We start from the raw sequence: 144,179 nt of genomic DNA, 5'->3' as shown, positions 1-144,179 counted from the left end.
GACCACAAGTAGTCAAGGAAGTTGTCAGGAGAAACAAAGAGGCTGCTCTGATGTTCTTCTGCTTAGGAAAGATTTGAGAAAGGTTTCTTATTGTTTTCCTAAGCAGAAGAACATCAGAGCAGCCTCTTTCTTTCTCCTGACAACTTCCTTGACTACTTGGTGGTCAGACTGGTCAGAAATTGACCAGCAGGTGGCGCTGTTGTAACAAAACATGTACATATGTCCCTTAATATCTTGGAATGAAAACAAAATAAATAATGAATGTACATTACAAAAGCGGTTAGAATAGCCCCCTCGTCAATTTTACACGCACTTATTTTAAAGGTTTACTTATCCTTTAACCTTGCTAATCCCCCCCCCCGCAATTTCACAATTTGAATTAAATGTTGTCTTCATTTTCACTAATTTATTAAAGTTTGGTAGCTTGTCTTCTTACAATTTCTTGCCTTTCTTCTCTTCCTTGCCTTACCATTAACAGTCGAGACATAGTGCTTCACACTGTTAGTATGCAAACGGCCATCCTGAGCAGTTGCGCTGTCAGGGAAAAGAACAGATGGTGGAACGTGTGTGAGTTTCCAAACTGTAATAAAAGCAACAAATAGTGATTCATTACAAGCTGAAGGGTCATCCAGATAAGGAGTAGCACTGAATACCACATTAAAATTTGTGTTGTCCCTGATGTTTGGTTTGTTGCTATAATAAAGTTGTGGCTGAGGAGGATACGTATGGCCTCATTTCCAAGTACCGGATACATTGTGTATAGTTATTTGAGGGATTAGGTAAAGTATGCAGAGTGGTATGCAGAGTGGACTGAGAATTTCCAGGTACATACAAGTGTTTATACAAGTTGTAATTGTTTCTCTGTTATCATTTGAGTATCTTCTTGACACACAGGTATACTGATGTAAATTGTTATAAAACATATAATATATATATATATATATCAACCAAATAAAACACACAGCAGGAACTGGTAGCAGCTCCAAGCCAGGACAATGCACCTTTACTTTGTTTCTCAAACTTATTTTAAGATGTTACTGACACAGTTTGAAGTTGCAGCCTTCCCCAAACATGTCTTCTCTAGGCAACTGAACATAACTTATCATGTTTATTAAACCTCTGAATGTTTTATTTACTCATAAGGAGAAGTAGAAAGGAAGCCTTGGGTCAGTGGGAGCATCCTCAGCCAAACAGAATAGTAAATTCAACTCTCCATAGCAGTGACAACTTTTTACAAACGTTGAAAAAATACCACAAGTCTATGCCAGTATATATATATTCCCTTGTAGTAGTACAGTTGTTGAGTTAGTGGCTACTTGGAAGGTGCTTGTAGATGAGATGATTCTTCTATTTCTGAAGTACATATTAATAATCTGGCAGTTAATCATTTTTAAGAGCTAGTGGGGCTGATACTCTTTCTGAAGTACACGTTTCTACATATTGGTTAGTTTGTGGCTACTCTTTTTCAGGACATGTCAATAAGCTTGTGGCTACTTATTTTGATAAACATGTGGATGCACGGTTGGCTACTCTTTCTGAAGTCTAGGTTTATGTACTGTAAGCTTGTGGCTACTTTTTCTGAAGTTCATGTTTATGAGCTGGTAGCTACTCTATTGGAAGTACATGTTGAAGAGCTGGTGCTACTCTTTGTAACATACATGTTGATAAGTTGGTTGCTACTCTTTCTGATGTACATGGTGATGAGCTGGTTCTTAAATTTCTGGAAGAACATATTGAAGAGGTAGTAGCTACTCTTTCTAACATACATGTTGATAAGCTGATGGCTACTCTTTCTAACATATATGTTAATGAGATATGCCTTCTCTTTGGAAGTACATGTTAAAGAGCTGGTAGCTACTCTTTTAACATACATGTTGATAAGTTGGAGGCTACTCTTTCTAATTACATGATGGTGAGCTGGTTCCTACTCTTTGGAAGTACATGGTGAAGAGCTGGTAGCTACTCTTTGATAAATGGTGGCTACTCTTTCTAACTCACTCTTTCTAACTCATCAACATGTGTATGTTAGAGTAGCTACCAGCTCTTCAACATGTACTACCAAACAATAGGCACACATGGTGATGAGCCGGTGCCCACCTTTCCAGAAGAACATGTTGAAGAGCTGGTAGCTACTCTTTATAATATACTGTACATGTTGATAAGTTGCTGGCTACTCTTTCTAACGTACATGGCGATGAGCTGATGGTCACTCTTTGGAAGTACTTTCATGAGCTTGTAGCTAGTCTTTCTAATGTAAATGTTGGTGAGATCGTTGCTACTGATGCACATGTTGATGAATGGTGGCTATTCATTCTAATGTCCCTGTTAATGAGAAGGCGCATTTACCTTATGGTCTTAAAAATAATTAAAACAATCTTAGAATAACAGGATTCTTAGTTCCATAACTTTATGATATATTGAATCAACTGTGTACTTTAAAATATATGCAAAAATAAATGTTGGAATGTCATATCAGCAAAACCATGTGACATCAGCTACAGTAATATACAAACACAGTACTCTCACTTCATCAATAAACAAATTGGGTTGAATCAGCAGAGAGTGTTGCTGTTACTGCATAAATCTCCTGTGGGAGAGATGGGAACATGTGCATAGAATGAATCCTGTCATTCTAAGATTGTTTTAATTATTTTTAATTAATATAAAAAATAGCTACTCTTTCATAAATGTTGATAAGCTGGTAGGTACTCTTTCTAACATATATATCAATGAGATATGCCTTCTCTTTGGAAGTACATGTTGAAGAGCTGGTAGCTACTCTTTTAACATACATGTTGATAAGTTGGAGGCTACTCTTTCTAATTACATGATGATGAGCTGGTTCCTACTCTTTGGAAGTACATGGTGAAGAGCTGGTAGCTACTCTTTCTAACATATATGTTGATAAGTTGGTGGCTACTCTTTCTAACTCACTCTTTCTAACTCATCAACATGCGTATGTTAGAGTAGCTACCCGCTCTTCAACATGTACTACCAAACAGTAGGAACACATGGTGATGAGCTGGTGCCTACCCTTTCGGAAGTACATGTTGAAGAGCTGGTAGCTACTCTTTATAATATACTGTACATGTTGATAAGTTGCTGGCTACTCTTTCTAACCTACATGGTTATGAGCTGATGGTCACTCTTTGGAAGTACTTTCATGAGCTTGTAGCTAGTCTTTCTAATGTAAATGTTGGTGAGATCGTTGCTACTGATGCACATGTTGATGAGAAGGCGCATTTATCTTATGGTCTTAAAAATACTGATTTAAAACAATCTTAGAATGACAGGATTCTTAGTTCCATAACTTTATGATATATTGAATCAACTGTGTACTTTAAAATATATGCAAAAATAAATGTTGGAATGTCATATCAGCAAAACCATGTGAGTACATACAGTAATATACAAACACAGTACTCTCACTTCATCCCTAAACAAATTGGGTTGAATCAGCAGAGAGTGTTGCTGTTACTGCATATTCTCCTGTGGGAGATATGGGAACATGTGCATAGGATGTTAGTAAGGCCGGCATCCAGTTTCATGGTTTCATAAACCATACAGGAACCTTGGCAGTCAAGGCAGGAAACCACAGAACTACAATAAGATAGAAAGTTCCCACTCATCATTTTCTTTCTTGTAAATCTACTAGAAATTCCCTTATTTTTTCACATACATATTGTTTCACTCATTCAGTGGTGTTTATACCAGTATATTTAACATTAATCTTCATCAACAGGTATACATGACCTTAAAGAATATATTAGCAAATTCTGTAGTTATGGGGCAATGCTTATGGGAAAACTAAGTTTGAAAAAACAAGATTTAGGTTGACCTATAGAAAAATATATTGGTTCAGCTCCATTCATATTAAACTGAGCAACACCAACTGGCAAATTCAGGTTTCAACACTAAGTGCAAAGTTATGCACTCAGATAAAAATAGCAGGAATACTGATTATACACTAAATGGGATTGTGTTAGGGTCTAATTAATTGTCTGTGGACAACAGGCTGTGCACCTTTAAGCAGAGCTACTCAGCAGCTACTAAAGCTGTCAATATACACTAAAACATTGACTCAAGGGACGAGAACGTTATTTTGCCTCTATATGGATCCCTGGTACCATACCATAAATATGTGCCCAGTCCTTAAGAAGGATATTTACAAGCTGGAAAGAGAAAAAAGGCATTCAACTAAAGTGGTACAAGGACTGCAACACTTAGGGGATTATTTATCAAAGGTCAAGTTTTTTTCACCACGAATGAACTTGAAACTCGAAAGGTATCTTACTTAAGAAAAAACTTGAAGGTGAAAAACCTGTGTAGCGGATCAGACAAATCCTTCCCCTGTCTTTCATCATCCAGCCTAGTTACAGGCTGGAGAGCCATCCGATTGGCTGGGTGCCCCAGTGCATCCTTGGGAGAGGGGGAGTGCCTGACGTTGGAGCCAAATGTATAGGGTTTCCTACAGAGCTTATAAAGGGATCCCTACTGGAGCAGCCAGAGAAATTCAGATTTGTGGAGAGTGACAATGCTTCTTGAAAGGATTTTCCAGGAAGAAGAAGAAGGAAAGGGCTGTGTTTTGCTCTGCTTTGAGAAAGTATTTGAGCATCAGGGAGAGAGAGTTTCTATCTCCTGCCTGTGGATACTTTGGCCACTGTGTGTTTCCCCAGGGTGAGGACAGGTCTTGCTCATGTACCTGCCAGGTGGGAGAGGCTACTACTTTTAAAGGGAATGGTACCTTGGGGCAGGTAGTGCTACCTGGGGACATAAGAGCTCTTGGGGAAGATATATTAAACTGACCTGATTTATTCTACATATATACACCTGGGGTGTGTTTTATTTTTCCTAGTGGAAATCCCCTGAGGTGTGCTCCTTAGTGTTCCCTAGGTGGAGGCACTGCACTGTAAATCCCAGTTCCCAGTACATTTCATACATAAAAGGGACTCAGGGCCCTTGATTGCCAAGCGTTAATTGCTATTTAAGGAGACAATAAACAAATTAGGATTATACCTGATTCTGCGAGTCCCGCAACCCGAAAACTCTAATTGATTGATGGAGGATGCAGGCTGAGGACAGCTGGCTGCTGATACAAAGTGACAGTAGTTAGCCAGCTCAGCAAAGTAGTCAGACAAATCAGCAGGAGAGCAGGAGGTTAGGCTTAGGGAACTGTTCAAACCATTAAAAATCACGAAAAGTCTGCATATTTTGTAATTTATGTACAGTATATTGCAAAATTGATTGAAAGTATGTTTACTTTTCAAAAAGTTCAAAAATTTCTATGATCACATGGTCTAACAAAGGTATCAGTTAGGGGTAGTGAGGGGGCTGTTTATACAGAGGGCTTCTTGCTGGCTGTGTGCCCAGATATTCTAGCTTCCCCTACCTTAATCTGTGGTAAGCAAATATATTCAATAAGTGTACTGTTAGAGTTGGTATGTACTCTGCAGGATTACAGTAATACTGATGTCTCTGCTTTGTACATTATGTATAAGGATTCCTAGGGTCCCATCACTTTTAGGTCCCACCAATATTAGAAGTCACATTCATATGGCAGATTTAGATCTATCATGTGCTCTTCTGTTATATCTTCCAGTAAACATCTGAACAGTAATTTAATAACTGACTTGCTACAGGTTGGACAATATTGGTAAAGGGTTTATTTGCCAATGGTACAGGCAAATGTAGTAGTGCTAAGTTATGCAAAACTGCCCACTTGCACCCATACCACTATATGGAAGGGAAGGCTAACATTTGCACATTGCACATGTACAGAGCATTGCTCTCAAAGGTGCAAAGCTTCCCATTGCCTTTTAGCCCCCAGTACACTCAAACTTGTACTAAGTTCTGAATAATATGCACCAATCTCTTCCATCTCTTTCCCCTTCTGCTTGTTGTGCAGCCAAATCCATTCTTTGAGCACAAAGAGTTTACAAAGACCATTTTGTGTAGGGTCAAGTTGGTCATGTTGGCTGTGGAGTGCACAATGCCAGCCATATAGAATGCACCTATAGCTGAACACCTGATATTTATCCTATACTCCAAGCTGTCTTCCCGCATTGTGACCTCACTTCAACTCCAGAAAGCACTGCCCAGGCACTCGGATGAGTAGGTCACTTGTTGCTGCATGTAGTTGATGTTGTAGCAAAAGCAATTATGGGTCAGTCTGTCACTTTGAATACCAGGATTAGAAGCAACGAAGCAGACTTGCCCTAGGTACCCACTTTGGCCTCTGGTTAAAGTGGGCTGCAATAAGGCAACTAAAGTGACTGAATGAAAATAAAGAAGGGCACGGAATATTTACTCCTGGAACAGACAGGAATAAAATATAATACATTTGCTATGAAGTCTGTACCTGAATGCACAGCCGGAGCTTAGCTGTAGCATTTATTAATTATTTCTTACAAATAGAAATGCTAACATTCAAAACAACTCATGCTGGGAATTTGGGTAAAAATGCCAGTTTTTTTTTTCACAAGCGCAAATCTTTATTAATATATGAAAAGTCAAGTTTGAGGAGAAAATATTTTCTCTTCTGTTTTTTGCAATTGGCAATTTCCCGTGAGTTTTCTTACTATTTACTAATGCATTATTGAAAATTTCCTCAAGGATTTTTTCAACACAACATGTTCAGCAGAAAGTTTTCCAACATTCTGAGGGACTAAATATTTACAGTATATATTTATATATGCTTATAATGGCCATCTATTAAAAAGCCTCACTTGAAACAAAGGAGTTTCCCATGAGAAAAAAGAGTGTAGCCAATAATAGTGAATTGGAAACATGGGGAAAAGGTTGATTTTGTTAATTGGCCTGCTCACAGCTACCAATCACATGCTTGCTTTCATTATGTCATTAGACCAATGCTGTTGACTGATATGGCCCTGGCTTTGCTATTTAATGACCTTATTTTTCATAAAGGGCCATAGGTTGTTGGTTTGCCAATTATACTATTACAATAGGGCTGTATTTATACAGCTAATTTGTGTATGTCTCATGAGATTTTCTGTGCTTTCAATTTGTTGGCATACCAGCCAACATTAATAAGAATTTTTGACCATATCCATGATCTGCCCAAGTCATGCCTATATCAGTGTTTATCATAAATTGGTAAGCCACCACTCCAATAGTGGTCCTAATTATTTACTTACAGTCGTATTTTTCAAAGGCTCGCACCTCGATGCATGGTAGCATTTCTTGGGATGTGTCTCCTGAAATAGACATTGGTTTCAGTCCGAGGGCTTAGTCCTCCCCTCCCATTAGCTTTGAAAGAAGAGAGATTGCCAAGACCACAGCATTGGTTCCACTGGCTTAATTCTCCCCTGCTTGTGGCTTTTATGAGAGAGAGACTGCCCAGTCCAACACCCATTTTTAAAGGCATTAGACCAACAAATTTAGGGACTGGTTGTGGGTGATACAACCACATGGAAGCTTGGCCTACAGCAGTGATCCCCAACCAGTGGCTCATGAGCAACATGTTGCTCCCCAACCCCTTGAATGTTGCTCCCATTGACCTCAAAGCAGGCGCTTATTTTTCAATTCCAGGTTTGAGGCTAGTTTTGGTTGTATAAAAACCAGGTGTACTGCCAAACAGAGTCTCCATTGTACACAGGGGCTACTTCAGGAACTTTTTCATGCTTGTGTTGCTCCCCAAATCATTTTACAATTGAACGTGGCTCACGGGTAAAAAAGGTTGGGGACCCCTGACCTACAACATAATTACTAAACTTTCATCACAATAAATACAAAATAAATACAAAAAGTGGGGTTGTGAATGCACTTGCATAAATACTAAATTACTTATGAAACAGGGAACCAGGGAATGTACATTGCTTGTAGCTAATTTGTCCAGATGATTGCACTTTCATTGTATGTATATATTTTTATTTACCCCTGGAGTCCTCCCACAACCCCCCTTTTTGTATTTATGACTTTATCAGTGTTGACCAGATCTATCTTGCACAAAAGCACCATCCATTATGGAAGCTTCATACCAGCTGGCCTCATGTGATGGGTGATGGTATTGGGGCCTCAATTTGAACATACATAGGAACCTGGATTTGTCCCTAACAGAGTCCTGGCCCATAAAAAGCTCAGAAGTTGAGCTGGTAGAATTTGTTCAGAAGAATATAATGAGGGGCATGTGTGGTTCAATTACAATATAATATGTGTTTTAATTTTTATTTTGCAGTAAAATGTCCAATATCCATAGCTAAATTCTTTAAGCTAGCTTGAACCCTCATCAAGAGGGAACTTTGTTGTTGGTCAAGAATTTGTTGACCAGTAAGTCTGACATCTATATTTCAGAAGCAAATTATATTAAGATACTGCATATAACTCTAAATCATCAATAACCAGTTTAATTTTGAAAAATTACATATTCTAATCCAATGTTTCTATAAAATATAAGTAAATAGGTATAGACATCTGAAGCAATAATCAAAGCATCTTCTGAGAAGGTTGATAGAAAATGGATGAACTGTGTTTTCATCTCTGTACTAATCTCTGCACTAATATGGAAATACGTTTCTGGTTCATTATTAATGAATAGGGATGTAGCGAACGTCGGAAAAAAAGTTCGCGAACATATTCGCGAACTTGCGCAAAAACGCGAGCGGTTCGCGAACGGTTCGCGAACCCCATAGACTTCAATGGGAAGGCGAACTTTAACATCTAGAAAAGACATTTCTGGCCAGAAAAATGATTTTAAAGTTGTTTAAAGGGTGCAACGACCTGGACAGTGGCATGCCAGAGGGGGATCAAGGGCAAAAATGTATCTGAAAAATCTGCCTGTGTGTGCTTGGAAGAGATAGTGTAGGGGGAGAGCTGTTAGTGATTTCAGGGACAGATGATAGTAAGTTTGCTGGCTAGTAATCTGCTTGATACTGCTCTGTATTGGAGGGACAGAAGTCTGCAGGGATTTGAGGGACATTTTAGCTTAGGTAGCTTTGCTGGCTAGTAATCTACTGTTCTCTTTAAACAACTGCCATACGTTGACCTTGTAGGCATTGTTTGCCCAGTTTTTTTGGACGCAGCCACTGAAGCACAGTTGCCAGAAAAAATATGCCATATAAATGCTGAAAATAGTCATTTTTCGCCATACGTTGACCTTGTAGACATTGTTTGCCCAGTTTTTTTGGACGCAGCCACTGAAGCACAGTTGCCAGAAAAATTATGCCATATAAATGCTGAAAATATAAATTTTTTTGGTTGCAGCCACTGAAGCACAGAGGCCAGAAAAATTATGCCATATAAATGCAGAAAATATGCATTTTTTTGGTCGCAGCCACTGAAGCACAGTTGACAGAAAAATTATGCCATATAAATGCTGAAAATATAAACTTTTTTGGTTGCAGCCACTGAAGCACAGAGGCCAGAAAAATTATGCCATATAAATGCAGAAAACATGCATTTTTTTGGTCGCAGCCACTGAAGCACAGTTGACAGAAAAATTATGCCATATAAATGCTGAAAATATAAATTTTTTTGGTTGCAGCCACTGAAGCACAGAGGCCAGAAAAATTATGCCATATAAATGCAGAAAATATGCATTTTTTTGGTCGCAGCCACTGAAGCACAGTTGCCAGAAAAAATATGCCATATAAATGCTGAAAATAGTCATTTTTTGCCATATACGTTGAGTCAACGTATGGCAAAAAATGACTATTTTCAGCATTTATATGGCATATTTTTTCTGGCCTCTGTGCTTCAGTGGCTGCGGCCAAAAAAACTGGGCAAACAATGCCTACAAGGTCAACGTCGTTGACCTTGTAGGCATTGTTTGCCCAGTTTTTTTGGCCGCAGCCACTGAAGCACAGAGGCCAGAAAAAATATGCCATATAAATGCTGAAAATAGTCATTTTTTTGGTCGCAGCCACTGAAGCACAGTTGCCAGAAAAATTATGCCATATAAATGCTGAAAATATAAATTTTTTTGGTTGCAGCCACTGAAGCACAGAGGCCAGAAAAATTATGCCATATAAATGCAGAAAATATGCATTTTTTTGGTTGCAGCCACTGAAGCACAGAGGCCAGAAAAATTATGCCATATAAATGCAGAAAATATGCATTTTTTTGGATGCAGCCACTGAAGCACAGTTGCCAGAAAAAATATGCCATATAAATGCTGAAAATAGTCATTTTTTGCCATACGTTGACCTTGTAGACATTGTTTGCCCAGTTTTTTTGGTTGCAGCCACTGAAGCACAGAGGCCAGAAAAAATTAAACCAGTAGGGTTTGCACCCTAGTTTGTAACGGTGGCGGAGGGAGGAGGAGGACGCTAAAGGACAGCTGTGTGTGGAGTCATGAGGCTTGAAGAGAAGGACAGCTGCATAGAAGTCAGAACAAGTCTTCCGGCGTGCAGTAACCCTCCGAGATCCACCCCTCATTCATTTTAATAAAGGTCAGGTAATCGACACTTTTGTGACCTAGGCGAGTTCTCTTCTCAGTTACAATCCCTCCTGCTGCACTGAAGGTCCTTTCTGAGAGCACACTTGAGGCTGGGCAAGACAAGAGGTTCATGGCAAATTGTGACAGCTCTGGCCACAGATCAAGCCTGCGCACCCAGTAGTCCAGGGGTTCATCGCTCCTCAGAGTGTCGATATCTGCAGTTAATGCCAGGTAGTCCGCTACCTGCCGGTCGAGGCGTTCTTTGAGGGTGGATCCAGAAGGGTTGTGGCGCTGCCTTGGACAGAAAAACATTTGCATGTCTGACGTTACAGACTGGCCAAAGGGCTTTGTCCTTGCAGGTGTGCTCGTGGCAGGATTACTGGCACCTCTGCCCCTGGAATGTTGATGAGTTCCTGAAGTGACATCACCCTTAAAAGCATTGTACAACATGTTTTGCAGGCTGGTTTGTAAATGCCGCATCTTTTCGGACTTGTGGTATGTTGGTAACATTTCTGACACTTTATGCTTGTACCGAGGGTCTAGTAGCGTTGCGACCCAGTACAGGTCCTTCTCCTTAAGCCTCTTGATACGGGGGTCCTTCAACAGGCATGACAGCATGAAAGACCCCATTCTCACAAGGTTGGATGCAGAGCTATCCATCTCCGCTTCCTCATTATCAAGGACTGCATCATCCACGGTCTCCTCCCCCCAGCCACGTACAAGACCAGGGGTCCCCAAAAGGTCACCACTAGCCCCCTGGGAAGCCTGCTCCTGTTGGTCCTCCTCCTCCTCCTCCACAAAGCCACCTTCCTCCTCTGACTCCACTTCTGGCACCTCTCCCTGCGTTGCAGCAGGTGCCTGGGTTCGTTCTGGTGATTCCGACCAGAAATCGTGCGCTTCCAGCTCCTCGTCACGCTGGTCTACAGCCTCATCTGTCACTCGTCGCACGGCACGCTCCAGGAAGAAAGCGAAGGGTATTAGGTCGCTGATGGTGCCTTCGGTGCGACTGACCATATTTGTCACCTCTTCAAAAGGTCGCATGAGCCTGCAGGCATCGCGCATAAGCACCCAGTAACGGGGGAAAAAAATCCCCAGCTGTGCAGATCCAGTCCTACCACCCAGTTCAAAAAGGTACTCGTTGACGGCCCTTTGTTGTTGCAGCAGACGTTCCAACATAAGGAGCGTTGAATTCCAGCGAGTCTGGCTGTCAGAAATCAAACGCCTGACTGGCATGTTGTAGCGCTGCTGAATGTCAGCAAGGCGTGCCATGGCTGTGTAGGAACGTCTGAAATGGGCCGACACCTTTCTGGACTGGGTGAGAACGTCCTGGAATCCTGGGTACTTGGAGACAAAACGTTGGACTATTAAATTTAACACATGTGCCATGCAGGGCACATGTGTTAAATTGCCTAGTCTCAACGCTGCCAACAGATTGCTTCCATTGTCACACACCACTTTTCCGATCTGCAGTTGGTGTGGGGTCAGCCACCGATCGGCCTGTGACTGCAGAGATGACAGGAGTACAGATCCGGTATGGTTTTTGCTTTCCAGGCACGTCATCCCCAAGACAGCGTGACAACGGCGTACCTGGCACGTCGAATAGCCTAGGGGGAGCTGGGGGTGCACAGGTGTGGAGGAGGAGAAGGAGGACCCAGCAGCAGAGTAAGAAGAAGAAGAAGACGAGGTAGAGAGCGATGGAGGAGTAGAGGTGGTGGCAGAACCGCGTGCAATCCGTGGCGGTGACACCAACTCCACTGTTGTTGTTGAGCTACCCATTCCCTGCTTCCCAGCCATTACCAAGTTCACCCAGTGGGCAGTGTAGGTGACATACCTGCCCTGACCATGCTTGGAGGACCATGCGTCAGTAGTCATATGGACCTTTGGCCCAACACTAAGTGACAGAGATGCGGTAACTTGGCTCTGCACATGTTGGTACAGGTGTGGTATTCCCTTTTTAGAAAAAAAATTGCGGCTGGGTACCTTCCACTGCGGTGTCCCAATTGCTACAAATTTGCGGAAGGCCTCAGAGTCCACCAGCTGGTATGGTAAAAGCTGGCGGGCTAAGAGTGCAGACAAGCCAGCTGTCAGACGCCGGGCAAGGGGGTGACAGTCAGACATTGGCTTCTTACGCTCAAACATGGCCTTCACAGAAACTTGGCTGGTGGCAGATGACTGGGAATGGGAACAGGTGGTCAAGGTGGAAGGCGGAGTGGAGGGTGGTTCAGACGGGTCAAGGAGAGCAGAGGTAGAGCAGTAAGATGCTGGACCAGAAGGAGTGTGGCTTTTAGTTTGCCTGTTGCCTTTGAGGTGTTGCTCCCAAAGTGCTTTGTGCTTGCCGCTCATGTGCCTTCGCATAGAAGTTGTACCTATGTGGCTGTTGGGCTTACCAAGGCTCAGTTTCTGACTGCACTCATTGCAAATTACAATGCTTTTGTCAGAGGCACACACATTAAAAAAATCCCACACTGCTGACTTTTTGGAAGTGTGCGATCTGGCGGTAACAGTAGAAGTTGGCGGAGTTGGCGGTATTGGCGGCAATGGCGGGTGCGTTGGCCGGCTGAACACAGGTGCCGATACATGTTGTTGCCCTGCTGATCCCTGCGGGCTGTCCTCCCTGCTTCTTCTAAGTCTTATTCTCCTACTGCCTCTCTGACTCTCCGTCTCTCCATCTGAACTACCCTCCTCTTGCTCTCTTCTACTAGGCACCCACAAAACATCAATCTCCTCATCATCATTCTCCTCAGATGCATCAATTTCTTCTGACACATCACAGAAGGAAGCAGCAGCGGGGACCTCCTCCTCATCACTCATTATGTCCATCTCTATCGTGTTCTCTGCCAGAATTAAATCTGGTGTAAGGTCCTCATCTCCTTCATCTTCTTCTGGCAATAATGGTTGCGCATTACTCAGTTCAAGAAACTCATTGGAAAATAACTCCTCTGACCCCAGTGAAGAAGGGGCACCGGTGGTGGAGGAAGTGTTACGTGGGGTGGCCATAGCAGTGGAGGATGAGGAGGATGTTGTGGTAAAGTTAGAAACGGTAGAGGATGGGGTGTGCTGTGTAAGCCAGTCAACTACCTCTTCAGCATTTTGGGAGTTCAGGGTCATTGGCTTTTTAAAACTGGGCAATTTGCTAGGGCCACAGGATTGCATAGCAGCACGGCCCCTAGCACGGCCTCTGCGTGGCGGCCTGCCTTTGCCTGGCATTATTTTTAAAAAAACAACAACAACAACAAAAACTCAGTTGGTTTTTCTGGAAACGATAATACACACAGCTAGATGGCGGGTTGAAGAAAACACTGTGCAAATAATGCCTACAAAGTCAACGTATACACTACTACAGCGGTGGATACGGATTACGTAAAATATATGAATGCTGCTTGAAAAAAAGTAACTCAAGTGGTTTTTCTAGAGACGATAATATTATCAATATTTAGACAAAATGTGAACAAGGTCACACAGCTCGATGGCGGGTTGAAGAAAACAGTGTGCAAATAATGCCTACAAGGTCAACGTATACACTACTACAGCGGTGGATACGGATTACGTAAAATATATGAATGCTGCTTGAAAAAAAGTAACTCAAGTGGTTTTTCTAGAGACGATAATATTATCAATATTTAGACAAAATGTGAACAAGGTCACACAGCTCGATGGCGGGTTGAAGAAAACAGTGTGCAAATAATGCCTACAAGGTCAACGTATACACTACTACAGCGGTGGATACGGATTACGTAAAATATATGAATGCTGCTTGAAAAAAAGTAACTCAAGTGGTTTTTCTAGAGACGATAATATTATCAATATTTAGACAAAATGTGAACAAGCTCACACAGCTCGATGGCGGGTTGAAGAAAACACTGTGCAAATAATGCCTACAAGGCCAACGTATACACTACTACAGCGGTGGATACGGATTACGTAAAATATATGAATGCTGCTTGAAAAAAGTGACTCCGGTGTTTTTTCTGGAGACGGTAATATTATGGATATTTAGACAGAATGGGAACAAGGTCACACAGCTCGATGGCGGGTTGAAGAAAACAGTGTGCAAATAATGCCTACAAGGCCAACGTATACACTACTACAGCGGTGGATACGGATTACGTAAAATATATGAATGCTGCTTGAAAAAAGTGACTCCGGTGTTTTTTCTGGAGACGGTAATATTATGGATATTTAGACAGAATGGGAACAAGGTCACACAGCTCGATGGCGGGTTGAAGAAAACAGTGTGCAAATAATGCCTACAAGGTCAACGTATACACTACTACAGCGGTGGATACGGATTACGTAAAATATATGAATGCTGCTTGAAAAAAAGTAACTCAAGTGTTTTTCTAGGAGACGATAATATTATCATATTTAGACAAAATGTGAACAAGGTCACACAGCTCGATGGCGGGTTGAAGAAAACAGTGTGCAAATAATGCCTACAAGGTCAACGTATACACTACTACAGCGGTGGATACGGATTACGTAAAATATATGAATGCTGCTTGAAAAAAAGTAACTCAAGTGGTTTTTTCTAGAGACGATAATATTATCAATATTTAGACAAAATGTGAACAAGCTCACACAGCTCGATGGCGGGTTGAAGAAAACACTGTGCAAATAATGCCTACAAGGCCAACGTATACACTACTACAGCGGTGGATACGGATTACGTAAAATATATGAATGCTGCTTGAAAAAAGTGACTCCGGTGTTTTTTCTGGAGACGGTAATATTATGGATATTTAGAAAGAATGGGAACAAGGTCACACAGCTCGATGGCGGGTTGAAGAAAACAGTGTGCAAATAATGCCTACAAGGCCAACGTATACACTACTACAGCGGTGGATACGGATTACGTAAAATATATGAATGCTGCTTGAAAAAAGTGACTCCGGTGTTTTTTCTGGAGACGGTAATATTATGGATATTTAGACAGAATGGGAACAAGGTCACACAGCTCGATGGCGGGTTGAAGAAAACAGTGTGCAAATAATGCCTACAAGGCCAACGTATACACTACTACAGCGGTGGATACGGATTACGTAAAATATATGAATGCTGCTTGAAAAAAGTGACTCCGGTGTTTTTTCTGGAGACGGTAATATTATGGATATTTAGACAGAATGGGAACAAGGTCACACAGCTCGATGGCGGGTTGAAGAAAACAGTGTGCAAATAATGCCTACAAGGCCAACGTATACACTACTACAGCGGTGGATACGGATTACGTAAAATATATTATGGCTGCTTGAAAAAAGTGACTCCGGTGTTTTTTCTGGAGACGGTAATATTATGGATATTTAGACAGAATGTGAACAAGGTCACACAGCTCGATGGCGGGTTGAAGAAAACAGTGTGCAAATAATGCCTACAGGGCAAATAATGCCTAAAAGGTCAACTTATACACTACTACAGCGGTAGTAAAATAAAAAAAAGTAAAATAAAAAAAAAATGAATATTAAAAAAAAAAAATTAAAGTTGGTGCTGCTGAACTACTAGGAGCAGCAGATTAGCACACCAGTCCCACTCCCCAACACTGCTAGACTAATAGCACTGGGCTCTTATAGTAGTAGTAGTAGTAGTAGTAGTAAAACAACAAAAAAATAAATAAAAGCAGTCCTTACAAGGACTACTGTTATTGCAGCAGTCAGCAGATGAGATCAGAAGCAGGACAGCTGCCCACTGCAGCTACATACAGAGCACTGCAGTAGAAGGTAGATTACTAGCCAGCAAAGCTACCTAAGCTTAAATGTCCCTCAAACCCCTGCAGACTTCTGTCCCTCCAATAACAGAGCAGTATCAAAACGATTACTAGCCAGCAAACTTTCAACTGTCCCTGAAATCACTAACAGGCAGCAGCTCTCTCCCTACACTATCTCTTCAGCACACACAGGCAGAGTGAAAAAACGCTGCAGGGCTTCGGTTTTTATAGGGAAGGGGAGTGGTCCAGGGGAGAGCTTCCTGATTGGCTGCCATGTACCTGCTGGTCTGGGGTGAGAGGGCAAAAAAAAGCGCCAACAATGGCGAACCCAAAATGGCGAACGTCGCGCGACGTTCGCGAACTTCCGGCGAGCGCGAACACCCGATGTTCGCGCGAACAAGTTCGCCGGCGAACAGTTCGCGACATCTCTATTAATGAACATCCATGTAAAATCCAGCTCTTAGAGCATTTCTAAAACATAAAGACACACCTTTTTTGAGGTTTTATATCTGTTCATGTAAAAACTGACAAATGTCTTTCCAAGGACCCAGACAGGATTCTTCACTTCAGATAAAACTAAAATTTCTCCCTGGGGCGATGCTTGTGACATTTGTCAGCTGAGAGATTTCAGGTTCCCTAAGGAAGATATCATCACCGTGTTCTGAGTCACCCCTTGCAGATACAATAAGTGCCTTGGGACAAATGGTTTCATGATATAGCTATAAATAGCATTTCTTCTTGTTATACCTGTGGATAACCATTATGGCTACCTAATCTTTATTGATTTTGATGGTTAGGACCTGGGAAATGCATGTGCAGACAATGCTATCCTAAAAATAATTTGGGTTCTGTTGCCCATTTTACTTAAATTGCATCCAGGAATTGGGGGTAGCAAGTGGCTACAGAGATCAGATATCTTGACTAGACTAAGATATTTCTAATATATATTAAGTTTGCAATATTTCAGACTGGAATGTTCCTCATAAAGCTTTGGATTTGTTTCTGTTGCATTGATTCCCACTGTAGTCAATTTTATCAGGATCCAGTTAACCTGCCTGTATGGTTTAGGAGTGTGGAAGGAAACCAGAATGCCTGGAGGAAATCCACACAGGTTCAAGGAGATCATGGAAACTACTTGCAGACAGTGACTTGGCTGGAATCAAACCTAGGACCCTGCAATTCAGTAATTTCTCCTTAGACTCGTCAAATTACAATGCTTTATGAGTCCATGACTAGCCTCAAATGTATAGACCATTCTGCAGAACAAACAGTCACCGTGCCTGTTTTTAACCCTGGCAAGAAGCTAACAAGTCAACAGTACTCAACATGGCAATCATATTAACCAGCGTCTACAGATGTAGACAGTATCTCAATCGATATAGTTATACAAACTTCACGCATCTGCATTATCATACTCTTCTAGTCTCCTCCTTGGATAGTTCAGTAGAACAAGACTTTTTCAAGACACACCTGTCTTGAAAAAGTCTTGTTCTACCGAACTATACAAGGAGGAGGCCAGTAGAGTGATTCTTAAATAAGTGGATAGTCAAGTTTTTCCAAGCTCATATAATGCCTTGGAGAGTTAATAGTTATAGACTAAAGTAGGGCTAGGGTTTCAGCCACAGCATGCAATGCCCTCCAAGATAGGCTCCAAGGGATTAAACTAGACCAGTTATCCAAGCCAGTGGTTTATGAGCAACATGTTGTTTACCAACCCATTTACTCCCAGTGGCGTCAAAGCAGGTGCTTATTTTTGAATCTCTGTCTTGAAAGAAAGCTTTAGTTGCATAAAAACTAGGTGTACTGCCAAACAGAGCCTCCTGTAGGCTGCCAGTCCACATAGGGTCTACCAAATAGCCAATAACAGCACTTATTTGGCATAAACATTCTTATGTTGCTCTCCAAATTCATTTACATTTGAATGTGGCTCATGGGTAAAAAAGTGAACCTCTGATCTAGACATTTAGCCAATTTTGCCCACCATACCCCACCATATACAGTAATTCCATGCACTTTCATATCATTCCCATGATATTACCCTTTTTCAGTTGGGTCCTGAGCAAAAGCTAACGTGGCTGTGCTTAAATTCCAGTGGTTAAACTTCAACTTATACAATATTTCATGAACATTTATGAAATTATAAGACAATCTTCTTCATGGTGTTATGGAGGCTTTAGAAACTTATACATTTTATATCAATTTTCACTTCTAGTAAAGAGAAGATATAGGAATTACATTTATTTTTCACAGTGTATTTAGGAAGTGGTGGCTAGGGAATTTCTCTCTACACTGGCACATGCAAAGCTGAAATGGCTGACGCATTATCTCCTACAGAAAGAGGCTTCATTACATGGGAACTAACGGTACCGCACTACGCTTCATTGCAACACAATGATTACAGGTGTGTTTTCATTCTAACAATAAATTCTCACCATTGTGTTTGTTTAACAAAAGGTAAATGAACATTTGAATATTAACTCATTTCATTGATAAAGCTTTCAGTAGACCTGACTAAAGCATGTGCCGTGCAATGTAATCGGCTCGTGGATGGAAGGTTTCTCTTTTAAATGGCTTAAAAACACAAATCGTTCCAACCACTGGGGAGTTTTTCTTTTTTATCACTAAAGCACATAACCAATTCCGTTGCGAAACGGTTACATTGTGTAGCGCTCCTGCCATTTTCATTTCCTGCCCCTTAACACAAGATCTGAAGGGCTAGATAAAGGGGAGTTTAACCTACTTTAATTAAATAAGTCCTGTATGTGAGGATATATGACTCACAGGTTATGACTCTATCTCTAAGGATTTGTCCCTCATCTTTGCTTCTGCATGGGGTGGAATTATCCACATTGAAGGTGAGGATGATTAATATGTATAACTGATAGATTAAAAAGGTGACAATCTGTAAATATTAAGGATGCACCGAATCCAGGATTCAGCCTTTTTCAGCAGGATTCAGATTCGGCCGAATCCTTCTGCCCTGCTGAACCGAATCGGAATCTTAATTTGCAAATGCAAATTAGGGACAAGGAGGGAAATCATGTGACTTTTTGTCACAAAACAAAGAAGTAAAAAATGTTTTCCCCTTTCCATCCCTTATTTGCATGTGCAAATTACGATTTGGAATTCGGTTCGGTATTCAGTCTATTCTTTCGCGAAGGATTCGGGGGTCCGGCCAAATCCAAAATAGTGGATCTGGTGCATCCCTAGTAAATATTGTCTTGTCTAGTCTAATTTACACTTTTTACCCCTTTATAGCCCAAATCAACATATTCTTTGCTTTATAGAATGATCAAACACTAATCAGTTTCGGACTGGGATGCCAGGGCCCATCAGAAAACCTTAGGCTGCAGGCCTAAAACCTCCTCTCCTCGCTCAACTCTTTATTCTCCTAGTCTCTTTTCTCTACGTACTATAATCTATACTTCCATTATTAAGCCTCTTTGTTTCCATAAAGAAATAGGGAATGACCATGAAATAGGCCAAATAGTTAGAAGCAAGAGGCCCACTGACACCTGGGCCCACCGGGAGTTTCCCTGGTATCCCGGTGGGCCAGTTATAATTTCTTCAGTAAGACAGAATGCAAGACCTATTATTTATCTTTTTATGTGTTGTACAACTATTTATGTACGTTTTCTTGTGATAAGTATAATTAATAGGGGTTGTTTGGTCCCAAAAGACACCATTGGGTTTAAACAAACAAAAGATTGTGTTAAAAGGCAAAATAGGAACTGATTGCCTCATATGCAAAGACTAATCCCAAAATTATTTCAACATGAAAAAGATAGGGTCTCCATTAAAAAATGGAAATATTTTGGAGATGTTTTTGTGATTTATCAGTTATTTTCTTCACTGTACAGAGGAGTCATACTTTCAGGACCCACTCTCTAAAGACATACATGCTTTATCTTAAACAGTGGTTGACATAGTATATGGTTCTTGGAAGTTGGTGTGAACAATGGTCCGGAGGTCCCTTATGTACATAGAGAGCTTAGTTCTATTTTAAAATGGCTTTTAATTTATTTTTCAAATTTCCTTTCATGTGGTATAGATAGGAATGATATGATGATATGCCAGTATTGAAAAAAAACTGTGAATTCATTTAAATGTTTAGCTTTTAGTTTAGCATATTCCTCATTTTGAAAAAAAAAACCCCAAACATTCTAAATATACGTTCGACGTAGCAATCATCTTAGAAATTTTTTGGAGGGTAAAGAACTATTGATCCACTTTTTCTTGTCAGCTGTATAATTAATAAAGATCATTTGGCCCCAAAAGACCAGTTTTAAGAAATTGTTTTTAATTTGGATTAAAACAAACAAATTATCCTGTTATCCAACTCCAGATGTCATTGTTGTCATCTGTGTGAAAAGATTACCCCAGTTACTACTCATATATTCTCTCGTTCTTTATCATTCGATTTCTTGGCTAACATATGGTAACATTAATTTACATGCATTCCTTGTGTTCCTTAAATAGAGCAAATCTTCAGCACAGCTGGATGCCCAAATAATAATCCCCTCTTGGTACCATAAAGTAAAACATGATACAGCAATACAATAAAAGCACGTACACATTCCACAAGGCCAATATATTGAGTTATTTGATATGTTTTTTATAGTGCTTCTTTCTCTCAGGGGTCTCAAAATCAGGGATGGGGGGGACATGTCTGTAGGTCAATCAGGGTGTAATCTGGGTATGAATACTTGTTGGTTGTTTTAGATGTTCTAGGAACTATAGCAGGCTGACTAACATTCATGTTTTCATATATCTTTAAAGGGATCCTGTCATCGGAAAACATTTTTTTAAAACACACCAGTTAATAGTGCTACTCCAGCAAACTTCTGCACTGAAATCCATTTCTCAAAAGAGCAAACAGATTTTTTTATATTCAATTTTGAAATCTGACATGGGGCTAGACATATTGTCACTTTCCCAGCTGCCCCCGGTCATGTGACTTGTGCCTGCACTTTAGGAGAGAAATGCTTTCTGGCAGGCTGCTGTTTTTCCTCTCAATGTAACTGAAGGAGTCTCAGTGGGACATGGGTTTTTACTATTGAGTGTTAGATCTACCAGGGAGCTGTTATCTTGTATTAGGGAGCTGCTATTTGGTTACCTTCCCATTGTTCTTTTGTTTGGCTGCTTGGGGGGGGGGAGGGAGGGGGGCAATATCACTCCAACTTGCAGTACAGCAGTAAAGAGTGATTGGAATTTATCAGAGCACAAGTCACATGACTTGGGGCAGCTGGGAAATTGACAATATGTCTAGCCCCATGTCAGATTTCAAAATTGAATATAAAAAAATATGTTTGCTCTTTTGAGAAATGGATTTCAGTGCAGAATTCTGCTGGAGCAGCACTATTAACTGATTCATTTTTCCCATGACAGTATCCCTTTAACCTTTTTGGACTACAATGGACAGCCTGTACCCAATACCCCTTAAAGCAGCTCTTCTCCAGTTCATATAATCCCAACTTGGCCAGTCTCCAATAAAGATCCCATATTCTCTTTATAGTTAATGTTACAATATACCAATCAGTTGCCGAATTCCAAAGAAGATATACAGGTGTAAACTAGGAATCCTTACCTGCCTTCCTATAATAATACTTCCTAGCTAACCAATGGCTCAGACAAACATGATAAGAAATGCCTTAGAATGTATGCATAAATAGTCCCTCTATAAAAGCATCTGTTGCTTTGATGCCGGCAACAGATAATGATATTTAATAAGGGTTGGCATTAAATTCTGTTGAGATGCCAGTTTCATCTGAGCCAAAAGAATAAAGTAAGGAGCCAACATGTTGAGCTTGATTCCAGTTTGTTCAGGTTAAGGAACCTTATCTGCTATAGAAAAACAAATGTCATCCTTATGTTCATTACAATCTTCTGTCGCATTAAACAATGCAGGATCGCAAAATAATTTTTCATCATAGTCTGCTGGCTGCAAGCAATTTCATGCTGTGTAAGTTTCGTAACTAGATATTAAAAATAAGCGGAAAAAAGACTACTGCGCTCGCACAAAAATCCCCCCATAAAGAGAAACTGTATTGAAATTACAGTTTAGATCTCAACCGATGATTGATTGTGTGAGTTGCAAATGTCTCGTTGTGAACATTTCTCTTCTGTATGTTATTGTAAAGGAGAGTTCTGTCCTAAAAATAAACTCCTTATTATAGCCTCTATTTAAAGATGTCACATTACATTTGTGATGCATTAATCTCTCCCTGATGAATACCCGCTGTCAATGCTTGAAACAGTTTCCATTTGTGTAGATTTAGTAAGGGCGCAGCTCTCGACCAAGCACCACTAGAAACAAGTATCTCCTTGAAGGCTTTGAGAAGCTCAGTAGAACACCTTGAAATAGGAATCTGCGTATTATCTTAAGGATACAGAGGCACTACATTCTAAGAAATCCATTTTGTGCAGCTATCTGCTGGCTTGTAGTGTCATGTGTTCCCTCTTCAACGACAACACACTTTGCAAAAGAGGAGGATGGTGAAGATTCTTGCAAAGGCATCAGAAGATCAGTGATAGTAGGGTTTAAAGTGGACCTGTCACCCAAACATATAAAGTTGTATAATACATGTCCTTTTCAAATTAAACATGAAACCCAAATATTTTTTATTTATTTATGCATTTATAGCTGTTATAAACTCATTTAATAATCTCAGCTGTCAATCAAATGTTGCCTGCCCCTCCTTGCTCACGAGCCAATGGTTGGGGATCACTTCTCTAAGGAAAAATCTGGAATTTTCTTAAATTGAATCTGGCCTTTAACTATTTTTAAAACAATAGGGGCCACATATTTCATCCATGATGCAGAGGTTCCCCTCCATAATTCCAATGTAATTGTGTCACCTCTAGAATGGAAGCTCAAAAAACAATTTTAATCACTGTGTGCAAGTCTGGCGCATTTGTACCGTGCCAGAATTGTTATCTGTTCTTTAGAAGAGTCAGAATGACCATTTTTGGAAGTGCAGGAGCTTGTTTGGACTCAAGCACTTTATTGAATTCCATCAATATGTCCATCCTATTGCATCTATTTTGAAGCACCCTTAAGTCACAAAATACTTATAACAAAAGCAGACCAAGTTGGTAGCTTACTGGCCCGTGGCATGAGGCCAGCCAAAGGGCCCCATCGATATCTGGCAGAAATTCGACTAGATATCAATTAGGCAGGTCTGACTTTCTCAGTGGGGCAAGGACCACATCAGTGCATTGATGTCCTCTTCCCAATAGCTGCAATGGTGACTTTGCACAATGACTGGATCCTTAGGTGTACGGCCAACTTAATGGAGAACCAAACCCTTTTTTATTAAAATCCCCTACCCTCCTACATAGACTCCCCTCCCTGCTCCCCCCCAGCCTAGGTGTTACCCTGGGTAAATGCCCCTAACTCTTACTTACCCCTCGTTGCAGATTAAGGGCATCGGAGTTCATGGGCGCTATCTTCTTCTCTTCAGTAATCTTCGGCAGGGAGGGGGGTCCATGTAGGGTAGGGGGGTAGGGAATTTTAATAAAAAGGGTTTGGTTCTCCTTTAAGGTGTATAGCCAACACAACCAGCATTTATGGGTAATATATACATTAACCAACATATAGTATAGTGTAGTATAGTATGGTATAGAAGAGAAGACTTAGTCCCAAGTCAAAATCCAGACATATGGTACACAAGAGAGGAGTCGTTGAATTAACCGCATACATACCAAATCTGGTAATTATTAACGCCCCCCTCAATTCAGTTTCCTCAAGCCCCTGCTCACTTTCTGCCTTATGCTCCTGGCTACTTGCCACTGCAGTACAGTGATTCCATCAGCATGGCAAGAAAGACAAGAGCAATAGATCAATAATCAAGATGAATTTCTGTTTCTACCATCACCATCTACCATCCCTTTTTTGTATATCCCAATTTATAAACATAGATTTGGGCAGCCACCATTCACAGCAGTATTATTGGTTACAATACTGTCATTTCACTTTAGCCTTTTTTGTTTCTCTCTCATGTCAAATAATGATTTTACAGTGTACTGGCAATATCTGAGAGCAATGAAGTGCCGGGGAGAGGGGGGAGCAAGTATTCAGTAAAAATGATGAGAGCAGATCTGGAGACATTCCAGTGAATTAAAAACCTGCCCTTGACCTTTCGATAAAGTGATGTGGGGACTGCTGCTTAAATCTCTGCTCATGTCCCAGGCTTCCTTAGGCAGACATAACGTTATGCACTTGCTTGATAGATGCACGATTCCTGTGATCCAGAGACATTTTAGTGGGTGCAAGCAGATGGTGACTGCCCTGGCCCTCAGTGGGACCCAACAATCAGCAGTTTTGTGCAGAAGACATTTACAGTATCTCTTATACTGATACAGGACACAGCAATTGGCATGAGTTTAGTTAGGCAAGGTGGTGCCAAAGGAAGGGACTCTAACTGTGGGATAGTGTGCATGGTAAAGCTGATATACATGTACCCATGGAGATTTCACAGTCCTGATACCCATGTATTCGGGTGTTGATCAGGCCAGTTTGACTCTACATGTTTATTACTGTATGGTGCATGATCAGAGTCGGAGGCGCAACAGAGCTACATTTGCCATGCTGTAAGATATTTATTTGGCCTTGGAGACATTAAGTCAGATACCATCGTTGACCCATCTCTAGACACCTTAAGGTGAGATCCTGTGAAGGGAACAAATGGATAGCTGAAGGCTGCTTTATAAACAATCATGGGATTTTGCCTTGATCCACCACCAATACTGAGGACAACCTTGCCTTGCCCTGCACTAGGTCAAATACCATTGTTGGCCCATCTATAGACAGCTTGAGGTGAGATCATATCAAGGGAAAAAATGGATAGCTGAAGATTGCTTGATAACCATGATGGTACTATCCCCGGATCCCCCACCATCACTGTGGACAATCTTGCCTTTCCCTGCATTAACTTAGATACCATAGTTGGCTCATCCATAGACACCTTGAGGTGAAATCATGTCAAGGGAACAAACTGAAAGCTGAAGACTGCTTTATAAACAATGATGGCATTTTCCCCTGATTCCCACTACCACCGAGGACAACCGTGTCTTGACCTGTTAGTATATGAAGATTACAGTGGGTATCATCAGCTTCAGATCTCAAAGAACTTTGAAATTCAGCAATCTCTTTAATGGTTCAGCTGCTAGGAGATGCGGTTCAGTGAAAGCTGTAGTGGTAATACAGGTCCCTTAGCAGATAACTCTCCTGAATCCCCCATTTGGATTTATCTATAAATATTAACCATGGCAAATGGCTTTGTAAGATCTCCGTGGATTCGCATGCTGACGGCGCTTCCTGTATGATCATAATTTTATTTCTCCTTCCATTTTATGCACAGGCAAATTATTCTAGAACTGTAGCACAGCCAATATACTGTAGTTCTCCATGCGCATCTCTGATAAGTCTGAATGTACAAGTACAGGAAAGGTAATTGTAAGTGCTTGACCATCTCATGAGATTGATGGCCCATCTTCCCATGAATCACTGCTTTTATGGTCTTCTTTTGCCTTCAGGTCTGACTCACGCTGAGAGTAAAATATACAAGGTTCATAAGTAATATAAGAATATTTTATTTATTCTCTGTAAGCAGCTGCTTTATTCAGATAGTTACAATAATGCATTTTCTTACAGGTACCACGGCTGCCATTAGTGAAGAGGAGAGCCAGGAAGCTCAGTATCCCTTCTGAAATTGGGTAAATATATCTGGACTCCACCATGAGTCTTCTTGTATGGCCTCTCACACTAAGCGGCAGAAAATGGTGCAGTTTCTGGGCCCCTGCTAAACAGTAGCTTACTGATTACCATGGCTTAGGATATGGAAACATAACCCATATCACCCACAATGCAGCATTTCCCCCCATAATTCTAGTGTCATTACAGTCTCCAGGTGGAGCTGTGCCTGGTAAATATATGCTTAAGAACTTTAAGAACTGTTCAAGACACAGTTGGGATGAGGTTCCTCACCCAAGGAGCTTAAAGGACAAGGAAAGTCTTAAAAAGAATAAGACTAGAAATGCTGTATTTTGTATACTAAACATAAGCATGAACTTACTGCACCAGAAAGCCTAATCAAACAATTGATTTATGCTTTCAAATTTGGCCACAGGGGGCTGTCATCTTGTAACTTTGTTATACATCTTTGCAGACCCTGACCCTGCACATGCTCAGTGTGGTCTGGGCTGCTTAGGGATCATCATAAACAAAGCTGCTTGAGTTCTGCATGGCTGGGAAGTAAGGTGGGGGCTCCCCCTGCTGTTCATAAGTATGATTGTTTCCCTGCTCAGCAGTTAGGGACCATCTGACAATTCCTATCTAGTGATGGGCGAATTTGCGCCGTTTCGCTTCACCAAAAAATTTGCGAATTTCGCGAAACGGCGCCCGTTTTTTCGAAAAAATAAGTTTTGACGCCGGCGAATTTTTTCCGCGAATTTTCGTGGGCGTTACGCAAATTTATTCACTGACGGCGAATCACGCAAATTCGCCGCGAATACGCGCCTGGCGAATAAATTCGACCATCACTATTCCTATCCACAACAGTAAATGAAGGGAGAATTTCACTGCATACAGTCAGGTTTCTTATAAAAACGGTACCCATTTTTTAATTAAAGTATATTGGAGATAGGTTTTTTTTTCATTAAAGAAAGTAAAAATGGGATTTTTTTTTTTGCCTTTCCTTGTCCTTTAAAATCTATCGAATCTATCAAAGTGAATCGAATAGCAATTCCATTGAAAATATTTTTAAATGCAATAATTGGAGTGACAGTGACGTATGTGCCCTATTCTTTCACAACTGCATTGTGGGAATGGTCAAAATCCGCTGTGAGAACCATGGAACTACCGCCTGGTCGCTGTTTGGAATTTGGAACATGAGGTGGGAAGGACCTAGCACAATGGAAGTTCAAGAAGGGCTTGTTGAAGCAAGTACAGATATGGAATCCGTTATCCAGAAACCCGTTATCCAGAAAGCTACAAATTACAGAAAATCTGTCTCCCATAGACATTTTATCCAAACCAAAATCAAAACCAAATTTTAAAAACTATTTGCTTTTTCTCTGCAAAACTAAAACAGTAGCTTGTACCAACTAAAATATAATTAATCCTTATTGGAAGCAAAACCAGCCTATTGTGTTTATTTCATGTTTACATGATTTTCTAGTAGACTTAAGGTATGAAGATCCAAATTACAGAAAGATCCATTACAAATGACCCAATTTAATGGCCCTGCAACATCACTTGCAGTCAGAAATACCTCTGGAATCTATTTTCACTGGGTTCCTTTAAAGGAGAACTACAGCGTAACTAAATAAGTAGAAATGTTGTACATATTTTTTTGTACCAGCCCAAGGCAACCACAGCCCTTTAGCAGTAAAGATCTGTGTCTCCAAAGATGCCCCAGTAGCTCCCCATCTCCTTTTCTGCTGATTCACTGCACATGCTCTGTGCTGCTGTCACTTACTGAGCTTAGGGACCCACTCACAATATACAGTACATATAGAATAGAAATGTCACAATATAAGGCTGATTAGTAATTAATACAGATAATTACTACATGGCAGCACAGAAACCAGTGCAATTAGCATCAGAATTTAATAATCAGCAAACCTGTAGCATCAGCTTATATTACATGGGAAGCTCATTTTCTGCTGGATAATTAGTGATGACCCCTAAGCTTAGCTTCTAACAGCTGCTCAGAGCCCCCCACCCTTTCATTTTTAAGGCAATTTCCTGGATCATTAGATGCACTCAACATTCAGGCATTATAATCACCTAACCCCAGTCTGCCCCTGAGGGTCCAGGTGATCTAATTGTGGCCAAATCACCCTTAATAGCCCTTCTTCTGCCATTTCCCTTAGGGCTCTTACACATGAGCGTTTTTACCTGCGCTCCCCTGCGTTCCGTTTTTCGGCGTTCAGCCGCAGGGGAGTGCAGGAATAGACTCATTTAATTATTTCAAATGGGGCTGTACTCACACAGGCGCATGTAGGCGCCGAACGCAGGAAAAATGCAGCATGTTGCGTCTCAACCTGCGTTCGGCGCCTACACGCGCCTGAGTGAGTACAGCCCCATTTGAAATAATTAAATGCGTCTATTCCTGCACTCCCCTGCGGCTGAACGCCGAAAAATGGAACGCAGGGGAGCGTAGGTAAAAACGCTCATGTGTAAGAGCCCTTAGGGAGCTATTTACTAAAATCCGAAATTATCTCATATTTTATTAAACAAAAAGATGACCAAACTTCCATGCCAGTTTTATTAATTAAAAAACTTGATTTAATCGGATAGCGGAAAAACTCGATAAAATCGAGTAAAAACTCAGATCACTCAAATTTTTGTGCTTTTTCCCAAATTGCTCAATTTTTTCCTGGCTTTTTTCCCGAATTTCTCAAAGTTTTTGCCTGAAAACCCCCCAAAATCAGATTTTTGGGCTAAATCAAGCAACAAAAACGTCAAATTGAGATAGGTGCCTCTACCATTGTCTTATACAGGATGGTGGATTTAAGGATTCAGGCTTTTTGCAGCATCGGGGAATAATACATCTAGAAAATTCAAGGGTTTTTTTTCTTTACAAATTCGAGAGAAAAAAACTAAAAAGTTTTGAGATTTTAACATTCGGATTTTAATAAATAACCCCCTTAGAGCCAGCCCCATAGATTCTATAATCCATGTCACTACAAAAGTTATTTTCCTATATCCCTATATAAAAATCTATAATCTATTTTTTATCAGCGCCGTGTATTGATTTTGTCGTATACAAAGCCGTCAAAATGAATTTGTGATCCTGTTCTTGAACAAATCCCCTTTTATTGCTCCATGGTTAACTCTGCTTCACATAACTGTATCCACTACTTTTAAATCCCAGAGCAAAAGGCGAAATGGCACATAAAAGTCAGGCAGACGAGAGGCTGAAAGGCCTGTTGACAGCAATTTACCACCTAGAGGAAGAGACACATCGCTGAAACATCAAGAACGTGGGAGGTTTATGTGCCACTTACTGGATATACACATCTCCAGCTAACCCTTTAATGCTCACGCTGGGGGAAAGACCTTCGCTTTCAAACATATATCCTTGATAATGATTTGTTAGACCTCCCTTGTTACAGAAGCATTCCTTATAATTTGCTTTTAGTAGGATGCTTGAGGATAGCATGAGACAATGTGCAATTGGGTTTCTCTTTCTATTCTATTTGAATTTTTTTATTTGCAGCTCAGGTTAAATGTAAAAAAATTAATAACTGGACAAAATTATTCCCATCTGCAAAAACAACCATGCATGCATAGATAAAGTGCACATTAAAGGGTGGTACGGGAAATTAAGGGGTAACTGCATGACCTTAGAAAATACAGGTATAGGATCTATAATCCGGGAAACCCACTATACATAAATCTCTGAATTACGGAAAGGAAGTTTCCCATAGACTCCATTTTATCCATATAATCCAATTTTTTTAAGAATGATTTCCTTTTTCTCTGTAATAAGAAAACAGTAGCTACAGTAGTAACTAAAATATAATTAATCCTTATTGGAAGCAAAACCAGCCTATTGGGTTTGTTTAATGTTTACATGATTTTCTAGTAGACTTAAGGTATGAAGATCCAAATTAAGGAAATGTCTGTTATCCAGAAAACCCTAGCTCCTCAGCATTCTGGATAACAGGTCCCATACTGTACTAACATAGAACTAAAGCAGTGAGAGCTGAACAGTATAAATAGGTAAAAATGTTCACAGAAAAGGTGCTACAATAGGTATGGGACCTGTTATCCAGAATGTTCGGGACCTGGGTTTTTCGGATAACAGATCTTTCTGTAAATTGGATTACAGGACAATTAATAAACAATAATTTAAACATTTAATTAACCCAATAGGCTGGTTTTGCCTCCAATAAGGATTAATTATATCTTAGTTGGGATCAAGTACAAATTACTGTTTTATTATTACACAGAAAAAGGAAATCATTTTTTAAAATTGTAATTATTTAGATAAAATGGAGTCTATGGGAGACTGCCTTCCAGTAATTCTGAGCTTTCTGAATAACAGGTTTCCGGATAATGGATCCCATACCTGTACATCAATTTAAGTGATTTTCAGGCAGAAGCAGATTCAACGATTAGTACAGTACTGCTTATACAATCCCGAGGTACCGCTAACCGCTACAACTGAGATTACATTGCATATGATGTAATTTAAATTCCTGACTTACTTCCTGTATTTAAAGGAGGATTAGTCCATAAAAAATAATCTGTTTAGAAATGCTGTATTTTATATAATGATCTACTGTATCAGTCAACAGATTCAGCAGCACTATAGCACTATCTCCATCTTGGATCTTGTTAGGCCATCGTTTGAGGGTCAGGGGCACTGCACATGCTCAGTGTTCTCCTGAGAAGCTAAGCTTGGCAGAAAGGGAGGTTACATCTGTCACAAACATTGATGCTACAGAGCTAATTATTCATTAATTCTGACGCAGAATGCCCCTGTTTTTATGTTGCCACAAAACGCGAAATGTTTATTAATTAATAATCAGCTTGTATCTGTAATTATATATTGTGTTATACAGTATATTGCGAGTTTGTCCGTAGACTCAGGTAAGTGTGCTACCAAATAAACAATCACTTGTTTGATGATATTGGTTCTACAGAGTGGTTGATTTGGATTTAAGAAGACAAGGAGAAGTGGCGGCTCCTATGCTCTGTTTGAGGAACCTGACACAGTGAGGACAAAAAGAGGGTCCTTTACCTACACCTGATTGATCTATTCAGGTAAGTGACAGCAACCCAATGCATGTTCTGTAGAAGGGAAGCTACTGGGGCATCTATAGAAAAAATACAGTAGGTCTTCACTGCTAAGGCTGTGCTTACTACAAATGCTTTCCCACCAGTTATTAAGCGAATTACCGATAGTAGCACTTTGTTTTTCCAAAGTTGACTCGGAAGGAAATTTTGGGCGACTTTAGAAAAAATGCTTCCCTTCCGGCGGGGAAGCATTTGGAGAAGATTAGTCTCCCGCAGAATAGATTTATCGCGGGCAACTTAGGGAGATCAGGTCATATAGTTTAATGATAGAGAAACACCATCTATTGTGTGTGTAAATTCAATGGCCAGGCCCAACATAAATCTGATTAAAAACATAGTCAAATTAGTCGTTTCACACACAAATATTTATTGGTTGCACATAATTGAATTTTGAAAAATTGAAAGAAATTCATACCACACCAAATGATAAATGCACGCTGGTGCCACGTGTTTCTCGTGCTCCTCTCTCCTCATTTGATCATTTGGTGCTGTATGAATTTTTAACATTAAATTATGTGTAACCAATAAATGTCTTTCTGTGGTTATGTTGTTAAAGGAGAATTCAACCATAAAGTAAAAAAACCCCTACCTCCCTACCCTATTTAGACCACCCTCCCTCCTCCCCCCTAGACAAATGCCCCTAACCAGGCCCGGACTGGCAATCTTTGGGTTCTGGCAAATGCCAGAGGGGCTGCTATAAGGTCCCATAGAAAGTCAGTATTTAGTGGGCTGGTGGGGGCTGTTTGGGCCTCTGTGTACCTGAAAAGCCAGGGCCTATTTTAATTCTCAGTCCAGACCTGCCCCTAACTATTTACTTAACCCTCGGTACAGATTCTGTCCAGCGGAGCTTACAGCAGCCATCTTCTTTGCTTCGGTAATCTTCTGAAAGTAAGTGCCGCTTCAGAGCATGGACAGTTGGAGCAATTTTCTGTTTCGCAACAACTGCGCATGCACCGAAAGTCATGGAAATTGCCGAAGCGCCGCTCTTATTCCGAAGATTACCGAAGAGCCGGAAGATGCCTGCCGTGAACTCCGCTGGACAGTATCTGCACCGAGAGGTAAGTAAATAGTTAGGGGCATTTGCCCATGGTAGCAGCTAGGCTGGGGGGGAAGAGGGAGGGGGGTCTATGTAGGGTGGGTTTAGGGTTTTTTTACTTTAGGGTTGAATTCTCCTTTAAGGGAACTCAGTCCCTAGCTAAAAGCCACAACTGGCAGCTCCTTTCTACTTAGGAGAAGCCACTGAGACACAAAATAACCCCCTCCCCCATGCAACTAGGTGATAATAATTAACTTTGCAGTCATAGTAACATATTAACATAGTACATTATAAGGTTGAAAAAAGATACGTCCATCAAGTTCAACCCTTTAAGTTAAATATAACCTGCTTAACTGCCAGTTGATCCAGAGGAAGGCAAAAAAAACCCATTTGAAGCCTCTCCAAAAAAAATTCCTTCCTGACTCCAAAATGGCAATCGGACTAGTCCTTGGACCAACCCCTTCTTAAAGCTATCTAATGTATCAGCCAGCAGGACAGATTCAAAGGTGACTGTTTTAATTGCTTCCCACGGCCCTGCCCCAGCTGCATTGCTGGCAATACTGACTGTACTATAAACGTGCAAATAATTCATTACTAGTAGAGCTAAAGCAACATTATTAGCTCCAGATGGGTGGAAAAAAAGCAGCTACAGATTCATAATTGGATTTACCACCCCAACTTTGTCTAGCAAAAGGATATTTGACAAATAGACCCCATAAGCCTCAGTCCTGGAGATCAGCAAGGGTATCTGGTTACCTGTCACTGTTGTAGGAGAACTGGAGCCCATTACATACAGGAATAATTCAGTTTGATGTAGGCCTCAGGGAAGACTGTGCTCCTGTGCAGGTCAATAACAGAGGCAAATCAGTGTTCATGTAATGGTTCTGTAATGCAATATATTGTAATTTGGCACACAAAAGCCTACAGGAACTGTTCTATCATGTGGAACAGATTATGTGCCTTATATATGCTGAGGTAGCCTGGGAGGAGAGCTGCGTATTTCTGCTCAAATCATGTAGTCCATCAATGAAACGTGTATAAAAATATCTATGTTCTGTAACGTTGCCCATCAAGGCAATGCAGCTTAATCTAACAAGAAGTCTATGTCGAATAAACAAAGACCATCCAACTGTAATTCCAAGTGGCATCCATGATTTAACCTTTTGCTTTCAGACTTCCTACATTTTTCCCCTGGTATTTATGTAGTTCAAATTTGATAAAATGATTAGTTGAACAAACTGTATTTTTATATAAATAATTTTCTATTTTTTTTTTCCAGAAGTGTCAGAATAAGCTTTGACCAGTTGGTGTTTAGATGCTGTTTTACTTATTAGGTGCAGAAGTCCTAAGCAAGTTGTGTTTTGTATCCACATTCATTTTGTCAGGAGCTCTCCTCTTCAGATCCAAGATGGTGGTACCCATGGCTGTTTAGTGACGTCCTTGCGCCACATTGTGACGAGCTGGCATGTGACATCATCATTCCAGATTTCAGAGTAAAAATTTAAAGTAAAAGGACGCCAGAGGCCAATGCTCAAATATAGCTTCTATTCCTGAGTGTTCCTGGGTGAGCAATAATTATCTTTTGACTGATTCTGGATCCTTCTTGCTTTAAACCTTAACTTCGCTAGTTACTACATGCCCTGATCTTTTGCCTGGATACGACTACAAACTTTCTCAACCCTTGGGATATTGCAAATTGGACTTTATGTATATCACTTTCTCCTTGGTCCTGACTTCAACCTTACAAGAGCCGCTAGGCCCTGACACATTTAACTTCTGATTCTGACTTTTCAGATGTCCACCAACTCTGGCATTCATGTGTACAGATGTAGTGGACCCAAGGATGTCCTGGTTCTGTCACCAGTGCTCTGGTGGAATAGAGTTTTCCCCAGTTAGCCCTGGGATCTTGTGACTAGGTTCTGTCCTGAGTTATATAATGGGAAGGATCACATCTCTTCCCAAATTCCCCTCTAGCAGGAGGTGGATCTGTCAGAGAGCCTGAGGTGGAAGTAGGCCTCAATACACAAGTCAAAGATCAAGCACTTATGTAACCAAACCTTAGTGATGGGAAATCTCTTATCTACACCAGGGTCTCCCAACCTTTTTTACCCATGAGCCACATTCAAATGTAAAATAGATTGAAAAGCAATACAGACATGCAACAAGTTCCTAGGGGAGTCAGTTATGGTCTATGATTGACTATTGGTAGCCCCTATGTGGGCTGGAAGCCTACAGGAGACTCTGTTTGGCAGTACATCTGGTTTTATTCAACCAAAACTTTCAAAAGAAATTCAAAAATAAGCACCTACTTTGAGGTCAGTAGGCACAACATCCAAGGGTTTGGTGAACAACATGTTGCTTATGAGCCTCTGGTTGGTCATTTGGTGGTTCACCATGTCCCACCATATCAATTCATTGGGTAAGAGGTTCTAAGAACAGTGACTGTAACTGAACTCTATTTACTGTATATAGGATTTGGCTTTATATCACACAGTGTCCTCTTACCACATGACCATATCAACCACAATCACAACAATGTACAGCAGAAATCTTATTATCATGCTTCCCCATTAAACCTACACCTCTAAAATCTGTATAAATGGCCATTTTAAAAATTCCTTATTTTTAATTAACATGCCTCTACATTTTATAATATGTTAGAAGACAGGATGAGAAACAGCCATACAACAAGCATGTGAATACAAAATACAAAAGAGAGAAAATCTATGAGTGGAACAGTGAATAGGATATTTCTGAGCAGAAAGAGACAAATCAATATGAGGGAAGACAAAGGAAGAATGGAAGTGCAGCTCCAATAAAGAGGTATGTTAAAGCAACTGTTAAATACTAATTAAACTCAACTTGAGCATTGACAAGATGTGAGACCAATAAATGCCTTCATTAATGATGTAATTAGAAGGTCCAGAGTCTATTCTCCCCAAGTAAGAAAACTGCTTGTTATGAATCCAAATGAGCTCTTTCAAATGGTACAGTAATGTCATTAGGTATTCTGCTACAGGACTACTCAACAGGGGACTAGATTGAGAAACAAAGCATGATTGGTGTGATGAAGTCTCTATTATTGCTTTATGCAGTAATAAAATCCATGGCACTATTTAGAGTTTTTAACACGTGGAATGTACAGTATAACGTTTTTTCTTTAGAAACACACAAAGAAGACTTTAATGAAGCACATTGTGGAATGGGTTGTCATCTAAAGGGACAAATACATTGATCTTAAACACAAGGTCAAAGTAACCCTGAGCCGGCTCAAAAAAGAGGAATGTCTGACAATGGCCCAGTCCTCAAGTCAACTGGAAAAATGTAGGTGCACCATCATCATCCAACTCAACTCAACAGCAAGGAGCAATGATTGCCTATCAATTCAAAAATACTAAACGTCTTAAAAGGAATATAAACTCCAAAAAATGTAAAGAACATTTCCAGTATGCAAGGTATATTCAAAAAGTATGAGTATATTAAAAAGCTGAATGTTCCCTGCAATTCTGGGCACTCTCTACTGCTTTGAAACAGATTCCAGTAGCAGGGGTCAGCTCCCCTTCAGTCAAGACTCAGCTGACTTCTGCTGCATCATTCCAGTAGTCAGACCCCACAATGCATAGAATAGCAGGTCAGACGTATAAAACCATAGAGGTCATTCATGACCCCTGGAGGTGCAAGTGAATGGGCACTAATTTCCTAAGCACACATGCCCCCAGGCTAGTTGTTCTCTGCATGGAGGCCTACGTGCCTCCTCCTGCCAACCTCATTTGAATTGAGTGCCTAACTGTATGGGGCACGTAAATGAGCCCTAATGTTAGTCTAGGGCTGTGATCCCCAACCAGTGGCTTGTAAGCTCTCCAACCCACTGGATGTTTTTTCAAGCTCATATAATGCCTTGGAGAGTTATTAGTTACAGACTAATGTAGGACTAGGGTTCCAGCCACAGCATGCAATGCCCTCCAAGATGGACTCCAAGGGATTCATCTAAACCAGTGATACCCAACCAGTGGCTCGTGAGCAATATGTTTCTCATCAAATCATTAATTCACAGTGGCCTCAAAGCAGGTGCTTATTTTTGAATTCCTGGTTTGGTGGCAAATTTGGTTGCATATAAACCAAGTGTACTGCCAAACAGAGCCTCCTGTAGGCTGTCAGTCCTCATAAAATCAATCACATCCCACAACTGGCACCCCCAGGAACTTTTTGCATACTTTTGTTGCTCTCCAATTTTTTTTACATTTGAATGTGGCTTATGGGTTAAAAAAGGTTAGGGATAACTGATCTAGGGCCTATATAATTTACTACTGTATGTATAATAACTTACATCAATACATACCTATTGCTGCCATTTACTGGACCTAAGGAAGAGGACGGTAAATGTTGCCATCATTATTAACAGAACATTATCAGCCATTTACTCTCTTCAAGCTTTCTAGATAGAAGATTAAACCTGACCTTTAAATTCTTGTATTTCCCATGAAAAGTTCAGTGTTTCAAGCCTTTCCGGATGTTCTTTTGATAAAAATACAGTTGTTCCATCTAGTTCTGCCAGAAAATTTTTTTAATTTTCCATGTAGTTTCATCTAATAATGTGACATATAGTAAATCCCTAACATATATATCATGTCATTTTCTTAATGATCGTTGAGAGCTTTGCTTATCTCTTTGCCTCTTTTGCTTCCAGGCTGGTCAATCAATATTTAACCATGGTTATTCATGTTGGTAGAAAAAAAGCATGAATGTAGGACCTTTAGCCATTCTTGAGTTCTTCTGCCTGTTTATCATTGACTAATAAAAATTTCTGATGATTGGTCAGATATTTATTATTACCTATAATAATAAAGCCAAGCCTCATCTTCGTGATCATTTAGCCAGTTGAGGTGAATGCTGCCTTCTCCATAAAAGGAGGTCAAGATAATTCTATGAAAATTACATTTACGTCTCTTTCAGATTGTACTGAAATAAGTTTAATGTGTGAGGGCCCAAGACATTCTACAGATCTGTCATATATGGAATTATTTCCTGGCTCATCGGGCTGGAATGTTCTTTTAACAAATGGATAGAACAAGCCCTCTAACTGAACAGTATCTAAAATGAATCTCAAATTCAATATCGGTCCAGCTGTATCTATCATGCTGTCAAAATGTATCAAATGTCTCTTTAACAACACGTGGGAAAGACTGTGCTTCAATATTATAGCAACCCGGAGATTATTGAGGCCTACTAAGCATTCAAAGCTTGAGATATGAGCCATATGTGGTGTAAATAATTATGGTAGCAACTGCCTGTTTATAATGAAATGACAAATGAACAAACACCTAATAATGGAAATGAAAACCACAAGGAGCTAATCCTCATTAAATGGATAGAGTAGAAGACACAGCAGTCCGTAGGGGAAAACAGTACATTGAACTGGCAAGACAGTAGAAGAAATATTGAGGAGCTTCTCAAGATATCTTATACAGGTATGGGACCTGTTATCCAGAATGCCCGGGACCTGGATTTTTCCAGATAATCTTTCTGTAATTTGGTTCTTCATACCGGGAAGGGTTATTTACTAAAATCCAAATGTATCTCATTGTTTAAATAAAAAAAACACGACCAAACAAGTTCCATCTCTGACCAAAGGTCACACTGTAAACCATTTATCTTAGAGTAAATATGTAATATCAAACTTGGGGGCACATTTATCAAGGGTCGAATATCGAGGGTTAATTAACCCTTGAATTCGACCCTCGAAGTTAAATCCTTCGAATTTGAATATCGAATTAGAAGGATTTAGCTCAAATACTTCGATCGAAGGAAAAATCGTTTAGAAGGATTTTAATAGATCGTTCAAAGGATTTTTCTTCAATCAAAAAAAGCTTAGGAAAGTGATGGGGAAGGTCCCCATAGGCTAACATTGTACCTCGGTAGGTTTAAACTACTGAAGTATGTAGTCGAAGTTTTTTTTAAAGAGACAGTACTTCGACTATCGAATGGCGGAATAGTCAAACAATTTTTTTATCTGAATCGTTCGAATCGAAGTCGAAGGTCGTAGTAGCCTATTCGCTGGTCGAAGTACCCAAAAAAATACATAGAAATTTGAAGTTTTTTATATTCTAATCCTTCTTTCGAACTTAGTAAATGTGCCCCTAAATGTTGTCAGTCTCTCTGAATGTGCTGAAAAACCAAATTTTTGTAATTGTGTGAAATGTGCAAACAGTCCAGATTCTAAAGTGGTTCTTACATTGACTTGTCTTCTCTTTATCCAACAGCATTGTCACAGGTTCATCGTATACTCACACAAGTTTAAAGATTTTGTGGTCCGTTATTTCATTTGTATTTTCCAATTCTTATTGCTGATTGCTGCGATTGTCTTTGGGAGTTGCTACTGGATACTATGAAATAATGTAATTAGGAAAAGAATTGGTCTAAATTCATGTGATTTGTTATTTTTAAATACGTCTTCCTTTCTCTTCCTTTCTCTTGTATAGCTTTTATAAACAAACCATTTATGGGGTCATAAAGTACATTTTAGTACTTAAGTACAGTACTTTAGTGTGTAGAGAAAACACTTTGAAATTGTTTCTGTAAAAGATTTATAGGTATAGGATCGATTATCTGGAAATCCGTTATACAGAAAGCTCCAAATCACGGACATTCTCAGTTGAAATACTAAGTGGTGAGTTCCAAACCGTCTTTGGAAGCAATTACATTTGATTCTGCATTTGTAAATTAGCCTTTAGGGCCAAAAGTGTCTGGACACCTTTTTAGCTAAAATTATATAGACACTTCATCTAATGACATCTTCAGTTGAAATACTTAGGGATAGATTCACTAAAGGACAATTTTTACCAGCATCAAGCAGCTTCTCTCAGCTCGCACCAGTTCACCATGAGCAAATTCGCTACCAGTACGCCAATTCACTAATATTTTTTTTGTCCTGGGCGCCGAACGCTGGCGACTTTTTTTCGGTAAAGCTACTTCGGCAGTGTGAGCATTCGTTTGTGCCTAGCGAAAATTTGGTAGTTATCTTGCGCTTAGGTCAATTTGCATATGGTGGGTAATTTAAAGTTGTATGGACGTCTATATTATAAATGTTGGTGCAAATGCTTGAAGTTACCACTTTTTATAACAAATGTCCAGGGAACCTTAATAAAGACAAGAGAGTTTTAACTACACATGAGCCCACTGTAAAATGAATGTTCCATATGTTATGAACTTTAATGCATTTTCAACACACAGGATATGATGTAAGTGACAGAAGAATGAGGAATATCTGGCTGCTTTATAGCACTTCTCCTGGTCGGAGGTGGTAAGTTCAACTCTGGCCAAAGAGGTAACGTTCAGAAAAATCCGCACTTTACTGAATTTGCAGAATAATGACCCTTCACCGGAGCGAAAAGTCGCCTGGCGATAGAGTGCAAACGAACGCTAACGACGTCCAGAAAGTATAATATCCCAAAACGCTCCGCACGCTTGGTTCAGGAAAAGGGGTGCAACTTTCCTCGATCAGGTCACCGGTATCCTGATATCTGTAACTTGATTTGTAAAGAAATGAGGAGAGCACTCTGCAAGCATATAATGCTGTGGTTATCTTTTTATTGCTTGACTACTTGTACACGACATGTTTCGGGCCTATATGCCCTTTATCAAGTGTTCTTTCGCTAGCGAATTGGCACCTGTGCCTGTTAGTGAATTGGCAATTTCCCTGTGGATGGTAACGCTGGTGAATTGTCGATAGTGTTAGCCACTTCGTTATTTAGTGAATCTGCCCCTTAGTGGTGAGTTGCAAATCGTCTTTGAAAACAATGTTGTATTCATAAGGAGCCTGGGGTTTTTATGGGTTGAGATGGAATCAGAGGCAAACAACCTAACATCACCATATGCAATGTCAACCATAAACTGGAGTGGTCTACGGTCACTGCAATTCAACTCTGGAGTAGTGGGAACTTGTCCTCTAGAGTGATAAAGGGTATTTCACCATGTGGTTGTCTGAAGGCTGGAAGGTTCCAGGATAACATGACATGCCTAAATCTATAATGCCAAAGTAAAGGGGGGATGGCTTGAATGGGATTGTCAGTTGCAAGACAGGCCTGATACCCGACATCAGCACCCAACCTCATTATTGCTCTTTTAACTGAATGAAAGAAAACTCTCACCAGCAAAGTTCCAAGATTTGGTTAATGGGACCTTCTGAGAAGAGCCAGTTATAGAAGCAAAGGGAGAAACAACTCCATATTAATACCTTTTGGGAATGAGATGTTGGACAGGCAGATGAGTTTGTATGTATTAACTTAGCTGGTGCTAGCAACCATCATTCACAGAATTGTATTATATTTCCCCACAACCTACATAAATCAGTTTGAGCACAGAATTGTGGTTGAACATAAGTTGATGTTAATAACAAAGCAGCACGTATATTTGAGTCTTTCTGATGAAACAAGTGCATCCATATGGAGAGGAGGAGGTGATGCCGCAATGTATCTGTTACAATATGGCACATTCCATTTCTACTTGTCTTAAAAACAAAGGGAACATCAGTCAAAATGTTATCAGTTTTATTACTGAGAAATATGGTTTTATTAGTACTTTCAGGTTCACACATTTGTCTTTATGATTCGAGAACTGGCACAGGAATTATTATCTGTGGATTTAAAAAAAAAAAATCTCAATTTAGGAAAATAGAAAATTCCTACACATGCTAAACAGAAGTAAATGAATAAATAATTTTCCCACCATTTTAAATAGCAATTTTATTATATATATAATATATCCTTGAGGGCAAAGCACTGTACAGCAAAACAATAAATTAGTAGTAACAAACAAGGGGTCATTGAAATAAAAAGTAACAATAAGTGCATTATTAGAAATATAATTTACATAAATATAAAAAATATATTTTATATAACAATCATATATATATGATATATATATATATATATATATGATTGTTATATAAAATATATTTTTCAATTGTACCCTAACCTTGTAAACTCTAATTTGTAGGGCCCTCTAATCCCATTCTAGTATGTAACCCTTGTTTGTTATCCACCATTTATTCCCTGTTTGTTATAACTACGGTAAAGCACTGCGTATCTTGTCGGCACTATATAAATAAATGATGATGATGAATTTATATATATATATATATATATATATATATATATATATATATATATATATATATATATATATATATATATATATATATATATATATATATATAACCAAGCTGTTGACTTTCATCATTTGCTCAGCTACAAATCCCAGGTTCCCTCCGACAACAACTAGAGGCCAGTGGAGCAACAATAACATCAGTATTGCACATAGTATAGCATCCATTACCCGGAAACCCCTTATCTAGAAAGCTCTAAATTATGGAGGCCATCTCCCAATTTATCCAAATAATCCACATATTTAAAAACGATTCCCTTTTTCTCTGTAATAATAAAACAGTAGCTTGTATTTGATCCCAACTAAGATATAATTAATCCGTTATGGAAACAAAACCAGCCTATTGGGTTTATTTAAAGGGATACTGACATTTTTTCCCAAAATGCATCAGTTAATAGTGCTGATCCAGCAGAATTCTGCACTGAAATCTATTTCAAAATATCAAAAGAGCAAATACATTTTTGTATATTTAATTTTGAAATCTGATATGGGGCTAGAAATATTGTCAGTTTCCCAGCTGCCCCCAGTCATGTGACTTGTGCTCTGATAAATTTCAGTCACTCTTTACTACTGTACTGCAAGTTTGACTGATATCCCCCTTCCCCCCCAGCAGCCTAACAACAGGACAATGGGAAGGTAACCAGATAACAGCTACCTAACACGAGATAACAGCTGCCTGGTAGATCTAAGAACAGCACTCAATAGTAAAATCCAGGTCCCACTGAGACACATTCAATTACATTGAGTAGGAGAAACAACAGCCTGCCAGAAAGCAGTTCCATCCTAAAGTGCTAGCTCTTTCTGAAAGCACATGACCAGCCAAAGCAATACACTTGCTGGTTCAGGAATGAACTTTTATATTGTAGAGTGAATTGTTTGCAGTGTAAACAGTGTCATTTAGAAATAAAAACAACATCATTAAAATCATGACAGAAGCCCTTTAATGTTTACATGATTTTCTAGTATACTTTAGGTATGACGATCCAAATTACGGAAAGATCTTTTATTTTGAAACCCCCCCCCCAGGTCAAAGCATTCTGGATAACAGGTCCCATACTGTACTGAAATTCTGAATCTAAACAGTTTCATTTCTAAGTTGCAGCCCCAGTTTTTGCATTGCTGGGCTTACCATGCCTTTAACTCTGAATATAAACTGGAGATCCTGCATCTAAATAGTTTCATCTCCAAGTTGCTGCCCCATTTTTGTATATTTCTAGGCTCATCCTGTTTTTCAACTCCTACTGTTGGATGGAGATCCTTGAGCCATTGCTAGGTTCAACTTGTTCTTCAACTCTGACAGTCGTCTGGAGATACTGGATCTAAACAGATTAATTTCCAAGTTGCAGCCCCATTTTTGTATATTGATAGGTCATCCTGTTCTTCAACTCCTATTGTTGGATGAAGATCCTTGAGCCATTGCTAGGCTCAACTTGTTCTTCAACTCTTACTGTAGAATGGAGATACTGGATATAAACAGTTTCATTTCCAAGTTTTTGCATTACTAGGCCCCCCATTTTTTCTATATTGCTAGGACCACCCTGTTCTTCAGCCTTAACTGTTGGATAGAGATCCTTCATCTGATTAGTTTAATTTCCACGTTGCAGTTCAATTTTTATATACTGCTAAGCCTACCCTGTCCTTCAACTCCAACTATTGGATGGAGATCCTGTATGTAAACAGCTTCATTTTCAAAGTTTCAGCTCCATTTTTTTATATTGCTAGGCTCACCCTGTTCTTCAACTATGACTGTTGGGTGGAGATCCTGTATCTAAATAGTTCCATCTCCAAGTTGCTGCCCCATTTTTGTATATTTCTAGGCTCATCCTGTTCTTCAACTCCGACTGTTGGATGAAGATCCTTGAGCCATTGCTAGGCTCAACTTGATCTTCAACGCTGACTGTAGACTGGAGATACTGGATCTAACAGTTTCATTTCCAAGTTTTTGCATTACTAGGCCCCCCATTTTTTCTATATTGCTAGAACCACCCTGTTCTTCAGCCTTAACTGTTGGATATAGATTCTCTATCTAATTAATTTAATTTCCAAGTTGCAGTTCAATTTTTATATATTGCTAGGCCTACCCTGTCCTTCAACTCCAACTATTGGATGGAGATCCTGTATGTAAACAGCTTCATTTTCAAAGTTTGAGCTCCATTTTTTTATATTGCTAGGTTCACTCTGTTCTTCAACTATGACTGTTGGGTGGAGATCCTGTATCTAAATAGTTCCATCTCCAAGTTGCTGCCCCATTTTTGTATCTTTCTAGGCTCATCCTGTTCTTCAACTCCGACTGTTGGATGAAGATCCTTGAGCCATTGCTAGGCTCAACTTGATCTTCAACTCTGACTGTAGAATGGAGATACTGGATCTAACAGTTTCATTTCCAAGTTTTTGCATTACTAGGCCCCCCATTCTTTCTATATTGCTAGGACCACCCTGTTTTTCAACCTTAACTGTTGGATAGAGATCCTCTATCTTATTAGTTTAATTTCCAAGTTGCAGTTCAATTTTTATATATTGCTAGGCCTACCCGGTCCTTCAACTCCAACTATTGGATGGAGAACCTGTATTTAAATAGTTTAATCTCCAAGTTCCTAGCCCATTTTCTATATTGCTAGGCTCACCCTGTTCTTCAACTATGACTGTTGGATGGAGATCCTGTATGTAAATAGTTTCATCTCCAAGTTGCAGCCCCATTTTTCTACACTGCTAAGCTCATTGTGTTCTTCGACTCCGGGTGTAGGATTAAATAGCTTCATTGTGAAGTTGAGGCCCTATTTTCCTATATTGCTAAGCCAGCCCTATACTTGAGCTCCAGACATTCATGCAGTTAATCAAGTCATATAAAGAAATGGCATTATAGTGACATGGCCTATGCATAAACTGACTTATTGAAAATGACCTAACCTACCTTAATGGAAATTACCTTGCATCAAAGAACAGCTACCCCTAAAATCCTTTTCCCAGAATCCCAAACAGTAACAACTTAAATCAAATCTTAGATTTCTTGTTTTTCTGATAAACCCTTGACTTTGCATTGCCTACCCCTCGTTTCACGGACAGCCTGTAAGAAATACTTTAAAGTCAACACTTTTCCTATTGATTTTGTTAAAGAGTCTGCAATTGATTTTTATATTCATACTAGAAAAATTGGGCCCGGCAAAACACTGCCGGAGGGATCAAAAGCGGATCATGTGCAGACAGTGTGCAAGGTATACATGGCATTTCACTTATGCCGGCTCTGGGGTGCAGATTCGTTTCAACTAGAGGATTATAGGATTTTGTCATTATGACTCAAATTACTAAAAAAAAAAAAAGATCCAACGGGTATAAATTCTCTGTCTGAATTTAGAAGAATATTTTAAAAGATGAAAATGATGCTGAGTCTTATGCTGAGAGCTCTACTAGGAGAATATTGCCTGCTGGGTTCTTGCCTGACTGTAAGAGTTTCCTAAATTACAACAGTTTTTTTTTTATTGATTTTTGCCTGCGGAGCTCCATTTGGGGTAAATACCACATTCATCCTGCATCTTGTTAACCCTTCATTCACAATGGAGAAAATTCCTTCCGTGCCTGACACCTTCTAGTAAACGACGGAACACGAGAATAACCCTGAATATAAGTTCACAGTGGGTTTCCACTACAGCCCAAGATGCTTGTTCAGAAGTCATAACGTGTACAGCAAGGATGCAACACAGCTTAACCTGCAAAATATTTTATTTTTATTTCATAGGCTGTTTTGGTGCTATACAGAAAAAGAAAACAGGAATAAAAATCAAATTATTCACCCAAAATAAGGCCTCTATTATATTAAATGAAAATACTGATGCCCAGCTTTTATTTTACCCTAATTTTCCTTAATTGTGCTTAAACCGTGAACTTGAATTCGAATACATATCCCCATAACTGGATTATAGTCTGAATGCAGTTGGCAGGACACAGGCGCTAGCCAACAACCATGGGAGGATGGAAGAAAGGCATTATAAAACACATGGGAATGGTCCAAAGGTAAATAGTCCAAAATATGCTCTGACTCTTTGCAGGGAATATGTGAACCTCCCAATATCCTCAAAGTATACACTAGTGATGAGATTATTTCGTCAGTCATGAATTCGTAATGAAATTCCTCATTTCGCCATCTGTTCATTTCGTGCCAAAACTGAGGCAAAAATTTGTAGCAGAAAAATTTGCTGTGACAAAAAATGTCAACAAACGGCCATTGACTTTAATGCATTTGTACATAAAAGTCGCCATAAGAAAAAACGCCCATTGACTGTAAGAGTCGGGGCACACAGCGAGATTCGGTGAGATTAGTCGACAAATCTCCTCTTCTTCGGGGTGACTAATCTCCCCGATCTGCCTTCCCCTGCCTTCCGCTGGCTAAAATGAAAATCACCTGAAGGCAGGGATTCGAAGTGATTCGTTTTTCGAGACGAATGAGAGGCAATTACAGGCGACTTTGGAAAACAAAGCGATCCAAGTGCCTGCCTCCAGGCGATTTTCATTTTAGCCGGCGGAAGGCAAGGGAAGGCAGATCGGGGAGATTAGTTGCCCCCCAAGAAGAGGAGATTTGTCGCCTGGCGACTAATCTCCCCGAATCTGCCTGTGTGCCCCGACCATAATGCATTTGGACAAAAATGTCACCATGAGAAAAAAGGCCCAATGACTTTAATGCATTAGGACAAAAAAGTCTCCATAAGAAAAAACGCCCATTGACTTCAAAATTTTGATGCAAATGTTTTACCTTATTACAAAGTTTTTTGATGTTTTGCAATTTTTTTTTCCATTTCGCAAATTTTTTAGATTCGCTCATCACTAGTATACACCAATGATAGAAAACCCCCACTATTAGCTGCAAGAGAGCAATAGAAGTACAGTGTCTAGTGTAGTATTTAGTGCTTCAATTATATACCATATATGTATGAGCGTTGGGAAAACAAGTGCACAAAAACGATTCCCAGTATTCCCAGGGGACTGCAAAGGTTATAAAGAATCTGAGATCTATTAGACTGCAAGCCAAATCCATTAAGCTTATTTAAATGGGGACTCACAGACCTCTCTACTCTACTGAGCTCTTCTATGAGAAACTCAAAACAATCCTTGTCAATATAGGCATTCACTGGTTTGTAATTTCTAGTGGTGAGGATGTTGCCTTTTTCTTCTGACTCTTTCCCTTTTCTAATGGGGGTCACTGACCCCATCTGAAAAAGAAAAACTCTGTAAGACCACAAATTTCTAGTTATTGCTACTTTTTATTACTCATTTTTCTATTCAGTCCCACTCCTATTCATATTCCAGTCTCTTATTCAAATCAATGCACAGTTGCTAGGATAAATTGGACCCTATAATCAATGCTGAATAAAAAGCTAAATAACTCAAAACCAACAAATAATAAAAAATGAAAACCATTTGCAAATTATCTCAGAATATTACTCTCTACATAATACTAAGAGTTAACTCAAAGGTGAATAATAATTCCTTTAAAAATCACGAGAAAATCAAGAAAATTTTGGTGCATCCTTACTTGTTAGGGCTCTTACAGACGAGCGTTTGAAGATGCGTTCCCCTGCGTTCCGTTTTTATGCATTCAGCCGCAGGGGAGCGCAGGAGTAGACGCATTTAGCTTTTTTCAATGCTGTACTCACACAGGAGCGTGTAGGCGCCGAACGCAGGTTGAGACGCAACATGCTGCATTTTTCACACCTGTGTGAGTACAGCCCCATTGAAAAAAGCTAATTGCGTCTATTCCTGCGCTCCCCTGCGGCTGAACGCAGAAAAACGGAACGCAGGGGATCGCAGCTTCAACCGCTCGTCAGTAAGAGCCCTTACTCTACCATTAGACTGTAAGCCCTATGGGGTAGGGTCCTCTAGCCTTTTGTTTCCTTGACACTGAGCACTTAATCTGTATTGTAATTATATTTTTTATATTTATGTGAATTGTATTCTTTTAGGGCTCTTACTGACGAGCGGTTGAAGCTGCGCTCCCCTGCGTTCCGTTTTTCTGCGTTCAGCCGCAGGGGAGCGCAGGAATAGACGCATTTAGCTTTTTTCAATGCTGTACTCACACAGGAGCGTGTAGGCGCCGAACGCAGGTTGAGACGCAACATGCTGCATTTTTCACACCTGTGTGAGTACAGCCCCATTGAAAAAAGCTAATTGCGTCTATTCCTGCGCTCCCCTGCGGCTGAACGCAGAAAAACGGAACGCAGGGGATCGCAGCTTCAACCGCTCGTCAGTAAGAGCCCTAAAAGAACACTGCCCAGGACTAATTACAATGGCATAAAAAATAAAAAGGAAATATTTAAATAGGAACATTGCAGGAGGGATCGAATGTGCATGCTTTGCCATAGCCTTTTACTCAAACAGAGTTTTTCTCAGTCCTGAGTTTTAGACTGGGAATTTACAAACACGTGAATTTGGTTGGGCAGTTTGCAAATGTTCGCTAATGTGTTGAACAATTTGGCTGAACATTGCCCCTGCCTGAAATTATTTTGAAATAAAATCCAGTTGGCTCAGTCATTGAGAAGAGGAAGGCCGGTTTGGCTGCGGCTCTTTTCTACCATGTTCCTGAGATCTTCAGTCATGCCATTAGTGCTGGCTCCCCGCATTACATAGCAACCATGTGTGGTCAGATTGCTCCCAGATGTGGTCACACAATCAGCCTGGGCCTCGTATAATGATTTAACTGTGCGTGTGCCATTTAGATGCTTATTAGAGGGGGTTAACATTATAACGGCAATTTTGCTGCACTAAAAGAATGTTTAGAATCTATTCACCAACCCAGTGATAAATATGGCCTGTGCAAATGCAAATATATTATCTCAGATAAAGGTTTTTGTCTCATTTAGGGCTTTTACACACGGGCGGTTTTTCCTGCGCTCCCCTGCGTTGCACTTTCTTTCGTTCAGCCGCTGGGGGGGCGCAGGAATAGACACAGTCAATTATTGTGAAGGGGGCTGTACTCACACAGACGCGTGTAGGCAGCAAGCGCAAGTGGGACGCAGCATGTTGCATTTCACCTGCGCTTGGCGCATACATGCGTCTGTGTGAGTACAGCCCCCTTCACGGAAGAAATCGCAACGCAGGGGAGCGCAGGCAAAAACGGCTGTGAATAAGAGCCCTTCCAAAGACAAGTGCAATGTACAAAGTACAAAGATGGAAGCAAATTACCATTTTTATATCCTGAATACAGCAGTTTTTCCCCCCAAAATTCTAGCATCAGTGTGGGCATTCACTAGCATACAAACTAGCAGAAAGGATACCGAATAGCATTTGTTTTCGTAAATTGAGGTCAAGTTGTTTCGCAAAAACAAGAGGAAGATGCAACTGATGCAAATTTTTGGAATGTGGGTCAACCCTGGCACATCTTTTCCATAGGAATCATTCATGACACAAAAGGGGTGCAAGGCATTGCTTATGGCAGCAGCTACCCTAAAGTGCAGAATGGCATTATACTACAGGACCTGTTATCCAGAATGTTCGGGACCTGGGGTTTTCTGAATCACGGATCTTTCTGTAATTTGGTTCTTCATACCTTAAGTCTACTAGAAAATCATGTAAACATTAAATAAATAGAAAACAGGGTGCTTCTGATTCAGGTCACTGTTGCTGTATTCTTTGTGGCTGTGGATTCAGGTGTCTGTGTTACACCCTTAGTAATCAATAAAGCATAAAGGTGAATCAATCACAGCTCCAAGCAGTAGTTTTAAACTGCAAAATTTTTATTAGCAGTGTTTGCGCACTACATGTTTCGGGCAGAGCCCTTTTTCAAGTGTAACAACAGTGAGGCATTGTGGGAAATAAATACCTTCATGGAACATAACACCTCCCCCAACTTAAAGTGACAGTGTTATAGTGAAGACCTTTCTAATCCATATGGTCCTATTACTTAGTCCACAATATCAAAGAAATATCAAAAATATCAAAAAATATCAAAAAATATATATAATGTCCATCTCAGTGTCCAATTTGTAAGGATATTGCTTCTTCCAGCCTATCCTTGCAATATTAAAACCAGGAAAAACAAGTTTAACGAGAAACGGTACTGCCACTGGTAATGGCCTACCCTAGGGATGCTTCAAGCATGTAGCAAGTCCGTATTTCAATGTATTTAAAACATTGATTCAAACATTTTTAGAAACATTTATATTTGTTCAATACTGCCAGCAATTACTTATAGCTCCTGTAACATTTCTGCAACATTTATGTTACCTTATCACGGCAGGAGTTCCGTAATGTGTATTTTCTAGCTGGCCAATTAATTCCTGAGAATTAATTAATTGCTAACATCTTTATGTATCATATTGAGACTAGTCTATTTTTGATACAACCATTTTTACAATATATTAAGAAATATCACCGCTATGTGGATGATATTTTTGTGATTTGGGAAGGCCCAGTAGAACTGTTTGAACAAATGGTCACTGAAGCAAATAAGGCACACCCTACGGTGAAATTTACAACTGAATTTTCGAAGGTTGAACTTAACTTTTTGGATGTAAATGTTCGAATTGTTGAAGGGTCACTCGTTACTAATCTGTATCGAAAAGAAATGGACCGCAACAATCTACTCCACACAAAAAGCTTTCATAATCCTAATATTATAAAAGCAATTCCGAAAGGGCAATACTTGAGAGCAAAGAAAATTGCCTCATCAGATTTATTGTTTGAGAAAGCCGCATTAGATCTCACAGATCGCTTTATAGCAAGAGGCTATTCTGGGCAAAAATTGGAAAAAGTGCTAACAGAAGTAAGAGACATTCCACGTGAGAACTTACTGGCACCACACGTGAGGGATACAAACAATCCCAATAGACCAATATTTGTGAGTAAGTATGATAATCAAAGTAAAGACATTGAAAAAATAGTGAAACAATTCTGGCCCTTACTTCAGATGGATAAGGATTACGGTCACCTATTTAAAGAATCCCCATATTTTGCGTATAAGAGGGGATCTACATTAGGTGACTTAATAAGCCCTACGGAACCTAAACAAAAAGACAACCAAAATACTAAAATAGGGACATTTCCTTGTTACAAGTGCAATTGTTGTGCGTCAATAATTAAGGGCCCCAATATCCAACATCCAACTAAAGGCAACGAAATACGTTTGAAAGCTAATGCCACATGTATGAGTACACATGTAGTTTATACACTAAAATGTCCCTGTGGCAAATTATATGTGGGTAAAACAATAAGGCCTGTTAATGTAAGAATTAAGGAACACAAAGGTTCTATTAGGAACTACAAGGCAGATACATATACTGATACCACCGTTTCAAGACATTTTTCTGAAGCTAAACACAATGTGACCCAACTAAGGTGGAAAGTCTTGGAGGTAGTAAAAAGACCACAGAGAGGTGGAGACTGGGATAGATTGCTAATCCAGAGAGAAGCCTTTTGGATAAGCAAGTTAGATTGCAGTAAACCTAAGGGTATGAACGACTACACTAGCCTGAAATGTTTTCTATGAACTATGTATGCGAAATATTGTATTGTTATTGACCTTTCTTTCTTTTTTCTCAGGAATTAATTGGCCAGCTAGAAAATACACATTACGGAACTCCTGCCGTGATAAGGTAACATAAATGTTGCAGAAATGTTACAGGAGCTATAAGTAATTGCTGGCAGTATTGAACAAATATAAATGTTTCTAAAAATGTTTGAATCAATGTTTTAAATACATTGAAATACGGACTTGCTACATGCTTGAAGCATCCCTAGGGTAGGCCATTACCAGTGGCAGTACCATTTCTCGTTAAACTTGTTTTTCCTGGTTTTAATATTGCAAGGATAGGCTGGAAGAAGCAATATCCTTACAAATTGGACACTGAGATGGACATTATATATATTTTTTGATATTTTTTGATATTTTTGATATTTCTTTGATATTGTGGACTAAGTAATAGGACCATATGGATTAGAAAGGTCTTCACTATAACACTGTCACTTTAAGTTGGGGGAGGTGTTATGTTCCATGAAGGTATTTATTTCCCACAATGCCTCACTGTTGTTACACTTGAAAAAGGGCTCTGCCCGAAACATGTAGTGCGCAAACACTGCTAATAAAAATTTTGCAGTTTAAAACTACTGCTTGGAGCTGTGATTGATTCACCTTTATGCTTTAAACATTAAATAAACCCAATAGGCTGGTTTTTCTTCCAATAAGGATTAATTATATCTTAGTTGGGATCAAGTGCAAGTTACTGTTTTATTATTATACAGAAAATGGAAATTATTTTAAAAAATTTGGATAAAATTGAGTCTATGGGAGATGGAGCTTTCTGGATAACGGGTTTCCAGATAATGGATCCCATACCTCTACTGTCAAACCCACTCCAATGAATTCAGCTTTAATAAATACATTTTTAAATAATTCCTTAATGCTTTTCTGATTGTCAAGAAAGTGTTGAGGGGAAAACAGCTGGGAATGGGAATTCCTATGGATACCCAGGACTTCTGATTATGGTTGCCACCCACCCTTTTAAAGGAGTTGTTCACTTTTAGATTAACTTTTAGTATGATGTACAGAGTGATATTCAGAGACAATTTGCAATTGTTTTTCATTTTATTTTATTTTGGAGTTATTTCGCTTTTTATTCAGCAGCTCTTCAGTTTGCAATTTCGGCCAGCTGTTTGCCAGGGTCCAAATTCCCATAGCAACCATACATTGATTTGAATAAGAGACTGGAATATGAATAGGAGAGGCTTGGATAGAAAGATGAGTAATAAAAAGTAGCAATAACAATACATTTGTAGCCTTACAGAGCATTTGTTTTTTAAGGTGGGGTCAGTGACCCCCGTTTGAAAGCTGAAAAGACTCAGAAGAAGAAGGAAAATAATTAAAAAATATATAAAAAAGTAAAAATGAAGACCAATTGAAAAGCTGTTTAGAATTAGCCATTCTATAACCTACTAAAACAACTTTAAGGTGAACAAACCCTTATAGTCAGCAGTTAATATACTAGTTTATTTGCAATTCTAGGGTAAATAAACGCATTAATCCTTTAATAAAGGTGCATAACAGCAAATGATGAGACTATATTGCCTAGGTGAGAAAATTCACCGGATTTGACTTGTGACATTTCCCTTTAGAGCTGTGAATATTCACCTGAGATTTATTCTTGGAGGAGTTTTTCACACCACAAATAAGAGGTGAATAATTCTCCTAAACACCTAAGTCTCTTCCCATCAGGCAAAGCAAAGGGAGAGTGGATTTTCTTCTACCTCTTATGTTTATAAAAATCACTGCTTTTAGTTTTCCAATACCCCAGCAACCGTGCATTGATTTGAATACATATGATTAAGAGACTGGAATATGAATAGGAGAGGCCGAACTAAAAAAATGAGTAATAAAAAGTAGCCATGACAATAAATGTGTAGCCTTACAGAACATTTGTTTTTTTAGATGGGGTCAGTGACCCCCATTTGAAAGCTGTAAAGAGTCAGAAGACAAAGGCAAATCATTAAAAAAACTATATAAAATAAACAATGAAGACCAATTGAAAAGTTGCTTAGAATTAGCCACTCTATAACATACTGATGTGTAATGTGAAGGTGAACCCCCCCTTTAAGTGGCTAAATGTAAATCCAGATCATACGCAGCAACTTGTATAATTCAGCACCAGGGCAATATGACAGTTATAGAGACACAGGTACATTTCCAGGCTGAATTGTGCTTCTCCGTTCCATTACTGTAAGTCTGTGCAGTTGGACGGAAATATATTGTATTTCCACATTCCTCTCCTTTACCTTTAAGCACTTAAAGGAGAACTAAACCCTAAAATGGAATATGGCTAAAAATGTCATGTTTTAAATACTGAACTTATTGCACCAGCCTAAAGTGCCAGCTTTTCAATAGCAGCAATCAGTAACGTAACTGAGGGCCCTGGCGCGGGACGTGCAGCCGGGCCCCCCTCCGTACGATATTTTCTGCGCTGAATCTGTGCACGAGCTGCCGGGGGGCCCTGGGGGGGGCCCAATCGCACCCCTTGCTCCCTCAGTAGTTACGCCACAGGCAGCAATGATCCAGGACTTCAAACTTGTCACAGGGGGTCACCATCTTGGAAAGTGTCTGTGACACTCACATGCTCAGTGGGCTCTGATTGGCTGTTGAGAAGCTAAGCTTAGGGCTCGTCACTAATTATCCAGCAGAAAATGAGCTTCCCCTGTAATATAAGCTGATGCTACAGGTTTGCTGATTATTAAATTCTGATGCTAATTGCACTGGTTTCTGTGCTGCCATGTAGTAATTATCTGTATTAATTACTAATCAGCCTTATATTATGACATTTCTATTCTATGTGTACTGTATATTGTGAGTGGGTCCCTAAGCTCAGTAAGTGACAGCAGCACAGAGCATGTGCAGTGAATCAACAGAAACGAAGATGGGGAGCTACTGGGGCATCTTTGGAGACACAGATCTTTACTGCTAAAGGGCTGTGGTTGCCTTGGGCTGGTACAGAAGCACAAAACATAATGTACAACATTTCTACCTACTTCTTTAGTTACGCTTTAGTTCTCCTTTAACCCCGATGTGTCATTTCATGACTTGTCCCTCATTTAGTCCTGGGAAACATGACAGCACTTTGCAGATGAACATGTACAGTATAAGGACATCAGTATTTAATGTTTCAGTGTCTTGTCTTTATATAATAGACTTGAAAGCATTTTTTATTCATTACTGTCATTGGTTTATATGAGGCGAGGCATTGTTCTGCTCCACTAAAGGTCTGCTCATTCCTAACAGTGTGTTTCAAGTTGGCCACAAGCTTCTTTATCATTTCCCATAGCCTTCCTATTGTGTTGCAATCTCTATAGAAGAAGATAGCAAGGGATGTGAACTAGGCTTGACACCTTTTTCTATAATCTATACTGGCAAGACAGGAGGCGGACATAAAAGGGTTGGATCTTGCCATAAATGAGGTGGATCTATGACATCATAAGGGCAGAGCAACGACTTCAAGGTGTTGCATCATCAAGTATGATATCTAATGGTGATTTGGTGAGTTTGACAGGGCAGTTAAGAGGTGGGCTGGGGATAAATTGACTAGTTACTTAACTAGTTTAGTAATTTGTAATACTGGCCCTGACCTTGGTTGTAGTGATGTGCAGGCCGACCCGAAACCCCCGGGACCCATGGGTTTTTCTGCAAGTCTGCCCGAATTCTGCATGCAATTGCTGGGTCAGGATTGGGAAAGTGAAAAGAAGACCTCAGTCTGAACCCGCCTATGACCCCGCAATTGTTCACAGAATTCGACCCTAGTCACCCAACCTGCGGGTAAACCCATGGGTCGTCCCACCTTACTGTGCCGCCTTTTGCCTCTGATTTTTATAGACTTGCGCCTTGATGCCCGCCCTTTTCATGACATCAGAGTGGGGAAGATCATAGGGGCTGAAATACAGAGTTAGGGTTTGGTGTGGGTGGTGGAGGGGTGGGTTAGAGTCGGAGGCAGCATCACTACTTGGCTGCTATTTTACTGGCTAGGCCAGTGAAATAACAGCTAGGCGGTATCCGTACAGTGAACTATAGGCCCGAGGGCATTGTCTGACATCACTGGGAGCAGCAGAAAGGGGTACAGTTGCAAACTTTCTGATTGGGGAAAAGGGGCAGAGGGTGGGTGGATAATGTTGGGGGCAGGCAGATGACGTTGGGGGGGTGGGTGGATGATGACGGGGGCAGTCGTATAATGTTGGGGGTGGGTGGTTGATGTGGGGGGGCAGATGGATGACATTGGGGGTGGGTGGATGATGTCGGGGGGCAGGTGGATGATGTTGAGGGCGGACGGATGATTTCGTGGGCAGACGAATGACATTGGGGGGGTGGGTGGATGATGTTGGGGATCAGGCGGATGACGTTGGGGGGTGGATGATGTCGGGGTGCAGGCAGATGACGTTGGGGAGTGGATGGATAATGTCGGGCGGGCAGGCGGATGACATTGGAGGGCAGGTGGATGATGTTGGGGGTGGACCAGTGACATAAGGGGGCGGGTAGATGACATCAGTGGTAGGACTGATGACGTGGAGATCAGCAATTGGCTGATTGTCATTTCATTAACATCAATGGCCTGTCCGGATTTCCTAATTTGGACAGGCACTTTTCACCCAGACAGCCCTTCCAAAAATCAGGTGAAATCAGGACAGATGGCAAGTGGCAACCCTAGAAAGGGGCTATAGGTATATGGAATGTTCTGGGGAAGGGATCCTTTTATACAAGCCTGTATAGAAAAATATAATCATCTAAGCCAGCACGGGGATTCCTCCAAACTAAGTATAATTCAGCAGGAACAGCCCCTGAAATCTGCCAATAGCCTGTACATAGAGAAATCTCATAAGCGTATGCTAGCAGAAGTATTTCTCTATAGTAAGCACATTGTGGCAGACAAATGTAAGTGTCTAGCGCCCTTTTAACCCTTTCTTCCAATTAGCGCTGCTAAAATCCTCTCTAGGGTTGATGATCTGCTCCGCACTAATCAGCTGTCAGAATCTCAAGCTTTGTGAACAGCCCATTACACACAGAGAAAAGTTCCTCCAATTTACAGTCCCTAACTACTTTTGCTCTTGATGTGTTTTCTTTTTATGAGTTTTCTGATTTTTTTTGTGCAGCTCTTTCATTCACTGACCAGAATAGAAAAAAAATGATGTCCATAAAAAATGTTTTTCCAAAGTCACTAATACCTGTGTGTTTTGTATTCCGTATGTGCTTGGCCTGTGCTTAAAAGCAAAATGAAATGAAATATACAGGGAAATATACAGGGAAATTAAAGAGCAATTATTTTGAAGGGGGCTGTACTCACACAGATGCATGTAAGCAGCAAACGCAGGTTGGGACGCAGCATGTTGCATTTCACCTGCGTTCTGCGCATACATGCATCTGTGTGAGTACTGCCCCCTTATAATAATAATGTCTACTCCTGCGCTCCCCTGCGGCTGAACGGAAGAAATCGCAATGTGGGGGAGCACAGGTAAAAACTGTAGTGAGTAAGAGCCCTTACAACCCCAATGTTATTTTACACATATCATCCCTTCTTTGCTGCAGTTGATCTTCTAGATCACAAAATAATAAGCCTATATTTTATATGTTCCCCGCTATGAATTGACTATTCTTCATTTCAAAATCTTTTAACAAAAAATACACGGTTCTGCTGTTCAGTCCCAATGAATTGCTCTCCTAAGCGACAGTGAAACATTCTTTTGTTGGTCTGAAACATTTATATTAACTGTCAATATTACTTCCAACTGGCGTTTTCCTTTGCACAAGCGCATGCTATTGATTAGCAACCGAAGGAGGCTCCAGCCAACACACAGAAACAAATAGGCATTAAGAAATGTAAACAATCTATTGAAGAAATATATATACGAGTTGCTGTTTGTGTTGTGATTTGGCTAAATATGGAAATAGTGTTCCCTTTAGTCAATGAGCGTTTGCTGCAAGCGAGGGAAAAAAGCCTTACGACAGCACAGCGCACACTTCCCAATTTGGATAATGAGTTCCATGGAGAGCGCATCAGAAATCTAAAGTAGCATTCCCCAGTCATTTATCTCAGGCGGCAAGAGAGGGGAAAAATTCAAGGCAAAATTTCTAATCTCCACTCAGTACAAACTTGTACGAATCAAGAAGTGACTTGAAAGGGGGCGGCATTGTCGGGAAGTAATTCGGGGGAACCTTTAATGTTCCTGAATGGCAAATAATAATCATGGAAAGATGTACAAATATCTGGTAAAGGCAAATTAGATTTACTAACCAAGGAAATAAAATAGCTGGAACAGGTAAATGAAAGGAATGGAGATTCTGTTTCCCCACAGTTAAACCTCACCTGATCTCATGGGGTTTTGTTACCAAACTACAGGTAATCATACAGGGTCAGACTAGAGGGCCCCTGCTCCATACCCCTCCTGCAAAGCCCCTCCGAGCCCCCAGCCAGCCCCAGCTATTTACCTTCAGCCCCACCCCCCGCCGATGGGCGTTTTTTCCTGTGCTCCCCTGCATTGCGCTTTCTTCCGTTCAGCCGCAGGAGTAGACGCACTCAATTATTGTGAAGGGGGCAGTACTCACACAGTCGCATGTATGCGCCTGGCCAGTGTAGCGCTATAGTAAATTGAGTGCACCATTCTCTTTCTATGAGCTCCACTCCCAATATTGTGATCCAGATGAGACCTTAAATCTTAGGGAGTAAGCTCTCGCAAACAGTGCAGAGGCAGGGTGTAGTGCAACTGTTACTTGATGCAGGGTGCAAGAATTGGGCGCCAGTGGTTTTTATAACTTAACCATGAACATATTTATTAGCCAATACAATCCTCAGTGGAGTGTACATAATAGCAGAGTAGGATCATACAGAACAGTGGGTAGACATATACAGCACCTTTGGCCAGTATTAGTCCCCACAGGGAAGAGAACATACACAGCAGCAATGAAGGTACACCCAGCTTTCAGCCTTTTCCCTAAGTGGAACCCAGGGGAATCACCACATCCCTAGGTCTATGCACTTAGTCCCTACTTCTGGGCAATTATTACCCGGGATCTTAATCCCTCTAACTCTCCTCGTTGGAGCCTTGAGCTGCTCTGCTAAATAGTCTGTCTATCTGTGAGTGACCTCTTAAGGTGAGTCTATCCTTACTAGACCTGACCTGTCTAGGTTCCACTTTAGCTCTGCTTGCCTACTCAGAGCTAGAGCCAGCCCAAGATGGACCCTGAGAACATGGCTACAAAGGGTTTTATACTTTAGACATCTACTGCTCACTATTGAGAATCTCACGGGCATAACATAAAGCAGAGCATTGACACAAATCCCCATTTAGGTGTCTAGAACACTAAGGATATTCCTTAACTAGGGGTAACTATTTTACACATCCCTACACCAGTAAAATAGCAGCCAAATAGGAATGCTGCCTCCAACCCTAACTCATCCCTCCTCCACCCACACCAGACCCTAACTCTGTATTTCAACACCTATGATCTGCCCCGCTCTGATGTCATGAACGCAGGTGAAATGCAACATGCTGTGTCCCACCTGTGTTTGGCGCTTACATGCGTCTGTGTGAGTACAGCCCCATTCACAATAATTGAGTGTGTCTACTCCTACGCTCTCCTGCGGCTGAACGGAAGAAAGCGCAATGCAGGGAAGTGCAGGATAAACCACCCGCGTGTAAGAGCCCTAAGAGCCTTAAGTTAACTATTAGTACGTTATAGAATCGCTAATTTTAAGCAACTTTTCAATTTCAATTTTTTCATTGTTTCCTTCTTCTTCTGACTCTTTCCAGCTTTCAGATGGGGGTCACTAACCCAAACTAAATAACAAATGCTCTGTAAGACTAAACATGTATTGTTATTGATACTTTTTATTACTTGCTTTGTTTTTATTCAGGCCCTCTCCTAATGATATTCCAGTCTCTTATTTAAAATTAATGCATGGTTGCTAGGGATAATTTGGACCCTAGTAAACAGATTGCTGAAATTACAAAGTGGAGAGCTGCTGAAAAAAAAAGCTAATAAAAAATAAAAACCACAAATAATAAAAAATGGAAACCAATTGCAAATTGTCTCAGTATATCACTCTACATCATACTAAAAAGGTGAACGACCCCTTTAAAGGTTTAAAATGAATTCAAGAGGAAATGAGAATGACATAAGGATGCAGCAAACATGTGATGACAGTGTCGGACTGGCCCACCGAGATACCAGAAAAAGTCCCAGTGGGCCCAGTTGTCAATGGCCCCTCATACTGCTAAGCAGTTGGCCTATTTCATGGTCATTCCCTATTTCTATTATGGAATAATGGATTATAGTATGTAAAGAAAAGAGACTAGGAGAATAGAGGTTGAGTGAGAAAAAGAAGAATAATAGTACTGAGAGTGGGCCCCTGGTCTAATGGTTTTTTTGGTGGGTCCCTGGTCTAAGGTTTTTGGGTGGGCCTCTGATGTCCCAGTCCGACATTGAGTGATGAAATAGGTGTAAGCCACGCAGCAGTATTTAGGAGACTAAAGTAGAGAATGATACTAGTGTGGTGTCACTAAATGAGTTATACTATTCCAGATGGGAAATGAGAAGGCTAATGTTAATTATGTTGCACAGATGACCCTGGTTGAATGAAAGGCAGGAAAAGATAATAATAGTTTAATAATAAGACCAGTAATGGGAAGGTTAACTCTATTGTGACATCACTTGATCCAGATATATTAACACATATTAAAATGATTGATATCAACTGATATTGAATAAAGCACACAATATTTTCCTGGACTTCTAAGACCAGAATCCATAACGTAGATCTCTTGGCCCACTCAAGCACCCTAGACTCATACCTTCAAAATGAAAGGCTCTTGTCCCTTACATTATATTTAGCTTTAATGACAAAACTGTGCCAATTTTATTGGCCTATACTATCAATCTATTCATTTTATTGATCTAGACTACATGGTGGTTATAGTGGTGATGTATAGTAGGATGCACAGTATCCAAGATTGAGTTTAGGATTGGGTCAAACCGAATCCAAACCCTTACAGCTCTGGATAAGTGACAATGTTTTGTTCACAGTTGGTGCAATTTTCTTCCAGCGAAGTTCCACGCGTCCATCTTCCGGCACCTCAGTAAGCTGACTGGGAGATCTGTATTTCTGCGCATGCACAGTTGGAGCACGGAAATTGCCCATCTCGCAATCAGCTTACTGAGGAGCCAGAAGATGAACGCGTGGAACATCGCTGGACGAATCTGAGCCGAGGGGTAAGTACAAAGTATGGGGCATTTCCCCAGGGGGGTAGTTAGCCTGGGGGGAGGAGGGAGGGAGGTCTACCTGGGGTGGGGGGTAGGGTTTTTTTCCCCCACAGGTTGAGGTATCTTTTAAAGTCAATGGGTGTCCGAATAATTTTGACACGCAACAATTTTTATGCATGCGTCAATATTTATGCACAATCATTTTTTTTGATGTGGCTTTTTTTGCCAATGAGTTGTCGCTGCAGGTTCGAATTAATTCACTTGCGTTGAAACATGGAAATTCGGTGCAAATTTGTGTCTGCCGAATATATTCGCCCATTACTAATGGTGATCCAAATGACAGAAAACCTCACATCCCAAGCATTCTGGATAACAGGTCCCATGCCTGTTCTTGCACGTTCATTATAATGGATTGCACTGTGAATACAGTTACCAGAACAGACTAAGAAGTGACTAAGAATTGCAGGCCTCCATGTTGAACCTGCTCTCTAGTTAACTCGTTTGAGAACGGCCTTGGTGCAAAAAGGAATATTAAAATGTATGAACTAAATGTATAAGGTTAATGAGTAATATCTGGCATTCAAATGGGTGTTCTTTGCAGTGGAAACATATGAATGTTTCTGTAACAACTAGACAAGGTTTTTCTCTTTGGCACTGACCAGTATAGACATTTCTCTTATTTCTACCCTCTCCATTAAATGTATATTTTTCCACTGAATAAGATAATCAGAGCCAAACAAAGCAGAAAAAAAGTAATATACACTGTGCCACTAGAACCCCATTTAGAGGCTTATGTTTATGGTTTTTTTCCCTGATGTATCCAGTTTTTAGGGCAAAGAACGTAGATGGGTGTCTTAGTTTTATTTTATATAAAATGAGTTGCAAGACTCAAATCTGTGCCAATCACATCACAAATCATGGACTCAATTAGCATTCTATTGGAATCATTATTAAACTCAACTGTGCCTTGAGTCAATAAGAATACATTTTAGCTGAATATTTAGAATTGTTATTGGTTTTCATGGTAACAAATAATAAATGCAATAAATTACAACATGTATTCAGCTGCATGCTTATCCTAGTCTGTTTATTTTATGTCATTCCATATAGATGATCCTATGCAACTGGTCACGTGACCTCTCGGGTTATTCTATTTCAGTGCTGATTTTTTTTTTTTTTACTACAGGTATGGGATCCCTTATCCAGAAACCGGCTATCCAGAAACCGGCTATGGAAAGGCCATCTCCTATAGACTCCATTTTATCCAAAAAATACAATTTTCCTTTTTCTGTGTAATAGTAAAACAGGAGCTTGTACTTGATCCCAACTAAGATATAATTAATCCTTATTGGAAGCAAAACCAGCCTATTGGGTTTGTTTAATGTTTACATGATTTTCTTGTAAACTTAAGGTATAAAGATCCAAATTATGGAAGCTCTGTCATCCAGAAAGTCCCAGGTCCTAAGCATTTTGGATAACAAGTTTTGTACCTGTACTATGATTTCTCTACTTATCTATGCAGATAAAGCACATAACTGAGTGCTGATGAATGCAGACATCTCCAACCCCAATCAGTATGGGCCGGGGGGGCCGGGGGCCCACCGGGACTACTGCCTTAGGGCCCCCACATCTCCTGCCCCTGGCTCAAAACTCCCTACGGCCCACGCCAATACCACAATCCTCCTCCAGCCACCTCCCCGCCCTCCGCATACCTTTCCGAGGCAGGAGAAGGAGGTCGGGACAGATTGCAGCAATTGCAGCAGAGACTGGATGTGGGTCTGACCCTGACCCCAATGCATTCAAGGGGAGAACTGTAGAACTCTGCTCTAAAACATGCAAAGTGTAAAAAATGGGCCCAGTATTTGCACTCTGCCTTGAAGGTCATAAACGGCCCCTTGTATCTTTCAGGATAATGTATCTAGTGGCAGCAAAAACCTCTGCCCCACCATATAAATGTTTACAACATTGCGGCCTTAAAGGGGTGGTTCACCTTGAAGGCGAATTCTAAGCAACTTTTCAATAGGTCTTTATTATTTTTTTTTTTATATAATTTTTCAATTATTTGCCTTCTTCTGACTCTTCCCAGCTTTCAAATGGGGGTCACTGACCCCATTTACAAACAAATGCTCTGTAAGGCTACACATGTATTGTTAGTGTTACTTTTTATTCAGGCCTCTCCTATTTATATTCCAGTCTCTTAATCAAATCAATGCATGGTTGCTATGGTCATTTGGACCCTAGCAACCAGATTGCTAAGATGGAGAGCTGCTGAATAAAAAGTTAAATAAGTAAAAAACCACAAATAATAAAAAATGAAAACCAATTGCAAATTGTCTCAGAATATCCCTCTCTACATCTTACTAAAAGTTAATTTAAAGGTGAACAACCCCTTTAAGCAAAAAATGAATCACAACAAAAATATTTGAACCTTTGTTGCAGCGCCAATAATTCTTTTTTTTTCACGTGAGACAAAAAATTGTCAACGTTTCTTTTAAAGAAACCTTTCATCAGTCAATTTTAGTTGAATTTCCATTCCGACAGTGACATCTATATCAGCTGCATTGGAAAATCCAGAATGATTCTACTTCAGAGAAAACTGTAGTAAAGTGCTGGTCAAAAATGTCCCTGTCCAGGTGTTGCCAAGTATAATGTTAAAGGAGTTATTCACCTTTAAATTCAATTTTAGTACAGGTATGGGACCTGTTATACAGAATGCTTGGGACCTGGGGTTTTCCGGATAACGGATCTTTCATTAATTTGGGTCTTCATGCCTTATGTCTACTAGAAATTCATTTAAACATTAAATAAACCCAATAGGCTGGTTTTGCTTCCAATAAGGATCAATTATATCTTAGTTGGGATCAAGTACAAGCTACTGTTTTATTATTACACAGAAAAAGGAAATCATTTTTAAAAATGTGGATTATTTGGATAAAATGGAGTCTATGGGAGAAAGCCATTCCGTAATTCGGAGCTTTCTGGATATTGGGTTTCCGGATAAGGGATCCTATACCTGTATGATGTTTTTGTAGAGAGTGATATTCTAAGACAATAATTATTTTGTATATGTGGTTTTCGAGTTATTTAGATTTTTATTCAGTTGCTCTTCAGTTTAAGATTTTAGCAAACTGGTTTCTAGGGTCGAAATCTGGGTTATTTGAGTTTTCGGAGCAACAATTCGATAAAGTATAGTTTTTGAACCGTCAATCATATGATTCGTATTGACGCTTAAATTTGATGCAAAGTTTTTTCACTTTTCGATAAGAATTATTGATAAATTAGTTCAATTGGTGGATCGGAGTTTGGCCAACTTTGTTTTAATAAATAATTGAGATTAATTCGAGTTTTAGTAAATAACTCCCTTAATGTGTAGCCTTAATATTTATATTATTAATAGGCTGGTTTTGCTTCCAATAAGAATTAATTATAGCTTAGTTGGGATCAACTACAAACTACTATTTTATTATTACACAGAAAAAGGAAATTATAAAAATGTGGATTATTTGGATGAAATGGAGTCTAAGGGAGATGGCCGTTCTGTAATTCTGAGCTTTCTGGATAATAGGTTTCCAGATGACGGATCCCATACATGTGCTATCTTATGTTTTGAGAATGCTGATCAAACATCTCCAGGAAAACATCAGGTTTCTACTGACACTGCCGTTAAAAACACTTTTGCCTTTCATGTTCCTGTTGTCTTTGAAAAGTGAATTTAAAATAAACACATGACAAAATTATTTTTCTAAGTGCGAAATAACAAGGTCTTCAGAAAGGGCTTATGCTGAGCGCTGCTGAGTAATTCTAAACAGAATGAATCCTGCAGGATGACCCCTAGACCCACGCCTGATTGCTTCTTAATGAGCTTCGAAAATTCATAATTGCTTCCAGAAAGTTTTTTGTTATTTGTAGAACTTAATGTTATTTTCATACATCTCTCAGGAACGTGGCTAGTAAATGTTTTTTAAAAGGCTAATAGAGCTACACTCTTTTCATTTGAGTTTATGGAATGGTGTGGAATGGTAGAGCCGCCAAGCTGAGTCCATGGTCTGTAGATCGTGCCCGGAAAAGGCAATGTACCTGCTCTTCTTGCACCTGGAGAATCCAATGGCATGATGTTCTCTTTCTGGTGATAGTAGGGCTATTAAGCAGGTGCAAACACTTCCTCCGGAAGGGGGATGATTGCAAGGATTCAATGATTTCAGTTATTTTAATTTGCCTGGCAGAACAGGGTGTAATAATAAAACAGTATTTGGATGTTAAAATGGTTTTGTGTCTGGAAGTGCAGAGGTAATAAGAAAAGCCTAGTGCATATCAACTACCATTACTAAAGCCACATATTTCTCAGACGGCACCTCCATCAGCTGCATGGGTGGTGACATCACAATTCCCATTGGCACAGTGGTGGTAATGGTATTATGCATTAGGATGCAGACAAACAAATGTTGGTGCAGGGCACTCTGGTAGGCCACATATAGATCAGACCAAAAATTGACAGATAAAAATAGAAAAACCTTTATTTATACAATCATCTCTAGCCTAACGCGTTTCATGTCACTAAGACACTTAATCATAGGCATTGTGCATAAGAGGGTGATATCAAGTAAAGCTTTAAACATTGCTACTTTGATTTGAGATCATAGAGTCCATGATTTGAATACAATACGACCTCCTAATTGATCTATGAGCTTGTGGTGTTTTGTTTGAGACAAAAACGGAGGGTGGTTTTGAACTGCAGAGACTTAGATGTACTAGATGCAGAGGGTGCTACATCAATAACATTGCTTGTACTTGTGGTTGAAGAACAAAAAATGGGCTAGACCCTCTACTTGTGGCAGAAATAGCTATGTTCATGATATTTTTCAGTTTTACCCCTTCTATTTACATGTAATGCTATTTTAGATATACCCATGGCTTATTCCACAGTAGATCATAGATTCTTAACTCCTCAAAAAGAAGGATGAAGCAGCATATATAAAAGAATAAGGTGCATTACTGTCAGGGAACCGGGAGTTCCCTCTGGGGAGTTGTCCGGATATAGGAGGAAGCCCCTCAGGAGGGATCAGGATCGTGGTATCCAGGGATTCAGCAGAAGGGGTAATAAAGTTCAGGCAACAGGTCAAAAGGCAGGCAGAATATAAACAGAGTCCAAAGTCCAGGCAGGGGGTCAACAACAAGAGATCAATCAATAGAATACACAGGAATAACAGCAACAGGGAACCCAGGAATCTAATCAGGAACAAGATCCTATTTTCGGGCGCCATCTTGACGCCTCAGGCGTCCTTTTAAAGGGGTTTTTTGGCGCCCTTGCGTCGGCGTCAGCACGTCTGCGACCGACGCGCTGCGCCTGCGTCCGTCGCTCCGTTGTGACGTTTTCGCGCCTGCGCACTTGCGCGCAGGCGTCTCTGCGCCGGCGCCGCTACCCACGTGGCGGCCATGGGCGCCGCCATTTTGGGAGCGGCGTCGGAAGGAATAGCTGCGCCGCCCGGAGCTCCTGGTCCTGCTCCGGGCGGCGATCGTGACAATTACACTGTATTCTAACAGATTAGTCAGAAACAGGACAAATCACTTGGGTACTAACCCCACTTACTCTCCACGGTGGAACTACAAGCAGCTCACTGAACATGTTTCACTACATTGTGCTCTACTAACATCTAAATCGATATCTAACCCTCTAACACAATATTTATCCAAAGAACAGGGAGCATCATACCTACCTGCTGAAGGTTAATGTTTTTAGGGTTGGGATTGATGGGTTTTTAAATTTGGTGGGTGTTTGGGATCATGTGCTCATGTTTCCTGCCTCATGGTTTGGTGTTTACTGGAATCTTCAACCCAAAGATATAAACTACATTGTCCCTCGTCTACTAAGGGGTTCTAATAAATAGAAATGTGGTCAATCCCATTGTCCTTATATACCGGGGGTTCCTCTGACACACACTTTATTTTTTAGAGCTATAAAGTAGTTCTAAAACATAAATTAGATGTTTATTTACACAGCTGAATGACTCACTTGAACAATAATTCATATTGGAGCATACTGACATTCATGTAAGAAATAAGTATACAGTTACAGGTAGCCTTACTGGAGATGGGAGATGGTAGTCTCAAGATCACCATGTTGGAATTACTGCTAGTGGAATCCTCAGGGAGTTCCTTTCCAGTTGAGTCTTCCTTTTTCCTTTTTGCCTGCAATTGCTACCTCCAGTCTATCAATCCTTGTTGGAGCCAAGTGTTGCTTTTTCTAAGCTGCCCTTTCCATCTTACACCTCTGAGGTGCAATATAAAAAGGAGTTTGTTCACAGGGCAACTTTACTAAGAGACTGGTTCCAATAGAGCCCACTTTTACTACTACAGGGACCACTTGATCCAGGATCTCTAGCAGCATAAACCTGAGAAAAGGTGGAGTCCAAAGAGGAAGAGTCATCTGCTCCCAACCATTCTATTAACTATGGACAGGAACTTGTCATAACACCCTAGCAACATGGACTTAGTGGGGGTCATTTATCAACACTGGGCAAATTTGCTCATGGGCACTTGGGCAGTAACCCATGGCAACCAATTAAATTGCTGCATTCATTGTTTGCAGCTGGCTTTAAAACGCTAATCACTAATGGGTTGCTATAGGTAACTGCCCTTGGGCAAATTTGCCCAGTGTTAATAAATGAGCCCCACTAAGTAAATAGAATAATTTAATCCTGGGTCCAGCACTAGACCAATATCTTCCAACCATTCAGTGCCTAGACACATGTCAATGTCATCTTAATGGCAAATCTGGTACAATGTATTTACAACAAACTTGAATTTGCAACAAAACAAGGGGAGAACATTGCCCACTCTCCATTCCACCTACGTAAATTCCCTATGTAATGACATTTTATATTTTAGTGAAATGTAACATCTACTGTGCAGTTAAAGAATATGCGCCCATTTGAATATTTTGTTTACTACCTGTTTGTCTTGAAAATATTAATTAATATTACACCTGAATGGATGTTTTTGTATGTCTAGTCAGAATTCCCAGACTGTGGAACGCTCGTTAGAATTGCATTAAGGAAACAAAGGCTTGCAGATATGCAGATGTGTAATCCATTTAATGACATAATGACACTTGTTTTTGTAATAGAAACCAGATGAGTCAAACAGACACATTTTTTTTTTGCTTTGAAACCTGTTGGTGATGTCACCATTAAGATAACATGAAAAAATGTACTAAAAAAGGAAATTATGTTTGACTGGGACATAATTTCGGAAGCCAGGAGAAGGCACGTAGTACAAAGAAATATGGTTTGCTCTGCTTGCAATGTGCTGTATTCTCACAAAAGTACTATTTTGTGTTATTAATCAAATTAAATATACTTACACTTTTGATGTGTCATTTCTTACTTTTAATAAATCAGTACCTGTCTGGACTAATGGGAATTATTCTTCCCCTTAAAACAGGCTGAGGTCTCTTAAGGTTAGCTTAAATCTAAAAGTTAATCGTACATGTTTACAAAAGGGATTGTGATGTACTTCCAAATAAAAATGACTTTGTAGATAAGATTATTGTGACAGAGGAACAAAACAACATCCATTCTATGTACATGGTTATTTGTCAGGAGCGTTGGGCAACCGTATGTCCAAATGAGGACATCTAAGGTAATGTTCCAAAAGCAGTACAGGCATAATTTACAAAGACCCCAGACAGAAATGGAAGAACAGTAAGGTTCAGAGTAGAGGTGCATTGTTCAGCCTGACAAGCCCGTCCTGTCCTTACTGCCTACTGCCATTTAGGCCTAAATCCACCACCGCCCCTTAACTTGTGGGTCTGAATGACGGGCAAGTTGGGGGGAAATGCCTACGTGCCTCCCCTTTCAGGCCCCTCATGAAAAAAACAAATTAGGCCTGATCTCATAAACTGGATATAGTTAGAATGGCAGGAGAAATCATTTACTGATGAAACAATACATTGTTAGGTTACCCACCACCCCCTCTCTCACACACACACTGTTTTCTCCCCTTTAAAGTAGCTATGGTTTGTGCCAGGTAGTGAGGTGCGTGTCAGGTGCCAACCTGAGCCCAACTTCGGGGTTACTTTTATAGACCTGCGCCGACCCCGACCGCCGATGACTTCACGGGGTGAGCAGGCGTGCGTCTATAAAAGTTGAACTTGGAAGTCGGAAGCTGGCATTGTAAGGTTGCACGGTGGAGAGCAGGCAGAAGAGCTCAACCCGGACCCACCTGGGACCCAGAAAGGGGGGTGCAAGGTTGGCCTGAACCGGGGGACCCACGGGTAAACTCGCAGGTCCCATGTGTATCGGGCCAGCTCACACATCACTGGTGTCAGGGTCAGATTTATACATAGGGTGCCCATAGTCTGGGACCACTTATTGTTCTCCTTTTCCCTTTTTCCTGCCTCCATATTCTCATGCATGTGCAAGTTTTATCCCATCTGGTCCGGAGCACAGGGATTGGAGCGTGGGATTTTAAAGAGCTAGCAAATCTCCTGCATGTCCCCAGTTCTTCTGAACCCACGGAAATGGGGCTGGGTGGCATGCCGCCCCTAAAATTCTGCCACCCTAGACCCAGGCCTTTGTGGCCTTTCCACAGATCCCGGCATGGTCTGTGCCGCTCTACTGAAGCTACAGCAATCATGTTCTTGTGAGCCTTTAACCTACAGATATAGTTATTGTATAATGCATCTGGCACACACCCCCAGTGTCTGACTGTGCCAGCGGGACACCAGGAAAAACCTGGTGGGCCCTGACATCCATGGGCCCTGCCGACCCAGGCCCACTCCCCTGCTGGGACCTAGGCACACTCACCTGTCCAGACCATCCCAGATTCCCAGGTGGAAGTTCAGGAGATGGGAGGTAAAAGGTACAGGGAATGCGGAAGGGGGAGGGCAGATACCAGGAATCAGTCAGTCCCTGACCCTGCACTCAACACAACTTTGCCCCACTGTAATAAATGGGGGGTTGTGTGTGTTGCATGTATACCAGATGCACAGATCATCACATAATCGCTACAGTCTACACATGGCAGCATGGGCAGGTCCATCTAAAGGCTTGTGGGTGACTGTGTATCATCCACATCAACAGGAACCATAGATAGCCACCCTCTGATCCAACAACAAAGATCACCCTTGTTTTCTTCTTTTAGAAGTAGCTCGGCATATCGATATGCATGCTGAGCATCACTTCTAGTGTGCAGAGAACAGATTATTTCCCAGAGGAACACATATGTATGTTTCAAGTAGTTCTTTCATATAAAATAACCTGTGTATTGATTTAAGAGGGTAACAGCAGGGTTCCTCATCCAAGGTCTAGACTTCTTTTGATTGTGAACAATTTAATGCATAGCAGGTGATATACTGGGTATCACAGTCTCTTATGGAAATGACATGCTCTCCGTAGCTAGCTCCAGGCAGCAAACTCTATGGGCTCGATTTTGTTAGCTATGATAATTTATTCAACGTGTCATCATGAGTTATTTTGTTTGTAAAAATGTACTTTCATCCAAGTTTGCTGTTAAAAATTACCAATAGTAGATGCATTTATTTTCACACTGATTTGTGTGCTATGAGAGCTAAAATATTAAGGCTGTTCTACTGAGGACACAATATTTAAACTCTTCTTAATTGACATGCAAAGCAATGGGCCCAACGCCGCCCAGGCTGTGTAGTCAACATCTGCATAGTAGATATATTTGCTCTGTGCTTTAGGAAGAGCGGTGAGGAACTCTTGTTTCAATATTGTCCTCTTCATAGAAATTCACTACTAAATAATTAAGCCCCTTGTGGACCCAAGCAGCCAAAATAACTTTCCAGTGCGGGCAAATTGACTTCCTTAAGAAATAGATTTTTTCTTTTTCAAATTAAACCTTTTTTGTTTATCGATCTCTAGCGTATTTACAAAAAAACTTGACTTGGAGAAACACAATCGCGTTAAGTCACTGAAAAAACGCGTTTGTTTTTAGTGTGCAAGAACTTGGGGTAAATTCACTAAAGGGCGTATTTTTGCCTACAAAGACTTCGCACCACTTCACCCTTTAGTAAATCTGCCCCTTTGACTGAAGTGTGAGGAGCACATTTTGACACAAGTACCTATAATAATGTTTTGTTCTACTGAAGTGGTGCTTGTGGAACTCACACCCAGCACAAATACCACAGTAGCAAAAAAAAAAAATCTTAAGAAATGGTAATTGTAAATAAAAAACTACATAATAAGCAGATGGAATATTTATGTTGGTCTTCATCCGGTTTTTATCTTTTTCTTATACCTAAAAATGAGATCTTTACTGATTGCTATTGCTTAGATTTCCCAACATACTTGTGATATTCCAGTTATACCGACATACCAAAAAGAACTAGAAGCACAATCATAGTGCGGATTTATTCAACAGTTTTCCGTTAAAGGGGCGGGTCACCCTTGAGTTAACTTTTAGGGGCAAATTCACTAACCTGAGGAGTTGCGCTAGCGCAGGCTTCGCCCACTTTGCCGCAATTTCGCCAGGCGAAGTTCTGCCAGGGCGCCGCTAATTCACTAAAATCTGAAGTTGCGCTCAGGGAGGCGAACGGTAGCGAAATTGCGCTAGCGTTAATTCGTCAAGGAAAGCGAAGTTGCGCTAGCGATGCCTAATTTGCATATGGCACCAAGTTAAAGTTCATTGGACGTATATGTTGCAGCAAATACATTACACTACACAAGCCCGGGAAACCTTCATAAAATAAAATAGAGTTGTTATATTGCCCTACACATGTGCCCACTGTATAGTTTAGGTGCCATATGTTAGGAAATGTAGGGGGGAAGGAGGGGAGCCCCAAAAAAATTTACGATCTTTTTCAGCCCATCACCCTTAAAAAATGAAAAGTCGCCAGTGTTTTTTGGGACTTAGAAAAAATTTCAACTTTTTTTGAAGCAATCCCTATCTACTCTATTGCACTTCGCCTGGTCTGAGGTGGTGAAGGCAAGTCTGACGCAAGAGGTAACGTTCAGTAAAATTACCGTAGTTACGTCCCATCGCCATAGCGCAACTTCGTCTGGCATAAGGGTGCGAAGTAGCGCTACAGTAGGTCCACTTCACTAGCGAATTTACGCTAGCACCCGTTAGTAAATCGGCGAAGTAACAAAATGACGTCACGCTGGTGAATTTGCGCTAGCGTTAGCCGCTTCGCTCTTTAGTGAATTTGCCCCTTAGTATGATGTAGAGAGTGATATTCTTAGACAATTAATTAATTTTTTTATTATTTATGGCTTTTAAGTTATTTAGCTTTAGTTCTCCAGTTTGCAATTTCAGGAATCTGGTTGCTAGAGTTCAAATTACACCAGAAACCATGCATTGTTTTGAATAAGGGATGAGTAATACGAAGTAGCAATAACAATACATTTGTAGCCTTACAGAGCATTGGTTTTTTAGATGGGGTCAGTGACCCTCATTTGAAAACAGGAAAGAGTCAGAAGAAGGCGGCAAATAATTCAAAACTATAAAAAATAAATAATGAAGGCCAACTGAAAAGTTGCTTAGAATTGGCCATTCTATAACATATTAAAAGTTAACTTGAAGGTGAACCACCCCCTAGTCAATAGAAGCATATGTTGGCTCTTCTGTTAAACAAGACACTATTATGAAGCTATAGACACATTCCTTCCTGGAGCTTGCTATTAATAAATGTCTCCTGTACAAGCAAATGTTCCAGCTTCCAAAGAGACCCGGGCAGAGGTCCACTATAAATCCAGCACATTTATTATCCCTTCCTCTACAGGTACATATAATGTGGGCAATTATGAAGCAATTATATATTATCACAAGAAGTGAAACGTCTGTGTCGTGGCCCCCGAAGAATTAAATAATGACAGAAAATGGGTCATTTAAGTGAAGGTCGAAGAGCTTTGGAGTCCATTATTGGTAGTTAAGTCCAGACACTAATCATTAGACCATAATAGCAATTTAGCCACAGTCACAAATAATGAGACCAACCAGACAAGGGGCATATTTATAAAAGGGTGTATTTAAGGTTTCATGTTCAAACAATCATGTAACATTTGGAGGGTTATTTACTAAAATCCAAATTTATTTCATTATTTTAATAAAAAAAACCACGACCAAACTCACAGACCCAATTTGACCTTATTTATTATTTAAAATTCTCAAATTAATTGGTTCGGGGAAAAACCTGAAAAACTCATACAAAAAAATCATATCTTTGATTTTTTTCGGACTTTTGCCTGAAAAACCCGAAATAATTGGATTTTCAGGGCTAAACCCAGCGCAGACCATTATAACTTCCAATTATAGATAGGTGCCTCTCCCATTGACTTCTACACAACCTCAACAGGTCTGAGATGCTGGATTTCCAGATTCTGGCTTTTTGCACCACTGGGCTTTAATAAATCTTTTTTAAAAAGAAAATTTTAGTTTTGCCCCAAAAATCCCGACCAGATAAATTGGGAGTTTAGTAAATAACCCCCTAGGTGTAAAATGGAATGGCTATTCATAAAGCTTTAATGTTTGCACTAAAACTAAGCTTCCCGTTTGGTGTAACTGCCATACGGCCTCTGGGTGCCCACTTTTTAAAACTGATCATCAGAATTTAGCCGAAAATCCTACACTTCAATGTTGCAGCCTTTCTATAGGTGGTTTCCACATATGTTTACTAGCTTTTCAGGTTTCAACTCAATTGATTCAAATGTATTAATTTAAAGCATACATTTAAAAGGAAACTGTCATGGGAAAACGTTTTTTTTTTTTAAATAGTGCTGCTCCAGCAGAATTCTGCACCGAAATCTGTTTCTCAAAAGGTATACAGGTTTTTTTAATTTTGAAATCTGACATGGGGCTAGACATATTGTCAGTTTCCCAGCTGCCCCCAGTCATGTGACGTGTGCGCTGATAAACTTCAGTCACTCTTTACTGCTGTACTGCAAGTTGGATCCCTCCCTTTCCCCCCAGCAGCCTAACAACAGAACAATCGGAAGGTAACCAGATAGCAGCTCCCTAACAGAAGATAACAGCTGCCTGGTAGATATAAGAACAGCACTCAACAGGTATATCCAGGTCCCATTGAGACAAATTCAGTTACATTGAGTAGGAGAAACAACAGCCTGCCAGAAAGCAGTTCCATAATAAAGTGCTGGCTCTTTCTGAAAGCAAATGACCAGACACAATGACCTGAAATGGCTGCCTACACATCAATATTATAAATTTAAAAAAATACACTTGCTGGTTCAGGAATGAAATTGTCACCGTCCGCATCCTTAATTCAGAACCAGTGCTAAGCACCCTGGTCTCGGCTCTTGCTTCCGCCTTTAGCTGCCGCCTTTCACCTCGGGAGCAGCCCTTGGCTAATCGGATGCCGCCAGGTCTTATTAAGAGAGTGTGATGACTCACCCTAGTGGTCTAGTGGGAGGAGGTCTACAGGGATGCCTGCAGCCTCCTCGGCGGGGACGCCCGCCACGCCGCCGCTCCTCTGGGCCGCAAGTAGGGGAATAGTTAGGGCGTGTGCGGCACACCGCTTCCTGATTTGTCTGCGCATGCGTGCTGGTGTGTGATGTCAGCCTACAGTTGCGCGAAATTTGAAAATATTTAAAGCCAAAACACATTTCCACACATTGCCCATTATAGGATCTTGTTCCTGGTGCTTCTGTGCGTTTGTGCTTCTGATTATTCTGTATTGATTCCTGTTGTGACCCCCTGCCTGGCTTCTGACTACTATGACCTCTGATTCCTGTCCCTTGCCTGAATACCGACTACCTTTTCTGCGTAACCCCTCTGATTGACTTCCTGGTTTGACCCTTGCCTGCCTGACTACGCTTATTCTCTGCCTGCCTCGACCAGGCCTCATCTGACTACTCTATTGCCTAACGCCTTGTACTACGACCTTCCGCCCAAAGACTCTCGCTAATCGTGCCCCCCTGCCTATCCAGAACCTCTAGCCTTGCACCTCTCGTTTAAGTCCTGGTGGTATCCAAGTAGCTGAGGGCTCCTCCCAAAGCCAGAGGGGGTCACACTACAGGTGAAGCATGAGCCGAGACCAGGGTGCTTGGCATTTGTTCTGGTGTTGGGTGCTGACCGTGACAGAGAGGTGCCAAGCTAAGGGTTCTGAACAAGCAAAGGGGCACGACGAAGACAAAGTCTTTTGGGCAGAAGGTCACAGTACGAGTCATAGACAGAAAGTGTAGTCAAATCAGGCCAGATTGGGGCAGGCAGAGTACTAGCGGAGTCAGGCAGGCAAGGGTCAAACCAGAAGATCAATCAGAAGGGATATGGATACAGCAGAGTCGGTTACCAGGTAGGGGTCAGAATACAGAAGTCAGAATCGTCAAAAAACAGGCAGGGGTCACAACAGATAATCAGAAGTCAGGAAACTGAAGCTTAAACAGCACAGAAGTACCAGGAACTCACTAGGAGAAAACCTATAACGGGCAGTGAAAAAATACTGGCAAATTTTCATTAGTGACGGCCACTTCACCCTTTAGTAAATCTGCTGCTTTGACTGAAGTGTGAGGAGCACTCACACAAGTACCTATAATAATGTTTTGTTCTACTGAAGTGGTGCTTGTGGAACTCACACCTAGAACAAATACCACAGTAGCAAAAAAAAAAAAATCTTAAGAAATGGTAATTACAAATAAATAACTACATAATAAGCAGATGGAATATTTATGTTGGTCTTCATCCTGTTTTTATCTTTTTCTTATACCTAAAAATGAGATCTTTACTGATTGCTATTGCTTAGATTTCCCAACATACTTGTGATATTCCAGTTATACCGAAAACATACCAAAAAGAACATGAAGCACAATCATAGTGCGGATTTATTCAACAGTTTTCAGTTAAACGGGCTGGTCACACTTGAGTTAACTTTTAGTATGATGTAGAGAGTGATATTCTGAGACAGTTTCATTTTTTATTGTTTATGGCTAATCGGATGCCGCAGGTCTTATTAAGAGAGGTGCCAAGCTAAGGGTTCTGAACCAGCAAAGGGGCACGACGAAGACAAAGTCTTTTGGGCAGAAGGTCACAGTACGAGTCATAGACAGAAAGTGTAGTCAAATCAGGCCAGATTGGGGCAGGCAGAGTACTAGCGGAGTCAGGCAGGCAAGGGTCAAACCAGGAGATCAATCAGAAGGGATATGGATACAGCAGAGTCGGTTACCAGGCAGGGGTCAGGATAGAGAAGTCAGAATAATCAAAAGACAGGCAGGGGTCACAACAGATAATCAGAAGTCAGGAAACAGAAGCTTAAACAGCACAGATTTACCAGGAACTCACTAGGAGAAAACCTATAATGGGCAGTGAAAAAATATTTGTGCCTTTAAATACATTTGAATTTCGCACCATTGGTTTTTTAATTCCAGGCTTGGAGGCAAGTTTTGGTTGTATAAAAATCAGGTGTCCTGCCAAAGAGCCTCAATGTAAATTGACAATCCACATACAGGCTACCAAATGTTCAATCACAGCACATATATGGCAGCCCAAGAACATTTTTTAAGACCAACTGCTTTTACTCCTGAATGTTGCTCACGGCTTCACAAGGTTGGGGATCCCTGTGTTAGAGGAACTGAGGGAACAGGGCTGTCCCAGATAGAACTATGTAGTCTAGAAAGGTCTGGAAGGAGAACCCTGCAGACTGAGATTACTCTGCCTGGAAGTGTGGGGCAAAAGTGATCAACCCTTATTCTTCAACACAACCTAATCTTTGGTTTACACTTCCAAAAATACAATCTTAATCCCCATATCTAGACTGACAGGACCACACAGGTCCCCCACCTTATCTCTCACTCCCCTTCCTTTTAGACTGTAAACTCTTGAAGGCAAGGCCTTTCCCCTATAGACCATTATAGACACTATGCAAACTCTACCGTGTGTATCTTCTGCTGTCATATGTTATTGTTTGTAGATGTAAATTAGTTAAAGGAGACTATTACAGGTATTGGACCTGTTATCCAGAATGCTCGGGACCTGAGGTGTTCCGGATGATGGATCTTTCCGCAGTTTGGCTCTTCAGACCTTAAGGCTACTAGAAGATCATGTAAATATTAATTAAACCCAAAAGGGTTGGTTTTGCTTCCAATAAGGATTAATTACTGTATATCTTAGTTTGGATCAAGTAAAAGCTACTGTTTTATTATTATTGAGAAAAAGAAATCACTTTTAAAAATTTGGATTATTTGGATAAAATGGAGTCTATGGGAGATGGACTTTCCATAATTCAGAGTTTTCTTGATAGCTTTTTTCCAGATAACAGATCTTATACCTGCATAAATAATAAGTAGGGGTTAGTAGGTGCATAGTTACATACTATGGGTCTCCTTCTTAATACAAAGCTTGCTTCTATACGCTACTTAGGGACCACCCCTGTGCCGTACTGTACAAAGGGACTGAAATTGTACCCGGTTTACTGCTGAATTAGTCTGGAGCTAGTGAACTGATCATTTCAAAGTTATTATCTCCATTTACAGTAAATAATTGCCTTTTAATATGTCCATTGGTAATGGTATATTGTAAATAATACTAACGTTTGCTGCTGTTACTAATGCCCAGCTTTGAACAAAATGTCTGTACCATTGCTAATACACTGGCATATTATATAGCGTGCGGAGGTTACTTTCTGTTAATCTCTTTAGAATACATTTTCTTGGAATGAGTTTTTGAGTAGACAATTTCGCATGCAACTGCTTTAAGGAGCACTCTGTCATTATAAGAAAACTGTAAACCCTTTGGCAAGGAGAATGCCCTCATTTATAAAATGCTTTAATTCATCTCCATAAGAAAATGGTTTTTCATCCAACCTAAACACCATAATATTTTAAAATAAATTACCGAAATACTGTAGTGACATCATTTAACGGTCTGGACTGGAATGGCAGACAAAGAGGTAGTATGTGACTTCTTGCCTGACTGTGCTACAAACGATGGGAGCGGGATGGTGTCTGGCAAGGAAAGCATGTTTGCGGATAACTCTGTTGATGGATAAGTGCCCCGTAAGGATTGCTAAGTGTTTTCCTTATGTGAGCAGGCTAACTCTATCCTGCAACTGCTGAGTTACTAATTGAAGGCACCAGAGTATTGCGATGGCCAAGGGACTATTTTGCATGGGTTTTGGTAACTTTGTAGTTGTACTTGAGATATGGTTGAAGTAAGATTTACATTATATTCCTCTAAAACCATCATCATAAAAAGTATTGAGTAGCTGGACAGATTTATTCCAGTATAACAAAGATGAGGTCAGAAAAAGAATTGTTCTCTGGAGCCTCTTATTTCAGTGATTCTTAACATCTCTCTTATAGAGGAGACAGTGATACGTCCCAAGGTATCAAGGTGCAATTTGTGGACGCAATTCAGCATGGGGTTTTCCCCAGAATGCTGCTCTTTTTCCAGGATGATAATGTTTTTGCTTTGGAGCAAGGAAAGTTGTGTCTACTGCAACCGGGCTTGTACTATTGTGCATGTGAGTATTCATGAATGGGGTGCAACTTGTAGACAGCATTTTTTAGGCTTGGGGATTGTGCCACTTCCATTGTACCTATATGAAATGCAATTAGTGTCCACTTCACTGGACATAAGTCTGTAGCACCTATTGATACAACCCTGGAATTACTGCCACATCCAGGGTGGCAGAAGCTCCAGGGTTCCCCAGTGTTAATAGGCTCATTTGCACATGATTCATCAGAAGAGGCAGGACAAACACAATGGGGTTCTTACTTTAAATCTCCATAAAGGGCACAGGTGCCTCTTAGTAGTTAGGGATAAGAAGTGGGTCCCTTCTCAACCTTGCCACATCCAGGGCGGCAGTAGTTCCAGGGTTTCCCCAGTGTTAATAGGTTCATTTGCACATGATTCATCAGAAGAGGTAGGACATACATAATGGAGTTCATCCTCTAAATGTCCATACAGTCCCCTCCTAGTAGTTAGGGATAAGTAGTTGGTCCCCCTTTTCAACCCTGCCACATCCGGGGTGGCAGTAGCTCTAGGGTTCCCCAGTGTTAAAGGACAAGAACAGCCCTTATTAATGGTTTTGCCATTAGACCCCTTTTAGCCCATCAGACTGCACTTGATGCACTTAATCGCTTCGTTTTTTGTTCAGAAAAATGCCTCCTTTACTTACATCATGCTGTTTTGTAAATGGTCTTTGCCAGTGTTTTTCATGCCACCATGATTTGTGAGGTGACATCACCAAGATGGAGGATGCGCTGTCTGCACATGCACCAAGATAACCATGTAATTGGAATCAGCGTCACCATGGCGCCAGACACGAAGGTTGCTATTGGCTGTGGGTGGCCATTTGTGAGGTTACTCATTCCTTCTACTCAATCAGTTCTGATTCTGTTGGAGACACTACTGCGTAAAATCAGGAGTCTTGATCTTGTCTCAAACCGCAGCTTTATGAGAGATTCAGAATACACAAGTCAGGGGTTTTTGGGGTTTTTTTTAGCATGCCAGTGCTGCTTGAAAATGACTGCTGTTAGAGGGGATTACAGAACACTGCTGAAGTTATTAAAGTAAGTCCTTTCATTTAGAAAGACAAGTTATGTGGGCTTTCCTTGTCCTTTAAAAGGCTTGTTTGTGCACGACTCATCAGAAGAGGCATGATAAGAGCAAGGGCAAATTCCCATTCTGCACCTTCAAATACCTCCTAAAGCCCAAATTGAAAAACGCCCACACCAATTTAATTTCGAATGGAAATAAATTTATTGGCCACAGCTTTATTGAACATACATAAATAAAACAGTGTATTAAACAATCGAACATTACATGACAATAAAATGACATGCACATATTAATACATGAAAACATTTTAACTGTTCGACCCTGAGTCCCTGGCAAGTTAACCCAGAAAATGCCCACTATAATGTACCGGCCACCATCCACCAAATTCTCCCAACATGGTGGGTACGCAAATTAATTTCGGGCCATAAACCCAATAAACAGAACTACCTCCCAGAGACCCCTTTGCTCTTAGAGAGGACTTTACTAACAACTCCCATAGCATTACCATCCTGATTAACATCAGTTTATTCCTCAACATCCCATTCACCTGCCAGGGACCCGCCAAAGTATACGGACTTGATCCCCCTCAAGTCCGCATACCCCGCCACACCTCTAGAGCAATTTCCAACCCTTCCCGCAGGCCAAAATTGAATACATCCATACCCAAATCTGTCAGATGTATCCCATCTTGATGAAGGTAATCCGTTCCTTCCTCCAACAACCTATGCCGCATTGCAATTCCCCCTTGCTGCCTCACGAATTTCGAAATGGCCATATTGACCTTCACCCGGACTCTCTCTATCGCCGTATGTGACCGCTCATATCTCCAATACCTCCTCGGCACCATCTGGGACCATAGGATAATCAACTCAGGGGCCCTCACCAATAACCATAACAAATCCCTTTTCATTGCATGGATGAGTTCCCTCATGGGAACTGAACCTAGGTCGTTACCCCCTACGTGTAATGTTAAAATATCCGGAGGCCCCCGAACCTGCAGGAGCTCCTCTACCTGTGGAACAAGTTGACTCCACAGCATGCCTCCGCGGCCATGCCAATAAACATCCACATCTTCCTGTGGCATTCCCAAATACCTGCCACCCGCTCGACACAATGCTCTATTCTCTGCTCTCACCACATAAGAATGCCCCAGCAGCCAAATGATGCAGCGCCGTCCACCTGAAAAGAAGAAATGTAACATAACATGCCCTAAAACAGATAAATTCACATCACCAAAAACAAATAGAAAAACCATTAGATCATACCAAATGCGGTCTAATGTACGACCTGAATCTGTTGGATTCCCACCTCCCGATTCTTTTTATTGTTGCTTCACCCAAGCCACAACATGCTGCCTCAGTGGCCGATCCTGAAAGAATGTGATGCGTACTCCTTTCCTTGCAACCCCAAACCCACCAAACACTTCCGAAAAACCGCCACAAACTGAAATTTAGAAAGTACTGAATCATCCTCATGCACCAACAAAGACTTCCGTGACGAACGACGAACCCGCAAAAAATTCTAACAACAGTGCACAGGACATGTATCACAGCCCTGAACTCTATACAAATGAACCGATAACCCCTTACCAAACTTGTCCGTTTTGGAGTTAAATATGGTTAAGTGCAAACTGTCCTCCAACAAAACAACCTTGTCAATTTGAATACCCCCTTCACTACTTCTCGAAGCACTCACAATCTCGCCCAACCATAAAAGGCTAAACAAAAAGCCAACTGAAAAAGCTTGATCTCATAAACCGAACTCCCCACCACCCCCAGTTGCCCGAACAAACCCCTGAGCAATCCGAACGTGACCGGCTTTCTCCTGTCCCCTTGCACTCTTCTCCGTCGCAGGCCCTTAATCACTTGCCGCACAATAAAGCACTTCGTAACATCAACCCAACCTCTCAACTTAAATAAAAATGATAAGGCAGCCAAAACCTTACTGACTTTCGAGAAAGAGCAATCCTCCCCCAAATTGGCCAAAAACCATAACAATAAATCCAATTTTACCCCATCCTCCAACGGACCAGATACATACCTTTCAAAATCCACCCATTGGTTCCAAACCCCATTATAATAATCCCAAGTTGAGGGCGCTAAAGAGTTCTTCACCCAACTAGCCAATCGCCAAATGGAATTTTCCATAGATCCTCCAAAAACTGCGAGGGGTTCCGTTGTGCCCCCGGAACCAGTTGCCAAAAGCGATCCATCTGCAAATGACTACCGCCATGTTATCTGTGAAAAAATTAACTTTTTTATTCGCCAACTTCTCCCCCCAGGTTTCAACTGCCACCACAATTGGGAATAATTCCAAACAAGCCAAATTTTTGGTTAAACCTGCCTCAACCCAATCTTGAGGCCATTGCCCCACACACCAAAAACCTTGGAAGAAGGCTCCGAAACCAATTGCACCAGAAGCATCGGTATAAAGCTCAAGCTCCCTACTGGACCTTGACTCCTCAAGCCAAAGGGAGCAACCATTGAACTCAGCCAAAAATTTCTGCCACACCCGCAAATCTGCCTTATGATCCCTGTTTAGCCGTATAAAATGATGCGGCTGCTTAATTCCCGCTGTTGCAAGGGCCAATTGACGACTAAACACTCTGCCCATGGGAATGATCCTGCAGGCAAAGTTTAACTTACCTAGCAAAGATTGCAGCTGTCTCAAAGTCACCTTCTTGGCATGTAACATGTACTCCACCAAACTAAAAAGATCATCCACCTTTTCCTTTGGTAGCCTACACTGCATGGCCTGAGAATCAATTTCAATTCCCAGAAATTTTAATATGCTTGCTGGACCCTCCGTCTTCTCCGCAGCCACCAGAACCCTGAACTGAGCAAAAACCGACAAAATGATCTGAAGAGTAACTAAACACTCCCTCGAATGGGCTTTCCCTACGCAAAAGAAATCATCCAAATACTGTATGATGGAATTGGATCCCGCTTCCTCTCTAACCACCCACTCCAAAAAAGTGCTAAAAGCTTCAAAATGGGCACATGAAATGGAACATCCCATAGGAAGACATCTATCAATGTTAATCCTATCCTCAAATTTACAACCCAAAAGATGCAAGCAGTCAGAATGCACTGGCAGCAAACGAAAAGCAGACTCAATGTCCACTTTGGCCATCAGTGCCCCTGCGCCGTATTTCTGAACCAGTCCAATTGCATCATCAAACGATGCATAGCACACGCTCGACAACTCCAGTGCTATAACATTGTTGACCGACGAACCCTTAGGGTAGGAAAGGTGGTGTATGAGCCGAAACTTGCCAGCCTCCCTCTTTGGAACAACCCCCAACGGTGATAACCTTAAATTAGTTAAGGGTGAAACTAAAAACGGGCCAGCCATCCTACCCAACTGAGCCTCCTTAACCAATTTCTCCCTCACCACCTCTGGATATTGTGGTGCCGAATTAAGGTTTTTACAACCCCCCCCCCCCAATTCACCAACTTTAAAAGGTATCCTGAAACCAAACAAAAAACCCTCCTCAATAAACAATGCCTTATCCCTGCTGGGATATCTCGCCAACCATGGACCCAGCTCACTTACTCTGATTGGGCTCATCCCTTTTTCCACCACTATCCCCTTGTTTGAACCCACCTTGACGCTGTCTTTTAAAACACCTGGCCGCTGGATGGTTCGAGCCCCTGCAAACTGAACATTCATGCCGAAATTTACACCCAGTTCCCCATTTGCACTGGCCTTCATTAAACTGCCAACACACACCTTTTTTAAGGGGGGCTGTCGTGTTGGCGGCGCCCTGACTGCCGACGCCTGTAAGAAAAGGCTGATGACCCACATTCCCTGTATTAGATCCGGGTTGCGCCTTCTGTGCTGCCATAACCCTTAACCACACACCAATATCCTTGTGATCCCATTGTAAACTTGACCTGACCGACATCCGCTGCCGAAATTGTTCATCATACTTCAGCCAGGCCGTACCACCATAAACCCTATAAGCCTCCCAAATGGAATCCAAATAACAAAAAAGACCCGAACAGTGCTCAGGGTGTTTTTCACCTATGACACTCGCCATGATTGAAAACGCCTGCAGCCAATTCCCAAATGTACGTGGAATTAGCCTATAACGTCTCCTATCCTCATCCTCTTCCTTTCTATGTTCCTTTCCCTTTTCCCACTTCTCAATATTAAAACGTTCCAACGGTAACAATGTGAATATATCAATATTCTCCCTCTTCCAAATCTTTTCTCTCACCTCGGTTTTTAAATGCGCACCAAGAGGACCCTCAAAGCAAATATATGTATGCCCTTTTGCCGCATCCGAAACTGGCAATGCTTTTGGAACTCCCTCTTTTTTCTTCTCCTCCTCTTTATTACCAGCCTCCCCACCTGCTGTCACGACTCCATCAGTACTGGAGCCCTGCTCCACCGCACTTAACGTGGCACCCACTTGCACACCTGTAACCGCTACCACTTCAGCCCGCGCGCCGACACTCTGCACCCTTGCTGATGACTCCCCTTGCAATCCGGGAACCTACACCGCCACTGGATTTGAACTCTGACCCGTTTGCCCTTCCCATTTGCTCAACAAGTCTTTCAAGCCTGCCATAAAACCTGCAAAATTTCCCCCACCACCCCTAACAACACCACCCGCATTAATAACACACTCACCCGCAACATGGCTTGGGACCGACTCCCCTGACGTTCCAGGTGCTGCTGTCCCGCCATAGCTGTTTTGTTCTGTAGTTACTGCTGCCTGAATAGTAGTGGCGTTGCCGCCGCGGCCGTGAGCCAGGCCAGTCCCTTGATTGTCATCGCTGCTTTGCCCCCTCAGCCTGCTGCCGTCCAAAGTCATCTGTGAGGGGAGAAGAACAGAAGACACTCCCCTTGCCCATCCCCCACTGAGCATAGGTGCCGTTAAGTTCAGTCCCCCAGTGTCACAACAGTCAACAGACCCACTGGCCGCAACACCTTCCTCTCTGGCCCCCACTTCATAAGTGCTCCTGTTGCTCTCATCTTGCATAAAAACAGTCCCACTTCCCCCAGGGCCGTCTCCACCAGGCCCCTCGAACCTCTCTCCTGACCTTGGTGCCTGTTCTGCCTCTCCACATCCAATCTCATTCAAACCTGCGCCATCTTGTATAACTGGCCTCAGTCTGCCTCATGTCTGCCTGTCTGACTGCTCCTCTCTGCACGCTGTTTGCCTTTTCCTCTCACCTGCTGCACACCACTTGCTTCCGGCATCTCCCTCACCGCTGGCTGCTGTGCTGATGGACTCCTCTTGCACCTCCTAATACACGGACCGCCATCTTCAGAAATGCGCACACGCTCTGGAGGCCGTGCTCTCCGCATCCGCAATGGTGCTGCCTTCGACGCAAAGGGAAGAGCCGCCAATTGCTCCTGGACCCATGCGTCCCCTTTCTCACCAGCCTGGCTCGCTATCTGCTGCAACAGCTCTGCTACTGATGCCATGCTGACACTACCTGTCACTCCGGTAACTGTCCACAAATGGCTAACAAGCCTGTTACCAACGATCCCAAACTCCTCCGTTGGCTCCGCCCCCACTGCTTACGTCACATGTCACTGCGGCATCCCCTTAAAGCTACAGCCTGCGTTGCCCTGCTCCTATCATGCGCATTGACGCTGCACAAGGCAGCTCTGTGCTTCCTGGACAGATACAATGGGGCTCCCCTTAGTATTTATGGATAAGTAATGATGAGCACATTTTTCACCTGCCATGGATTTGTGGCAAATTTTTTCGCAAAACTGCGGCAAAATCATTCCCCAGAAAATTTGCCTGCAACAAAAAGTCAATAAGACAAAAAAGTCGCCATAACAAAATAATGCCCATTGACTTCAATGCATTTCACAAATTTTTCACTCATCAATAGGGATAAGTTGTAGGTCCCCTTCTCAACTCTGGCACATCAGAGTGGCTGTAGTTCCTGAGTTCCCCAGTGTTAATAAACTATAAAAGAGGCAAGAAAGACACAATGGCCAAATACTGGAGGTTCTTTTTCATGGGGGGGGCACCACCAACCTTTCTCTTTATCCAGGAATACTTTTGGGACAGTACAGGCTTTGACTCATTCGCAGTCCTGGACTATGATGAAAAGTTTGGAAAAATAATTGACTATGCATCTTGTCAATCTGTAGCCTAATTTAGTAGAAATGACAAAACAATAACCAAGTTACATAAATGTATTTTTTGTCCTTCATTGTATATTAATAACGTATGTTGTTATCACCTTTAACTCTTTAGAGGTTTATTTATACTGTACATTTGCTTCACAGTTTTCTATGGACGTAGTTATTCAAAAAAAAAAATCATTCATCAAGGTCAAAGTGAATTGAAATACTTCCTAAAGGTTTCCTGGTAAATCCGTCAACATCGTAAAAAGTAATTACAGCCAACCTGTTATTTCTATGGCATTTCAACGACTTCAACCAGATTGTAGATGGGATTTAAAATATTGACTTCTTTATCTTCCACTGGGCCAACTGCAAGTTCTTTCTTGAACTGCCCATGTGGCATAATGGGATTATAGCCTATTTGACAAATCTGCAGATTTTATACGTTAGGGTGGTGGCAGATGTGGCTAGTGGGGGAGATTAGTCGACCAGCGTCAAATCGCCTTTTCTTCGGGCGACTAATCTCACCTAAATGCCTTCCCCCAGCTAATGTAAATCGCCGGCGGGATGGCACTTGGATCGCTTTGGCTTTCTGAAGTCCCCAAAGTTTTCTTGTGAGGCAACTTCGGGCAACTTTGGAAAATGAAGCATTTAAGGGAGATAAGTCGCCTGAAGAAAAGGTGATTTGTCGTTGGAACACTAATCTCCACCTTAAAGGCATAGCAGCGAAGTGGTGGCCAATTCATCTTGTTTTGGCAAAAGATGAATGTATTCACAGTCCATACACTCAACTGGTTTATTACCAGTAGTAGATGTGCATTGCTCATGTCCCTCTAAAAGACCTATCAATATGCAGCCTCAATGTTACAGCAGTAATAGTACAGACATCCATAGTACATTTGTAAAAGGCAGGAGAGATCTAAAGAACAGATTTTAACAATTATCCCAATTTTGATTTTATGGGATTTAAAGGACCTTTAGGTAAATTGATACTCACTGCTTACTCATTTACCCTACTAGCTTGGTCCCATTCTCTCCAATAATGACAGAAACAGGCACAGAAAAGTAATTAGGGATCCATTAATATGACCTGGACAGAAGTGTTAAGGGGCATATGATGCCTGAGTTCAGTCTTCCAGCCAGATCTACAGGTATATCATATTCATGTTTAGCTAGACTACAAGAATACATTATTATTACCTAAAGTTTATCACAATACAATTGCATAGAGTTGCTTTACTATGTATAAGCTCTATGCTATTTCTAACAATTTATGGTTTATGTCAAGGCTTTACTTGCCCTTATCAAAAATGTTCCCTTATTATTATAGTCAAGAATTTGATTCGATTTTTGCCGTATTCATATCGCCAAAAATCTGAAGCACGTGACCAAACTGGGAGAATTAATATTACTGAACAAGCCCCAAATTCAGCTCTACTGTTGGGCACTGGGTTACGGTGTTCTTCGGAAGTGCACCCTTTGCTAGTGACATAAAACAGAACAGTCCTTATGAGCCTAAACTACAGGAAAGGGAATATATAGGATGCAAATATGAAGTGATTGTTGGGTACGCCATATTTAATAGAGGGGAAGGTATTTGAAAGGTCCCTGAAGTTAGAGCCCCACACTAAAGATATTTATAGAGGATATGGTGGGACATTTAGTGGTTTCCTGTTTCAAAATTTTAATATATGATTTTGTTCCATCTAAATATTAATCATCATGGTGGGATTTCCTCTATGGAACACACAAGGCTTAGGTAAGTGGATGCTGTTAGAACTTAAACCCAGCCTTTCCCCTTACCAACACAGAAACCTACATATATCCCTAAAGCTGCAGCTTTTATAGGGTTGCCACCTGTTTTGACCCAGACAGCCCAGTTATTAGAAGGCCTGTTTGGGTCAAAGCTGCCTGCCCAGTTTTCCAAAGAAAGAAGTCCAGACAGGACTCCCTATGAGTGACGAGCTGATTGGCCAATTACTGATCGCCACATCATATGTAAATAGTGTCACCCCTGACATCAGCAACCCCCCCTTATGATGTCACGCATCGCCCCCCTGTCAGGAGCACTGGGAAAGTAAATGTGGGAACCCTAAGGTAAGAACTTCATGCCAATTTAAATTGATGTAATCATGTCGCTGGGTATATGCCGGAGGCCAAGAAAAGGTTCATACAAGGCAACCTAAATAAACAAAAAACCCTTTTCTTGTTAATAAATGGTGGCCTCTCTCAGAACAAACAGAATAATCTGATAATCAGCTTGCTGTGAAGCAACCTCCGTGCATAGGCACTCTGATTCCCATTTTACCTCTCCATTTCTTTCCTTAAGCAAAACTGCTTCAATCTGACTTCATCATCTTGTCAGGAACACGAGAATAATGCCACAGTATTTTGATATACATTTTCCTCCCCACCATTTACGTAAACTACAATACCTGTCATTGGCTTTCATGAGCTCATTCTGCCGTTTTTAAGTCAAACAGGGATGAAGTAGAGCCCTGGGAGACTCATTTTTCTGGTTCTGAGCAAGAAGAATCATTCAACGTATTAGGGAAAATGCAGTCAAGAATTTAAGCGTCCATTCTAATTGCAATTTGATCTCCATGAACAGACCGTAAAGAGCCGGGGAGCTCGGTAATATTTTATTTATATGCGAGTCTCAGTTGTAAAGCCTGGTCCTGCAAAAGCCATCCTGAAACATTAACAAGCATTTTATATACTTTGCTTTATCCGTCCTGCTCATATTCTTCTCTTTCCACAGAGGAAATCAAAATATTTCATCCTCTACCTGTTTCTATAAATTCACTCAGTAATTATTTTACTTTTTTATCAAATCCATTTTATAAAGGATAAATGAAGCTTGTACCTCTGTAGGCTTTTTTTTTAATATAAATCTGGATGGTATGATTTATACAATAAGGCAATTTTGTTTAAGGAAAATAAAAGAGAGAACTAAATTAAATAGTAATGTTAAGGACATTTTTAAGGGACACTACAATGAAGCTCTAGGGAATCAGAAACAAATCAAAATAAAAAAAAGTAACCCTTTGCCTACTCCCTGAGTAGGCAAACTGAATTTTTTTTTTACCATGGAAGGGTATTTGTTGTTAGCCCCTACTCCACTGAAACTGTCACATTTTATCACTGATTGTATAAGTGGCATACGGAAACACTCTGTTGAGTCAGCTCAGTTACTTACCACTTTGACTTATCCATATGGTAGTTGAGCAGGCACTCAAAAGACCAAACTTCCCAACAAAGCAAGTTGATGTTTATTTTTTTCTCTAGACAAAGCAGCCGACAGACATAAAATGAACTTGCTTTTTATATGTTGGTTGGGAAATTTGGTCTTTTGAATGCCTGCTCAACCACCATAAAGATGAATCCACACCGTTATCTGAAGGCTCTGGTGGTGCACATAGGCCTATTCCCCTTGGGGTGAGTTATTTTACTTTATCTGGACTGTCCTGCCCCTTTTGTGTATTTCTCTAAAAATTGTCAGTGATTTAGGCATGAACCTCCATCACTAAAATTGTCAGTGACTAAGGCATGAACCTCCATCACAATCAGTTTTTTACCCCTGTACACACAGAACCCTCTAGGTGAATTCCCTGACATGTCTTTAGTCTCCCTTCAAAAAATATATTTTTAGCTTATTACAAATAAAAGTTATTTTTAAGGTGTTTCTGATTTTGATTTGCCTAGGGAGGGTGAGGTGGTGCAGCATTCAAGGGGTTACTTTTTTTCTCTTTTGTTACTGTTGTATGTATTTGACCCTGCACATCACCCTGCCCATGGCCAGGTAGCAGTGGAAGGTGCTGTTCTTGTACTTTTGATGTACATATCTATGGAGGCTTAGGCTTCTCAAAAATATATAATCTGCTATATATTGGTAGGGGACTAGTGAACTAGTCTCCCGGTATTATTTAGCAGGCAGTCCCCTAGTGTTATAGAGGCCTAACTGGGTCCTAAAATACAGTTAGAAGGGGGACCTGTTCCTATTCCTGCTTAACGCTATGCCCATTGGTGCTTCACAATAGTGACCAGTAGATGACACTGTGCTAAAGTATAAAGTCATGGGTAGCCATGTGCTTAGGGTCTATCTTGTGCTAGCTCTAGCCTGAGCAGGCAGGCAGAGCTAGAGTGGAACATAGACAGGACAGGTCTAAGTATAGGCTACTCACCTTAGCCGAGCAGCTTGAGGCTCCTCTGAGTAATATGAGTGGAATTATGATCCCGAGTACTATTTGCCCAGAAGTAGAGACTAAGTGTACAGACCTAGAGATGTGAGTTTCCCTTCAGGTTCCACTCAGGGAGAAGGCTGAAATCTGGGTGTATGCCACGTGGATATTGTGTACATTGTCCCATCCCTGTGGTGACAGCTACTGACCAAAGGTGCTGTGAGTATATGCCTATCCACTGTTCTGTATGATCTTGTTTGCTCTGTATGTACACTCCATTGTGGATGTTCTTGTACAATAAATACGTTCATTGGTTAAGTCATAAGAACCACCAATTATAACATCCTGAAACTAGTTACAGTTACACTACATCCTGCCTCCACAGTGTTTGCGAGGGCTTACTCCCTAAGATTTAAGGTCTCATCTGGAGCACAGTATTGGGAGTGGAGCGTATAGATAGAGAACGGTGCACTCAATTTACTATAGCGCAACATATACATAGATAATTAAAAGTTCTGAAAAGGAACCTTCTATTGACCTCCTCAAACAAAAATGTCACCCTCCTCCCACTGGACATTACAAAGTATGTATTACTGAACACAAAGTTTAAAGGACAACACTCATCATTTAACCATTACCCCCCCCCTCATGGCAACCAATGTAGTTGGTTAAAAATAATGAGAATTCTATTTCATTTTGGTTATTCAGAGATGTGGAGCCGAAACACTTGCACTGTAGGTACCAGTGATACCAGGGTTATCCTACCTTGCCTGTGCTGAGGCCCTCCATATTCCTGCCACTTTCCTTTTCTACCACAAGTAACAACGATCGAATGCCAACAAACAAGTCAATATCAGATGAGCCACGAATGGAGAGACAACTGAAGATACAGAGGCCACCTAGTTGTACATACAGTAGGTTAAACAAATGAATCAGAAATGCTTTAGGTGTAGACTGTGTGCCCCTCAGTTGGGCCACTAACCCTTACAAAAACACAAGGAAAAACATCCAGTTAGCATACAGCTCTGAGTATATCCCAAATGGGGGTGTCACATAGGTAGAGCTTTGAGTGTAGTCTAAAGAGTAGTCTTAAGTGTTATGCAAACAGTGATGATCACCCCAGACCATAGACTTTTTGAAGCAGCAGTTGGATGCTAAAGGAATCTCCACTTGTCCTCCACAAACTGATATCAGCCATGTCTAACCACTATCTGATCCAGTGTCTACACCTACAACACCTACAGAGCAGCAACACCTACAGAGCAGTAGTTCGGTCATAAGTAACAGGGCCCCAAGCTGGGTGTTATGTCCCCCACAATCATGAAACATCATGAACATCACAGGAATGTTCTTTGTCTACGGTAACATATCCCACACATTCTATCCTATCTAATCTAATCCTGTAAACAAGACATTCCCCCTTTATAGACTTTCGTCCCAAATTGTATCTTATATTCAGTACAAGACCTTTGTAAGGATTTGTAGAAATGAGAATATAAATACATTTTACGGCTGCGATTTATTTAGCTTGGAAATATGCCGGAACTGCAAATACACTGGGATTTCTTTCTACGACAGTCAGATTTAAGAAGGAGAGATCAGGGCTAATAAATAGACTGGGCTGAGATAAATAAATCTGTAAATCCAGCTTATATCTCTGGCGTAGCTGATGTTCTGTTATCTGGGAGAAATGCTAATGCAGGACTATGTATTACATTCACATCTACAATGCGCTCAAAGTCACTCAAGTCAGCCAACTTCTCCTTTAACACCTTGGGCACCAGCTCAGCGTGTAGTGGCCCTCGCTGTGGAATGGAAAGCTTGAATCAGTCGGTAAATGTTTTTAATGGACAATTTTAAAATCCACTCTCTTTTCATGGCGTTATCATTTATTAATATAAATGGCACTGTTCTGCTAATTAACATGCGCATTTTCCTAGCACCGGTAATTAAGAACAAATCTGTAATTATTTTCCCGTATTACTATAATTGCTGCTAATTTAGCTTGATGCATGAGAAAATAAACTGCACTTTTCCAAAGGGCATAGCTCAACTTTCAGACTCTTTATTTATTTTAAAACAGTTTTAATTTGATTTCAGTTATTATTGTCTTTAAATATTTGTTTAATTTGGACAGTTATTTTATGGAGAAGAATGATTGCTCGTTGGAGCCAGGTTTTATGGGCTGATTCACTAAGGGTTGAATATCGAGGATTAATGAACCCTCGATATTCGACTAGGAATTGAAATCCTTCGACTTTGAATATTGAAGTCGAAGGATTTAGCGCAAATACTGCGATCGTACGATCGAAGCATTATTCCTTCGATCGAACGATTAAATCCTTCGATCGAACGATTAAATCCTTCGAATCGAACGATTCGAAGGATTTGAATCCAACGATCGAAGGAATATCCTTCGATCAAAAAAACTTAGAAAAGCCTATGGGGACCTTCCCCATAGGCTAACATTGACTTCAGTAGCTTTTAGCTGCCGAACTAGGGGGTCGAAGTTTTTTTTAAAGAGACAGTACTTCGACTATCGAATAGTCGAACGATTTTTACTTCGAATCCTTCGATCCGAAGTCGTAGTCGAAGGTCGAAGTAGCCCATTCGATGGTCGAAGTAGCCCAAAAAATACTTCGAAATTCAAAGTTTTTTTGCTTCGAATCCTTCACTCGAATTTAGTGAATCGACCCCTTAGTTTTATCTTTACATGCTGGGGCAAATGCGGGATTTTTCCTGGCATTAGCATTGCCCTCTACCAATTTGTTTTTAACATATTGGCAAAATGGAACAAACCTGACATTTTATATATATAAAGTATTTTATGATATTGATATTACATTTGTCTTTTGATTTTAAATGTTTTCCTCCAATTATTACAATTAAACACCTACACACAGAGGCCAATTGATCTAATTTCAAATGAATCTAAATACTTAAATGTGTGCTTATTTATTAAAAAAAACCTAACATTTCAGACATTTATAAAAACATACCAGAACCAACTTGAATGCAGTGAAATTATATTCTAACCATCATTTTCAATTGAGAATGAATCTCAAAAACTCAAATTGAAAAACAGTTCGCATTTTGCTTCTACCATGACCAACTCACATTTTTGCCATAAAAAACTTGAATGACATGAGCTATTCACTAAACTCCAAGGGGTTATTTACTAAACTCCAAGGGGCCCATTTACTTAGTTCGAGTGAAGGAATAGAGGAAAAAAGTTCGAATTTCGAATATGGCTACTTCGACCATCGAATGGGCTACTTCGACCTTCGACTACGACCTTCGACTTTGAATCGAACAATTCTAACTAAAAATTGTTCGACTATTCGACCATTCCATAGTCGAAGTACTGTCTCTTTAAAAATTTCTTCGACCCCCTAATTCACCACCTAAAACCTACCGAGGCCAATGTTAGCCTATGGGGAAGGTCCCCATAGGCTTCCTAACAATTTCCTGATCGAAGGAATATCCTTCGATCGTTTGATTCAAAGGATTTAATCGTTTGATCGAACGATTATTCCTTCAATCTTTCGATCGTAGGAATATCGCAAAATCCTTCGACTTCGATATTCAAAGTCGAAGGATTTTACTTTGACGGTCGAATATCGAGGGTTAACCCTCGATATTCGACACTAGGTAAATGTGCCCCCAAGTTTATCTGGTCTGGCTTTTTGGGGCATTTTTTATTCTTTTTATTTTTTGCTCGATGCAGCAAAAATCCCAAATCTGAAAATCCGCCATCTCAGACCTGCCGAGGTTGTGTATAAGTCAATGGCAGAGGTCCCTACTCGAACTGGAAGTTATTGTGGTCTGCACTGGGTTTAGCCTGAAAATCTGATCATTTTGGGCTTTTCTGGCAAAAATCTGATTTTTCATGCAATTATTACGGGTTTTCCCCCAAACTGATTAATTTGAGTTTTTTAAATAATAAATAAGGTCAAATCAGATATGGGAGTTTGGTTGTGTTTTTTTTTTTTTAAATAATTCGGATAAATGTAACCTGCTTTAGGGAAGAGATTTAGGAAGATTTGTGTGTGAGCTAATCTAGTTTCCCCTTCATTTTTGAATGATTTGCCGATCATTGTTAATTTTCTACACTTATGATAAAACGCACTTAAATGGTAGAGAGTTTTACACTTCTGGTTCAGACGTATCGAAAGAACCTTGAAATTAATAGGAATTGGATATTCGATTTTATTTTTGAAAAGTATTAATTTTTTTTTTTTTCAAGTGGCAGGAGACTTCCTGTACATTTGAGTATAATTCCTCTGATTGAACTTGATTGAGCCATTCAACATCTTTCAGATTTTGTGGAGAGATCTGTCAGATTTGTGGGTATTTGAAATCAGTATTTCAGTCGGCACAATTATGCACTATAATTAACATGATGACAACGTCAATTCCAATAAATGCACCCTTTGAAATTTCTACCTCTGCTATATAATCTGGGAGTAGAAGGATGAAAATAGTTGTCTCCTAAAAATTATACCCCATATGTAATAAAAGGCACTAAGGTTGCCCAGGAGCAGTAACCCATAGCAATCAATAACATATTTGCTTTAAAACAGATAACCAATAAATGTTTCCTGCTGATCCGAATCCGAAGTTGCGTCCAGGGAGCCGAAAGGTAGCGAAGTTGCACTAGCGTTAATTCGTCGAGCAAAGCGAAGTTATGCTAGCGATGCCTAATTTGCATACGGCAACCAAGTTAGAGTACATTGGACATATATGCAGCAACTACATTAAAATAAACAAGCCCGGGAAACCTTAATAAAATAAAATAGAGTTGTTATATTGCCCTACACATGTGCCCAGTGTTTAGTTTATGTGTCATATGTAGGGGGGAAGAGGGTACCCCCAAAAAAAGGAAAAGACACCAGCGTTTTTTGGGACTTAGAAAAAATGTAAACTATTTTTAGAGAAAATCTTATCTACTCTATTGCAATTCGTCTGGTCTGAGGTGGCGAAGTAAAGTCTGGCGCAAGAGTCAGGGGCGCGCCGCCAATGAGGCGAGCTGAGACGCTCGCCTCAGGCGGCAACGCCAAAGCGGTTTCCAGGGGCGGCAAAAAGCCGCTCCTGCACCTTTAAGAGCCGAATTTCCGGTTTTTAAACCGGAAATTCGGCTTTACTAATGCGAGAGAGCGCAATTGCGCTCTCCGCATTAGTGTTCCTGCCTCCCCTCCCGACAAGTAAGTCAGCGAGGGGGGGCGGCATTGCAGGAGCCGCCTCAGGCGGCGCTTAGGTCTGAATCGGCGCTGGCAAGAGTCAACGTTCAGTAAAATCCGCAACTTAGTGAATTAGCGTAGTTACGTCCCTTCGCCAGAGCACAACTTCGCCTGGCGTAAGGGTGCGAATTACCGCTAGAGTCTGTCTACTTCGCTAGCGAATTTACACCAGAGACCGTAAATCGTTGAAGTGCCAAAATGACATCAAGCTGGCGAATTTTCGCTAGTGTTAGCCACTTCGCCCTTTAGTAAATTTGACCCTAAGAGTTTAATAGTGGTTTCAAAAAGCTCTAATACCACTAAAATTTGACCTCTGATATATGGGCCTCCCTGTGACATTTATTCCATAACTCCCATATATCCATCACTAATTTACATTGGTTTGAAACATGCAGAATTGTGCATTTTACCTGATTAATGCCAGTAATTTGTTATTGAAGGTACACTTTTTTGGAGGAATTTAATTCTCAGCTTGGCATTAGTTGTACTTCATGTCAGTATGGAGAAATTTGGTACTTCAAAAGACAAAAGAGGCATGACAAAAGTGACAAGTTAACACAAATATGTACAAATCCGCCACTTTCATGAAATGGATTAAGGCCTCTGTGAAGTCTATGCGAAAAAACTGGTACTGAATTAGGAGAACAGTTTTTTCTCTTCAAATTGAATCTATTCGTTTTCACGTGATAAACCGTGAGATAACTTTTTCTCACTGAATTGAATCTGGCCCAATATTTCTTATTCCAATTTTGTGAATTGCTCTCTTTATCAGCAGTTTTAGAAGAAAATACATTTTTAATCTGCAATCTGCAGTCTTTTTTTTTTTAATGTTTTTGAAAGAAGACTTGTATGATAGGATGACTTGTTTTTACTACATTTTTTCACTACAGATTGTTGCATTATCAACAACTTCAATATTTGGGCTTGTAGAAACACCCAATAAAGCTCTTTGATTATTTTGTTGTAATGCAGTGTTTGCTGTTTCAGTATTTAGAGTATTTGTTACATTTGGAGAGGACAGCAGTTGATGCAAAAAATGTCTTTGTATAGGCCACATATAAGGAGACACATGGAAATGTGGATGGTACCTGTGTAAAAAAGGATCATGATTTGTAGCTGTTGGAACATCGTTGGTGTTGTTGTTGGGTTATTACCAACATATACTGTATGTTGGGTATTGTTGCACCATAAACAATATATGGGTGTGTTGTTGGCCAGCTAGGTTAAGATGGTTGGTGAATGACAACATGATCCTCTCTTACATTTTCAGGATGATGGACAATTTATTTTTCTTTTGGATTAGGAGTGTCACTTGAAACAGCATCCATAAGAGAAGATGAACACTGGCCAAAAATGAAAGATAGATGATCTGTTTGGAAGGCTGATGAAGGTCCTTTTCAGCTGGTATGGTGTGCACTATAAGATGATATAGAGGATATGAAAGGATAGAGTGCAAGTCAAATTTTTGAAAAGTCCTTCAATAAAAATGAGGCCAAAGTTGTTTTTGTACACAGTTAAGTTAACATGGTGGTCTTGTTGGTTGTTGGAATGCACATGGGTGTATGTTTTGCAAGGTCAAACATACATGGAAAAGCAGACTTGGAGCACACAAGCTCCTTCAGCATGGAGGCCTTGCAGAACGGCAACTCCTTTTTATAGCATTGCTATGTCTAAGTGCCTATGAGCCAATATGAGCCTTGACCTTTGGAAGGTAACTGGAAGTTATTTTCCGCATCAAAAAAATTTAAAAGTTATGAACTTGATATATTTTGTAAGAATGTAATGCTAGACAGAGATAGAATTCCGATTGTTAAGTCACGTGGTTTGCTGAAAAAAATGAGTTTCTGCACAAAATGGGAGTCAAAATTGGAAACCACAATGACACAGTCCCGGTAAATTGAACATTTCTTGCATTTGCTAAATTTATATCATAATGAATTGAATTAGGTATTGCAGGTAAACAGATCTTTTCTTTACTGCACATTTAGCACATTAAATTAATTTCAGCCCTATATTTTCAAAAACTTGAATGTTTGGTATTTTGATTTTACAAGCACAAAAAACTCGAAAAAATGTCAGCATCTAAAAGCTTGCGAGTTCATGTAGACGTCAGTGGGAGTTGTCCTATGCAAAATTCACGCTATTTTTTTTTAAATTCAAGAATTTTGCGTTTTTTGAGCTTGTAAAATCACAAATAAGAGTGTTTTGAGTTTCTAAACTCACAAATTTGGAGGTATTCAAGTTGTTTTCAGCGATTGTATTGTTTTTTAATATTTAGATTTTTTAATAAACAATCAAACATTCCCTTTTTTCAAATTGTGAGTTTATTTCAAGTAGAAAAAAACTCTAATACCTCACAAATTAAATTTTTGATAAATAAGCCCAGTAAAGTTGATCTAAAGGTGAAACAATTGAGCTTAGGTTTTCACTATGATGCACATCTTTGTGTTCCACAGTAAATAGTTGTCTAATATTAATAAACCATGTAATTAAATTACATTAAGGGGCAAATTCATCAAGGGTCGAATTTCGAGGGGTTAAATCCCTCGAAATTCGACTGGGGAATAGAATCGAATAGAGAATTCGGGCGAATTTACGCGCTGGCGAATAGGCGCTCGATCGAATATTCGCTCAAAGGATTTTCATTCGATCGAATGCCTTTTTATTCGATCAAAAACGTGGAAAACAAGCCTATGGGACTTTCCCATATGCTTTTAAAGCAATTCGGTAGGTTTTAGGTGGCGAAGTAGGCAGTCGAAGTATTTTTAAAAGAGACAGTACTTCGACTATCGAATGGGCGAATAGTCGCAGCGTTTTTGCGCTCGATCCAGTACTTCGACTATCGAATGGGCGAATAGTCGCAGCGTTTTTGCGCTCGATCCAGTACTTCGACTATCGAATGGGCGAATAGTCGCAGCGTTTTTGCGCTCGATCCAGTACTTCGACTATCGAATGGCGAATAGTCGCAGCGTTTTTGCGCTCAATCTATTCGAATCATTCTACTCAGGCGAATTTACGCCATTCGATACTCGAGGAGCACAAAAATTCGAAGTTTTTGTACTTCGAATCCTTCACTAGAAGTTAGTGAATCGGCCCCTAAATCCAGCAGTTGCACTTTCCCCAAATATTACAATGAAAATAAATTAGCCAGAAATACTTGCAACATCCACCATTATGTGATATTTGGGAGGGGAAAAAGGAGAGAACATTTTCAGTTTCTTTCAAAGTCTTGCGCCAGATTCCTGTTATCTCATTATTTTATTCTCATCCTGAAAACAACTCAGTGTAATTCTTATGGGAGTTTTTTTGCATGTGTACAAAAAAAGTGGCTAATGGAAAAAACATAAGCATTTCAGTCCAATTACTTGTTTTAGGCTCTTGGTTTAAAGCACAACAGGGATTTCTCTGTTCGGATCTTTCAACAGGCTTTGGGTACGTGGGGAATAGACCAAGGAACTTCAACCCTCACAGAGGCATGAAATAGTATTATTAGTCACAGCAGGCAATGCTTTTTTATCACACATTACTTTTGATTGCTTTATTAGTAGAAATTCTATTTTACTTCTCTCTTAAACATGATAAAAACATGTTTTCGGTGAAAATGAAAGGGAAGATACATGCTTTGCATCTAGTAAACTGGGAATTATGGAAATTAAATGGTGCTCTCCAAAAATGTTATGTCTAACTGTAAATTATATATTTTTATATTTTGGCAGATACCACTGATTGGTGCATTGTGTTCTGTATCCTTAACATCTTTTGCTTTGATTATAGAGAAGGTTTCTGGCCAATTTAAGAAGAGGTCTCCGCTTACTAGAACATAAAGTTACCTTTGCATTTTAATATAGTCAGTCTTTATCATCTGAACTGGGGCATCAGCTTTTTAGGGTAAGGCCACACGAGGAGATTCGGGAGATTCTGGCGACTAATAGCCTCATCTTTTGAGCGACTATCTCCCCGAACTGCCTCTGTGTTTTTCCCCATAGGTTACAATGCAAAGTCGCCTGCGCTACTGCACACGCGGCGATGTGTTTTCTATAGTCGCCCGAAGTTGCCTCAGTGAGGCAACATTTTAGTTCTGGATTGTCTGTAAGCATTTTTAAGACTTTTAGTACAGGTATGGGATACAAAAACTCGTTATCCAGAAAGCTCCAAATGATGGAAAAGCCATCTTCCATAGATTCCATTTTATCCAAATAATCCACAAACAAACAAACAATTTATTTCCCTTTTCTCTGTTATAATAAAACAGTACATTGTAATTAATCCAAACGAAGATCTTGTGTTTATTTAATGTTTAAATGTTTTTCTATAAGACTTAAAGGGCATGTAAAGACAAAAAATAAAATCCTATTTTTACTTGCCTTTATGAAAAAGAAACCTATCTCCATTATACTTAAATTAAAAAATGTGTACTGTTTTTATAACAAATTCTATAAGACAGTATGCAGTGAAATTCTTCATTCTCATTTACTGCTGTGGATAGGAATCGTCAGACGGTCCCTAACTGCTCTGCAGGGAAACAATCATACTTATGAACAGCAGGGGGAGCAGCAGCTTTGTTTGTTTCCCTGTAGAGCAGTCAGCAACAGTGTAGAGATTTGTATTGGATTTTATTGTGCCTTCACATCCCCTTTACTGTTTCCAACTCCAGCTGCAGGGACAAAGATCATGGAGCCAGATTTAAACAGATAAACTTGGATTCTATTTGGAGGTTTATTTTGCTGCAGCCACTGGTTCTGCAGAGTTGGAGAAAGTTTGTATTAAACAATACAAAAACTATAAAATCCACATTAGATTACATGACAACACAGGACCCAGTGCAGTCTGTATATTCTGATTATTAATCAGTCTTGCTGTATCGGCTTCTGGCAGATATTATTTGACTTGTGCTGTTTTGATCATTTATGACGATCCCTAAGCAGCCCAGACCACACTGAGCATGTGCACAGTCTTAGTCTTGCAAAGATGTATAACAAAGTTACAAAATGGTGACCCACTGTGGACAACTTTGAAAGCATAAATCATTTGTTTGATTAGGTTTGTGGTGCAGTGAGTTCATGTTTATGTTTTGTATACAAAATACAGCATTTCTAGCCTTATTCTATTTTAGACTTTAACCCCCTTTAAGGTATGAAGATCCAAATTACGGAAAGATCCTTTACTCAGAAAATCCCAAGTACTAAGCATTCTGGATAACAGGACTGAGCTACGGCATATCAATTCTCACAATATTTTTAGGGAATGCATTGAAGCAAAGCAAATCTGCATCCGATTTTCTATCCTCCATTTTTCCGGAGAACATTGTGGGTGAAAAATTACGGAAATGCTGAAAAGGGCTAAATCGGAGGTTCTATTGTTGCAAGTGCAAGTTCTTTCCTACCACTGATTTATTAATGTTCTCAGAATTATTTATTTGCAAGACTTTTTATGTACCCGGTAGATATACACAGTGTGATACCAGGGCCCAGTGCGGTTAAAAGGGAATAATTAACATTACATCTTAAAACCTGACTGCTTCTCAGCAGTTGGCCTCTGTTGAAGTTGGCAAAAATAATTCCCTTTGCCAGTCAGTTTCCTGCTGAATCAGCATGTGGAACAGAGTGATGTAAATCTCGGAGGTGCCGTGCGGAGGGAGAGAAAAGCCGATCTTCTTCCACCGCACATTCTGCTACATCTCATTGATGCCCAACACTTTATATTTAAATGGGAGTTTTTTTTTAATGGCTTCTTTGTGGAGGCTAAATTAGGTATAAAAGCTACACTCTATAATGTGTATTTGTTAAATATTCCCACTCTAGTTCTTTGCATTCAAATAATTCTGCCCCCCTTTTTCAGAAGGGCAAATTAGTTCAATTTCAGTAAATACTACAAAGAAATTCACTACAAAAGAAACACTCTGCCTCTAACAGGTTTTTAGGTAAATGAGGAGATCATTTGAAAATGTATGCTATCACAGAAATAGAGTGGCATCGAAATAAAATACGCCAATGATTACTTTCATGATTACAATACCTTGTTCCCTAGACAACGTTACTTGTTAGGTGACAGTAAGTGTTGTTTTATAGAATTTATTTTGCTTTTATTACACAGAGGATACAATTCTGGATTGTTTTACACATGTTCTATTGTCATAAAAAAAAAAATATTAGAACAAGATGTTCTGTCATGATATTGTATGCGAGATCTACAAAATATGCTTGAAGTTCAGAAGGACAAAGGGGGAAATATTGTCACTACTAGCCTTTATTTGAATAAGGTAAGTAGGGGTCAGATACAACTGCAAGTGCCCTGTGCAAAGTGGAAATTTGGATGCAAATCAATACTTTTTATGGAGTTTGCCTTTGATTCTGCGGGGCTCATTTATCAACACTGGGCAAATTTGCCCATGGGTAGTGATGGGCGAATTTATTCGCCAGGCGCAAATTCACGGCGAATTTGCGCGATTCGCCGCCAGCGAATAAAGTCAAAAAATTTTTTCTGAAAAAACGGACGCCAGCGTCAAAAACGGCGCCGGCGTCAAAAACGAGCGAAGCGAAACGGCGCAAATTTGCCCATCACTACCCATGGGTTGTTACCTATAGCAACCAATTAGTGACTACATTTTTAAAGGCAGCTGCAAGAAGAACAATGAATGCAGCAATCGGATTGGTTGCCATAGCTAGCAGCCCATGGGCAAATTTGCCCAGTCTTGAAAAATCAGCCCCACTGTGTGCAAATCGGGTGCACCTGTTGATATAACTCACGGTGGAACCGTGGAAACCATCAAGCCAGGTCCAGGGTGGTAGTAGCTCAATGGTTCTCCATCATAAATAGGAGTTGTTTCATCAGAATAGACACCTTGACAGCCATGTGAAATTCCTCTGCACTCAACCCATTATCAACATATTAAGGACATTTGTAGTAGCTTAATGCACATAATGGAATACATTTACTAAAGAGTGAAGTGGCTAACGCTAGTGACTTTTCCCCCGTGTTGCCACCTGCAAGGACATCGCCAATTTACTAACAGGTGCCAATTCGCTAGTGAAACAGACTGCCGCTAGCAGTCATTCGCACTCTATCACCAGGCGACTTTTTGCTCTGGGGAACAGACGTTACTCCACAAATTCACTAAACTGCGGATTTTACTGAACGTTATCTCTTTCACCAGAGTTGCCTTCGCCACCTCAGACCAGGAGAAGTGCTATAAAGCAGCTACATCTTCCTCACTCTTCTATCACATTATAATCTGTGAGCCGAAAATGCATCATAGTTCAAAAAAACGCTGGCGACTTTTAATTTTTTCAGAGTGATTTTTTTTTGGTAACCAGCCTCCCCCATACATTTTCCAACATATGGAACATTAACTTTACAGTGGGCTCATGTGTAGGGCATTAAAATAACTCTATTGTCTTTAATATGGTTCCCTGGACATGTGGTTTAACAGTGGAAATGTTAAGTATATTTGCAAATTGACATGAGCGCAAGATCACTAGCAAATTATCGCTAGGCAGAAATGAACGCTAGCGCATCTTCACTTTGAAATGCTCACATTACCGAAGTACTGCTAGCGAACAGTCGCCAGCATTCTGCGCCCAGGACGAAACTTTGCATATTAGTGAATTAGCATTGTCTGAGCGCATTTGCAAATCGGATGCTGGCGAATCTTCGCTGGTTAGTGAATCTGTCCCTATGTCTCAATGTCCTTAAAGGAATAGTTCAGTGTAACAATAAAAACTGGGTAAATAGATAGATAGGCTGTGCAAAATAAAAAAAATGTTTCTAATATAGTTAGTTAGGCAACAAATATAATGTATAAAGGCTGGAGTGACTGGATGTGTAACATAATAGCCAGAACACTACTTCCTGCTTTTCAGCTCACTTGGTTTCCACTGATTGGTTACAAAGCAGTAACCAATCAGAGACTTGAGGGGGGCCACATGGGTCATAACTGTGGCTTTTGAATCTGAGCTGAATGCTGAGGGTCAATTGCAAACTCAATGAAAAGTTATGTCCGATGTGGCCTCCCTTATAGTCACTGACTAACTCAGAGATGTTTCCTGCACAGACTTTTTGATGCTGATTTTTCAATTTGTGGATGGGATTTTTTAATAAGAAAAATTGATAAATAAGTTTTAGTAAATAAAGCATTTTCTACTTGGGGTGCCAAAAGTTAGGCACCCCCAAGTGATTGTATTTACAAACCTAAATACCCCAGGCCGGTGAGCCTATCAGCAGAAAACTGCACAAACCCAGGGTTATTCCGGCGAGCACTGCGGTGCAATCTTCTACTGTTTCTTCTTTTTTTTCGCGCAGCTGTGCATGCACATTAGAGCAAAAAGCCAAACTTTGAAGGAAAACTATACCCCTCAAAAAAAAATGTAAAAAAATAAGGGCAGCCCTCTGGGATCGTAGCATTCACTGTGCACACAAACAAACCACATGTTAGGTCACATGAGCCAATTAACAGACAGAGTTGTGTATTTTGCTCCCACACTTCCTGTTACAGTTAGAGCTGCAGTATATCTGATCATGTGATCTCTTCCTGTTACAGTTAGAGCTGCAGTATTTCTGGTCAGGTGATCTCTGAGGCAGCACAGAGACCATCACAAAATGGTGGCTCAAGGCAAGAGATGTAAAAGGGCAATATTTACTTAAATATATATTCCAGTTTGGTAAGATTCTTTTATATGTCACTTAATTTGATATAAATTGTCTTTTGCTTAAATATTAATTTTGTATAGTTTTCCTTTAACAAAAAAGTCGCTATTTTGCTCTACTGGGCATGCGTCTGCCCCCGGTAAATTTGAAGAAAGAAGAAGCAGAAAGATGATTGGTCCCTTGTGCTCGCTGGAGCAGAACCCAGAGCCAATGCAGTTTTCTCCTGATAGGAGCACCAGCCTGGGGTGCCAGGTAAGTAGATACAATGACTTTGGTGTGCCTAACTTGTGGCACCCCCTTTAATGTCTTCCAGCTATATTAAAACCCAATGGATCGTGCTTCTGCATGCCCAATAACACCCCATTACTTTCTAAATGACAATACAACCCAACTGTATCCTTGTGTTTTTCTACGGCCTGTCTATAGTACCTGTCGGTACTAAACATGTAATCCTGAATTGTTGCACAAAAAGCTACAGCTAAGCTTAGGCCTCACCTTATTATCCCAGCATATTTTGTCTGGCTACTACAGAGTATGGAATGAGTATACACACTGGCTCCGTAGTCTAGAAGAGTGTTCAGAGAGGAATATATGCCCATATGCGTTGGCTGTTCTTTTTCTGATCATATTCCAATCTCTTGGTTTAATACATCCAATCTCAGTCCGACATGTAAATGTGCAATTATTAGATATAGAGGTCAACCCACATTACCCTGGTATAAAAAATTCAGAGGCAGTGTCAATCATGCCTTTCCCTTTGCATGTGGATCCGGATCATCAAATGAAAGTAATAATTGGTATGTAAAGTGCAAACATATCTCTCTGTGTGCGCCAGTAATGCAATCATTATGAGTGTATAGCCTTGTCATAACATATCATCCCTTATACTTCATAACTTGGGGGGAAAAAAAGGAATTATTCCCATCAAAATTCTGCTCATTTTACAAGTTATTATTCAGCTTGTCCTTGAATTACACTGATTAAAGTGATGCGCATACATAACTAATGCCCATAGTCAAAGCCATGCAAGAGCCTGGGACTTAATTATTGGGTTTTCTTTATTTAGAGGCTGAAATGGACAGTCTTTTCCAGTATATCACAAGGTGAAACTGAGTTTAATCTTTAAAAATGCATCAGACTTCACTCAATATGATTTTTCCATGTGTAACAGGTGTTGGAAAACAGGGTGCTTGCTAGTGCCTTGTACTGTGAGCCAGGCTGGCTTTGGGCAGTAGCAATTCCCAGCAAAGCATGTGTTACATGGACTCTTTGCCTCAGTGTCGGACTGAGACACCAGGCACCCACCAAAAATTCTTAGACCAGGGGTCCACTTTCAGTACTATTATTCTTCCTCTCCTCACTCAACCTCTGTTCTCCTAGTCTCTTCTCTTTACATACTATGATCTATTATTCCATCTTTTTAGCCTCTTTGATCTCATAGAAGTAGGGAATGGCCATGAAATAGGCCAAATGTTTAGCAGCATGAGGGGCCACTGACACTTGGGCCCACCGGGACTTTTCCTGGTATCCCTGTGGGCCAGTCCGACACTGCTTTGCCTTTAAGACATACTGTTGCAATTTGGACAATATATGTGACTTATATATGACTTATATGTACCCGCCCTATTCAAATTGACCTAAGCGTAAGAGTACTAATGAAGTTTCGCTCAACAGAATTGAACTGTAGCGAAAGTTGCTAAGAAATGCTCGCACTGATGAATTAACGTTAGCAAAACTTTGCCAGCATTTGGCTGTTGAGACGCAACTTCGCATTTTAGTGAATTAGCTTAGTGGTAACAAATTTGCGGCTGGCGAAGTGAGGCAGAGCATTGCTGGCAAAAATTCGCCCTTAAGTGAATTTGCCCCATTGTGTTACAGTACTTGGAGGTGTATTACTCCAGGAAACGATGTATTCCTGAGCCTGAGTGCCCATTCTGGTGCATTGATACTGCAGGGCACTAACCCTTACTCGGCCCCTCATTGGAACCGCTGGCTGCTCTACTAACTACCTTGAGCCTGTCTATCACTCAGAGTGAGATATTACAAATTTTTCCATGCACTCACTACTCCTACTGGGACCTTAATCCATCCCAGGCCCTCCAGCACCACTTCATACAGCAAGTAGTAGAAACCAAAAGAGGCAGAACACATGTGAGCTTCCCTTTTTATAAATTAGGAGAACCCTGCCACAACATGATCATTTACTGAACTTCTAAGGCACCTGCTCCCCCTCTCATCTGTAATATGGGCTCAAATCGAACTGGCCAAAACTAGCTGACCAATTAAAAATTTTCAAAACCTTTACCCTCCAACATATGATTTACATTTCATCTTTTTTATTCTCTGGTGCCTCACAAAATCTTTCCTTAGATGCAACTCATTTGATGGAATTCTTCACTGCATACAATAGGAACAATATTAGTGTCAACTTGACGTAACAGTGCCCATAGATTCCTGTGTTTTCCCATGATACTCAATAGCTAACTAGGATGGGGAACAATATACTGTATATTGACCTTTTACCCTTGTTACTTAAAGCGCTTTACAGCACAAGGCAGCCATTATAAATAAGAAGCTTAGACACCAGGAGATTAAGTGTTTTGTCCAGGATCGCTAGGAGCTGCCACAAGGAATCGAACCAGGGTCTCTGCCATGAGATCTCATATCAACAGCTGATCACTCCTCCTCTAAAAATGACAAAATGCCTTTTATTATTATTTTATATATATATATATATATAGCTATTTGGGGCTCTTTTATGACTACTAATGTGTAGGGCTAAAATTGAGCAAGTGATTCAAGTCACGGGTACTTGCACTCATACATCCTTCAAGCAACTCCAATGCACCTCTACAACATTAGAAGTTCTATTCAGAAGAACACTTAATCCATGTGTGGAGCTGATGTAGGATTTGTTTGTAGGTGATGCTCTATTTGGTAACTCTGCTGCTTATGATGGTAATATAGGGAATAAAGTACCCCCTCTTATAAACTATAAGGATATTATAAGTTACCGAGGGGTTCCATGACCATATCGGTATGTGTATTTATATGGGTCATGGAACTCTGAGGTGACTTCTCATATCATCATATTTTACAACAGGGATTACTTTATTTATTATAATACACAAGTTTCAGTGAGTCATGTGACAGATATGACATCACTAGGCTCCGATTATAACCAATGACATCACTAAGCACCATTTACAAGGATATAATACACAGAAGCCATGATCTTGTCAATTATATCTTTATAAACAGTGACTAGTGATGTCATCAGTTATAAATGGTGAATAATGATGTAATTTTTTTCACGTTTCACTAAGGGGGTTATTTATCAAGGTCCGAATTTATCTCAATATCGGCTGCTATAAACTACGATTTTTAACGCTTATTTATTATTACATTTTCCAGAAAATTTGCTTTGCAGTGAAAAGCTCAGATTTTCAAGATTTTTTCGTGAATTTTCCCCAAAATCTCCAAATTTTTCGGAGTTTTCATTCACCCGAAAGCTCCGAAAACATTGTGAAATTGCCCAGGTCTGGGGACTGTTCCCATTGACTTTTATGCAACCTCGACAGGTTTGAGATGCCGTGTTTTTATAATCAGGCTTTTTAGCCCTCTGGGTTTAATAAATTCCGAAAAATTTGTGATTTTTTTTTAAAAGTCCGATTTTATAAAAAAATCACAAATTTTTCGGATTTCAGGGAATTTTGGGTATTCAGAGCTTAGTAAATAACCCCCTAAAATTTGTGTATTATAATAAATAAAGTGCCCCTTGTTGGAAAATATGAGGATATTAGAAGTAACCTCGGAGTTCCATGATCTGTATAAAAGCTATAAAAGTTTTTATATGGTCATGGAACTCCCCGGTGACTTATAATATCCTTATATTTTACAATAGGGGGTACTTTATCCACTATATAATTTACAGGATATTCATAGCTCTAATGTATTATATATACACAAATCCCAATATTGGACTCACATGACACTGCAACGTGCAATCAATGTGTAGTTTTACACATTTGTTTTCCGGAAAACGAAAGAATAATTTATACTTATAATTAATATTTCAGTTTATAATTTAGTACAATTTATTATATTATCATAGAGTTTGGAGGAAACAAAATCTCTGAAATATTTGACATTTTGCACATATTTTTGTATCTATAATCCGTGTTTCCAGGTCGGCAGGAGATTTGGTCTCCGTGCGTCAGAAATAGAAAATGATCTCCTTCCAGCCGCCTAAAAATAGTGGTGCGAGATTTCTTCCAGCAGAAATTTTATTGACTCCTCTGAGCATTTTTCATCTTGCGCAGGATTGTGAAGGCAATTGCCAGTCGATGACGGATTTTTTAAGATGACACGGCTTTTGTTAAGTGAATGCATGAGCGTTAACTCATCGCACAGTATTTCTGCACCAACACCGGTGAACCCATTCAGCAGAGGTGCCCCTGTCTGAAGTCGCCATTTATCACTGCTTCAATTTACTGTAACTGCTGCAACAGTAAATTATTTTTTAATGGCGGATCAAAGCGGTGAGAAAAAAAATCATCTTTAAAACAGGAGTCATCTGGAGCCCTTGGTCAGTAATGAGACTCACAGGTTCTTACTTTAACATCCGTGAACCAGATGGTTCTCAAGATTTAATACGGCAAATATCCTTCATTTCTATCAGGGGAAAAGAATATGACTGGAAATAAAATTGCTCGCAGTTTACGTCTAATTATTTGGGATTCCAGATAACTCATATTTGCCAGTAATAAAGAGAGAGAGAGAGAGAGCTAACACCTTCGATACCAAAATGAAGACGTGGCTGATAGGAGCAAATCATCACGTACAGAGGCACAATATCATTGAAATAATTCTGGGATAATATAAATATACAGAATAATATCTATATTTCTACTTGGATGGGAATTAAAGCCCAGGAAGGGGACAAGAAAAATTTATATTTACATTATATTATATTTTTCTATACATCCTTAAAAAACATGTCTCTCCAACTGCCACTTTTGGAATGCCATGTTTCTGGCATGATGTCACTTTCAATGCAGAGGGCAGTTTTCTAATTTCTGAATTTGAGTTTTTTTTTATACATTAATGGGGTGGCTTGTGCTGTTGAAGGGGTCAGGTTGTGCAGGTGAGTGGGAAGAGCCACATTGAAGGGCCAGAGCCTGATACGAAGTGTGGAATCAGATAGGTATTTAGAAATTTAAGGGTCTAGGACTGCCAAAAAGGGGCAGATTGGAGGCAGGTTGGGCAGGTTGGGGGGCGGATGGATTCATTATTACAAATTAAAAGGAGAACTAAACCCTAAAAATTAATATGAATACTGAACTTTTTTTTTTATTGCACCAGCCTAAAGTTTCAGCTTGTCAATAGCAGCAATGATCCAGGACTTCAAACTTGTCACAGGGGGGTCACCATCTTGGAAAGTGTCTGTGACACTCACATGCTCAGTGGGCTCTGATTGGCTGTTGAGAAGCTAAGCTTAGGGCTCGTCACTAATTATCCAGCAGAAAATGAGCTTCCCTGGCTGTAATATAAGCTGATGCTACAGGTTTGCTGATTATTAAATTCTGATGCTAATTGCACTGGTTTCTGTGCTGCCATGTAGTAATTATCTGTATTAATTACTAATCAGCCTTATATTGTGACATTTCTATTCTATGATTACTGTATATTGTGAGTGGGTCCCTAAGCTCAGTAAGTGACAGCAGCACAGAGCATGTGCAGTGAATCAGCAGAAAATAAGATGGGAGCTACTGGGGCATCTTTGGAGACACAGATCTTTACTGCTAAAGGGCTGTGCTTGGCTTGGGCTGATACAGAAGCCTAAAACATAATGTACTGCTACATTGCTGGTTAATTAGTAATACTGGCCTCAGCCTTGGCTGGTATTTTGCATGCTAGGCTGATGAAATACCAGTGGGGTGGCATTCCAATGCACAGATAATCAACCTGCATAATGGACTCCCTCAGGGTCGGACTGGGCCACTGGGATGCCGGGAAAAAACCTGCTGGGCCCCGGGCTCTTGTGGGCCCCACATCTGTAGACATTGTGCGCATGATTGCACATGTGGAAACGCGTGTGGCTTCATGACGATGGCGCACCAGCACAGCAGTGGTGGCAGAGGGGGGCCCTAGGACAGCAGCTCCAGTAATCCCCGGGCCCCCCAGTCTGACCCTGGTTATCTGTGCACCACTAAACTAATTACTTACCTAGCATAGACCAAACATGGAGTAGCTTCAGTGTGTCCATTTGTCCTGTTTAATTTATAAGATAACAAAAACATTAACAAAATAACCATCCTGCAAGTAGTTAAATGGACTTTCGCAATCAGGCAATCAGGCAAGGAATGGGGACAGCTGCTGTTTTTTAAGTGACTTGATTATGGGAACAGAATGGGCTTCTTTTCTGGCAAAAAAAAGTAGGTTAAAAATTGAGTCTTTATGGAATAACCAAGAACTATCTGCTTACATCAAAAAGGAGCATAGATTTATTTCAGTAATGACACTGGAGTGTTTAATTGCTTGACACAACTTAACTGATTCACATTTTGATAATCAATATGGATCGGAGATTGTTTCATATTGACTGTTGATTAATTTGCTCATTGTTGAGTATCAAAGCTCCATTTGCTGATCATCATGCATGGGTATTCTCTTGATTGCTCATAACCTGTATATAGAGATAATGTAACACTATGGCAGTATGGGGATTCTCCTCGACTGAGCACACTACAGCAGATAGGACATCCTACGTTTGCACAGCCTATAGGAATTTCCTTGTTCTAAGACTAGTTCAGTAGGAACAGTTTGCCTGTACATAACGACACCCTAAACCAGGGATCCCCAACCTTTTTTAATGGTGAGCCACATTCAGATGTAATAAGAGTTTGGGAGCAACACATGCATAAAAAATGTTTCTGGTAGTGCAAAATAAGGGCTGTTATTGGTTATTTGATAGTCGCTATGTGAACTGGCAGCCTACAGGAGACTCTGTTTGGCAGTACACCTGGTTTTAATGCAACCAAAACTTGTCTCCAAGCCTGGAGTTAAAAAATAAGCACCTACTTTGAGGCCACTGGGGCCAACATCCAAGGGGTCAGAGAGTAACATGTTGCTCACAAGCCACTGGTAGGGGATCACTGCCCTAAACCTACTGTACCAGTGTTCTCCTACACTTAGCATACTACAGTATAAATAAGAACCCTGTTGGCTCCCAGCCTATACAGTGACATTCTGATAATGTATGTCATTATATTTATTCCCATGTACTGAGCACACATTTTTTTGATAGCCTAACAGTGCAATACCATAGAACAATGCCACCATAGGTATTTCCTAAGCACAATTCAGCAGGAACAGACCACTAAGTTATGTCAGTGCTCAACGCTTGTAAAGAGGGATACCATAAAACGTTGTCACTAGGCACTAATCAACTATAACATTTATAAGAAGCAATGAATCTATTGTTTTATTCATTGGGAAGCCTTCTAGCAGCTTGTGTCTGCTCTGCTTCTCGGGTTGCAACTGTTAACTTTATATAAATGTTCATTTATATTTGTTAGGCTGTTTTCAGCCTTGATGGATTACAAGCACATGCTTGCACGGTTGGTATTTTTAATCATGCATACATGTTCTGAACCAGTTATGTCATGTACAATAAACCGCATTGAAACATTAGAATAAATCCTGTGTCTTGGCTTGGAGAATATTATTGCTAGTGAGAAACAATGGATGAACAAGGAGAATGGATGGAAAAGAATCCAGAACATAGAGTGATAGATGGTAGATAGATAGATGATAGATAGATGATGGATAGATAGATAGATAGATAGATAGATAGAGAGAGAGAGAGAGAGAGAGAGAGAGAGAGATAATAGATAGATAGATAATAGATAGATAGATAGATAGATAGATGATAGATAGATAGATAGATAGATAATAGGTAGACAGATAGATAGATAGATAGATAGATAGATAGATAGATAGATAGATAGATAGATAGATAATAGATAGATAGATAATAGATAGATAGATAGATAGATAGATAGATAGATAGATAGATAGATAGATAGATAGATAATAGATAGATAGATAGATAGATAGATAGATAGATGATAGATAGATAGATAGATTATAGATAGATGATAGATAGATAGATAGATAGACAGATAGATAGATAGATAGATAGATAGATAGATAGATAGATAGATTATAGATAGATGATAGATAGATAATAGATATATAGATAGATAGATAGATAGATAGATGATAGATAGATAGATAGATTATAGATAGATAATAGATATATAGATAGATGATAGATAGATAGATAGATAGATAGATAGATAGATAGATAATAGATAGATAGATAGATAGATGATAGATAGATAGATAGATTATAGATAGATAGATAGATAGATAGATAGATAGACAGATAGATACAGTAGATAGATAGATAGATAGATAATAGATAGATAGATAGATATATAGATAGATGATAGATAGATAGATAGATAGATAGATAGATAATAGGTAGACAGATAGATAGATAGATAGATAATAGATAGATAGATAATAGATAGATACAGTAGATAGATGATATATACAGTAGATAGATAGCTAGATAGATAGATAGATGATAGATAGATAGATAGATAGATGATGGATAGATAGATAGATAGATAATAGATAGATAGATAGATAGATAGATAGATAGATGATGGATGTATAGATAGATACATTCTGTAATGTGCTGTGTAATATTTATTAAGATTACATTAGATCTTGCTAATATTTAAATGATGATGACAATGATTGATCTTTTGTTTTCAGTGCCGGGAGCATGAATCACATACAGACGAGGAACAAGAGGCACAAGGTTCTTTCAAGTAATATATTTTGCAGCCCTCATCCCTCCCAGAGATTTCTGGCACCGTTACAGAGAACTGGGAAAGGTCAGGCTGAGATCTGAACTGAATATTTGAACACAGGAGCTGAATAGCACAATGGGGAAAAAGAGAGCTGTGTTCCGTATATATATTTATGTTGTAAAAGAGAAAGCATTTAATTATCACCAATGTAACCCTGGTCTGAACTCCCTGGTCTGAAGTCATAGAATTACAACATGAAGTAGGTTATTTATTAAAGTCTGAATGCTAAAATCTCAAAAAATGATTTATTTTTTTTTTACTATAAAATCTAAATTTTTTAGTGGGAAAAAACCCCTCAAATTTTTCGATATTCATTATACCCCGAGGCTGCAAAAAGTCCAATGCAAAAATCCGCCATCACAGACCTGCCGAAGTTGTATATAAGTCAATGGGAGAGGTCCATATCCGATTTGGAAGTTTCTGTGGTCTGCGCTGAAATTAGTCCAAAAATCTGATTATTTCAGGCTCTTCTGGCAAAAATCTGGCTTTTCGGGAAAAAAGCCTGAAAAAAACCCCCCCAATTTGGGGGAAAAATCTTGTATGATTTGGGACTTCGATCGATTTTATCGAGTTTTCCCCTGATCCGAATAAATTGTGCTTTTTAAATAATAAATAAGGTCAAATCATGGATTACAGTTTGGTACTTTTTTTTAATTAAATAATCAGAAAAACTTGGATTTTGATAAATAACCCCCAAAGTGTAGACCCTCATCTACAGCAGATTAAAATTAATTTTAACATCTAAGTTGTTTTATAGAACAAGGGAATCAGAACCAGTTATGGAATATAGAGGAGTAATTGTGACTGTGGGTTACTGTGTAGCTGATGGGTCCAAGTGTAAAGTCAAACACACAAACATTAACAACAAGATGTGTGGCAGATCCATTTGTTTGGTTTCAGGTCATCAGATCACATGGGGCCCATAACCGGAGACCTTCTCAATAATTTAATGCAGCCTCCTGTGCGTAATCTTCCCAATCAGGGTTGAAGGACAATAAGCTAAAGTCACTGGGGGGAGACACACCCAATACCAGGTCCATTCTACTTTTCTTAAAAATCCACTGACCCGGGGTTGTTTTACATAGGGCAGACAGCCTCCAACTTCTCTCATCTTCTGACTGTAACAAAAAAAACAATAATAAACACGTATATTTTTAGTATTGACTTTTAAAAAACACTAGACATGATGAGCCTTGCTCCACTGGATGTTCTAGAAAAAAAACACAAAAATATTTCATGGCAAAAAGGAGACATATTAATTTTTTTTTAAATGTTTTAGTAAACAATATTCACTTTAACTCATTTACCATCACTGGGCAAAACTGTATATGGGCAGTAACTAATATAACTGTTAATAACAAGTGGGACTCATAGGGATCTGTTTAACTATCTAGAAAAATACAGGCTGGCTAATTAAAGTGACAGTCCTACATTTGGGGGCCGATTCATCAATAGTCGAATATCGAGGGTTAATTAACCCTCGATATTCGACTGGGAACTAAAATCGTTCGACTTCGAATATCGAAGTCGAACGATTTTGCGCAAATTCGAAGGATTTGAATCCAACGATCGAAGGATTTGAATCCAACGATCGAAGGAAAATCCTTCGATCAAAAAATCACAGGCAAGCCTATGGGGACCTTCCCCATAGGCTAACATTGACTTCGGTAGGTTTTATCTACCGAATTAGGTGGTCGAAGTATTTTTTAAAGAGACAGTACTTCGATTATCGAATGGTCGAATAGTCGAACGATTTTTACTTCGAATCGTTCGAATTCGAACGAATTTAACCAATTCGATGGTCGAAGTACCCAAAAAATACTTTGAAATTCGAAGTTTTTTACATTCGAATTCTTCACTCGAATTTTGTAAATCTGCCCCCTTAGACACTAGTTGGGACACACAAAGACAAAATGTCAGTTTCTTGGACCAAGAGCCCTTAATAACACAGGTAGCACTGCATTCCCCAAAGTACCTGTAAGGATACCTGGTGGTCTATGCCTCGGTGATATGGCACGCTCTCTTTTATGTGCGCGTTCTTCTGGGTTTTGGAGCAAGAGTTATTCACCACCTAGGCATCTTGCAGCACCATCCCTGCTGTCCTGGACAGTCTCTCACCTTGGTAGTGAATGCAGAGAGACTTTTATGGCCACTGGTGCCCCCTCCAGTTTGGGCACCAAGAGCAGGCTTCTCCTAACTCCTTCTTCCTTTCCAGATGTCCTTTGAGGCTCCCAAGTACCTGCCCCACCCCATGCCAATCAGATAGTTCTCCTTGCATGATGCCATCAACACTTGAGAGTTAGACAGCCCAGGAATAGTGGTGGAGAAACCTTAGGGAATGGGGGAAGGGATCATACAAGATGTGTACAGTACATTACTTATTATGCTGTGTACCAGGGAACCACTCCATCAAAGGTGTACATCTGGTGTGTCCCAAATTGGTGCTGTATCTTAAAAAACTTTATAGAAATACTAGCCAGCAGCCCCAGCTATTTGTGAAATACTCAAGAGCGGCTGCAGAGAGTAGGTGTATTTTCTCGAATTAAAAGGAGAAGTTTAAGCTCTTCCTTGATAAATTTGTTGGCGACTGCCCATCTACTCCTATAAATGTGACATCTAACATGGTACTTTGTCTTGCTGATCTATGTTATCCCTCCTGATGTCCCCCTTTCTTCCTTTTTCCATATAGATACATGTTCCTATTTAATATATATGAGTTGTGATAACTCATGTCTGAATGCCTGATGGAATACATTTTAACTAGGCCATCTCATGCACACGAGGGTACATTTTAATTGGAACTTCAGTATGGGCTCATAAATACATTCAAGAGAACAGCCATGGATTTTATAAACACTGGTAATCATAAGAGGTGCCAAATGGTAATGGCACAAGTTGTCCTTCTGTTCAGGTTCTCTTGCCGTGAACATTTGGCTCACCCAAAAAAGCTCTCTGACCTGAAACTGGAAACAAACTACACAGCAGACTGAACTCCAAAAGGCCCATTTTAAATTTATGAACTGCAGTGAACCTGCTACTATGTTAATGAAACACAATCTTCTAACTGTGCTGTTTTATGATGTATAAAGCAAAGTACTTGACATCATGGAACTGTAAAGACCAATAAAGAAAGGCAAACAGTTTACTCCATTGGGTCTCTGAGAGCCAGTCGATAAATAAAAATGTCCAGTGGCAGCCGCGTCTGAGAAATCCCAGAAATTGATGAAATGCATCAAGTTTGTTCAGTACGATTCCAAAACATTCAGCGAGAGCACCAAAGTCACTGAGTTTTAATGGAACAGCAAGATTGATATAATGGATCTCAAGAAGATTCTAATGTGCAAAGTCAACACACAGTTGTACCCCCACTCATTTAAGCATAGTAAATACAGGTATGAGATCCATTATCTGGAAACCCGTTATCCAGAAAGCGCTGAATAATGGGAAGGTTGTATTCCATAGACTCCATTTTATCCAATATAAACCATTTTTGTTCCTTACACAGTCAATTCCTCAGGCACTCACTGTCTCATTTTTCCTCCTTATTTTCACTTTCTCATTTTCTCTTAATCTGTCATTCTTTTACTTATTTTCTTTTCACTCTGACTTTAACTCCCATACCATTTGAATTTCGATTTTTTTTCACCAAACAAATTATTTTCTCTAAAAATTTGAGTTTTGTTTTTCTCTAAAACTTGCAGGTAAAAGCAGTCAGTCATATTCAAATCAATGGGAATCGCGCTTATCCTATTGGACCTTCTTTTAGTCATTCACTCTTTGAGAGGTTTTTGGATTTTTTTTGCTAGTAATTGTCCAGAAAACTAAACTTTTTAGGTGTATTTTTATTTGGATCCCGCAACATTTCTTTTTCGTTGGTGCTTGTAAGATTTGGATCTTTTAATAAGCAACATGGCATTTGTGTTTCCAAAATCCTATAAAACCACTAACATGAGAATGGTGATAAATGGGCCTCTTAGGGGCTGATTCACGAATAGTAATTGTTGTTTTAATTTCTCTATAACTCTAAAAATGTGAAATTCATCAAGCATGAAAACCATGAAAAACTGTCATACAAAAATTTGTCAAGTAAAAGCAGTAGTCAACGAGAGCTGCACGGATCCAACTGGACGTAATATAGCCATTCAGATTTATTTTAAATTTTTTAGAGGTTTTCATACTTTTTAGCACATTGTTCAGCTGTTTTTCTTTTTTCGTTCGTACTTTTTACATTCCGACCTTTTCATAATTGACATGGTATTTAGAGAAAATGGCATTTGTGGTTACAAAAACCTCTAAAACCACTAAAATGAGAATGGTGATAAATGGACCTCTTAGTGTGTTCCTAACTTGCCTTTTTCTCATTTTATTACCCTCTCACTCTTTACCCCTAAGAAGAGGACACGGGGTATGTCACCTTGGTGTAATTAAACACCTTTACCTTGATTTGGTTTGAATTCAGAATCTTTGTCAATGTATGGCCCATAATATGCCCAAGACATTAGTTGGCCTGATGTACCCACTATATACATCCAATATACATTCAGTGGGGTACAGACATGAGCAATCAAGGTGTTTTGTTGTTACACACAAATGCTTATAGGAACACTACCAAAACATGATAAATTCTACAATAGTATAAGGAGCAGGAGGCAGAAGATATTGTGGTTGGATTATGTGGTTCCATATGGAATAAATCATCTGACATCAGGGTTAGGACTGCATTTAGACATCTATGTGTGGTCATGTGGCTGGACAAAGGTAAAAGAATTAAGAACCTGGTGGTGACTTGGTGTATGGGTGTTAGAAACTTACAAAGAGATTTGGGTGGGGCAGACTCTCCCTGCTCTCCTCTCTCCTCCTTTTACAATCATCACTCTCTCTATTTCTCTTTCTTACTCTTTACCACCCTGTTTCCTTCTTTCTACGTTTCCTTTACTTTTAATTCCACCCTTTTTTATTGCCACACAGAGACTGATATTTGGTGTTAGTAAAACAATTGAAGACAGAACGACACCGGTAGCATGTTTCATAGAACAGCTGCCACCACATTTTCATAGATGTCAGCTGCACTCTAAATCCTGTTTTTAAACCAAGCCCATTGTTTACTTAATACACAATATCTGGCATTTTTATGATTTGCATATACTTATGCCTTGACAATAAAACTGTGCTCCGAAAGCAATGAGCCTAGAGAGTATTGCTATTGGAATTTGAGACATAGCAACAAAACACAGGTGCACTGCAATAAATGAACTGGACAGAGAACAACATTATTATGCGAGCAATTAAATCTAGAATTTTCTCATCACTTCAATAGCATTCTCCTCTAAATATACATTACTGAAGAAAAAGAAGGAATACATGGCACATAGAGAGAAAGAAAGATAGACAGATGATAGATAGATAGATAGATGATAGATGATAGATAGATAGATAGATAGATAGATAGATAGATAGATAGATAGATAGATGATAGATGACAGTTAGTTAGATAGATAGATAGATAGATAGATAGATAGATAGATAGATAGATAGATAGATGATAGATAGATAGGTAGATGATCGATAGATAGATAGATAGATAGATAGATAGATGATAGATAGATGACAGTTAGTTAGTTAGTTAGTTAGATAGATGATAGATAGATAGATAGATAGATAGATAGATAGATAGATAGATAGATAGATAGATAGATAGATAGATAGATGATAGATGACAGTTAGTTAGATAGATAGATAGATAGATAGATAGATAGATAGATAGATGATAGATAGATAGGTAGATGATCGATAGATAGATAGATAGATAGATAGATGATAGATAGATGACAGTTAGTTAGTTAGTTAGTTAGTTAGATAGATGATAGATAGATAGATAGATAGATAGATAGATAGATAGATAGAAATATAGATAGATGATAGACAGATAGATAGATAGCTTGGTAGCAAGATGGTGATAGATTTACTAAACTATAGCTTATTTTTACACCTGGAATGTGTCAAATATATCACAGAACTGATTTTTGGTGCCTCAACATATTTGTAAAGATATAAAAGCCACAAAGTTTGCCCAGGTGCAAGAACCCGCAGCAATCAATACGATGTTTGCTGACTGGTTGCTATAAGTGATAAGACAGGTAGCAAAATTAACCTGAGAATTAGAAACCAAGAAGTCTATTGGAGCAATGTAATAAGCATCGCTAAGTTGGCACTTTTCTGATTGGCTGTCCTGGGTTATGGTCTATGGTATTTCCACTTCCACTAATGTGCATCTGACTTTGCATAGAATGAAAGTGGTAATCTGGCAATGAGGTTCACCAGGCACAGCCTTGCTTGCATAGGATCTTTTGTAATTGTATTAGGGTACATTATTTTATATATTATTCATAATGCAGAAGTTTCAGTGAGTCGAGTTTTTTTATAGTCTTTATATTTAGTGCAGAAGGAGGTGCTGATTTGTGCAGCATATGTGTGTGGGATAACAATGCTCAATATATTTCCTTGGGCGTAAAAACACAGAGACTATGGATAACTATGAAATATCTTAGAATAGAAACAATCTACATCATTTTAAAGAAGTTCCTTCTAAGATGACCTCTCAAGGAAACCTTGACAAATCAACACAATATAGCTAGACCATCGGTTAGTTCTTCTACACCATTTTCCTGATGTCAATGATATTCTACTCTTTGTCCTCCATGAATGCACAGGAGAAGCAAAACTATCCACCAGCCTAGAGTTATTAGTTCTCTGTAAGGTCCAGATACAGAACATGAACTTGATTGAGACCAGGACATTTATGAAAAACTATGCAATGTCTAATATATATATCACTCTAAAAGTTCCTTCCTAGATGACCTCTCAAGGAAACTTTGACAGATCAGCACACTATAGCTTGACCATCAGTTAGTTCTTCTACAGCATTTTCATGATATCACTGATATTCTGTTCTCTGTCTTCAGGGATTGCAGACAAGAAGGAAAATTTTCCACCAGCCCAGAGTTATAAGTTCTCTGTGAAATCCATATACAGAAGCTTGTTTGAGATCAGGGCATATCTAAAAAAAACTATGCAAGGTCATAAAGTATAACAATTTACATCACTCTTAAAGTTCCTTCAAAGATGACCTCTCAAGGAAAACTTGACAAATCAACACACTATAGCTTGACCATCATGATCATCATCATTTTCATAATGTCACTAATCTTCAATGATTTCACAAGAGAAGGAAAATGATCAACCAGCCCAGAGTTATAAGTTATCTGTAAGTTATCTGTAAGGTCCATATACCGAATGCAACTTGGTGGAGACCAGGGCACAGATTCAGAAACTTTAAATTCAATGCAGTTTTGTTCAGTTCATTCAGTTTCTTTAAAAATAACAAATAAAAAAACAAACAAATGCAAAAAGTATTGTAGAAGTGATACCCATATTGTCTAACAATAAAAAAAAAAATACATTGCAAGCTTTCGGAGCACCAAGGCATATATTCTGTTAGATCAGTGAAAGGTATTCATGGGCAATACATTAGGACGTTACAGATAGATAGAGATCAAATGTAGAGATAATACAATGAATTAGGATGGGTTGTAAATAGTCCAGGAGTCTGGATTCAGTCAGGTCACATAGTGTCACATGAAACCTGACCCTAAATTAAGGCCCTGTCTTAGGGGCCGATTCACTAACTTCGAGTGAAGGATTCGAAGTTAATTAACTTCGACCATCGAATGGGCTACTTCGACCTTCGACTACGACTTCAAATCGAAGGATTCGAACTAAAAATCGTTCGACTATTCGACCATTCGAGAGTCGAAGTACTGTCTCTTTAACAAAAAACTTCGACCCCCTAGTTCGCCATCTAAAACCTACCGAACTCAATGTTAGCCTATGGGGAAGGTCCCCATAGGCTTGCCTAAATTTTTTTGGTCAAAGGATAATCCTTCGATCGTTGGATTAAAATCCTTCAAATCGTTCGATTCGAAGGATTTAATCGTTCGATCGAAGGATTATTCCTCCGATCGAACTATTTGCGCTAAAATCCTTCGACTTCGATATTTGAAGTCAAAGGATTTTAATTCCCAGTCGAATATCGAGGGTTAATTAACCCTCGATATTCGACTCTTGGTGAATCGGCCCCTTAATGTGTTCATTTAGGGTCAGGTTTCATTATATTTGCATTTTTGTAGAAAGCAGAATGTATCAGCCATCACAAAAGAATGAATATGCTGCTGCTTAATGCAATATTTTCACTCCTTGGCAAACATTACTGAGATTAACTTAATACAATAAATAAATGTTATGTCCTGGGACTAACCAAAAGGGGTACAAGGACATGTTATTCAAAAAACTAATTACTGTGCGAATTAGAGAAATTTCCAAATTAAGCAGCTCATTAACACTTACTTAAATTCTACAAGAGGAAATCCAGTTTCCAACATTTTTTCATTTATAATTGTTTCAAGATGTCTCAGCTATATTTATAGCCTGTGATTATCAGCCATATAAAGATGGGGATAATAATACTTTCTGGCACAGCTCCTTCTGTAGGCTGTATTAACTGATAAATAAAATAATAGATTGACTGAGAAATAAAATGTGAAGGGCATTCATAACAAGGTGCCACCTTATCCTGTTTAGATACTAAAACGCCTGGCAAGTATTACGTCTTTTTTTGAAATGTCAAATTACATGTAAAGATTTAATGTTTAAAAAATGAAAATCTCACATTTATGAAAATAAAAAATACTGTATGTATCACGAGCATTAACTCTTTCCATACTTGCCCCTTTTGACTCATGAAAACAACATACATGTTGTGTGTTTCTGGAAAATGTTTTTACTGCATCTGGGGTGCAGTTTATTGGGTACTGATAATTCTCAAATATATATATATTGAAAAAAATGGCTACTGTCATACCATGAAATAATTATGTAAACTTGTCTATGTGGAACCCTAAGAAGACAGGTGATGGTAAAATTCTTTTCTGCTTGGCAAGAGGACCGGTCAGCACCACTTTCAGGTGAAATGGAGAAAATGAGGTTGTCACATAAGGAAAACCCAAACCCCAGGGGATTATCTGTATTCTGGTTTAGGTGTGCATCTCTGCTTTAAACAGCCAGCTTTGGCTTTGGGACTGGCCCTCAGCTACTCGGATGCCATGAGAATCCAGAAAACAGGAATCGAGAAGCAAACCAGTAAACAAGAACATGTTGAGGTCAAAACCAAGGAGTCAAAACAAGGGACAGGACCAGGGAAACAGGAGCAAGGGAACAGCAGTAGCAGGAATCAGAGCACCTAGGAACATGCAAGCTTAGCCGATGATGGGCAGTGATTATATTTTATAGGCAGGCTGATGGCCAACACTGAGCACCTTTTGCCAGATTAACAGCAGCTGAAACAAACCATGTCTACTTGAACATACTGTACTACATAGCATGTTACAGAGGAACAGACAAGGATGGGACAAAGATCATGGTTGCAGATAGGCTTGAGGTCAGGGCTGGTGGCAACAGGTGAGAAAATAGGCAAAAAGCAGAGAATGACTTTAAAACAGGCTTGAGTAGTATTTGATGTAGCAAAAGCTAGCTTTGACAAAGCAAAGATTGCCGAAACAGAATTTAAATGAAAAAAATCGTGCCGAAAGGAGCACGGAACTAAAGGAACCAAAGAAAAATAATCCATGTTCAAAATGTATATGCAGAAAGCAGAAAGGCAGGAGGCATCTGAAAGAGGATTAGTCCCTACACCCGTGCACATATGCCTCCTCTTACCTACCCCTCTTGATAGAGGACTGCCTAAACACTTTGTTTAAGGGGCTGCAAAATATGTTGGTGGTCTATAAATACATGTCAATAATAATAAGCCCTTAAAAATGGAAGTCCAAAGTGGAGAAAAGAGACCGGTAGCCATTCTGCAGAACCCATTGTGTAAAGTGCAAAAAAATTACCTATTGAGGCAACACTGAGTTCTGCTTCTCAAACGACCCCGTATGAGGTTATGTTAGTTATAGCACCCAATACAGAATGTAGCCCTCCCATTGGTTGGTCCTTATTCACTTAGCTATCTTTCCCAGATTTAGAGTTGTGTGCCTGATGGATACAGAAGACTCAAAGGTGAAGGCAAACATTTTTTTTACCAATTCCTTATTTCCATTTACCATAGCTGAGAACTGAGTTAAAATTAATGCAATGTCTCCAACAAGTTCACTATGATATGAACTCTGCAAAATAACAGGTACCCCAAATGACATACATTTTTGAAACAACACAATGCAACCCCTAATGCCTTATCCTCTACCAGGTAGAGCATGCTGGGAAATTTCCGCACATTGCTCACCAAATACAAAATAAAGTATTCATAAACCACATCTGTCATCTTCAGATGTTTTATTTTAGAATTTGTAACAACTGAATGGGTCACAATACATTTAGAACCTGCCTTTAGCAGCAGACACAATGCTGACAAACAAATCAAGTTGTTGTGAGTTTAGAAAGAACAGATACTTATATATGAGATTATATTAAATATTATTTTCCGGAGACTGGTATTATAAGTAGTAATCCGTTTTGCTGTATAAGGAACAGATTATGTCAAACAAATGTACAGTAGGGTTTCAGTTGAGTTTTTGATAACATTTTGCTTTTTAAATGAAGGCGTGCTCTTTGTACATGGATAGGGAACTGTCTAAAGAATTGTGTCAGTGGTCCATTATCTGCTTGGAGTCGAGTTCTTAATGGTATACCACAACGTTTGTAGTTTGTAGTGGGTTCAATAAATCCAGTACACGACTGGGATTGGCTGAGTCAGCTGGCAAGCTTAAAAGGGAACTATCGAAAACATTTACATTTAATATACGTAAGCTTCATCATACTGAAATAAGAAACTTTATATATATATATATATATATATATATATATATATATATATACAGTATATAAAACAATTAAAATGTCTGACCCATTTCTGAAATAATAAAGTTACTCTTCTCAATTTTACTCTCAACATCTGTCTTTCTTTGTTCTTTATTCATACTAGAGCTGGAGTCTGATTTTCATTGACAGTGAGAGTTAATATATCTTAATATATACTCATCAAAGTATTAGTACACCTTTGAAATACAGGTTTCATTTATAAAATCAATATAGTGAGAACACACAAGGCTATAAATATGTATACTACAGGTATGGGATCAGTAATCTGGAAATCCATTTCCAGAAAGCTCTGAATTATGGAAAGGCTTCTCCCATAGACTCCATTTTATCTAAATAATCCAATTTTTTCAAAATGATTTCCTTCAACTCTGTGATAATAACAGTAGCTTGTACTTGATCCAGACTAAAATATAATTAACCCTTGCTGGAAGCAAAACCACTAACTCCCTCCTCACCCCCTGCTATTCCCCAAACATGTACTTACCGTGACTTGCAAGCTGTAGACGTGTCACATCTCTCTTCTTCCTTTGACTCTCTTCACTCTAATATCTCAGCCATCTCATGTCCTAATGTGGCTACCTCTGTCTACTATAGTACTCTCACCACTGCCCTAAATGAGCTTGCTCCTATAAAAACTAAACGTTCTCGACCCAAACCACTTCAACCTTGGCATACTGCTCATACAAAAGCGCTCCAAAGACACTCACGTGCACTTGAGCGTCGCTGGCGCAAATCCCGTTCAGAATCAGACTTTTGGAGCTACAAATCCGCCCTGCGCTCCTTTAACACCAGCCTCTTCCAAGCCAAACAAACATACTTTCCTTCACTCATTAACTCCCTTTCTAAAAAACCAGCACAACTTTTCTCCACCTTTAACACTCTCCTTTCCCCTTCTCCACCCCCTCCATGCACATCTGTCTCTGCTCAAGATATTGCTGAGCACTTCAAAAACAAAATTGACACTATCAGAAGGGACATTACACTACTCAACCCCCCTAGACTTCCACCACCCTCCCTCCACACTCCCCAGTCTCTCCTGTGCTCCTTCACCCCTGTCACTGATGAGGAAGTCTCAAAGCTTCTGGCCTCTTCTCACCTTACCACCTGCCCGCTTGATCCAATTCCCTCGAAACTTCTCCGCAATACCAATCCTTGTCTAATCAAAGCCTTAACTCACCTATTTAATCTTTCGCTCTCAACTGGACTGTTTCCTTCTCAATTAAAACATGCTCTTGTCACCCCCATTCTGAAAAAACCCTCTCTTGATCCCTCCAATCTTGACAACCTCCGACCTATCTCTCTGCTACCTTTCATCTCTAAACTACTTGAGCGCCTAGTCTACAACCGACTTACCTCATTCCTCTCTGACAATAACCTGCTGGACCCCATACAATCTGGTTTTAAGCCACAACACTCCACGGAAACTGCCCTGACTCGACTAACTAATGACCTCTTAACCGCTAAAGCCAACAATCATTTCTCACTACTAATACTGCTTGACCTCTCAGCCGCATTTGACACTGTAGATCACCCTCTCCTCCTCCAGTCCCTCCAGTCGCTTGGCCTTCGTGACACAGCCCTGTCCTGGTTCTCTTCTTACATCACCAATCGTTCCTTCAGTGTCTCCTACAATGGAGTATCATCTTCTCCCCTACCTCTTTCTGTTGGAGTTCCTCAAGGCTCTGTCCTGGGACCATTACTATTCTCCCTCTATACTTCCTCCCTTGGCAAATTAATAAATTCGTATGGTTTCCACTACCACTAGTGATGGGCGAATTTATTCGCCAGGCGCGAATTCGCGGCGAATTTGCACGATTCGCGTCCAGCGAATAAATTCGCGAAACGCCCGCGAAAATTCGCCGAAAAAATTCGCCGGCGTCAAAATTTTTTTTCGAAAAACGGACGCCGGCGTCAAAAACGGGCGCCGGCGTAAAAAACGGGCGCCGGCGTAAAAAAAACGGACGCCGGCGTCGAAAAAACGGGCGCCGGCGTCAAAAACGAGACGCCGGCGCCGTTTCGCGAATTTTTCGCCCATCACTAACTACCACCTCTATGTTGACGATACTCAGATCTATCTCTCATCTCCTGATCTCAACCCAGAACTCCTAACTCGCGTCTCCTCCTGCCTGTCCGCTATCTCTACCTGGATGTCACAACGCTACCTTAAATTAAACCTCTCTAAAACTGAAATGGTTCTCTTTCCTCCAAGAAACACCAGTAGCATCCCGGAAGTATCCATCATAGTTAACAATTCCACTATCACCCCCTCTCCCCAGGCCCGGTGCCTTGGGGTTATCCTAGATTCTGCCCTGTCATTCACTCCTCATCAGGGCCGCCATCAGGGGGGGACAGGGGGGACAAGCGTACCGGGCCCGGGCATGAAGGGGGGCCCGGCAGCGCTGCATTTTTTTGAAGATCCGGGCCCCCCTTACGAGCGCCCGAGCCGTACGTCTTGCCTCTTCAGTGCCGAATGCGGAAGTGCCGAAAAGCCGAAGCCGATGCGACGAAAAGACCCGAAGTCACGGAAAAAGCCGAAGTCCCGAAGTCACGAAGCGCCGAAAAGACCCGAAGTCACGAAAACAGCCGAAGCCGAAGTCCTGAAGCGGTGAAAAGACCCGAAGTCACGAAAGGAGGCGAAGTTGAAGTACTGAAGCCATGAGTTCAATTCTACTGAACACCAGTTTGTGTTTTTTTTTTTTTTTAATCCCCTGGCCACCAATGTATTATTTTAATATTCTATAGGCCCCTGCCACCAATCTTTTTTTTAAAACTTTTGTTTTTGGGGCCCCAATTTTTTTTTTAACTCGTAAGGGGCCCCTTGCCACCATTGTTTTTTTGGGGTTTTTTTTTTTAAAAAAAAATTAATTTTCTTTTTGGTGGCCCCAAATTTTTTTAACTTGTAAGGGGGCCCCTGCCACCAGTTTTTTTTTTTTTCAAAAAAAAATTATTTTTTTTTTAAATTTTTTTGGGGCCCCAATTTGTTTTTAACTTGTAAGGGGGCCCCTGCCACCATTTTTTTTTTTTCAAAAAAAAATTTTTTTCTCCAAATTTTTTTTTTGGGGCCCCAATTTGTTTTTAACTTATAAGGGGGCCCCTGCCGCCAATGTTTTTTTTTTTTTTCAAAAAAAAATTAATTTTTTTTCAAATTTTTTTTTGGGGCCCCAATTTGTTTTTAACTTATAAGGGGGCCCCTGCCGCCAATGTTTTTGTTTTTTTTTCAAAAAAAAATTTATTTTTTTTCAAATTTTTTTTTGGGGCCCCAATTTGTTTTTAACTTAGAAGGGGGCCCCTGCCACCAATGTTTGTTTATTTTTTAGTTTTTTTTACATTTTTTTTTGTTGGGGCCCCAAGTTTTTTTTAACAGGGGGCCCCTGCCACCAATGTTTTTAAAAAAAAAAAAAATTTAATTTTTTTTTTTTTGGGGCCCCAATTTTTTTTATAAGGGGGCCCTGACCATCAATAGCTTTTTACAACTTGTGTGGGGGGGGGTTACTTTTTTAGTGCTGATGTCTGTGTGGTCTTTTAACTGCGATGTGGGCGGGATATGGGGCGGAGCTTGGTCGTCAGTGTGGGCGGGGCCCAGGGGGCCCCAAAAATTTTGTTGTACGGGGCCCCGTGATTTCTAATGGCGGCCCTGCTCCTCATATCCAGTCACTTATTAAATCATGTCACTTCCACCTAAGGAACATATCCAAAATACGATCATTTATCACCCAAGACGCTGCCAAAATTCTTATTCACTCTCTCATCATATCGCGTCTAGACTACTATAACTCTCTTTTAATTGGCCTCCCCCTCCAGAGACTGTCACCTCTCCAGTCCATAATGAACACTGCTGCGAGGCTCATACACCTCAGCAACCGCTCATCCTCTGCCTCGCCATTCTGTCAATCCCTGCACTGGCTTCCGTTACCTTTCAGAATCAAATTCAAATTAATGACACTGACTTTCAAAGCACTTCACAACTCTGCTCCACCCTACATCTCTGAACTCATCTCTATATACTCACCCACTCGCTTACTACGCTCCTCTACTGACCTGCTACTCAACTCTTCTCTCATTACCTCCTCACATGCTCGCATTCAAGACTTTGGAAGGGCTGCACCCCTCCTCTGGAACGCTCTCCCACGATCTGTCCGACTTTCTCCCAACCTTTCTGCTTTCAAAAAATCTCTGAAAACGCACTTCTTTCGAGAAGCCTACCCTCACTCTGCTTAACTACCAAACGCAACACCACATACAACACCACATTTCTCACCCACTTACTTCGATCTTGCCCACTCCCACACCTTGTGTATTACTCCCTTCCCTTTAGACTGTATGCCTATGCATAGGGCCTTCCTCACCTCTTTGTACCTGTATTGATTGTGATGTTTGTTACTCCATATATTCTATGTATGTAATTCATGTGATGTAGTTGTATAATCACAGTTACTTTACAGTGCTACGCAATATGTTGGCGCTATATAAAAACATGTTAATAATAATAATAATAATAAAACCAGCCTATTGGGTTTATTTAATGTTTACATGATTTCCTTGTAGACTTAAGGTACAAACATCAAAATTATGGAAAGATCCATTATATGAAAAACCCCAGGTCCCAAGCATTCTGGATAACAGGCCCCCTACCTGTACATTGTTATTCCATTTTATTTGTAAAATATAAACCCTCCCAAATTAGGTTTCTTGAGATGGGGAATTTATACAGTCTTTCCCAACTAAAACTATGAATAAATAAACTGGGGAAATGACTGAACTGGACTGTCTTATCAGAAAACAATTATAAGCAATTATATCTCTCCTATCTCCACTGCAGTTCTAGCTGAGGCAGCCATCTTGGATTTCACTGGCTCCTCCTACCTATATCTTCCCAACCAACTGCAGCTCTGAAATCTCGCACATGCTCAGTTGAAATTCCTTGATGCTCATCAACCTTTCTAAGCTATTTTCAAATCAGCCAAACCTGTGTGTTAGCTGCTGTTCAGTAGTGCTGCCACCTGCTGGAAGTTAGTGTGTGCCCTTCATTTGCATAATAACATCACCAGCAGGGGACAAGATAGGGAAATCTCCTGATACTTCTAGTGGAGGAGTTTACTAAAACAAGGCATTCTGGGTAGAATACTCAAAGCAGTGTTACAATCTGAGCATGCGCCTGAAATTTGCATATTATAGTCTCTGTTATAGTCTCAGTATTGCCTCCCTCAGTGAAAGAACCCATTTGACAAAGTAAGGGATTTTTTAAAACCTGCAGTTTTTTTTCAAAAAACTATATATGTAGTTTGATTAAACGTGTTTATGTTGTACTGGTCAGATTGGTAATATGTGTTTGATTTTGGCTGTGATAGGTGCCCTTTAAGCAACGTTATGATCATATGCAAAACACTGATGTGATGCCTTGACCTTATGGAATGGAATGTCATTTTGGTAACTATTGACAGTGCATCTTGTTTGTCTGTTATCATGAACAACATACACCAGATTTTAATAACTGACACCTTTTTTTGTAAATCAATCAGATCTTGCATTAAGCAAGTTAATTTAAAGGCTTGAGCACAGAGCAATCAATATGCTCCAAAGGAGGACGCTATTGATTCAGATTTGCTCAAACTTTTGGGTCATCAGCCCTGAAGTTCCGAATGATTAAAAGATTTGAATCCAATAATCATAATCTTGGAACATGAAATTCTATTTAACTTGCGACACTTTGTTACGTGAATGTGAGCTTAAATTGCAGAAATCCTACAGAAAGGTGATTTTCGATGCTTAAACATTAAACCAATGAAATCCACGTGGCCATAATTGGTGAAAATGAAATACTGCAACATTTAAAATATTTGGAACTGGCAAAGAAGATTACAGTTTAATTTAGATTAAACTAGACAAAGACAACAGAAAAGGAGAAAAATAAGACACAGTGGACTAATTTATTCATGAAATTAAGGGTGGTGACACATGTTCAGATTCCATGGGAGATTATGCGCCCATCGACAAATATCCTCTACTTCGGGCGACTAATCTCCCGAAAAGCCTTCCTGCTGGATAGAATGTAAATTGCCGGTGGACTGGCACTCGGAGTGCTTCGTTTTCCAAAGTCGCCGAAATTTCCTTGTGAGGCAACTTTGGAAAGCAAATCAATTTGCATTCTAGCCAGCAGGAAGGCTTTTCGGGGAGAGTCGCCCGAAGAAGAGGAGATTTGTCGCTGGGAATCTTTCCGTGTGTCACCTCCCTAAGAGTAGTGACTGAAAGCAAACGAAGGATGAGGAAGGTAAAGGAGGGAGAGTTATCAGAATGTCATTTTCAGATTGGAAAGGAAAATTGATTGTTTTAGGGTTTTAATATGGGATGATGTTAGTGGAGCTACCTGGATGCCCAACTTAAAGGGGACCAACTTATTTTCTATTGTTTAAGCAAAATAAACTTTACTTACAATATATAAATTAGTTAAATCTTTGTTGCATTCAGTCTTGGAATTCACACTCACAGTGAACAGGGAGCAGCCATTTTGTGGACACTGTTATTAATGCAAGCTTTGTATCAGCCCAGAATTTTGTTTATGCGCCAGAGTAGGGGACATGATAACTATGCCCATGCACTGGTTATACAATTATTGACCATGCGGAGGGAGGGGGGAATGAGAGGAGGGCAGTGACATTTAGGAAATGCAGAATGGAAAGTGAAAGTTATTGCCTGCCCCACCTCCATGTCTCAAGCATAGAGGCAGTAAAGGCAATATATGATTGACAGTTGAGATGTTTAAATACTTTATAGAAGCTTTGATAAAAAATAATTTGTGTTTTTATGTTTAATTTAAATAGGACTTTTGTTATACAGCTTTATATGTCTGTGTGACAGGTCCCCTTTAAGGGAGGTTAGTCTTGGCCAGGCTGAGGGAGTTGATGGGGTGAGACATAGGGCCAATTTACTAAAGGGCGAAGTGACTAATGCTACCGAAAATTCGCCAGCGTGACGTCATTTCGGTACTTCGCCGATTTACTAACGGACGGCAGTGTAACTTCACTAGCGAAGGAGATAGACTCTAGTGGTACTTCGCTCCTTAATGCCTGGCGAATTTGTGCTCTGGACATAACTACGCAAATGCACTAAGATGTGGATTTAACTGAACGTTACCTCTTGCGCCAGACTTGCCTTCACCAACTCAGACCAATAGAGTAGATAGGAATTCCTCAAAAAAAAGTTGAACATTTTTCTAAGTCCCAAAAAACGCTGGCGACTTTTCATTTTTCAGGGTGATAGGCTGCAAAAGATCGTAATTTTTTCTGGGGTACCCTCCTTCCCCCCCTCCATTTCCTAACATATGGCACATAAACTATACACTGGGCTCATGTGTAGGGCAATATAACAACTTTATTTTATTTATTAAGGTTCCCTGGGCTTGTGTAGTGTAATGTATTTGCTGCAACATATACGTCCAATCAACTTTAACTTCCCACCGTATGCAAATGAGACAACGCTAGTGCAACTTCGCTTCGCTTGCCGCAGTAACGATAGCAGAACTTCGCCAGCGTTCAGTGCCCTGGCTGCAATTTCGGATTTTAGTGAATTAGCATTGTCCTGGCAAATCTACGCCTGGCGAAGTGTTGCGCTGTGAGCGAAGCCGTCGATGCCGAATTTTCGACGGTTAGTAAATTTGCCACATAATTTAGGTCTCTTTCAAGCACTGGACATGGGAGCAGGATCCCACCCTACCAACCTGTTCAAGTTACATTTTGTGGGGTTTTGTGGGGCTTGTTTTTTTCATGGGAAGTCATATAGCTACAGCAGTGGGCAGCAAAGGGAATGCTTGCTGGTGTTGTAAGCATTAGTATTAGTATGGTATTACACATTCAATTCTGTTTTTTATTATTCAATGTGTTAATAAAGATGTGGGGGGAATTATTGGGGTAGGTGGGACCTGGTTGGTTGGAGATACATTTAGGTGAATACATCATCTGCCTTAATATTGCCCTGGTCAAGACCAAGAAGAAAAGTCAGCATAACATTGTGACATTAAACTCACCGACCTATGAAAATTGCTCATTCTGTTGTATTTGAGTTACAACATAATGAAAAGGGATTGTCAGTTCTTTTTTTTTATATCTTATATTTTTATTTGTTTTTTTAAAAAAGAAAAAAAGAGCGTTCACATTGAAAGATACATGTATCATGTTTTAAATATTATATCCATAATATGTTGTTACATAATTTCTAATGAAATATAATTAAAGCATCAAACAATACTTTGGGGCCGATTCACTAACTTCGAGTGAAGGAACTTCGCATTTCGAAGTGTTTTTTGGGCTACTTCGACCATTGAATGGGCTACTTCGACCTTCGACTTCGACTTCGACTCGAAGGATTCGAACTAAAAATCGTTCGACTATTCGATAGTCGAAGTACTGTCTCTTTAAGAAAAAACTTCGACCCCCTAGTTCGCCATCTAAAAGCTACCGAAGTCAACGTTAGCCTATGGAGAAGGTCCCCATAGGCTTTCCTAAATTTTTTTGGTCGAAGGATAATCCTTCAATCGTTGGATTCCTTCGATCGTTCGATCAAACTATTTGCTCTAAAATCCTTCGACTTCCATATTCGAAGTCGAAGGATTTTAATTCCCAGTCGAATATCGAGGGTTAATTAACCCTCGATATTCGACCATTGGTGAATCGGCCCCTTTGTATTTTGTTTCTTTCTTTTATACAATACCTTCTATGTATTATCCTTTAATTATAAATAACTAGACATATACGGGCACATTTACTAAGCTTGAGTGAAGGATTCGAAGTAAAAAAATACAATGTTAGCCTATGGGGACCTTTCCCATTACTTTTCTAAGGTTTTTTTGATCGAAGGAAAATCCTTTGATCGTTCGATCGTAGGATTTGCGTTAAATCCTTCGAATTCGATATTCTTATTCATAGGATTTTACTTCGAGGGTCGAATTCGAGGGTTTATTAACCCTTGATATTCGACCCTTAGTAAATGTGCCCCCTAGTGTAGACTTCAGTCCATAGTTGAACGAAGTTAGTTATTTATCAATAGGCACTTTTCTGTTCATAAGGCTGATTGTAGGTTATAAATAATGAAGGTATGAATATGCATAATAAAAGTTTATTTTCATGCATAAACAAAACAATACGGTCATAACTTTGACCATAAACTTTGATAACAAGTCATTTGTTGTAGCCACGCGCCCTATGATCAAATAAAACCTCGTCGCTTTTTTTTTATTCTGAATAATTCTTGTTATTATTCAGTTGACAATAGTTCCCAGGCCGGGGATTGTCAGTTCAAACAGTTGTACAACTTTCATAAACCTTGAACGTACAGTTATATTATATTGTTGATTCTTAAATTGTCATCAATATTTCATTACAAGATTGTATTACTCTTACGATACTAAAAGATGTTCCATACATAACCCTATTATTCTAGTACTGAAGCCAACAAAACATATGGCTGCCACGGATTAGTTCTTATTCTTTTATACAAAAGGCTGTGTCCTTGTTTATTCAGTGAGAAGTACTTAGAAATACAGTAAAAGCAGGGATTTCATACAGAGGGATATAACACAACTTATTAAGGCATAATGTTACACTAATTCCCTGTGTTGCATATGAGGATACAACATTCTTACCTTTTTATTAAAATTCACTCTCATGCCTAGACAGGAATCCAGATACTCCCCAGGGGTTTGCCATAGACAGACAATGGTGGTACAGTAAAGGATGTACAGTTGTGCTACAGTTAAAGATGTAGCCAGTGGTGGTACAGCTGTAGCTAGTGGTGAAACACTACAACAATTACCTGTCTGACGCCCCATGTTCCTGTATGAGTGGGCTGCCATATTTGTGCAGCAGGAGTCCGTTAGTATTAGAAACTTTAACTGACAGGCTGAGATGGGACAGTCAGGTTGGCAAAACTGTCAGGTTTAGAAACTTCAACTAACAATAACTTAGATAAACAAACTTCTCAGCAAAAAACCATCAACATGACCTATGGGTAACTTTTAATGTACATTAATATTTTAAAAAGTAGTTTTTTAGTGTCAGTGTCACTCTAAGGATGTAGACCGTAGTGTATCAGTAAGGGGCAGATGTATTAAGGGTCGAATATAACCCTCGATATTCGACTGCGCAAATAGTTCGATCGAACTATTCAAAGGATTTTAATCCATTGATCGAAGGATTATCCTTCGACCAAAAAAAGATAGCCAAGTCTATGGGGACCTTCCCCATAGGTTAACATTGGGTTCAGTAGCTTTTAGGTGGCGAACTAGGGGGTCGAAGTTTTTTCTTAAAGAGTCGTAGTGGAAGGTCGAAGTAGCCCATTCGATGGTCGAAGTAGCCAAAAAAACACTTCGAAATGCAAAGTATTTTTTCTTCTATTCCTTCACTCGAACTTAGTGAATGGGCCCCTAAATGTTTTAGAAAACAATGGTAGAACAGTAAGAAGTTGTACAGTAAAGGGTTTAGACAGTGGTGGTACAGTAAAGGATATAGTACACAGTGGTGGAACAGTAATGCATTTAGACAGTGGTAGTACAGTAAATGATTTAGACAGCGGTGGAACAGTAAATGATTTAGACAGTGGTGGAACAGTTATGGATTTAGACAGTGGTGGTACAGTAAAAGATTTAGACAGCGGTGGTACAGTAAAAGATTTAGACAGTGGTGGTACAGTAAATGATTTAGACAGTGGTGGAATAGTTATGGATTTAGACAGTGGTGGTACAATAAATGATTTAGACAGCGGTGGAACAGTAAATGATTTAGACAGTGGTGGAACAGTTATGGATTTAGACAGTGGTGGTACAGTAAAAGATTTAGACAGTGGTGGAATAGTTATGGATTTAGACAGTGGTGGTACAGTAAATGATTTAGACAGTGGTGGAACAGTTATGGATTTAGACAGTGGTGGTACAGTAAATGATTTAGACAGGGTGGAAGAGTAAAAGATTTAGACAGTGGTGGAACAGTAAAGGATGTACAGTAGTAGAAGGTGGTTGAACACTAAATAATGTAGACAATGGTGGTACAGTAAAGGATTTAGACAGTGGTGGTACAGGAAAGGATATAGTACACAGTGCTGGAACAGTAATGAATTTAGACAGTGGTAGTACAGTAAAAGATTTAGACAGTGGTGGAACAGTAAAGAATCTAGACAGTGGTGGTACAGTAAAGTATATCAACTGAAATCCACTGGAGAGTTGTCAATGTAATTAAGTTTTACATTTATTTGTGGATGTAAAAAGCACTACATGTTTCGGATCACATGGATCCTTGATCTGGTTCAATAGGAAGGACCCATGTGATCCAAAACATTGACTTAACTCTCCAGTGGATTTCATTAGATATATGTTACTGGCATTGGAGGTGGCATCTCCAAACCACTTGAACAGTTTAAAATACGAAAAGGAGCAGCATTTCCTGAGGACCCTTTACGTGTAACATTAAAGTGGTTCAGTAAAGAATGTACAGTGGTGGTGAAGAGTGGTGGAACAGTAAAAGGTTTAGGTAGTGGTGGTGCAGTAAAGGGTTCAGATAATGGCAGAACAGTAAAAGACCAGACTTTAATGTTACTCACTGGGACAGTTATGAAGTGGAGATCATCACATGCATATACAGTATTAGAGATTTTAGAACACATACAATCCAAGTGTTATAATTACGTACAAGAGTTTTACCTTTACTGAGATTTATTATTGATGTGAAATGTGTTGATTCACCGTAAATTTTTAATGATTTGTGTTATGCTTATTATGTAATATGAGGAACCAGAACCAGTTTTTATTGTGTTTAATAAAAAGTTTTTTTTTTCATCTAACATTCATTCTTTTTAGCTTGGAGGGCTTGGAGGGCTTCCATAGACAAAACTCATGAAAGCTAGAATATCACCTGGCCATAATAAGTATGCATAAAAAATAGCAGGGATGAGATTTGTTCCTGAGGGTTCCTTTAACAAGAAAAGAGAAAAGAATGAATTCAGCTGATGCTAAAAATATTTAAGATATTTTGTACATGAAGTATTTATTTTATCTGATTTTGCTGCTGATGAAAAATTTATCATAATGTTATTTTAATGAGACAAGAAATGGTATATGCCATCTGTTATGATAGGAATCTATAATATGCTCCTCTCATCTGTTGTCGCTGGCTGCTTTCATCATCACAGTAACTAACTTCTGGGACTTTTGTTTACTTCACCGAAAAGAGAGTTATAAATAAACTCCAGAATGCTTCTTGTTTCGTCTCCAGCGCAAATAAATCGACCTGCACCACTATAGTAATGCTGGAATACCCAAGTAATTAAGAGGGTCAAAGGATAAAAACACTATAAATGTCATATTTCCGTTCAAGATTGTGGGTTTTTTTGCCATGATTTTATCAACATTTTAATAAACAGGACCCTTAGAGAAGGATATTACTGAACAGTTTTTTTGTAAACCAGTGGAACATTAAGAGGGGTGTAAACAAACTTATATCCTTTACACTGGAGAGTAGAAAATTATAAAAATACATTCCAGTGATGAGGCTTCCATATTGTGAGACCAATTCAAGGTTATGGGACCTTCTTCTCCAAAGAAAAATCTAAAGTCCATGTGACCAAAGGTAAATAGGATCCACTATATCAGTGATCCCCAACCAGTGGCTCGTGAGTAATATGTCGCTAACCAATCTTTTGGATGTTGCTCCCAGTGACCAAAAACCAGGTGCTTATTTTTCAAGTTTTGGTTGTATAAAAAAACAGATGTACTGCCCTGTACTGAACCTCCTGTAGGCTGCCAGGCTGCCTAGGGGGTTACCAAATAGCCAATCACAGTCCTTATTTGGTACCCCCAGGAACTTTTTTTTATGCTTGTGTTGCTCCCCAACTCTTTTTAGAATTTAGAATGTGGCTCATGGGCTATATAATGTCTACTGGGATGTTGGTTGGTGCCATAAATGTGTAACTGTAATGGAGTCCGAAATCGGTTTACAAAATGGTGGCCAAGATGGCGTCCAAGATGGCGGCTCCCTGGTTCCTCACGGACGCAGCTGGATGATGTCGACCTCTTCCCGCACTCTGATTGGTCGCCGGCGACGGAATGGACGTCGGCGTCAATAATTGGCGCCGGCGTCAGTCGCACACGTCAGCGCGTCGGTCGCTGATGCCAGCCCGTCCGCGCACACGTTATGACGCCGATGCGTCCAAATTGGCGCCAAATCTGGGACTATATTAAGGAGCTCTGGGAATTCACCTGTGCCCAATTATAGGTTTTAGCTTGCTACTCCTGGGTGTGATCTTGTGAAAATCCTTGTTATCCGTGTACCAACCTTTGCCTGAATTCCTCGACCTTGAACCTCTTCTGCCTGGACTGATCTTGTTGCCTGTTTGACCATTCTTTCGTCTCATCCTTATCTGTACTGCGAACTTGGACATTGTTATTTCCTCCCTTGGTCCTCACTACCTCTGAGGCCTTTGGGCCTTACATTATAATTGGACCATGGACCCTTCGGAGGAAAATCCAGCGCCACCTGATGTCGGTGGAGCGCTTCGTGGTCTGGCTTCTCGGATGCAGTCCTATGAGGTACAGCAGTCTCATTTTTGTCAGGCTCTGGAAACAGTACTGGCAAAGTTGTCGGCCCTAACACCTGCTGATCCAGTTCCTGTACCCATACCCGTGGCTCCACTCCAGGTCTCCGAGCCCCGCATTCCGGCTCCCCCACTCTACAGTGGTGACCCCGAAGCTTGCCGCGGGTTTATCAACCAGTGCGAGGTCCACTTTACACTCTCACCCAGCCAATTCGTCTCCGAACGTGCCAAGGTGGGCTTCATATTCTCCCGCCTGCAAGGGAAGGCATTGGAGTGGGCTTCACCGCTTTGGGAGAAGGAAGATCCTATTATTGACAATGCCAGGTCCTTTGTCCGCAAACTTCGTGTTGTGTTTGATGCTCTGGGTCGTGCCACAGCTGCTTCCGCACGCCTGTTCCATCTTCAACAGGGAACTCGCCCTGTCTCGGAGTACGCCATCGAATTTCGCACCCTGGTTGCAGAAACTTCGTGGAATAATGACGGGTATCACGCTGCCTTTTACAACGGCCTGGCGATACGTATAAAGAATGATCTGGTGTCCAGGGAAATTCCATCCCGCTGGGAAGATCTAGTCGCCTTGGCCATAAAGGTCGATACTCGGCAGAGGGAGTTTCAAGCTGAGCTCGACAGAGAGCGCTCCCCAACCAAGAGATTCCACAGGTTTCAACCTACTCTGGCTCCTCGTTTTCAAAGACCCTTCCTTCCCAATCCGGCTTCCACTTTGTCTTCTCCAACTCCTGCGGCTTCTGCTTCTTCTTCCCTGCCAACGGAAGAACCTATGCAGATCGGACGGGCCCGTCTTACCGAACAGGAAAAGCTTCGGAGAAGGGCTGCTGGACTTTGCCTCTATTGTGGTGGAAAATCCCACTTTGCCTATGAGTGCCCAGTGAAGCCGGGAAACGCCAACACCTAGGTAAGACTGTGGAGACTTACCTGGGTGGAATTGGTCCCTCTCCCCATTCTTCTGCTCAACGCTTCCTCCTTCCTGTGCAGATTCGTTTTGGAACCCAGACTATTTCTTCCGAAGCCTTCCTTGATTCCGGCGCAGCTGGGAATTTCATGGATAAAGTCTTCGCTGAAAGTCACTCCATTCCCCTGCAATCTCTGGCTGTTCCCCTTCGTGCATTGGCGATTGATGATCGACCGTTGTCTTCTACTATTATTTCTCACTCCACCGATGAACTTTCTGTTATTGTGGGAACCATGCATCTTGAAAGATTGTCTTTTCTTTTAATTGACTGTCCATCCACTCCCATTGTGCTTGGTTTACCCTGGTTGAATACCCACAACCCAGTAATAGACTGGGCTTCCTCTCAAATCTCCCGTTGGAGTCCTTTCTGCCAACAAAATTGTTTACCCACCAAATCCATCATTAAAGTTTCATCTGTGTCTCCAAATTCTTCTCTGCCCACTGTTTATCAAGCCTTTTCTGATGTCTTCAATAAAAAGTCGGCCGAAGTTCTGCCTCCCCATCGCCCCTATGATTGTCCCGTCGAACTTCTTCCTGGGACCATGCCTCCCAGAGGCCGCACCTATCCGCTTTCCCCTTCTGAAACCCGTGCCATGAAGGAGTACATCCAAGAGAATCTGCAAAGAGGTTTTATTCGTCCATCTCCTTCCTTGGTTACATCATTTCTCAACAAGGCTTCAGAATGGATCCTGCTAAAATTTCCGCTATCCAGGACTGGCCTCTCCCCACCAGTGTTAAAGCTATCCAAAGATTCATTGGCTTTGCCAACTATTACAGACAATTCATTAAGGGGTTTTCATCCAAGGTGGCTCCCATTCTTTCCCTCATCCGAAAAGGGGATAAGCCTCAGCATTGGCCACCTTTAGCTTTGGAGGCATTCAAGACTCTTAAAACTTCTTTTTCTTCCGCTCCCATTCTCAGACACCCAGAACCTCTCCAACCATTCTTCATTGAAGTGGATGCTTCAGATGTCGGTGCTGGAGCAATTTTGTCTCAAAGAGCGTCTTCTGATGGAAAACTACATCCCTGTGCCTTCTTTTCGAAAAAATTCACCTCTTCTGAACAAAATTATGACGTGGGAAATCGTGAGTTACTGGCCGTCAAGCTTGCTTTAGAAGAATGGAGACATTTGCTGGAAGGTTCTTCTGTTCCTGTGACCATCTATACAGACCATAAAAATCTAGAAGGATTGAGACACTCAAACGCCTCAATCCTCGTCAAGCTAGGTGGGCACTATTCTTCTCTCGCTTTAATTTCATTTTACCCTTTCGGCCTGGTGCTAGGAACAAGAAGGCGTCAGTCGCACACGTCAGTCGCACACGTCAGCGCGTCGGTCGCTGACGCCAGCGCGTCCGCGCACACGTTATGACGCCGATGCGTCCAAATTGGCGCCAAATCTGGGACTATATTAAGGAGCTCTGGGAATTCACCTGTGCCCAATTATAGGTTTTAGCTTGCTACTCCTGGGTGTGATCTTGTGAAAATCCTTGTTATCCGTGTACCGACCTTTGCCTGAATTCCTCGACCTTGAACCTCTTCTGCCTGGACTGATCTTGTTGCCTGTTTGACCATTCTTTCGTCTCATCCTTATCTGTACTGCGAACTTGGACATTGTTATTTCCTCCCTTGGTCCTCACTACCTCTGAGGCCTTTGGGCCTTACAGTAACCAACCAATGTGGGTTTAAATTGTATTTACTCTCAGAAAATATAACAATAATATTTAGAGCTTAAAAAGCAGTGGTCATTTCAGTGTACATCTCTGATCAACATGAGCTACATTTATAGGACTTGTGCTGAAAATGTACTCTACTATTGGTTTATGATGACATATATTTTCATTCTTCTAAAGTACTCAGAGTTCATTGTTTTGTTTTGACCCTTACTACCTCTCCCTCCCCTATACATGAGAATTTAGTTTAACTAGAGATTGTGAGCTCTGTATAAACTAGTCCTGCTCTACTCTCCTTTGTTTTTGTCAGTGCCTCAGATTTACAGATAAGCAGGAGTTCATTATACAGGCGGATTAATTGTGAAGGGTAATGTAGTCAACTGAACTCTCAATTTCACTGTTCTCCATTGCTCAGTTCAAGAAATATCAATACCTTAATAAAAGTATATTTAGTAGTGATGAGTGAATTTGTCCCGTTGTCAATTCGCGGGCATCAAAATCGACACCGCCGATTGACGAACATTTAAGTCAATGCATGTATGTTTAATTGACGCTAACATCAAAATTGTCGGCGGCATCGGAATTGTCTCCGGCGACAAAAAAACTTTCTTGAATTTTTGCGTCAATTTTAAATTCGGTTATCACTAATATTTCGTTTTAACATAGGTATTTTTTGCCCCTCGAAGCTTGAATGTCTTACCTGCACTATCTATGCTGGCTAAAACAAACCCATCGGAAAGAGGTTGGGGAATATATTGTGCTACTTTGCAAAAGGGGCAATGTAATGCACTCTGCAATTGAACTTAAATTTTTTCTTGATTATTTTTATTCTCAATCTTTCCAATACTTCAAGAAAAATCTTGATTCAAATGAATCCATTGGGAAACAAAACTCAATCACATTTGAAAACTCAAATAAATAAAACTGGTGTTGAAATAGACCTCCCCCATTTATATACGTAGAAGCTCTTCAGACTTTATTTGCTGATTTTTTTCATCCAAATTTTTAACTGAGAGATCTTGAAATCCAAATTCATAAACACTCAAAGTGGAAAAACTTGAGATCACTTTTTTTGCCATGATTTTCTTAAATTAGGGTAAACAACGCAGCCTTAAACTTTACCCAATTGGCCCATTAGTGAGATATTAGTCCTCCACATTGAAAGCATGATTTTTGAACGCACATATCTACAGTATATAAATGAACGTGAACATTGCTCAAGATATTGTGGAGCCCAGTATTTTATTTGGATGGATTGTTAGAATTATTGCGCAGTCTGAAAACGACACAAATAATCATGCGCTTGAAACTATAATTGAACCCTATAGGCATTTGGCAGGGGAATCAGAAAATGAATTCACTTTTTTTTCAAGTAATCAGGAATAAAGCTATAAAAAGCTTTGTTTATGGTTTTGCTTAAGTGGCATCATTAAATAAAGCCCCGGTATGTGCCCAAACCAGCAGACATGTCTGGGAAGTTTTAGAAAAGGGAGCAAACAAAGATGGTGCATAACTGTCTGTTTGGTGAGCTAAAATATATCTGTAGTATAGCTGGTACTAATTACAGTGGCGGAACTACCGGGGGAGCAGCGGGTGCGAGCGGGCCAGGGCCCGCACCCCATCAGGGCCCCCCGGCAGCTCATCCGCCACTGTCAAATGCGGCCAAAAGCAGCCGAACGGAGGGGGGCGGGGCCCGGCTGCGCGTCACGCACCAGGGCCCGCCCCCCTCTAGTGACGCTACTGACTAATTAATTATCTTTGTGGCCAAGAGCTCATCCACCAAGTTGTCAAACGAGGCATAAAAGATGACTGCAACAGGGACAACAGCCAATGGGATCCCTACTCACACTACTGCTGTTCATACTTTTTCAAATATGATGTGCCGATAAGGTGACTAGTGTTTTTCAGAATCAGAAGTTCCAGAACACTTTCAGTGCACAGCTTTCTTACATTGATAAAAAAAATACATCATGATAAGAATAATGTGCAAGGTGCAAAGTGTAGGCAGACCCCTGAAAGAAGTGCCCTCTGAATAAGCCCTAAGTAAGGGGGGCACTTTAGCTACGCTTAGTGCCTGTTCAGGTTCTTTCTTAATGACCACTATAGTGTATGCTCCAGCATATCATTTATTATGATAAAGATAATGAAATATACAATGTAAATGGCAACCTTTCATAACAGCTTTCCTACCTGAAGTGGGAATTAAGTTTAGACCCAGTTAATCATATCCATTTATTATTATACAGGTATGGGACCTGTTATCCACAATGCTCGGGACCTGGGGTTTTCCGGATAACAGATCTTTCCGTAATTTGGGTCTTCTTGCCTTAAGTCTACAAGAAATTCATTTAAACATTAAATAAACCCAATAGGCTGGTTTTGCTTCCAATAAGGATTAATTATATCTTAGTTGGGATCAAGTACAAGCTACTGTTTTATTATTACAGAGAAAAAGGAAATCATTTTTAAAAATTTGGATTATTTGGATAAAATGGAGTCTATGGGAATTCCGTAATTCGGAGCTTTCTGGATATTGGGTTTCCAGATAAGGGATCCTATACCTGTACTAACATAAAAATGGAGCCCTTAAATGCTTTCCCCATCAGCCCACATACAGGACATAGCTTATGTTTCTTCTTCAGCACCACTTTAAGGGATTATGACACAAAAAATGTTCTTTTCAAAATATTAAAAAGATAAAGTTATTATTAAAAGTGACCTATAGGTCACATTGATGATTTTTTGCTGATCCTGCTCAAACTTATGCCAGTGACATCATATCCTGAATCTATTAAAAAAGCTGGCGTTTTTTTCACAATTTAAAGCAGGATTGTCTTTAAAAGTTGTAACTGTTAAAAAATTTTTTTAACCATTTGAGGGGCATGCCACATTTGTTTTAGGGTGGGCTCATGTCTAGGGCATTAGAAGATCTCTTTTGTCTTTATTTTGCTTCCTTGGACATTAGTAATAATAAGTGGGCATATTTGACCTATATGTACCTGCCCTATTCAAATTGACCTAAGCGCGTATGTGTATTAACAAAGTTTCGATAGGCAGAAACAAACGTTAGTGAAATGCTCGCACTGAAGAATTTATCCCCCGCGAAACGTCACCATTGTTTGGTTACCAAAACTTAATTTCGCATTTTAGTGAATTAGCGTAGTGGTAGAGAATCAACGATTGGCAAACATTTTCCCTTTATTGAATTTGGCCCAATGATTGGATAAAGTTCTGCTTTTTACGCCCACCCTTCTTACGGTTATAGTTAGAGCTCCAGTATTTCTGGTCAGGTGATCTCTGAAGGAGCACAGAGAATATCAAAAAATGGCGGATCCCTGTAAAAGATGTAAACGGGCAATATTTAGTGATATCTGTATTCCAGTCTGGTAAGATTCTTTAATTGGGCACTTAATATGATATAAACTATAGAAGAATAGGTTCATTTAACAGGCTTTTGCACGCTGCGGCTGAAAACACCAGTAGCATTTTGTCAGTGAAGAAAATCTGTATCATAAATGTAGATTTAGCAGCCCTCAAGTGTGGTAAGAGAAGAAAAAAAATCAATGAAACTATTTCCAAAGCTTTAACTATAGAGTCTTTATGAAATTCAGGTGCTAAATTCACACTAAGAGCTGGCAGAACTTCCCTTATTGAACATAGACATTAAATCATCACATTTCCATTTTCAGTAAAAGCTGTGGAATATTTACCACACTTGTTATTCTACTTCTTGGCAGCTGCTTGTGCGTGTGACTGCCAAATAATATAATTATACTGGATGGTGTCTGATTCGAAATTGTATAAGTGAACTATGACAGGCTCTGGCTTGGCTTAACTAAATGTGCTCTAATGTCGCTTACCTTTGCCATGTAATTGTGTGAAAGTTATATGTGAAAAAAGAAAATCCATCTCCAGGGCTGAGTTTGGCCTTTTCAGGCTTCCTAAAAAAAGTCAAGAATGTAAAAGTTTAATTTCCAGCATGAAAGCTTTAGAACGTTTCACCCTGACTGAAATGAGTGGTTGGCTGACTAGTGTGAACCTCTTATACTTGAATGGGTCTATCTAGTTCTTGTTATCCCTTTCCAGTTGCTCAGCTCAGCCATATTTCCCACTTCTAGAACTTCTAGCTTTCACCCTCTTACCTCAATGGATGCTCTGGATGGTCCATGGGATAAGCGCCCTTTACATAACTGATCAGTGCTAGTAAGACACAGTTGCTATATTATATTTAAACACTGGTGACACACGTCTACTGGTAACTATCAACAGCACTGACTATTACACATCTCCAAAAAGTACAACCACTGACCATGACCATCTCCTGTATCTCTACTGACCCCGTATGATCCACCTCATGTGTACCCTCCGGTAATCACAGGTATTTTTGTATTTTACATTTTGTTTAATGGTGATTTAATGGTGCCTTGAGAACTGGGGCAAGTCCCTGATATTTAGCTGCCTTACTTTTGGACTGGCAACATAGACCCCCCGTGTCTCAATTTAACTTCCATCTCCTGTATCTGACTAGACTACTACCACTGTACTGCCTTAACACAAGCAGCAGGTTTTTGGACAAGTTATTTCCTACACACAAATCTTTGTAGTCTCTATCATAACAACACTTTGTGCCTCAACAACACTAACAAGAACATTTATCCTGTTGACCAAGCACCAATTTGCCCTGCAAATAATGGACTCATATTTGGTGGCAAAACCCAAGCCAAATCCTGGACTAAAGAAGGCTTTGCTGGTATTAAAAAATATTAAATTCTTTTGCATCTTTCTTCTTCTGTGTTTAACCCCTTATACTGGGTTGAGTTGATCAATTTGATCAGAATTGGTTCTTAATATCCAAGCCTCCCATGGATTTAATACATCAGACCCATAAAAGACTGATTTTTCATAGGCATTTAATCCGTCAGCAAGTTGTGGGAAATGTTAAATTTTTTATTTAGTTGTTTTTTATTTTTTGCTGTGGATTTGAATCTACTTACTAGTACAAATACACTTTCCAGGGAGATTGATCAACGTTTGATAAAATTCCTTCAATTCATAATTAATGAATCAGATTATTTATGGTTCAATATTTATTAATATTAACTTCCATTAATTGCTATTGACCATTCATTGACACTTAATAGAAAATCAGCCCCAGAAACTGTTTAACTGATAAAGTTCAAGTTTTAGATAGGACAGCATTTTTTCTTTCTGTTTTTCCTGTCTGTCCTTAATTTGATCACATATGTAGACAAAATCCTCTTTTAATCTTGTAATCAGTGCCTTGGTATTTTTCTTTATTAGAAGGAAAGGGAAAAGAATCTTTGTTTTCTACTGGACTCCAGTCCTTAAGAGGGATATAAATGAGCTGGAGAGAGTGCAGAGACTAAGTGCAACTAAATTGGTTAGAGGGACGGAAGACTTAAATTATGAGGGTAGACTGTCAAGGGTGGGGTTGTTTTCTCTGGAAAAAAGGCGCTTGCGAGGGGACATGATTACACTTTAAAAGTACATTAGAGGACATTATAGACAAATAGCAGGGGACCTTTTTACCCATAAAGTGGATCACCGTACCAGAGGCCTCCCCTTTAGACTAGAAGAAAAGAACTTTCATTTGAAGCAACGTAGGGGGTTCTTCACAGTCAG

This window comes from Xenopus laevis, chromosome 2L (genome assembly GCF_017654675.1).
Source record: "Xenopus laevis strain J_2021 chromosome 2L, Xenopus_laevis_v10.1, whole genome shotgun sequence".
NCBI classification, from domain to species: domain Eukaryota; kingdom Metazoa; phylum Chordata; class Amphibia; order Anura; family Pipidae; genus Xenopus; species Xenopus laevis.
The sequence above is the reverse complement of the archived record's forward strand: the minus strand, read 5'-3'. Positions refer to the sequence as shown.